Genomic DNA, 107,509 nt, shown 5'->3' with positions numbered 1-107,509 from the left:
GTGCTCGATAAATTTCTTTGCCAGTTGGCGAGCAGAATGAAGTCCAGGCAGAGGAACGAAATGTGCCATTTCAGAGAAGCGGTCAACCACTACCCAAATTACAGAACAACCGGAGGAAATGGGTAGATCCGTGATAAAGTCCATGGCTATTTGTTGCCAGGGAACCTCAGGAACAGGAAGAGGAAGCAGAAGACTGGCTGGACGTTGTTTGGGAGTCTTATTTTGCGCACAGGATGGACAAGCAGCTACAAATTCTTGGATGTCTTGTCGCATGGATGGCCACCAGTACCGCTGCATAATGAACCTGAAGGTTTTTCGCTGACCAGCTTGACCCGCCACTTTAGATAAATGGCCCCATAGTAAGATTTGCTTTCAGAGAGACTCTGCAACAAAGGTCTTTCCAGGAGGGATTTCGGATAGCTTATAATTGACAGGACAGGCTTGAGATTTTAGCGGGAACAATGATGAATTGAGGCTCCTCCTCCTCCTGGTCAGTGGACTCAAAGGATCTAGAAAGAGCATCTGCTTTGATGTTCTTATCTGCAGCACGAAAGAAAAGAGCAAAATCAAAACGAGCAAAATATAGGGACCATCGAGCTTGTCGAGGATTAAGTCTCAGTACAGACTGTAGGTAGGTGAGGTTCTTGTGGTCAGTATAGATCAATACAGGATGACTGGCTCCATCCAGAAGGTATCTCCATTCCTCCAATGCCATCTTGATGGCCAACAACTCTCTGTCCCTAATTAAGTAGTTGCGCTCAGGAACGGAGAAGGCCCTGGAGAAGAAGCCACATGTTGTCATCTTACCTGAGGGAGATCTTTGTGAAAGCACCGCCCCAGCTCCAATAGACGATGCATCCACCTCCAAGAAATATTGCTTTCTGGCATCAGGGCTATGGAGTACTGGATCCGCTGAGAAGGCCTGTTTCAAGGCTTGAAAGGCTGATTCAGCCTCAGCAGTCCAATTTTTAAGATTCACCCCTTTACACGTCAAGGCTGAGATGGGGGCTGTCAAAGGAGAGAAGTGTGGCACAAACTGGCGGTAGTAGTTGGCGAACCCCAGAAAATGTTGAATATCCTTTAAACCAGAAGGACGAGGCCACTTCAAAATCGCAGACAGCTTTTTCAGGATGCATCTGTAGGCCAGTATCAGATATTATGTACCCCAAAAATGGAAGCGAGGTTTGTTCGAAAATACATTTTTCAAACTTGGCATACAGGTGATTTTTTCTTAGCCTCTGAAGGACCAGACAAACCTGCTTCTGGTGAGTAGCCAAATCTGGAGAAAAGACAAGGATATCATCTAGATAAACCACAACACAAGAGTATAACAAGTCTCTGAAAATATCATTAACGAATTCTTGGAACACTGCAGGAGCATTGCTTAGTCCAAAGGGCATCACCAGATATTTATAGTGACCGTCACGGGTGTTCGTCCCCTTGACGAATTTGAATCAAGTTGTAGGCTCCACGCAGATCTAATTTAGAGAAGATCTTAGCTCCTCTGAGGCGGTCAAACAACTGTGGAATAAGGGGAAGCAGGTATTTGTTCTTGATTGTGATTTTATTTAGGCCCCTGTAATCGATGCATGGCCGAAGAGAACCATCTTTTTTCTTTACAAAGAAGAAGCCAGCGCCAGCTGGAGAAGATGATTTCTGGATAAATCCTCTGTTAGGATTTTTTTTCAAATATAATCAGACATGGCCTGTGTATCTGCAGGTGACAGAGGATAAATGCAACCACGGGGAGGTGAAGAAACAGGAACCAGATCATAGTGGTACCAAAGGTAACCAAGCAGGCTGAACAGGAGAAAGACACTTCCAAAGGCAGTACTGTCCCCAACGAAGCACCTCTCCAGACTTCCAATCAAGAACAGGTTCATGGGTACAAAGCCATGGTAGCCCCAAAAGGAGAGGATGAGAGAGACTTCGAAGAATAAAGAACGAAATTTCTTCTGTATGAAGAGCTCCTACCTGTAGTTTCACAGGTTCAGTAGAAAATTGTACAGACTTAGATAGAGCCCTTCCATCGACAGATGACACCATCAATGATCTCTGCAGGCGTCAGACTGGAATGCGATATCGATCCACTATGGCTTGCTGCAGGAAGTTTCCTGCCGATTGAATCCAGAAGAGCCGTCTCCGTGAACCGATTATCTCCAAACGACAAAGCTGCCGGCAGAGTCAGGGGTGGAGAGGAATTATCTTCACCTAGGGCCGCCTCTCCAATGGACCCTAGGCTCGGGAGTTTCCCGGCTTCAGGGGACAAGCATGGAGCACATGATCAGAACAACAAATAGAAACAAAGTCCTTTGGCACAGCGGTGATCACGTTCCTGTTCAGTCAGCCTAACTCGGTCGACCTGCATGGGCTCAGAAACTGCAGACAACATGGAAGGCAGAGGGTTGGGAGCTTGCTGAAAAGAAGTCGCCAGGCGAAAAGGTCTCCCCTCACGTGCTGGGACGTTCCTGGAAACGTAAATCAATTTGAGTAGCCAGGGAGATGAGGTCATCTAAGGTGGAAGGAACATCCCGCCCACAGAGGCCCTCCCAAAAGTTAGCTACAAGAGCCTCATTATTCAAGTTCAGAGGCTAGCGTACGGAACTGGACTGCATACTGGCTCGTCGAACACCCTGCGGAAGGCTTCTAGGAAATCATGTAGATTCATTATGACTGGTTTGTTTCTTTCCCAGAGAGGATTGATTCAGGCCAGTGCCTCCCCAGTAAGGTGTGACAAAAGAAAAGCCACTTTGGCTCGGTTGGAGGAAAACTGCTGGGGCAAGAGTTTAAAAGGAAGGGTGCATTGATTTATTAACCACCGGCACTGCTTAGGATCACTATTGAAGCATGGAGGAGCTGAGAGACGTGGTTCAGATCCTAGGACATAGGAAGATGGCGGAGCAGGAGCCGAATTAACCGGGGCAGAGGAGCCCGATGACTGGGTTAGCAGATGTCAGGTCATTTAGATGCATATTCAAATGACGTAAATAGGACAGTATTTGAACCTGCCTCTCACGCTGTTGGGCCAACTCCTGGTGTAATTTGGGGAGACTGGAAGTGGTTCAGATCAGCAGGGTCCAATTGCCTGAGCAAACTGTAATGCAAGCGGGTGTGGACCCACTGCACCACTGACTGGCTATACTCTGGAGAGGCGTAACTAAGCAACTACCTGGTCTTCACTAGAGCCTCTGATGGGGAGGATAGGCTTGAGCCGTTTGGGTAGTTTCCAGGTGCCACTCCAGAGCAGTGGCAGCTGACCAGGGGGTCAGAGTACCCGGTGCAAGCACCAAGGGGATGTGCGTGGCCAGAAGGTTCCGGGTCAGGACAGGCAGCGATCAAGAAAGGTCAGTAAGCGAAGTCCAAAATCAGAGGCAGACGGCAAACAGACAAAGTCCATAAACGAGATCCGTGGTCAGAGGCAGGCGGCAAACAGACAAAGTCCATAAACGAGATCCGAGGTCAGAGGCAGGCGGCAAACAGGCAAAGTCCATAAACGAGATTCGAGGTCAGAGTCAGGCGGCAAACAGGCAAAGTCCAGGAGTTCAATAAGCAGAGTCCGGTACACAGTGAAGCATATAAGAGAAACACCTTTGCACATGAAGCTAGAGACCATGAGTTGCTCAGGCGTCTTCCTGTGGTAGGAAGCGCCTTTAAATACCTCCTGCAATTCAGCCATATGCTGGTGAGACAGAGGGCGTGTACGTGCTGCTTCATAGGTGAAGAGAGACACACCTATGCAAGACCTAACACCAGTACAAGTCTCCAGCAGGAAAGAATACCATAGTTAAGCTATCTGCTGCCCGCGATTGTCAGTACGGCGCATGGCGGCAGGGAAAGAGGGAGCCCGGCGCCCTTGCCCGCGGTTATGGGCAGAAGCGCCGGTATGGACCGCTGAACTAACAAAGGGTATGGTCTGGGGTCCATACTTCTTTACGGTGTGTACTTATTTATGGGGGGATGGGGAGAGTCTACATTAGGGCACGATTTTAAAAGTTTTGTTGATTTTAAGAAATAATGCAATCTGATTTTTAAAAGATCATGACAATAAAAAAATGAGTGTTATCCTAGACTTATGTAGGCCCCGCCACCCCTTAATCTTAGGGCCCCCTCCTCTGCATCGCGCTGCTTGTATTTTAAAAGCGTCTGCAGACATTGCTTGTGTTTTTTCCATGATTCTCCTCCCCAAACCCCAGGAATCTGCAGAGGCCGACAGACAACATTGTCAATGGCTATTACAGAGGAGAAGAGAGGGGCATGGAGGGAGGAGGAGGATGGAGATGAAGGGAGGGAGAGGAAGAGGAGGGGAGGCTGCTGCTGCTGCTGCTCTCGCCTTCCACAAGCACAGTCAGGGAGAGTGAAGATGCAGACGCTGCTGGGGATGAACCTCGTCGCTGTGAGATGCGGCCCCCTACTGCTGACAGGTCTGTGTGCATTACACATATGTGCTAACGTGCAGCTCCATCCACACCGCGCGCACACAGTCGCCCTGGCACTCCGAGCCCGTGCCATGGACAACATGAGACTGCTGTGTGCAGATGCCACATCTGTCCAGCTGCTGTGAGACCGGCCGCTGCTGGCTGCGTGAGCACGGATCGTACACACGTCTCCTATGGATTTATCTATTGTGTGTGCAATCTATGGATGCAGCAGAGCCGAATTTGTTGTTGAGCATAGTAATAAACCCTGTGGAGCCCAAAGTTGTGGACAATGACAAACTCATCTCTTCTACATATGTGTTCCATATAAGGCCTTATGCACACAACCGTATGTATTTTGCAGTCTGCTAATTGCGTGTCCGCAAAATGTGTTATGCATCCGCGTTCTGTGCAGACGCATTGACATCAGTGGGTATGTGGTCCGCATTTTGCGGCCAAGTATAGGACATGTTCTGTCTTGTTGCGGAACTGACATACGGAGACGGAAAGCACACGCATCATCCATGTGCTTTCTGATTCTGTATATCTGTTATGCAAAAAGATAGAATGTGTCTGCAAAATGCGGACCACGGGCCCATTGAAGTCAATGGGTCTGCAAAAAAAAAAATGCAGACGGCACAAGGAATGCATACATATTTTTAAAAATGGATACAGTCGTGTGCATGAAGGTCTTAATCTAATATTTGATAGGACAGATGCTCTATGGCTGATTGCATACGGGTGTATTGTCGTATTACAGTTGCAATTCCCGTTCTGACCTCGGAAGGACATTGTCTCCCCACCAGCGGTGTATTTGCAAAAATAGAACTATCCAAACATCACTTCTTAGGTCTGATACAAGAGATCGAATTATATGGGCCCATAGTGAACCTACATGTCTGTACATGGCACATGAATATTCTCCCCTTGCTTTACCGAGACACTATATGGCGGTACACGTAGTAGCTAGCCTACCAGGGCCCATAGATGTCCAATAATTGGTTACCAAAGCAAATAAAGTACAGCCTGAGCAATCTGATGCTTAGGGCTCGTGCACATGGAGTGGAAGCCATACAGCGCCCTACAGTATGGAGCCTCACAGCCTCCGTGTACTGCCGTAAAGCCTCAGTCAGGTACCTTATACAGTTGCAAGAAAAAGTATGTGAACCCTTTGGAATGATATTGATTTCTGCACAAATTGGTCATAAAATGTGATCTGATCTTCATTTAAGTCACAACAATAGACAATCACAGTCTGCTTAAACTAATAACACACAAATAATTAAATGTTACCATTTAGCTGGAAAGGGTTATAAAAGTATCTCCAAAAGCCTTGCTGTTCATCAGTCCACGGTAAGAAAAATTGTCTATAAATGGAGAAAGTTCAGCATTGCTGCTACTCTCCCTAGGAGTGGCCGTCCTGTAAAGATGACTGCAAGAGCACAGCGCAGACTGCTCAATGAGGTGAAGAAGAATCCTAGAGTGTCAGCTAAAGACTTACAAAAGTCTCTGGCATCTACGATACGTAAAACACTAAACAAGAATGGATTTCATGGGAGGATACCACAGAGGAAGCCACTGCTCTCCAAAAAAACATTGCTGCACGTTTACAGTTTGCACAAGAGCACCTGGATGTTCCACGGCAGTACTGTCAAAATATTCTGTGGACAGATGAAACCAAAGTTGAGTTGTTTGGAAGAAACACACAACACTATGTGTGGAGAAAAAGAGGCACAGCACACCAACATCAAAACCTCATCCCAACTGTGAAGTATGGTGGTGGGGGCATCATGGTTTGGGGCTGCTTTGCTGCGTCAGGGCCTGGACGGATTGCTATCATAGAAGGAAAAATGAATTCCCAAATCGAGACATTTTACAGGAAAACTTAAGGCCATCTGTTCACCAGCTGAAGCTCAACAGGACAACAACCCAAAGCATAGAAGTAAATCAACAACAGAATGGTTTAAACAGAAGAAAATACGCCTTCTGGAGTGGCCCAGTCAGAGTCCTGACCTCAACCCGATTGAGATGCTGTGGCATGACCTCAAGAAAGCGATTCACACCAGAAATCCCAAGAATATTGCTGAACTGAAACAGTTCTGTAAAGAGGAATGGTCAAGAATTACTCCTGACCGTTGTGCACGTCTGATCTGCAACTACAGGAAACGTTTGGTTGAAGTTATTGCTGCCAAAGGAGGTTCAACCAGTTATTAAATCTAAGGGTTCACATACTTTTTCCACCTGCACTGTGAATGTTTACATGGTGTGTTCAATAAAAACATGGTAACATTTAATTATTTGTGTGTTATTAGTTTAAGCAGACTGTGATAGTCTATTGTTGTGACTTAGATGAAGATCAGATCACATTTTATGACCAATTTGTGCAGAAATCCATATAATTCCAAAGGGTTCACATACTTTTTCTTGCAACTGTATATGCAGAATGACTTGGATCATTCAATGTGCTGTCTAATAATATCATCTAGGCTACTTTCACACATGCATTGTTAATTCTGGTATTGAGATCCGGCAGAGAATCTCAATACTGGAATTAAACGTTTAGATTTTGCACATCTGGATGCATCCGTTCCGGAAAAAAAAACAGATCCCTCACTAAATACATTGAAAGTCAACGGTTGATGGATCCGTTTTTTTAGGCTCTTAAAAGAACGGATCCGTCACCATTGACTTACATTGTTTTCTGTGCAGGATCCGTCTTTTTCCGGTTTTATGACCGGACACAAAACCGCAGCTTGCAGTGGTTTTGTGTTCGTTCACGAAACGGAATGCTGCCAGAACGGAATGCATGAGGACTTAAACGGAAACATTTTTTTTCCGGTATTGAGCTCCTCTGCTGGAAAACAACAACGCAACTGTGAAAGTCGTCTTAGTGATACGTGGTAGGTGGGGTGTGTTCCTGATTTTGCATTAGAGCCAAAGAGCGTTACTAACGCCTCTGCTTGTGGGTGAAGAGTGGTGACTGCCATTCAGAAAGAGCGAAACTAAGTAAGAGAGGAGCGGCCTGGATGAAAATGGTCATAACATATAAAAACACGTGTAATTACAACACACAAAAAAGACAAACAAAACCGGTCATGCGCTGTAAGGTCCAGCGGCTTTGTGTGTTACTATTGTATTGTATTAGTTGCTCTCGTCCTGAACACTTTATGTTGGGCCAAATAAGGAAACCGAGCTTTAATGAATATTAATACTGTCCATACAAGGAAGGAGCTTGTTGTCATCAGTTTATTGTCATCGTGTTACCAATTTACTACAGTTTATACTTATCTTTCAACACTTTATATACTGTACTTAATACTCATTCATAAATACATTATATTAATATATTACGTGTAATGTGTATGTACAGTGACTCCACCAGCAGAATAGTGAGTTCAGCTCTGGAGTATAATACAGGATGTAACTCAGGATCAGTACAGGATAAGTAATGTATGTACACAGTGACTGCACCAGCAGAATAGTGAGTGCAGCTCTGGAGTATAATACAGGATGTAACTCAGGATCAGTACAGGAAAAGTAATGTAATGTATGTACACAGTGACTCCACCAGCAGAATAGTGAGTGCAGCTCTGGAGTATAATACAGGATGTAACTCAGGATCAGTACAGGATAAGTAATGTATGTACACAGTGACTCCACCAGCAGAATAGTGAGTGCAGCTCTGCAGTATAATACAGGATGTAACTCAGGATCAGTACAGGATAAGTAATGTAATTTATGTACACAGTGACTCCACCAGCAGAATAGTGAGTGCAGCTCTGGAGTATAATACAGGATGGAACTCGGGTTCAGTACAGGATAAGTAATGTAATGTATGTACACAGTGACACCACCAGCAGAATAGTGAGTGCAGCTCTGGAGTATAATACAGGATGTAACTCAGGATCAGTACAGGATAAGTAATGTATGTACACAGTGACTGTACCAGCAGAATAGTGAGTGCAGCTCTGGAGTATAATACAGGATGTAACTCAGGATCAGTACAGGATAAGTAATGTAATGTATGTACACAGTGACTGCACCAACAAAATAGTGAGTGCAGCTCTGGAGAATAATGCAGGATGTAACTCAAGATCAGTACAGGATAAGTAATGTATGTACACAGTGACTGCACCAGCAGAATAGTGAGTGCAGCTCTGGAGTATAATACAGGATGGAACTCGGGTTCAGTACAGGATAAGTAATGTAATGTATGTACACAGTGACACCACCAGCAGAATAGTGAGTGCAGCTCTGGAGTATAATACAGGATGTAACTCAGAATCAGTACAGGATAAGTAATGTATGTACACAGTGACTGTACCAGCAGAATAGTGAGTGCAGCTCTGGAGTATAATACAGGATGGAACTCAGGATAAGTACAGGATAAGTAATGTAATGTATGTACACAGTGACTGCACCAACAAAATAGTGAGTGCAGCTCTGGAGAATAATGCAGGATGTAACTCAAGATCAGTACAGGATAAGTAATGTATGTACACAGTGACTGCACCAGCAGAATAGTGAGTGCAGCTCTGGAGTATAATACAGGATGGAACTCGGGTTCAGTACAGGATAAGTAATGTATGTACACAGTGACTCCACCAGCAGAAAAGCGAGTGCAGCTCTGGAGACAACCTAAATTACTTGATGTGAAGTGATTTTGTTCATGCAATGTGTATCCCACTAAAATAGAATTCTAGTCTCATTTTTTGACCATCTTGCCCAGTCTCTTTAAAGTTGTGATCATTTTCAGTGATACTCAGTATCCAAATAGAGGGCCAAATCATGGATCCATAGAATGGCGCACATACTTGTAGCCTGGCATGAGCTCTTACTGCATAACAAGGAGAGAAATGTCCAGCACCAAATCCGAATTCTTGATAAAATGCGTCAAAATGTATTTACATCTTCATTTAATCCATAATAGAAAAATAATCCATGGTCATTCATGAATAAGGATTCAGCAATCTGAAATGCGTAGACCTGACCGCGGGGTTCTTGTTTTTCTATTAGGGATTTAATGAAGATATAAATAAATCTCTACGTATTTTATCAAGAATCCGGATTTGGTGCTGGACATTTCTTCTTCCTGTGACGTTCTGTTTGATTCCTTTCCCAGGAGTCCAAGACAGGTGGTGGACTGATCATCGTATTGTTTTTTAACTAATTCTTTGTGGATCTCCGTATACCCCTGATTTTCTATGGAACATCTAGAGTTTCGGGTTTTTTAATCATCGATTTGCTAACATAAAACAAAAAATAAGGGCTACCAGCAGACACTTAGCAGAAGGCTACTTTAGATGATCTTTATTTACATTGTGTATTGCAGTATAAAGGTCTGTGTAATGCTGACTGCACCCAAGACAGGAATTTTGGCAGCTTTGTCTTCTGACTTGCTAATGGCCCTGTAAACACCTCTACACACATAGTCACCAGCTAATTTAATATCAGTATTTTTATTTTGACAAGTAAAGGTGTTTTCTGGGAGTTATATATTGATGACTTCAGGACATATCAACATCAGATCGGTGGGTGGGGTGGTGGGGTTGACTCCCACCACCCCTGCCGGTCACCTGGTGGAAGGGGCCACAGCACTCCGACAAGCACTGCAGCCTCTTCATAGTATACAAAGCACAGTGCCCTACATTGTATAGTGGCTGTGCTTGGTATTGCAGTTCCATCCCATTCACCTGAATGGGACTGAGCTGCCGACAGGCCATATAACTGATGGACATGACACAGACTGTTTCCAAAAGCTGATCGGCAGGGGGTCCAGGAGTTGGACCACCACCGAGCGCATATTGATGATCTGTCCTAAGGCTGGGTCATCACCATTTAAGTCTGAGAAAATCTAATGTTTGACAAACTCCAGGAAAAGGCCTTGTAGACTCACAGTAGAGAAGTCAAATCTACCAAGCTGCATCTCTCCATTCCTGCACCCTTGAGTGCAACCATAGACGATGTGCTGACCCTAGCGCTGGCATAAGGACACTGTTTGCTGTGACACTCGGGAGTGAAGAGGGGTGCAGGAAAGAGGTGCAACAAGTATCTGGGGTCTGTAAAAGGGCTGGACTGGAATGGGTTCTATAAAAATGGGGGTTCTGGTGTAGGGCCTGTATAAAGGGGGGGGTCTGATATGTGGTCTGTATGTATAGGGGGGTTTGGTGGCTGTGTAATGAGAGGTCTATATTTTGAGGGCTTGATCTAGGGTCTGCTTTTCTTTAGTCAGTCTAAAATGGGTCTGGTCTGGGGTCTATGTTTGGGGTCTGATCTTGGCTGTATACTTTGAGGGCTTGATCTGGGGTATACATTTCCTTAGTAAGTCCTGCTTGCATATGGAGGGGTCTGGTCAGGGGTCTATGTTTATTTTTCGGGGTCTGATTTTGGCTGTATATTTGAGGGTTTGATCTGGGGTATGCATTTCCTTAGTCAATCCTGTTTATATATGGGGAGTCTGGTATAGTAGGGTCTATGTTTATTTTGGGGGTCTGTATTTTGATTTACCTGGGGTCTGCATTTTTTTTTGAATGTTTGGTGTGGGGTTTATATTTATTTATGGGGTGTGCATTTGTTTAACGATTACTTTTTCATTTTGGGGTTTAATGAAGTAGTTAAATTCCATAAATTATGGGCTTGTCCGATATAAGGTAAACAGGCAGGACCAAAAGTGTTGCCAAAAATTTTGTACAACTATTTTCTAAATCTCCCAGATGTCCCTTCTGAAGAGTTGTCTAATATGAGATAGAAGTAGTGTAATGGTTGGGGGCCCTGATACAGCATGGGGGCCCCATGGGGGGCTAATAGTTATAGCCAGGACATAAATGTGGCCACACAAGAAACCAGCGGTCGCTTCGGTTCTTTCACTTGTATGACTCTCATGTTCTTCTGTTTTGTTCTGTAAAGCTTTATTTCTGTGCTGTGCTGATGGCAGTAATGACTCCGTTTACGGGATGGTTAAACGGTTGAACCCTCGTGCCATCAGCAGACTAAATCCTGCTGAGAAGACCAATGGTGAGTCCAGGCCACACCTTGTAACACACTTGGAATTAATGATCCTTCCCTTTAAATGTGTTTTCAAACCTATATTAATCTATAGTAGAAAAAAACCATAAATGATGAGATTTTCTGTGACTTACACATCTTGCCCCTGAATTGACCAAATGTTGTCTACTTATCTCCTGCGTTGGTTTATCTTACCACAGTAACCAAATGTCCATTCCTTTTTGACGCTTATCTCCAGGTAAAGCAGGGATCCGATTGATGCAGGAACAGTCTTATGGATAAGTAGGAGCCATGGTCCTGATTTTCAGAGATTTTTAAGGAGATATCCAGTGTATACACCACACAGCCACATGCCGAAATACCATGCCAAATAATACTTTCATAGAATGACCATTTAGTACTGCCTTTCAGTGACCAAATAATACTGCTATACAATGCCTGATTCATACTACACTACAATGTCTGCAAAATACCCCTACTCCATATCCAGCCCATGTAAAAGTGCCACCTAATGCTACCATATAGTATGTGGTGCTATTAAAACTATGGACACTGTGACAAAACCCATTATAAGTCAATGAGGTCCATCAGGATCATTGCGAAGAGTGCCTACTGTAAATGCCAATGGAAATGTGTTTCCTCTCCACTCCCAGGTTGCTGTTAAGGGTCCTGTCTTTAGGGACCTCTGGGAAAATAAGGGTCCTGGGCAATCGCCCAGGTTTCCACTAACTGATATAGGGCTAAAATCCCAAATTACCTGACTCATTAGGTGACCTTACACCTCCTATAGCTTTCAGCTGATAGTCATTTCTCACGACCTGCCCATGCACGCTAAGAACGGCCAAACACACTTGTTCTCAATGGAGAGAGAGTAATACGCTGATTCAGGACATTTCTGGAAGAGAACAATGCATTGGAGATGCTGAAATCCAACATGATTGACCCTGACATCTGCCATTGGGGTAGAGTTGGAACCAGTGTCAGACTGGGATTCTTTGGGCCACCGGAGGACATTATTCTTGGGACCCAACCCCTGTATCATCAATAAAGTCTAATAGGTTTTGATTCAAAGAAAGAGATCCTGGTGGCAAGTGATGGACTCCAAAGAGAGCTTCAAATGCTTTTTTTCTCTTGGACCTTTAGGGCTCACTATGATATCAGAGTCTGGGTCCACTGGAGGATCCCCTGGTACTTTGGGGGCCAGTCTGACCCTGGTTGGGACATTCCCATACTACACATTAGATTGTTGGCCAGGTAATTGGTGGGTTTGGCTTATATTCCTCTAATGTGTATGGCCACCTTATATGTCCCCGACATTTGTGTTGTCCTCATACTTGAAAAGCCTTTGAAAAGAGTCAATTAAATCCATATCTATGAATAGCTTTAGTCCTGCAAATCAGATTATGTGTCTGTACTGTACAATTTAGACTCTAGTAAACATCTCTCATGACATCGGATCTTGTGTTTCTGAAGAACCGAATAACTGAATTTATATGGAACTCACTGTACATAGAAAGAACAAAGGGGCTTTTGTGCTCCCGCCTATGAAATAAAGGGCATTTCTTAGGACATGTGGAGAATATGATGCTTAATAATAGAAGATCTCAGCTCTGAGCCCTGATACAACACAATATAAGAAAATTAAGTAAAGAAAATCCAGCATCAAAATGACTATAGATAGGGTAGTCCATGAGCTACACTGCCACCATAAACCGTGTTCTAGAGACCACCCAGTTTTCTTTCTCTTCTAAACCAGTAGACTCCAATCTGAGGCTCTCTAGCTGGGACAAAACTCCAACCTCCAGCACGCCCTGACAGCCCAACCTGCTGCGAGTTATAGTTTTGCCACAGCTGGAAAGCTACAGGTTGTTATCTAAGTCACAATTATAGACAAACACAATGTAACTAAACTTATAACTCACAAACAGTCGTACCGTTAATGAGCACGTTGAGTAAACATCCACAGTACATGGAGAAAAAGTAAGTGAACCTCTGTGTTTATGACTTTGCTAGGAGCCAATTGGGAGAATATGGACTCTTACTGTTCTCCCTAGGAGTGGGCATCAGATGCACAACTCTACGTTTAATGCAAAACAACAACTGTGAAGTAGCGAGGAGGGAGCAACAAGTATGGTTTGGGACTGGTGGAGGGGGCATCATGGTTTGGGGCTACTTTGCTTGTCTCAGAGCCTGGATACTCTGAGATCATTCCGGGAACAATAAGTTGCAAGATGTACGAAACCACTTTATAGGAGAATGTAAGGGCAACATCAGTGACTTAAGGCTGAAGAGACGTTTGGTGATGCAAGAAGACAAACATCTAAACGCCACAAATAAGTCAATTAAAGAATTGTTGAAAAGGAAGATGTGTTTTAGAATGACCAAGTCAGAGCCCTGACTATAACCCTAGTGAGATACTGTGGTGTGACCTGAAGACCCGTAATGCACCCCAGAAATATTGATGAACTGAAACACATTGGCAGGAAGGAATGGTCCAAAATTCTTTCTCAACATTATGCTAATCTTATTTGCAGCTACAGGAAATGTTTGGTGGAGGTGATTGCTGCTAAATGGGGATCTATAGGTTACTAAATCTACAGGTTCACTTACTTTTTTCCCTATACTGTTGATGTTTTCTCAATGTGCTCAATAAAAGACATCATACAGTGGTACAACTGTTTGTGGGCTATTAATTAATAACATTAACTTTGTCTGTAATTGACTTGGATAACAATCAGACCAGACTTTTTCTTGTAACTCTCATTATCTATCTATGTATCTATCTATCTATCTATCTATCTATCTATTATCCATCTATTTATCTATCTATCTATCTATCTATCTATCTATCTATCTATCACACCCCAGAGTGGTAGCACTCCTGCACCCTGCTACTATCTCAAAAGGGGCTAACCTGTATGTCATCTTATGCATTATGTTCCAGGCCCACTCCATAATGTGCATCTATAATAATGTTTGCAACTGTTAATAACATGTAGTATGCCTGGTTCACCAGCAGGTGGAAGCAAACCTGGCAGAGCTGTAATTATGTAGAATGGAGCTAACCAATCCATTCGAACCCCCCTCTGGAGAGAAGTGGGCTAGTCCTACTTCCTGCAGGAAGTGTGGGGACCAGTTCCAGTTAGTTTAGTTTACCCCCAGCTAGGGGAAGGGTGTGCAGGGGCACTTCTCTGCTGGACATGCCCACGCCAGCCAGAGCACCTTAAGCTCTGCTGGCAATGGAGGCCAAAGCTTGAAGCCTCAGGAGCCAGGAGGAAAGTTCCCTGGCGTAACTTAGAGTCAGACTACAAAGTGAAGTGCAGCATACAGAAAAAGCTGAGTTATACAGCCAGCCTGTCAGTACAGGAGAGTATATAGCAGTATGGAGTTTGCCTGCCAGTTTCATGCTAAAGCCTGCTGGAACCAAGATAAAGCCTGTAAACCGTTTTGGAGAACATTTACTCAAGTAAAGCTGCCATTGAACTTCATCTCAAGTTCTGGATTCAAGTTCGTCCTTAATCCCTCAATTATCCCCTTTATTAATTGCTTTGGAGCCAAAGCCTGGAGTCCAGCGGTATCCAGGTAGGAGCACCGTGACACACAATAAGAGACATTTTAGGCCGCAACATACCACTTGGCATTTCCTATACCTGGGACACGCAATATAGAGGGCTCTATGGGGAGGCGCCCGTTGCATATCTATCTATCTATCTATCTATACGTTTCTGGGTAAAATTATCACAAATTTAGGGTACAGGGCCCCATGGCGATCCTTCCTGCTTCTGTGCTCACAGCTATATTAGGGCTAAGGTGCTAATAGTAGTAATAACATAAACCAATGTTTCAATGGTTATAGAGATAGTGATAATGGGCAACTCTAAAATCAATACAGAAGGAAAATGGAAGGTAATTCTCTACCTGGGCGTAAAGCGTAGCTCAGGCCAAGTAGGGTCAAAACAGGGATAGCGACCCAGCACCCTGACATTGGGGACCCCTCAGAAACCACAGAATCAGAAAGTGGTAAGGCCATTCCATTATTTGCACTGTTAATTATTGCACAATATGTACTATTTAACCACTTAAGGACCACAGGTTTATACCCCCCTAAAGACCAGGCCCTTTTTTACAAATCGGCACTACACTACTTTCACCGTTTATTGCTCGGTCATGCAACTTACCACCCAAATGAATTTTACCTCCTTTTCTTCTCACTAATAGAGCTTTCATTTGGTGGTATTTCATTGCTGCTGACATTTTTACTTTTTTTGTTATTAATCGAAATTTAACGATTTTTTTGCAAAAAAATGACATTTTTCACTTTCAGTTGTAAAATTTTGCAAAAAAAACGAGATCCATATAGAAATTTTGCTCTAAATTTATAGTTCTACATGTCTTTGATAAAAAAAAAATGTTTGGGTAAAAAAAAAATGGTTTGGGTAAAAGTTATAGCGTTTACAAACTATGGTACAAAAATGTGAATTTCCGCTTTTTGAAGCAGCTCTGACTTTCTGAGCACCTGTCATGTTTCCTGAGGTTCTACAATGCCCAGACAGTACAAACACCCCACAAATGACCCCATTTCGGAAAGTACACACCCTAAGGTATTCGCTGATGGGCATAGTGAGTTCATAGAACTTTTTATTTTTTGTCACAAGTTAGCGGAAAATGATGATTTTTTTTTATTTTATTTTTTTTCCTACAAAGTCTCATATTCCACTAACTTGTGACAAAAAATAAAAACTTCTATGAACTCACTATGCCCATCACGAAATACCTTGGGGTCTCTTCTTTCCAAAATGGGGTCACTTGTGGGGTAGTTCTACTGCCCTGGCATTCTAGGGGCCCAAATGTGTGGTAAGGAGTTTGAAATCAAATTCTGTAAAAAATGACCTGTGAAATCCGAAAGGTGCTCTTTGGAATATGGGCCCCTTTGCCCACCTAGGCTGCAAAAAAGTGTCACACATCTGGTATCTCTGTATTCAGGAGAAGTTGAGGAATGTGTTTTGGGGTGTCTTTTTACATATACCCATGCTGGGTGAGATAAATATCTTGGTCAAATGCCAACTTTGTATAAAAAAATGGGAAAAGTTGTCTTTTGCCAAGATATTTCTCTCACCCAGCATGGGTATATGTAAAATGACACCCCAAAACACATTCCCCACCTTCTCCTGAGTACGGGGATACCAGATGTGTGACACTTTTTTGCAGCCTAGGTGGGCAAAGGGGCCCATATTCCAAAGAGCACCTTTCGGATTTCACTCGTCATTTTTTACAGAATTTGATTTCAAACTCCTTACCACACATTTGGGCCCCTAGAATGCCAGGGCAGTATAACTACCCCACAAGTGACCCCATTTTGGAAAGAAGAGACCCCAAGGTATTCGCTGATGGGCATAGTGAGTTCATGGAAGTTTTTATTTTTTGTCACAAGTTAGTGGAATATGAGACTTTGTATGAAAAAAAAAAAAAAAAAAAATCTGCATTTTCCACTAACTTGTGACAAAAAATAAAAGATTCTAGGAACTTGCCATGCCCCTCACGGAATACCTTGGGGTGTCTTCTTTCCAAAATGGGGTCACTTGTGGGGTAGTTATACTGCCCTGGCATTTTCCAGGGGCCCTAATGTGTGGTAAGTAGGTAAATGACCTGTGAAATCCTAAAGGTGCTCTTTGGAATATGGGCCCCTTTGCCCACCTAGGCTGCAAAAAAGTGTCACACATGTGGTATCGCCGTATTCAGGAGAAGTTGGGGAATGTGTTTTGGGGTGTCATTTTACATATACCCTTGCTGGGTGAGAGAAATATCTTGGCAAAAGACAACTTTTCCCATTTTTTTATACAAAGTTGGCATTTGACCAAGATATTTCTCTCACCCAGCATGGGTATATGTAAGACGACACCCCAAAACACATTCCCCAACTTCTCCTGAGTACGGCGATACCAGATGTGTGACACTTTATTGCAGCCTAGATGCGCAAAGGTGCCCAAATTCCTTTTAGGAGGGCATTTTTAGACATTTGGATACCAGACTTCTTCTCACGCTTTGGGGCCCCTAGAATGCCAGGGCAGTATAAATACCCCACATGTGACCCCATTTTGGAAAGAAGACACCCCAAGGTATTCAATGAGGGGCATGGCGAGTTCATAGAAATTTTTTTTTTTTGGCACAAGTTAGCGGAAATTGATATTTTTAATTTTTTTCTCACAAAGTCTCCCGTTCCGCTAACTTGGGACAAAAATTTCAATCTTTCATGGACTCAATATGCCCCTCACGGAATACCTGGGGGTGTCTTCTTTCCGAAATGGGGTCACATGTGGGGTATTTATACTGCCCTGGCATTCTAGGGGCCCTAAAGCGTGAGAAGAAGTCTGGAATATAAATGTCTAAAAATTTTTACGCATTTGGTTTCCGTGAGGGGTATGGTGAGTTCATGTGAGATTTTATTTTTTGACACAAGTTAGTGGAATATGAGACTTTGTAAGAAAAAAAAATAATAATTCCGCTAACTTGGGCCAAAAAAATGTCTGAATGGAGCCTTACAGAGGGGTGATCAATGACAGGGGGGGTGATCAATGACAGGGGGGGTGATCAATGACAGGGGGGTGATCAGGGAGTCTATATGGGGTGATAACCACAGTCATTGATCACGCCCCTGTAAGGCTTCATTCAGACGTCCGTATGCGTTTCGCGGATCCGATCCATCTATCAGTGCATCCGTAAAAATCATGCGGACATCTGAATGGAGCTTTACAGGGGGGTAATCAATGACAGGGGGGTGATCAGGGAGTCTATATGGGGTGATCACCACAGTCATTGATCATGCCCCTGTAAGGCTTCATTCAGACGTCCGGATGCGTTTTGCGGATCCGATCCATCTATCAGTGGATCCGTAAAAATCATGCGGACGTCTGAATGGAGCTTTACAGGGGGGTAATCAATGACAGGAGGGTAATCAATGACAGGGGGGTGATCAGGGAGTCTATATGGGGTGATAACCACAGTCATTGATCACGCCCGTGTAAGGCTTCATTCAGACGTCCGTATGCGTTTTGCGGATCCGATCCATCTATCAGTGCATCCGTAAAAATCATGCGGACATCTGAATGGAGCTTGACAGGGGGGTGATCAGGGAGTCTATATGGGGTGATCACCACAGTCATTGATCATGCCCCTGTAAGGCTTCATTCAGACGTCCGGATGCGTTTTGCGGATCCGATCCATCTATCAGTGGATCCGTAAAAATCATGCGGACGTCTGAATGGAGCTTTACAGGGGGGTAATCAATGACAGGAGGGTAATCAATGACAGGGGGGTGATCAGGGAGTCTATATGGGGTGATCACCACAGTCATTGATCACGCCCCTGTAAGGCTTCATTCAGACGTCCGGATGCGTTTTGCGGATCCGATCCATCTATCAGTGCATCCGTAAAAATCATGCGGACATCTGAATGGAGCTTTACAGGGGGGTAATCAATGACAGGGGGGTGATCACCACAGTCATTGATCATGCCCCTGTAAGGCTTCATTCAGACGTCCGGATGCGTTTTGCGGATCCGATCCATCTATCAGTGCATCCGTAAAAATCATGCGGACATCTGAATGGAGCTTTACAGGGGGGTAATCAATGACAGGGGGGTGATCACCACAGTCATTGATCATGCCCCTGTAAGGCTTCATTCAGACGTCCGTATGCGTTTTGCGGATCCGATCCATCTATCAGTGCATCCGTAAAAATCATGCGGACATCTGAATGGAGCTTTACAGGGGGGTGATCAATGACAGGGGGTTGATCAATGACAGGGGGGTAATCAATGACAGGGGGGTGATCAGGGAGTCTATATGGGGTGATCACCACAATCATTGATCATGCCCCTGTAAGGCTTCATTCAGACGTCCGGATGCGTTTTGCGGATCCGATCCATCTATCAGTGGATCCGTAAAAATCATGCGGACGTCTGAATGGAGCTTTACAGGGGGGTGATCAATGACAGGGGGGTGATCAATGACAGGGGGGTGATCAGGGAGTCTATATGGGGTGATCAGGGATGATCAGGGGCTAATAAGGGGTTAATAAGTGACGGGGGGGGGGGTGTAGTGTACTGTAGTGGTGCTTGGTGCTACTTTACTGAGCTACCTGTGTCCTCTGGTGGTCGATCCAAACAAAGGGGACCACCAGAGGACCAGGTAGCAGGTATATTAGACGCTGTTATCAAAACAGCGTCTAATATACCTGTTAGGGGTTAAAAAAAACACATCTCCAGCCTGCCAGCGAACGATCGCCGCTGGCAGGCTGGAGATCAACTCTCTTACCTTCCGTTCCTGTGAGCGCGCGCGCCTGTGTGCGCGCGTTCACAGGAAATCTCGGCTCACGCGAGATGACGCCTATTGGCGTTAGCGTAGCCTGGGGGAGCCGCCGCAATGACGCCTTTCGGCGTTACAGTTGCGGGAAGTGGTTAATGGACTTATATTTTAAATGTATGTATTAAAAGTTGAGTATTACATACAGGGTTACCTTCCATTTTCCATCTAAAGTGCTAATAGGTACCAATAATAATCCAGCTGTTATTCTTCTAGTATAAACTAGAACATCCATTTATTTTACCTGAGGCAGATTGCAGCTAAAAATGTGTTGTACTGTACTTCTCAATGTCTTGATAACCCCCTGATCGGGCTGTCGCAGTATCTCACTTTCTGGGTGATATTTACCTTCTTAACATATTAACTGCACCTCCACTGATGTGTCTTTATCGTATCACTCTCTAATAACATGCAGAGGATTACATATCTGACCTCATTGCATCTTCTGCTTTCCAGTGTTCACCATCCTGTCCAAAGTGCACTCAGACCGGAATGTGTATCCTTCCTCCGGGGTCCTGTTTGTTCACGTTCTGGAAAGAGAATACTACAAGGGAGAATTCCCCCCTTATCCAAAACCAGGTATGGAAACACCTAAAGTATATAAAATCTCAAGCCCAATGTCCCTAACTGTGTGAGGCGCCAGAACGTTTCATCATCAGGCTCATTGCCGGCGCCCAAAGACTTTTTGAGGTGGCCAAGACCCATAAAGGGAAGTGGCCTAAATCTAAAAAAGGGTGTCTCAATGCAAGAAAGAATGTTTCTGTTGCGCAATGCAGTCTTCCATCTCCTGGAAACGTCCTGAAAGTTGACGACAAGTTTGGTTTAAGGGACCAATAAGATTTGAGTAAACATGGTCTAAGCTTGTCAACTCAGAGAGGCCAGAGATTGGATATTGCTCTTGCTCAAGGGCGTGAACCAATATAGCAGTTGCTCCTTCAACCTGATACAGTAGCCCCTCTTATGACCTTCATTTCTTAGGGTATTTTCACACTAGCGTTTTTCTTTTCCGGTATTGAGTTCCGTCCTAGGGGCTCTATACCGGGAAAAAAACTGATCAGTTTTATCCTAATGCATTCTGAATGGAGAGCATTCCGTTCAGGATGTATCAGGATGCATCAGTTCAGTCCCTCTTACGTTTTTTGGACGGAGAAAATACCGCGGCATGCTGTATTTTTCTCTCCAGCCAAAAATCCTGAACACTTTCCGGAATGCCGGATCCGGCATTAATTTCCATTGAAATACATTAAAATTGCCGCATTGACTGATCCGTTCTTCCGGTCCGCGCATGCGCAGACCTTTAAATCTGTGAAAAAAATAAATACCGGATCCGTTTTTCCGGATGACACCGGAGAGACGGATCCGGTATTTCAATGCATTTGTCAGATGGATCCGCATCCGTATCTGTCTGACAAATGCCATCCGTTTGCATCCGGATTTCCGGATCCGGCAGGCAGTTCAGGCGACGGAACTGCCTGCCGGAATCCTCTGCCGCAAGTGTGAAAGTACCCTTAGCCAAAGTGGAGAACAAAGAGCATCTCTCACTCTGGAGGACCTGGCATGCCCATACATTACATGGACAGCCCACTGATTTCATAGGACACTGTGTAATACCTTACTTCCCCTGTGGTTGCGCTGCAGAGCAATTGAACAGGTGCCACCAGATTCACATGAAAAGTGCATGTGATTGCTGCCACAAAGCGAATGCAAATCTGCCTTCACCTTTTTAGAACATGTGCCTTTTTCTATTTTATTTTTGATAGGGGAAGAGAAAGGGAACATTAACCAATTACTAAAAGAATATATTATCAATACTAATTTTATAGATCTAGGGAGCTTCCCAGAGCAGAATTATATCACTTATCATTTAAAAATACAAAACTCCCCTAAAAAAATGAACTTAAACCTTAAACTCTTCCCACTCCATGCCATAAATGTACAGCATGTCGAGCTGAACATTAATGAGCCATGCCATATATTTACGGCACAGAGATGGTAGTGACTCAGGAACATACAGCTGACACCCCGCTGCCACGGCTGAGATCGATGCTAGCACCAATACAGGGTCCCAATAGTTGCCATGGCAGCCAGAGGCCTTACAAAGGCCTCCAGGCCTGCCATCTACAGAAGCCGGCCAGGCCCTGCCAGAGGCAGGGTCTGATGACTCTGATCAGGCCACATGTCAGTGTAAAACTGACATGTACAATACACTGCGAAAGATAACTTTTGCAGTGTATTGTACCAATAATATGATTGTTGTATGTTTAAAGGGAACTTGTCATCAACTTTACACTGCATATACTAACGGCAGCATAAAGAAGAGACAGGTGAGTTGATTTCAGAGGCCGGTCATTTAAAAGTTAAAAGTAAGTGGTTGTCGAGAACCAACATCACAATCATTGCAGACTGGGCCTGGAAAAGAGTCACGGCCACCTGAGAAGAGTCCTGGTTATTCATGAATTCCTGCTCTCCTGCCCACCTGCTGATGACTAACAGTCTTCTACCTAGTTTTCTCCATTTCTCTCTAGGAGAGATCTGCCAATCATCAGCAGATGGCGGAGAGCAGGAGATTAGGAATAACCAGGACTCTTCTCAAGTAGATTTGACTCTTCTCTAGGCCTGGGCTGCAATGATTATGATGTTGGTTCTCAGCAACCACTTACTTTTAGCTCATGAGTGACACACGACTGAGATCAGCATTTCTGTCACTATTTTATGCTGCCCTCAGTGAGGTCACCATAAAGTTGATGGCAGGTTCCCTTTAAGTCCCCAAGTGCGACTTTAAAAAAAGTGAAAAAGTAAAAAAATAAATAAATAACATTTTCAAGTAAAAAAAATCCCCCTTTTTTCTGTATCCACTCAGATATAATTGGTTAAAAAATGTAAACAAAAAAAACCACATAGTTGGTATCGCAACATCTGTAACTACCTGATCTATAAATGCATTCTGTGACTTATCCAGTGTTTTTTATAAAAACCAAAACAATAATGCTGTTTGTCACCTCCCAAAAAATTGTATAAAATGAGATAAAAAAATTATATGTACCCCAAAATAGTACCAATAAAAACTACAGCCTGTCCTGCAAAAACTATGTTGATGAAAAACTATATAAAAACGATATAAATCTGGTATCAACATAATCATATCAGTCTGCACAATAAAGTTGACATATCATCTATACCACATGGGGAATATACCCCATAAAAAATAAAAATAAAAATCTGACAAAATTGCTATTTTTTTTTGCCCACCTCACCTCCCAAAGACATGAAATAAAAAGTGATTAAAAAACTAAATGTAAAACGACAGCTTGTCCCACAAAAAAATAACCGCTCACACAGCTCAGTCAACAAAAACTAAAAAAGATGTCTCAAAAAGTATTTCAGCAAATTCCAAGTTACAAAGTCCAGATGCTGCTCTTCCCCTTTTGAGCGCTGCCATTTCCCCAGAAGGCAGTTTAGGACCACATACAGGGGCAGACTGGGAACTTAAAGTAAACTCTGTCAAAGCTTTGACCAGCTCCTCTGGGGCGGGGTCTCTGGTAATGACAAAACCCCTGATCAGCTAAGCACAATAGTTTACTCAGAAATTGATGTTAGGTCCATCTAGTGTTTTGAAGACTGGAGAGGGTTTGATTGTTAAGGATTCTAGAACTTTTATACCATTCCTTTGTATTTTATGAGCTTTCATACTGGAAGGGACGTACCAGTTGTATATTGATCAAGCCTATGTATTTGTATCATGGACAGTTTTATGACTTCATTATTTATTTTTGTTTACATTTCTCACTATTTTCATGATGACTGCTTGCTTATTTTTTGTTTGCTTGTTATGACAATGTAGATATTTACTATGATTTTCCAATAGAAATATTGTATCCTTGCATCATCCCATGGGTATTTTACTTAAACAGTTCAAGGATTATATTATAAATATCCAATAGACGTGGATTCCACCTTCATGACCTGCAACTGATTAGTGGGGATGTGACTATTGCTAGAATGAAGTCGTTTTCAGATTCTTTCCCCGTATGATGCTGCTTCTAACCCAATACTGTGTGGGTGCTGAAACTCAATGCCATCCCCAGTGACCGATTTATTCTATTAATCATTGGGGGTCCTAGTTGTTGGACCCCACCCCCAGCAGTGAGAAAGATATAATATCTCCTAGCAATATATCATACAGGGGTTGTCCAGCAATGCATCCAGGATACTTTTAAGTAATAAAAGAAGTAATACTCCCATCATGGATCCTGGTCTCTGTTGGCACACACTACGGCTAATGATTTGCTTAATGGTCACATTCCTGTTTCGAAACAGGGACCAGAAAGTAAAGACTTGGGGACCTGGAAAGCATGATTTGGAGTGGCTTAGAGGGTAGTATTTATTTATTTATTTATTTATTTATTTTCAAAACAATATAACTAGCTGGACAATCCCTTTAACATTTTTTCTGTGAAAATCACCATAAAAATGTCAAATTTAATTCGGACTCCCTTAAAAAAAAAATTTTTTTAATTACTTACGTTTTGTCTCCCATCTAGGCGAACTAAGCAATGATCCAATCACATTTAACACAAATCTAATGGGTTTTCCTGATCGGCCGGGTTGGCTGCGGTATATTCAGAGGACGCCTTACAGTGATGGGGTTCTGTATGGATCGCCGACATTTGACAGTGTGGGAAAGCCAACCATAATCGAGGTACGGTGTTAATTTTTACTCTTACTCAGGAGCTAGAAAAAAACTAGAAAATGCTGGGCCCCTTCTGTGGCTAGTCAAATTTGACCACACTTGCCATACAACCCCCCACCCACTCAGTCATGTAAAAAATGCTTTCTAGCACTGGACAGGAGGAGGAGTCAAGGGTTTACTTTACAGTATGCCGCCTAGGCTCTGTACGCCACCTTAGTGCCCACACAGTAGCTATTCCCCCTTAGTGCCCCCTTCACTGTAGAATACTCCCTTAGTGCCCTCTTCACCGTATCAATGCCCTCTTTGTTCCCCTTACACAGTAAACATGCCCCTTAGTACACCCACACAGTAGTTAAGCCCCCTTAGTGGCCCCACACAGTAGTTATACCTCCTTAGTGTTTCCGTACAGTAGAATGCCCCCTTGGCGCTTCTACACATTAGAATGCTCTCTTAGTGGCCAAGTAGAATAGTAGAATGTCACCTTAGTGCCCCGACACAGTAGATATGCCCCTTAGAGCCCACTAATAATGCTGCCCCCTTAGTGCTCCCCCTTACAGTAGTGAAGCCCCTGTAGTCTTAATATAATAACAAAGTAATACTCACCTAGCCCCATTCCCCTGATGAATGGAAAACATCATGTTGTCCCTAGCAACAGATGCGATGCTGTGACTGAGCTGACCAAGAGAACGCATAGGCTCATGACCCTACTCAGCCAATTAGGCGCAATGACGTCACAGCATGGTGCTGCTGTTAGGGAGAGCACAGGCTGGAAATGAGGCCCGGGCCGTAATGGAGGACAGAAACAGCAGCAGGACTCAAGGACAGGCCTCGTTTGCCAGCACACACACAATAATCATTATGGCTACAATGTTACAGCGGTAGTTCCACCACAGCTATTGTTATAAAATACTGAAGTCACCCTATTCATGATTAGACCATTTTTCCAATCATTGCACAGTTTGGCTGCCATTGGGAAACACTGGGCAGATTTATACTTATCTCTGCAGTTTGCCTTTGATGAGTCGAAGAGAATAACAAGGGAATCAATTCGGCCATTGTGTTGTATGAGCTGAGGAAAGGGAGCATCGAATTGCTAATCGCATTAGTATCAACTTTTTAAAGTATAGAAAGGTTCTTGTTTTTTTTCATTTTGTTTATACTGAAGAAATAATAAGGAGAGGGGTGAATTATATTAAAGGGATTGTCTGGTTTAGAAAAGGGGTATTCTCACCTCAGTTATTTATGGCATATCCACAAGCTATACCATAAATATCTGATTAGAGATGAGCAAATTTTTCCAAAATTCGATTTGGCCGGATCGCCGAGTTTTTCGAAAAAATTTGGTTCAACCCGAATTTATTTGCGGCGAATTGCGTTAAAAAACTGCTATTTCCTGGCTACGGAGAGCCTGTATTTATAGTGGTGTAGAACACTGTGCCTTGCAGTAACACGCATAGGGAGTCGCTCTTAGAATCACTGCACACTTTACTTATTTGGGCAGTCACAGGGCCAAATATGACCAAATAACTCAAGTATGAACTCAGCTTTACAGGTCGATGTTAGCGCCAAGAAGAAGCGCACTCCTTTTTCACCGCCGTCAGCTGATTCCACATAGATGTCTACAGAACCTGTTCTATTAAACGCTTATACAAGTAGAGCCCCCGACAGAGTGGAGAGGGTGTCAGCAGTAAGTTTGTGTTGACGTCACTGATTATTTTGCCCTTCCTCTGATCCGTCAGAACAATAACCCCCAAAAAACGGATCCTGTCTGTTGAATATCCGCCTTCACTCGGTCAGCATTTGGTTAGTAATCCATCAGTATTACTAATGCCCAAAAAAACAGGAGTGGATCCAAAACAAAGATGACAAGTGAATGGAATATTTGCATGTCTTCTGTCTTTTGTACCCACTCCTGCTTTTGGCTACAAAATCACAAGCCAATTTAGATAGGACCATACAGGCCTTACAGCTGCTACACAGATAGGATCTGTTGTGCGTCTCATTTTTCCTTCCTTCTGACCGATCAGAAGGGTCAAATAAATGATGATGTCAGCCAGGCCCAAAGGCAAATCAGTGGCCCAGTCATGAAGTGGGCAGGGTGGGAACAGCATGAGAAGTGCACAGAGTGTCCCTATGACATAGTGGTGAGGTGAAAGTGTCATAAGGAGACCACAGAGTGGCCCAATGACAGAGTGTGGAGGTGGCGGCAGCAGCAGCATCAGGAGGAGGCCACAGAGTGGCACAATGACAGTGTGGAGGTGGCGGCAGCAGCATCAGAAGACCACAGAGTGGCAAAGTGACATAGTGTTGTCGGGAAGTAATAATTCAATTAAGAATTATTAATTATGGTCATAAAAATAATTAACCATAAAAAATTTTTTTTATAAAATTTGTCATAAATTCTTGAAATCATGAACTGGTGAATTGTAGACAAACTAATTGATACAATTCACATCTGAGTCCGGCTATTTCCTCAGATAAGGCTACTTTCACACTTGCGGCAGAGAGATCCGGCAAGCAGTTCCGTCGCCGGAACTGCCTGCCGGATCAGGCAAAATGTATGCTAACTGATGGCATTAGTAAGACTGATCAGGATCCTGATCAGTCTTAAAAATGCCTGATCAGTCGAAAAAATGCATTGAAATGCCGGATCCGTCTTTCCGGTGTCATCCGGCAAAAACGGATCCGGCATTTATTTTTTCACCTTTTTTTCAGTCTGCGCATGCGCATACCGGAAGGACGGATCCGGCATTCCGGTATTCTGAATGCCGGATCCGGCACTAATACATTCCTATGGGAAAAAATGCCGGATCCGGCATTCAGGCAAGTCTTCAGTTTTTTTAGCCGGAGATAAAACCGTAGCATGCTGCGGTTTTCTCTTTTGCCTGATCAGTCAAAACGACTGAACTGAAGACATCCTGATGCAAACTGAACGGATTACTCTCCATTCAGAATGCATGGGGATAAAACTGATCAGTTCTTTTCCGGTATAGAGCCCCTGTGACGGAACTCTATGCCGGAAAAGAAAAACGCAAGTGTGAAAGTACCCTAAATATGTTCTTTTGACGTGAGGTGACGTTAATGATAAAAATGTAGTTCTCCATTATACAATAATACACAGGTTTATTGGTTACAAGGTTATTAACATATATAAGTAAATAAACACAATGATACATGCAAATGAATATATATAGCATTAATATAAAGCATTACAAGCTTATACAATACATGTGAGTGGAAATAACTCGTCACATTATAACCAAGCTATTATTAGGTTAAGATATCAAAATATGAACATAATTTATATACATCACTTGTTCAGATAAAACCTCATGATATCAGGATGGGCATGTCTAATCCTAGACATCAATATAGAATGCTAAATACATTCTGCCCCCTTCTAACCAACTACACATCACATGACTTCAGGCATGGGCAGATCCATCCAAGGATATAACTTATAAGAGATAACTGTATCCTTCCGCCCCATCCTGGACTATTTTCACACATATGACTTTGGTAAAAATATTAAGACAAATAACAGGGATCTAGGATCTTTGCTAGACCATATCTTAAATGGGAAGGACTTGAAACAAGTCTTTCCTGTGGGAATCCATCACAGAATATTCTATCAATATATATATATATATATATATATATATATATCTAAGCAATTATTTAATGCTTTGCTAGATTATGAGTCTTGATTCTTCTGCAGGTAGAATGAAGCCTCACAATATCCTAAGACTACATCTCAATATGGAGATGATCAATTAATTTATTTATTTATTCGCCAATCTAGATGGTATAATTTCACCCACAATATGAAAATTAGTCTTAATAAAATGAAATATCATTTTCTGTGTCTCTTACCAAGTCCTAGTAGGAATCTCACTTCTGCTCCTAGGAAAGCTGGGTGGTCCAGCATAGCGCATCTCATCATGGCTTTCATCTTGATAGACCCCTCTAGAGAGCTCAACTTCTCTTTCTCTCGCCTCCTCCTTTTCTCTCCTCTTGTGTGTGGTTTATAATTACAAACTTATCAGTTAGACACACCTTCCTAGTTTGGAACTTTCCAATCATTGTTGGATGGGCGTGACTATTGATAAGAAATATGACATCATAACCTTACCCAGAATGCACTTTTGCTACTGTTGTAATGTCACCTACTCATACCTAGGTGGCACTGCTGTGTAAGCTATTTGCATCATAGTATAAAGGGTTAACTTATGCAAGTCTGAATAAAACTTATTCTATACATTTGACCTTAGAAGCTTTAATTCAAAGCTATAGGGATTAATTCTGACACTTGTAGCAATTAGAGACAGACCTCTAGGCGTCTCTCTGAATGTTTCTCACACTGTTGATCTATGGATCATAATGATATGAATGGCCTTGTTTTATCACAGAGATATCAGTACCTCCTCTGTCATACCAAAGATGTGATTAATTGTTACAAAACACACATCTTTACAGACACTCTTTTAGAGACGAATATTCTCCTAATGAGAAATATATATAATATACTGGATACATGTTGTCTTCATAACATATAACAATATAATACAAAGTCTATATATATATATATATATATATATATATATATATATGTCCTACTGATTGTCTTATGCTAAGGACTAAGTAAGACTCATTAAATGAATACATGAATATTATATATTTTGCTTCATTAATAAATACCTAATTGTATAGGTATTTATCATCAGCTGCATAGAGCTTATCTTTATCTCGCGTCATAAATTTATAAGTAGACAAGGAGGCTTCTCAGACCGGTATATTAATGAGAAGAATAACACTGAAGAGTAGAAACCTTTTTACACAGAAACCTTTTTGCGACCTTACATTGGCCTACTAAAGACATACAAAATTGTAAATATAGTCGAGTATGGCTCTTAAAGGTAATGAACATCCATCTTGACTAGAATAATTGGATATCAATGCATTTACCTATGAAAAGACACAACAGTGTGGAGGTGACAGCAGCATCAGGAGACCACAGAGTGGCAAGGTGACATAGTGTGGAGGAGGCAGTAACATCAGGAGACCACAGAGTGACCCGGTGACAGATTGGGGAGGTGGAAGCAGCATCAGAAGACCAAAGAGTGGCAAGGTGACATAGTGTGGAGGTGGCATCAGCATCAAGAGATCACAGAGTGGCAAGCTGACATAGTGTGGAGGTGACAGCTGAATTAGGAGACCACAGAGTAGCAAGGTGACATAGTGTGGAGGGGACAGCAGCATCAGGAGACCACAGAGTGGCAAGGTGGCATAGTGTGGAGGTGGCAGCAGCATCAGGAGACCACAGAGTGACCTGGTGACAGAGTGAAAAGGTGGCAGCAGCATCAGGAGAACACAGAGTGGCAAGGTGACATAGTGAGGAGGTGGCAGCAGCATCAGGAGAACACAGAGTGGCAAGGTGACATAGTGAGGAGGTGGCAGCAGCATCAGGAGACCACAAAGTGACCCGGTGACAGACTGGGGAGGTGGGTACCAGCTGAAGATGGCGTGTGAAAGAACAAGCACTTAGCATCAGATGTGTAGCATCAGGCGGGTGTATAGTAGCAGAAAAAAACGGTCTCTTTTGTCAAAGTGTTGGTGTGGCACCATGGATCTAGTCTGATGCATCAGGCATTGGTGGGTGGAAATCCAGGCTGATCCATGCCTGATTCATCTTGACAAAGGTTAGTCTCTCCACATTTTAGGTGGACAGGCGAGTTCTTCTTGGGGTAACTATGGCCCCGCCGCACTAAACACCCGCTCTGATGCCACACTACTGGCCGGGCAGGACAGTTTTTCCAGGGCAAACTCTGCTAGTTGCGGACACAAATCCAGTTTGGCTGCCCAGTAGTCCAGCGGATCTTTAATGTGGGCAGTGTACTGTCCAAGTATGCCATCACCCACCTGCTGGTTCAGGTCCTGCTCCAGGTCTAGCTGCTGCTGCTGGTGAGTAGTTTCTTCACTAGGCAGGTGAAGAAAGCTGCTCATCAGCGACTATAGACTCAAGAGGAACGTGAGCGCAAAGGGCCCCCCCAGTCAGACCTGCGAGAGGATGGACGATGGCGCAGAAAGGCAGCTGCCAACTCACTACATAGGATGTCTCTATACTAGTTCAGTTTGTCCTCCCTCTCAGCGTGTGTACAAAAGGCCCCCATTTTGGACCGGTAGCGAGGGTCCAACAAGGTGGAGAGCCAGAAGTCATCACTCTGCCGAATGGTGACAATTCGTCTGTCACTACGCAAGGAAGTGAGCATGCATCGGGCCATTTGTGCAAGTGACTCGGAGGGAATCCCTGCCTCCATCTCCACTGCATACTGCCACGGTGTGTCTGGGTCCTCTGTCTCGTCTTCCTCATCACCCTTTAGCTCCTCTTGCAGCTCCTGCTCCTCCTCTACTATCACCTGTGCATAAAAACCACCCATTTCGCTACACATTGCTTGTGCTCCAATGTCCTCCTCCTTCTCCAGTTCAGCCCCCACAGGAATCATGTGGCCATGAGATCTAGGCGCCACGTCTCCAGTCCTCTGACCAGCCAGATTTATCAGCATCTGTTCCAGGACATGAAGCAGTGGAATGGCGTTGTTCATCCTGTAGTCCTGGCGACTGACAAATAACTTGGCCTCCTCAAAGGGCCTGAGCAAACGGCAGGTGTCACGCATGAGCTGCCCCTGACTGACATCTAAGTACTTCTGCCTGCTTGAATCATCAAGAAATTGTTTATGGCCTTTCTCTGTTCGTATAGTCGGTCCAACATATGGAGGGTGGAATTCCAATGGGTGAAAACGTCGCATATCAGCCTATGTTGGGGGATGCCGTTCTGCCGCTGCAGCTCAAGGAGGGTGTGCTTTGCGGTGTATGAGTGGCTGAAGTGCATGCAAAGTTTCCTGGCCATTTTTAGGATGTCTTGCAGATGGGTGGAAGACTTCAGGAACCGCTTGACAACCAGATTGAACACATGTGCCATGCAGGGCGCATGGCTCAGCCCTCCTTGACGCAGTGCTGACAGCATGTTCTTCCTGTTGTCGGTCACCATGGTTCCGATTTTGAGTTGTCGCAGAGAAAGCCAGGATTCGATTTCTTGATGAAGGACATGGACCAGTTCTTCCCCTGTGTGACTCTGTTCGCCCAGGCAAACGAGGTGCAGAACAGCGTGACACTGCCATGCCCTGCACATGTGGTATGCTGGAGGGGCACTGTGAATTGTCCCTGCAGTGGAGGCTGAGGACACGGTGGACGATGAGGAGGCAGAGGCGGACATTGTCGCAGGACCAACAGCGTGACAACTTAGAGGCGGAAGCGGCATCACGTGGCCAAGTTGCTGGTGTGTCTGTGCAGGAACCACATTCACCCAGTGGGCTGTAAAGGACATGTATTGTCCCTGATCGCAGTTACAGCTCCACACGTCGGCGTGTGCTGTGCACTTTGGCAGACACCGACAGGCTCAAGGACTGGCCCACCTTCTGTTCTACATGTGTGTGCATGGCTGGTACTGCCTTTTTGGCAAAGAAATGACGGCTTGGGACTCTCCACCTCGGCTCGGCACAAGCCATCAGTTCTCTGAAAGGTGCAGAGTCCACCACTTGGAAAGGAAGGAACTGTAGCACCAGTAACTTGGACAGGAGCACATTCAGCTTCTGTGCTGTTGGATGAGTGCACGCATACTGTTGTCTTTTGGCAATCGCTTTGGTGATCAATTGCTGCCGGAATGACTGATGAGGAGTAGGAGGAGCAGGAGCATCAGGACCAGCAGATGATGGGAAGGACAGACAGCTCTTTTCGGCTGAGGTGGTGGAGCCTTGACTGCCTGAAACCGGGTGCGTGCCACTGCATGATGCAGCGGTTGCTGCGGCAGGCTGGACCACCACATCGGAGCCACGGTTCTCCCAAGCCACTTCATGATGACGCTGCATATGTTGACACAGGGCCGCGGTGCCAAGATTGGCACCCTGGCCACGCTTCACCTTCTGCCCACAGATTCTACATATGGCCATGTTCACCTCCTCCAGAGGTTTAACAAAAAACTGCCACACCGCCAAGAAGGTGATTTTACCCCAAACACTCGAAGCGGGTGGTCTACCCGGGGTGCGCTTGGCTACCTACCTCACACTGCTGCCACCCTTCTGACTCCCGGCCATGCTAGCGACTTGCTCGCTCTGCCGCTGCCTCACGCGTAAGCTGCCACCCTCTTCTCTCAATGATGATAAAGCCCCTAATTCACCCGGCTCCCAAGTGTGATCAGCTACATCCTCATCATCGAGTACTGTCTGCACATCACTGATGTCCTCCTCAACTGTCTCTGGGTCAGGAGCCTCACCGCTTGCAACACCAGCTCCCACACCACTCTCCTCATCACTACTTGCCCGCCTACCGGAGGAAGCAGCGGATGTCTCCTCCACATCTTGGCTGGCCAGTAGCTGTTGACTGTCTTCTAATAGCTCTTCCTCGCTGTATAGTGGGGCTGAGCCCACAGCATATAATACTTCTCTGGCTGAGGGAACAGAAAAGGACAGAGGTAGGTGGAGGACAGATGAGGGCGCAGGTCCTGCTCCCGGGCCATGCCAACTAAGGGTTGTGACTGACGAACCCACCGACTCTTGGCTGAGGGTGTCTGATGTCACTTGGGATGAAGTGGATGACCGAGTCAACCATTCAAGAACCGCTGGGTTGCTGGTCAAGACACAACCGCTAGATGACACCGGGATCTCAGGCCTCTTGCTGTGACTCCTGCTGCCACGCCCCTTACTCTGCTGCGACCTGTGGCTTTGCCAGAAACATTTAGGCCTCTGCCACTCCCCTGTGCAGGGCCTGGCACTTCTCTGTCTGACATACTGTCAAATAAAAAAAATAAAAAGGAAATTAATACACCCCCAAAAAGTTTGTAATTTTCTCACTTCACCACATGACAGCAAATACTTTTTAGCACCACTAATATACCCAAAAAAGGCCTTTAGAACATATAACTGCACCGCTGAACAGCAAATATTTTTTTCTTTTTTCCACTTACACTGCGTGCAGAATTATTAGGCAAATGAGTATTTTGACCACATCATCCTCTTTATGCATGTTGTCTTACTCCAAGCTGTATAGGCTCGAAAGCCTACTACCAATTAAGCATATTAGGTGATGTGCATCTCTGTAATGAGAAGGGGTGTGGTCTAATGACATCAACACCCTATATTAGGTGTGCATAATTATTTGGCAAAATGGGTCAAAAGAAGGACTTGACAGGCTCAGAAAAGTCAAAAATAGTGAGATATCTTGCAGAGGGATGCAGCACTCTTAAAATTGCAAAGCTTCTGAAGCGTGATCATCGAACAATCAAGCGTTTCATTCAAAATAGTCAACAGGGTCGCAAGAAGCGTGTGGAAAAACCAAGGCGCAAAATAACTGCCCATGAACTGAGAAAAGTCAAGCGTGCAGCTGCCAAGATGCCACTTGCCACCAGTTTGGCCATATTTCAGAGCTGCAACATCACTGGAGTGCCCAAAAGCACAAGGTGTGCAATACTCAGAGACATGGCCAAGGTAAGAAAGGCTGAAAGACGACCACCACTGAACAAGACACACAAGCTGAAACGTCAAGACTGGGCCAAGAAATATCTCAAGACTGATTTTTCTAAGGTTTTATGGACTGATGAAATGAGAGTGAGTCTTGATGGGCCAGATGGATGGGCCCGTGGCTGGATTGGTAAAGGGCAGAGAGCTCCAGTCCGACTCAGACGCCAGCAAGGTGGAGGTGGAGTACTGGTTTGGGCTGGTATCATCAAAGATGAGCTTGTGGGGCCTTTTCGGGTTGAGGATGGAGTCAAGCTCAACTCCCAGTCCTACTGCCAGTTTCTGGAAGACACCTTCTTCAAGCAGTGGTACAGGAAGAAGTCTGCATCCTTCAAAAAAAACATGATTTTCATGCAGGACAATGCTCCATCACACCCGTCCACTTACTCCACATCGTGGCTGGCAAGAAAGGGTATAAAATAAGAAAATCTAATGACATGGCCTCCTTGTTCACCTGATCTGAACCCCATTGAGAACCTGTGGTCCATCATCAAATGCGAGATTTACAAGGAGGGAAAACAGTACACCTCTCTGAACAGTGTCTGGGAGGCTGTGGTTGCTGCTGTACGCAATGTTGATGGTGAACAGATCAAAACACTGACAGAATCCATGGATGGCAGGCTTTTGAGTATCCTTGCAAAGAAAGGTGGCTATATTGGTCACTGATTTGTTTTTGTTTTGTTTTTGAATGTCAGAAATGTATATTTGTGAATGTTGAGATGTTATATTGGTTTCACTGGTAAAAATAAATAATTGAAATGGGTATATATTTGTTTTTTGTTAAGTTGCCTAATAATTATGCACAGTAATAGTCACCTGCACACACAGATATCCCCCTAAAATAGCTAAAACTAAAAACAAATTAAAAACTACTTCCAAAAATATTCAGCTTTGATATTAATGAGTTTTTTGGGTTCATTGAGAACATGGTTGTTGTTCAATAATAAAATTAATCCTCAAAAATACAACTTGCCTAATAATTCTGCACTCCCTGTATACATTCCACAAAAGGGCTTTAGAACATATAACTGCACCGCTGAATTGCAAATAGGCCCTTATTTTTTCCACTTATACACTCCACAAAAGGGCTTTAGAACACATAGCTGCACCACTGAACGGCAAATAGGCCCATATTTTTTTCCACTTACACATGACATAAAAGGCTTTAGAACATATAACTGCACCGCTGAATGGCAAATAGCTTTTTATTTTTTCCACTTATACATTACACAAAAGGCTTTAGAACATATAACTGCACCGCTGAACGGCAAATATATTTTTCTTTTTTCCTCTTATACACTCCACAAAATGATTTAGAACATATAACTGCACCACTCAACGGCAAATATATATTTTTCTTTTTTGCACTTATACACTCCACAAAAGGGCTTTAGAACATATAACTGCACCGCTGAACGGCAAATAGGCCCTTATTTTTTTCCACTTATACACGACACAAAATGCTTTAGAACATATAACTGCACCGCTGAACGGAAAATATATTTTTCTTTTTTCCACTTATACACTCCACAAAAGGGCTTTAGAACATATAACTGCACCGCTGAACGGCAAATAGGTCCTTATTTTTTCCACTTATACACTCCACAAAAGGCTTTAGAACATATAACTGCACCGCTGAACGGCAAATAGGGCGTTATTTTTTTCCACTTATACACAACACAAAAAGCTTTAGAACATATAACTGCAACGCTGAACGGAAAATATATTTTTCTTTTTTCCACTTATACACTCCACAAAAGGCTTTAGAACATATAACTGCACCACTGAACGGAAAATATATTTATCTTTTTTCCACTTATACACTCCACAAAAGGGCTTTAGAACATATAACTGCACAGCTGAATGACAAATAGGTCCTTATTTTTTCCACTTATACACTCCACAAAAGAGCTTTAGAACATATAACTGCACCGCTGAACGGCAAATAGGCCCTTATTTTTTTCCACTTACATGACACAAAAGGCTTTAGAACATATAACTGCACCACTGAACGGCAAATTTATTTTTCTTTTTTCCACTTATGCACTCCACAAAAGGCTTTAGAACATATAACTGCACCACTGAATGGCAAATATATTTTTCTTTTTTCCACTTATACACTACACAAAAGGGCTTTAGAACATATAACTGCACCGCTGAACGGCAAATAGGCCCTTATATGTTTCCACTTATACACGACACAAAAGGCTTTAGATTATATAACTGCACCACTGAACGGCAAATTTATTTTTCTTTTTTCCACTTATACACTCCACAAAAGGGCTTTAGAACATATAACTGCACCACTGAACGGAAAATATATTTATCTTTTTTCCACTTATACACTCCACAAAAGGGCTTTAGAACATATAACTGCACCGCTGAATGACAAATGGGCCCTTATTTTTTCCACTTATACACTCCACAAAAGAGCTTTAGAACATATAACTGCACCGCTGAATGGCAAATAGGCCCTTCGTTTTTTCCACTTACATGACACAAAAGGCTTTAGAACATATAACTGCACCGCTGAACGGCAAATATATTTTTCTTTTTTTCGACTTATACACTCCACAAAAGGGCTTTAGAACATATAACTGCACCGTTAAACGGCAAATAGGCCCTTATTTTTTTTCACTTATACACGACACAAAAGGCTTTAGAACATATAACTACAACGCTGAACGGAAAATATATTTTTCTTTTTTCCACGTATAACCTCCACAAAAGGGCTTTAGAACATATAACTGCACCACTGAACGGCAAATGTATTTTTCTTTTTTCCACTTATGCACTCCACAAAAGGCTGTAGAACATATAACTGCACCACTGAATGGCAAATATATTTTTCTTTTGCCACTAATACACGACAAAAAGGGCCTTAGAACATACAACTGCACTGTTGTAGGCAAATATATTTTTGTATTGCTACTAATACACGACAAAAAGGGCCTTAGAACATATAACTGCACCGCTGAACTGCAATTTTTTTTTGTGCCACTATTATACGACAAAAAGGGCTGTCATTTTTGCACTTCACCACACACGACCACTAATACAAGGAAAAAAATGCTTTAGAACATATATACTGTAACTGCACTGCACAAGGGCAAATAAGACATAGAAATATTTCCTTGTAATAAACCCTGTTAATGGCTGTATCAAACAACACTTGCACCCTAATAACAAGAACAGTTTGCTGAAATTACAGAGCTGTATAATGGCAATTTGGATCCCCAGTCAGTGCAGCAAGGTGTAATAGGATTGTTCCTATTACCCAGGCTGTAACCTCCCCTACTGCACCGTTTCTACATAAATGCTGTGGAATAATTCCTCCCTATCCTTTCCCTACACCTTATCTTTCCATAAACTTGTAAATCTTTTTTTTAGCACAGTGAAGTCTTTCCTAGCACTGTCCCTAGCACCTGCTGACATCTCTCCCTGCCCTATGTACACTGGAAAATGGCAGAATCCAAGATGGCTGAGGCTATTTATAGGGCTGTGACATCACAGGGCTAGCTGCTGATTGGCAGCATGCTTGGCATTATGGGTGATCCCCCGTTCCCAGAGTTCCTTGCTCCATGTCCTCACACGTGCAGCAGCCATTTTAGGAAAAAATGAGTGGGGAAATTCAGATTCGATGCAAATCGAATTTTTCCTGATATCCGGATCGAATTCCACTTTGTCAACTTCGATTCGCTCATCTCTATACATGATAGATATGGTTCCTACATCTGGGACTGGCACCTATCTATAGAATGAGGGAATAAGGCAGGAGGTGTCCTCTGGGACCTGTACCTATCTATAGAATGAGAGAATGAGGCAGGAGGTGTCCTCTGGGACCTGTACCTATCTATAGAATGAGGGAATGAGGCAGAAGGTGTCCTCTGGGACCTGCACCTATCTATAGAATGAGAGAATGAGGCAGGAGGTGTCCTCTGGGACCTGTACCTATCTATAGAATGAGGGAATGAGGCAGAAGGTGTCCTCTGGGACCTGCACCTATCTATAGAATGAGAGAATGAGGCAGGAGGTGTCCTCTGGGACCTGTACCTATCTATAGAATGAGGGAACGAGGCAGGAGGTGTCCTCTGGGACCTGCACCTATGTATAGAATGAGGGGGTGAGGCAGTAGATGTCCTCTGGGACCTGCACCTATCTATAGAATGAGGGAATAAGGCAGGGGGTGTTCTCTGGAACCTGCACCTATCTGTAGAATGAGGGAAGGAGGCAGGAGGTGTCCTCTGGGACCTGCACCTATTTATAGAATGAGGGAATAAGGCAGGAGGTGTCCTCTGGGATTTGCAACTATCTACAGAATGAGGGAATGAGGCAGGAGGTGTCCTCTGGGACTGTCCCTATCTATAGAATGAGGGAATGAGGCAGGAGGTGTCCTCTGGGACCTGCACCTATCTATAGAATAAGGGAATGAGGCAGGAGGTGTCCTCTGGGATCTGCACCTATCTATAGAATAAGGGGTCCTCTGACCTCTCCTGCCTCATCCCATCTGGTCTCCACATCCAGGATGTGAGAGGTGGCTAAGCTCACTGTGCTACAGTGTTTCCGCAATTCCTGTTGACTTTTATAGGAGTTACATAGCACAATGATCACGGCTCTTTCCATAAACCCGGCCACCTCGCATGGTGTGGATGTAGCGGCCAGTGGGAGAAGGTGAACCGGAGAAACCTGTTCTAGAAATAAATGAGGGTCCTGCATATGTGATACATTTATGGTATATCTTGTGGATTTACTAATAATGTCTAAATTGAGAATACACCTTTAAGCAGATTGTGAGTTAGGGCTCATTCACACTGCCGTTGTTTGGCCGTTCCATGCATCTGGGGCCACAATTTGCATTCCCCGATGCATGGGCACCATCCGTGCGGCTGCCGCGACGGATCCAGACCCATTCTACCTGAATAGGTCTGTGATCCGTCCACACCGCAAAAAAATAAAACATGTTCTATTTTTTTGTGGTGCGGAGGCATGGACAGAAACCCCACTAGGCACTCCTTAGTGCTTTCGTGAGTTTCCTTGCCTCCGTTTCGCACCGACCGCCCGGATTGCGGACCCATTCAAGTGAATGGGTCCACATCGGTGATGTGGGGTGCACATAGCAGGTGCTCGCATTTTGTGGACCTGCTGTTTGCGGGCCGCAATATGGGCACGGCTGACCAACTGCCATGTGCATGAGCCCTTATTATGTGGAGGGTAGGGGGTCTCACGTGCAGGATCCTCATTTATTACCCAAATTGGAGAGCAGATACAAAGAGTATTTCACTTTGGAGGACCAAGCACATTTGGAATCGTGTAATACTTCATTTCTCCTGTGGAGGCACTGCAGCAGATTTGAACACTTATTTCCTCCACAGATTACAAACAGTTCATTAAGGTGCTCAGAAGTAAGACACCCTGTGGCCAGCTTATATTTAGGTAACCTTTCAAACCAAAAGGGATAATCCAACATGGACAACCCCTTTGATTTAAATTTCATTTACCAACTTTAATAAAACACAAAGAGATAGTTAATAGCAAATACTAGTGAAATACCATATGATGAGTAAAGTAAAGGATGTAGAAAGATATTGAATAGTTAAGGTGGATCTTAACCTGATCTTGTTGTTAAAATGGAGAATTCCTTTGCATTTTACCATTCCCTAGTGCCGTTTCTGCAGTGAGGGTGATATGTGCAGCTCTCAGCCGCCCTCATGCTCTTATGTCTATGAATGCTAGGCTGGAACTAGGAATTATGTCCCATAATAACGTATGATTTTACCTTCCGCTCTGCCGGTTCTGGTTTTGACATTCTCTAGGCGCGCCGTCCTCATCTATAACTTGCCTCACGTTGCTTCATTGAATGAGTCTTGTAGATGTGAATGTTGAGCGAAGGATGTTAAGTGCTCAGACGGAATTGAATTAATGAGGGTAAATGTATATCGCGAGCCCAGCAGAGCACGTACAGATCAGACTCTTAATATCTCTTTATGTACTGCGTTCTCATTTTCCCTACATATTCAGAACAGAGGAACTTTGTGCCACATGCCTCATTATGTCCATGTGTGATATAGAAAGCCAATGGCTATAACATAAATCCAGGTTACTGTACAGTATATGGAATGGAGGGCAGCAATACAACCCAATAATGAGCACACAGCTCGCCCACTGAACCAGCCGGACCTTCTTTCTTTCAGTAAGCACTCAGCCTATGAGTAACACCAAGAACAGCTGAAGCCATTGCTGCTACTACTCCATCTAACAGACTTGAGTATGGTTAGAGGGTAGTAGCTGTGTAAGCGAGCACAATTCTCTCTGACTTACACATGACCTCTTGCAATGGTGCTCATTGGCGTTGCGTTGTGATTATCTGAACAGCAGGTTGGGCCTTTTCGGTAAGTGGTTACCATACATTTGGCACCTTAGCTACATAGACCATAAGTAGCAGAGCCCACATACTAGTGAATACAATACTAGCAGCCACACGTTTGTGCTCATACGTTAGTCAAAGCCACATAGTAGTCTTCATAAATTAGTAGAATTCATTTGATATTGGTCATACATTGGTAGATGTTAGGTCTGTGGTTTGTGTCTGACACCCTCCTGCTGTCCCCCGTGGGCACGGACGCCACGGCACTTATCATGTAACTTGGCGTCCTGGTTGCCAACATCCTCTTCATGCTGCGGCCTCCATGCTCCTGCCTGACGCTCCCTTAGAGAGGCCAGAGGTAAGCACACTTCCAATTCCTTCCACAGGCAATGGCTGAGGTTCCCTGGGTATTTAAGGAAAACTCTCCAGCAGGGGTGCCTGAGCTTTAGTTTCCCTGGTGACTAGCAAAGGTGTTCTAATAGTCTAGTGCTATTATGAATTAGCTGCGTTTATCCTGCGTTATCTCCTGCCTGTGTTCCTGCCATGTTTTTAGTGTGTGCCATCCTGTCTGTGCGCCCCTGCACTTTCAAGTCCAAGTTCAGTTCATGTTTAAGTTAACTCAGTGTGTCTACCCTGTCTGTGCTCCAGTCAAGTCCCCAGCCGGTCTGTCTCATATTTGCCTCATCACTACTCCGCCCTCAAGTCTTTTCTGTGTCTGCATTAACAGTGTGTCTTCTAAAAACCAGCATTCTAGTCTTGGTAACTTTTCAGGCCATACATATGGTTTTCTTTCATTTTGGAGTGTTTTCTGTACCCTGAGCTTCTACACCGGGACTATCCCAGGAGGTATTGGTCCGGTTGCTTTCCTGCAGTGAAGTCCAGATCCCTGTATAAGGGTTAAAGGGTGAATACCAGGGTAGCACTGGAATAATGCTCTTAGGTTTTAGCAAAATGCCAAACCATTTAGTTGGCACAGTGGGTTCACATTGCCTGATCCATAACAGTAGAAGCCACGTTGTAGTGATCGTACGATAGTAGAAGTCACATAGTAGTGATCGTACAATAGTAGAAGTCATATAGTAGTGATCGTACAATAGTAGAAGTCATATAGTAGTGATCGTACAATAGTAGAAGTCACATAGTAGTGGTCAAATAAAAGTAGAAGTCATATAGTAGTGGTCAAATAAAAGTAGAAGTCATATAGTAGTGGTCAAATAAAAGTAGAAGCCACCCAGCAGTGGTCATTCAGTAGTAGAAGCCTAATATTAGAGGATTAGTGGCCATAACTTAGCAGAAGCCACATAGTAGTGGTCATACAATAGTAGAAGTCGCATAGTTGTGGTCTTACAGTAGTAGAAGCCACAGTGTTGCTGTCGTACAATAGTAGAAGCCACATATTTGCGGTTGTTGCAGTCAGTAGGTGTGGAACCACTGAGTCAACCAACAGAATTGATTTTGGACTAATCCTAGGGGTGTTATCCTGTCAGTCGCCTGGTTTTCTCCATTCAACCCCAATACAGCGATTTGGACTTCACCACAGGGGAGCCACCAGGCCGCTACCTCTTGGAGTAGACTCTGTGTTGTTGACACCTGACCCACGAGGTGTGGAGCATGAAGGGATTGGGCTAAGTCGTAGTCTGGGACAGGCTGAGGTCAGGGCAGGAAGAATATGAGCAATCCAGTTCGAGATCCGGGCAAGCAGAAAAGGGTCAATACAGAGGTTTGGCACTGGTCAGGGGGGTCAGAATCCAGTAATCGGGCAGAAGTCAGTACATAGGCAGACAAACAAAAATAGCACACCTTTGCCCGACATAACAGTGATAATACAATAGTAGAAGCCAAATAGTAGTGGTCAAAGAACAGTAGGGGTGAGATAGTTGTAGTCATACAATAGTAAAGGCCACATACAATACTAATGGCCTTACAATAGTACCAGGCATGTCCATACACTATTGTCATTCATAGCTGAGATGCTGCTAGACTCTAGTCTCCTCTGATGGGGATCTTCCTGAGAACAAAAATACCAGGGCATGTTGAAACAGCCCAATAGGTGTAACTACAGCCATAACACTTGCTATAAGACACAGAGATTAAGGGGGACCCTATCAGCTGCAAAACATTGTATCTTTTGGGGGGGAATAACAATATTGTGGCTTTTTGTTATATTGTGGGTTTCTAATATGTGGAGCTATTATACTGTACATACCGTTAAAGGGGTTTTCCGAGATTTTTTAACTGATGACCTATCCTCTGGATAGGTCATCAGTATCTGATCAGCGGGGGTCCGACACCCAGGACCTCTGTCGATCAGCTGTTTGAGATGTCATCGGCACTTGCACTAACGCCTTGTCTCAGCTCACCAAGCACAGCGCCGTATTGTATATTAGCTGTGCTTGGTATCGCAGCTCAGCTCCATTTACTTCAATGGGGCTGAACCGCGCCTAGGCCATGTGGCCGATGAACGTGACATCACATGGGCTAGGCAAAACTGCAAGAAGGCCACGGCACTACTGTGAGTGCCGGTGCCTTCTCAAACAGTTGATTGGCGGGGGTCCCAGATGTCAGACCACCACCAATCAGATACTGATGACCTATCCTGGGGATAGGACATCAGTTTAAAAAAAAATCTGAAAAACCCTTTAATTATTGCTACCCATGCTGCTGTTTTCATTTTCTTACACTAGGTAGTGAGGGCCACATCTTATTTTGCTCTGGGGCCCTATGAATCATAGTTATGCCCCTGGGAGGTGGTGATGTATGGCCTATGAGTGTGCATATGATACCGCTATACAGTACATATATTAGTGGCCGTACATTTGATAGTACCAGATGTAGATATTAATATGTTTTGTGTGTTTGGTTACGTTTTTTTGTGCTGTCACATGTTTTATGCGGAGGAACAAAATCTGCTAATTAGAATCTTGACCTACTTCAGTTGCCGGGCGATGCTCGTTATTTTGCTTGTCTCTCTCTTTCTCTTGGATCCGCAGAATATTGTTGTAGATTATCATTAGCGATGTTTTCACTTTCATCGTGCCATTGGCAAAAAACGCACAATCAGAGTCACAGTCGGGGCTGTACACGCAAACAATTGTAGGAAAATGAATGTAAAACAGTGAAAACTGCTGCCAAATGTCTAATAATTCCCTCCTTCGCTACCATTACCAGGATTAATCATTATTAACATAGAACCGGCACATTAACCCTTTTAAGGGGTTGTCTGGGGGGGGGGGGGGGTAAGCTGATCTGGCAGGGTGCTGAATCTTCTTAAAGAGACCAGTCCTGTACGGAGACTTACTGGAATTATTCCATAGGTGGCGGCAGTTTAATATTCTTGATCTATCCTCAGGATAGGCCGTCCATATCTGATCGGTGGAGGTCTGACTCCCAGCATCCCCATGGGTCAGCTCTTTAAAGAGTCCAGTGAGCTTGCGGCTTCCTCTCAGCCAACCAAGCACAGCGCCGTACATTGCACAGTGGCTGTTAGTGGTATTGCAGCCAGGGGTGCACCACCAATGAGGCGAGTTGAGGCGATTGCCTCAGGCAGCACCAGGTAGGGGCAAGAGGCAGGCAGCGGAAGGGCGATTATTTGTTTTCTGCTGTATAGTATTGGGAAGCACAGTATGTGGCGCTGTATTACCCTGTATGTTTTCCAGGTATGTCTTTAACAGTAGGGCTGGAGGGAAGTGGTTAGGTTAAGAAATTGGCATTGGGGGGTTTGGGCGCCGTTTCAGTTTTCGCCTCAGCAGCAGAAAGGCTAGGTGCACCCCCGATTGCAGCCCAGACCCATTCACTCTAATTTTTTCTTCTGCAGATAACCGCCTACAATAAACGAACATTTGAGACAGCGAGACATAATCTGGTCATCAATATCATGTCAGGGGAGGGTAAGTAGGCACTGTGCCCATACTGATTGACTATTGACCTCCAGACGTGGCAGACCTGCACTGGTGATTATACTCACCTTCTCCCCGCTGCTGGATTCGGTCTGCGTGGCTCTCGCATCAAGACTCGCATGTTCCAGAGGGAGACTGTAGAATATTTTATATGACAGTGGTCCTGAGGATAGGCCTCCTGCACACAGACCACTCCAGCTGTGGGAAAACTACAACTCCCAAGATGTACACTTATTTGGCTGTTCTCAGAACTCCAAAGAAATAAAGGGAGCATGCTGGGAGTTGTAGTTTTGCCACAGCTGGAGTGCCGGAGGTTAGCCATCACTGGTATAGAGTGTCACACAGAGCACAGCACCCATGGGTCTACGCTGCATGGATAACTTTTTGGATGCATTTTCCTTCGCCAATTTAAATGATCCAGTTTAAAACGGATTTTCTGCTTCATTTTGTTTGAAAATCTGAAATAAAGTTTGACAAATATGCAAAAAAGAGAAGCATTCAAGGTTTTTCTTTTAGCATGATAGATAGACACAGTGACTCCACCAGCAGAATAGTGAGTGCAGCTCTGGAGTATAACACAGGATGTAACTCAGGATCAGTACAGGATAAGTAATGTAATGTATGTACACAGTGACTCCACCAGCAGAATAGTGAGTGCAGCTCTGGAGTATAACACAGGATGTAACTCAGGATCAGTACAGGATAAGTAATATATGTACACAGTGACTCCACCAGCAGAATAGTGAGTGCAGCTCTGGAGTATAATACAGAATGTAACTCAGGATCAGTACAGGATAAGTAATGTAATGTATGTACACAGTGACTCCACCAGCAGAATAGTGAGTGCATCTCTGGAGTATAATACAGAATGTAACTCAGGATCAGTACAGGATAAGTAATTGTCACGGCCATGGCTATGACCGTGACTCCTGAACCGCATGCGGTTGTCAGCGGTTTTCATTGGTGTTCAATCACAGGTGAGGGCTGTGGTATTGGCCTCACCTGTGGTTGCCGCTGGCAACAGTATGTATGTGGCAGCGTAGCAGGCTGAGCTGTGCCATGCAGCTCGCTACGCTGCGCATGCGGTTTTGTGTGTGATGTGTGGATGTGTGCACTGTGTTTTATGTTATTGTGTGCACGTTCCCTTTAAGTGGTGTTTTCCCTTCCCTGGTGTTGGAAGGGTTAATCCCCTTCCTAGTGTGTGTGATCACTGGGTGTGTCCGACTGTGGGGTGTGGCTTCTTGGCCTATAAAGCCTCACTGCTTTTGCAGGCCTTCAGGTTGCTTCAGCCATGCTTAGCTGAGAGCAGCCTCATGTATTTATTACCTGCCAGTAAGAGCCACCCCTGTGGTCATAAACCTTAAATGTCATAACCATAATGTCGCTTTAAGTTATTTCTAGTTATGTGTGATGTCCGTGTGATGTTTTATATGTGATTTTGTGCAGCTATGGATCTGGGTCCCTGTGTGGGGATGCGTTTGTGATCTGCACCCTGCTAACACAGGGATCCAGTCAGCAAGGCTGTGGCAGGTAGGTGGAACTCTTTGTTCACCTGCCATATCCATAGAGCTGTTTATGTCTCCCCTTTTCCTGCAGCTTGGCCGTTGAGACTCCTGCTCCTCCGTGTCTAGGAGGAGTGGGCTTGTCTTACTCAGCTCCTAGCTTAGGGCCATCTTGAGGGCTAGCAGGGACTTCTAGGTTCCGGAGCATGAGCCCTCCTACCATCAAGGTTGGCTCATGTAGCTAGGAGTCAGGGTCAGGTTAGGGATGCCTTTAGGAGGTGACCTGCTCCCTAATCCTGTCTTCATGGCCAAGCAGCCGTAACATCACCGGGCTCCACACGGCTGAGGATTTCCCCCATCCTCAGCCGTGACAGTATGATCACAATGGCTCCTCACGTGGTGTTCCCTCGAAAGAGGGTAAAGCATGCACTGCTGTCTGCGGATGGGGTGCATGCGCGTTCTCCGGAGGGAGAGCGTTATGGGGCTTTCACCATTTACGGCGCGGTGAGTGGCATTCCCAGCTCACCGTTGTCCGTGTTGGTGTCCCCTTTTTGTTTGTCTTTCCCCTCCCCCCCTCCCATTGTTTCTTATGCCTCACCAACTTTCCCCTTTTGTTGTTGGGAGGGGCTTTGAGGGGTGGGAGTATGCATCCCTCGAAAGAGGGTGAAGCATGTACCGCCCTCTGCGGAAGGGTTACATGTGCGCTCTTCGGAGGGAGAGCGTTCTGGGGGTTTCGCCTCTGACGGCGCGGTGAGTGGCGTTTCCCCGCCTTCCCTTCACCGTTGCCTCGTTTGGCGTCCCCCTGATTTTATAGCACTTAGGGTGTTTGTTTGGTGTGCGAGTTGCACACCTTCGAAAGAGGGTGCAGCATGCAGTGCCATATCCTTGTGGCCTGCATGCGCGTTCTCCGGAGGGAGAGCGTTCCTGGGGGTTCTCCGTTAACGGCACGGTTGGTGGCGTATTCCCCGCCACCTTTCCTTCCGTGTCCGTGTTGGGGATCCCTCGTCCCTCTCCATGTTCCCATCTCTGGTCGTCTGCTGGCAGCACTCCGTAAGTGGTCCGGCTGCGTGCTGGTGAGGAGTGTCTGCTGGCAGCGACTGGAGTGGGGACGTGAGTGGAGAGTCCCCTCGTCCATCTCTCAGTGGTTCTTTTCTCTTTGTTGCTGGTGCGGGCTGCAGTCTTCGTCGGACTGGCTAGTGTGAGCCGGGAGAGGATGCAGCTGACAGCGACCCCTTTTTAGAACCGGCACTGAGAGTGGACGTCCCCTTCTCCTATCCCCTTGTCTGAGTCCCTCACGTGTCTTTTTTGGTGGGGGGGCTTTGAGGGGTGGGAGTGTCACGGCCATGGCTATGACCGTGACTCCTGAACCGCATGCGGTTGTCAGCGGTTTTCATTGGTGTTCAATCACAGGTGAGGGCTGTGGTATTGGCCTCACCTGTGGTTGCCGCTGGCAACAGTATGTATGTGGCAGCGTAGCAGGCTGAGCTGTGCCATGCAGCTCGCTGCGCATGCGGTTTTGTGTGTGATGTGTGGATGTGTGCACTGTGTTTTATGTTATTGTGTGCACGTTCCCTTTAAGTGGTGTTTTCCCTTCCCTGGTGTTGGAAGGGTTAATCCCCTTCCTAGTGTGTGTGATCACTGGGTGTGTCCGACTGTGGGGTGTGGCTTCTTGGCCTATAAAGCCTCACTGCTTTTGCAGGCCTTCAGGTTGCTTCAGCCATGCTTAGCTGAGAGCAGCCTCATGTATTTATTACCTGCCAGTAAGAGCCACCCCTGTGGTCATAAACCTTAAATGTCATAACCATAATGTCGCTTTAAGTTATTTCTAGTTATGTGTGATGTCCGTGTGATGTTTTATATGTGATTTTGTGCAGCTATGGATCTGGGTCCCTGTGTGGGGATGCGTTTGTGATCTGCACCCTGCTAACACAGGGATCCAGTCAGCAAGGCTGTGGCAGGTAGGTGGAACTCTTTGTTCACCTGCCATATCCATAGAGCTGTTTATGTCTCCCCTTTTCCTGCAGCTTGGCCGTTGAGACTCCTGCTCCTCCGTGTCTAGGAGGAGTGGGCTTGTCTTACTCAGCTCCTAGCTTAGGGCCATCTTGAGGGCTAGCAGGGACTTCTAGGTTCCGGTGCATGAGCCCTCCTACCATCAAGGTTGGCTCATGTAGCTAGGAGTCAGGGTCAGGTTAGGGATGCGTTTAGGAGGTGACCTGCTCCCTAATCCTGTCTTCATGGCCAAGCAGCCGTAACATCACCGGGCTCCACACGGCTGAGGATTTCCCCCATCCTCAGCCGTGACAGTAATGTAATGTATGTACACAGTGACTCCACCAGCAGAATAGTGAGTGCAGCTCTGGAGTATAATACAGGATGTAACTCAGGATCAGTACAGGATAAGTAATGTAATGTATGTACACAGTGACTCCACCAGCAGAATAGTGAGTGCAGCTCTGGAGTATAATACAGGATGTAACTCAGGATCAGTACAGGATAAGTAATGTATGTACACAGTGACTGCACCAGCAGAATAGTGAGTGCAGCTCTGGAGTATAATACAGGATGTAACTCAGGATCAGTACAGGATAAGTAATGTAATGTATGTACACAGTGACTCCACCAGCAGAATAGTGAGTGCAGCTCTAGAGTATAATACAGAATGTAACTCAGGATCAGTACAGGATAAGTAATGTAATGTATGTACACAGTGACTCTTCCAGCAGAATAGTGAGTGCAGCTCTGGAGTATAATACAGGATGTAACTCAGAATCAGTACAGGATAAGTAATGTAATGTATGTACACAGTGACTCTTCCAGCAGAATAGTGAGTGCAGCTCTGGAGTATAATACAGGATGTAACTCAGGATCAGTACAGGATAAGTAATGTAATGTATGTACACAGTGACTCCACCAGCAGAATAGTGAGTGCAGCTCTGGAGTATAATACAGGATGTAACTCAGGATCAGTACAGGATAAGTAATGTAATGTATGTACACAGTGACTCCACCAGCAGAATAGTGAGTGCAGCTCTGGAGTATAACACAGGATGTAACTCAGGATCAGTACAGGATAAGTAATGTAATGTATGTACACAGTGACTCCACCAGCAGAATAGTGAGTGCAGCTCTGGAGTATAACACAGGATGTAACTCAGGATCAGTACAGGATAAGTAATGTAATGTATGTACACAGTGACTCCACCAGCAGAATAGTGAGTGCAGCTCTGAAGTATAATACAGGATGTAACTCAGGATCAGTACAGGATAAGTAATGTAATGTATGTACACAGTGACTCCACCAGCAGAATAGTGAGTGCAGCTCTGGAGTATAATACAGGATGTTACTCAGGATCAGTACAGGATAAGTAATCTAATGTATGTACACAGTGACTGCACCAGCAGAATAGTGAGTGCAGCTCTGGAGTATAATACAGGATGTAACTCAGGATCAGTACAGGATAAGTAATGTAATGTATGTACACAGTGACTCCACCAGCAGAATAGTGAGTGCAGCTCTAGAGTATGATACAGAATGTAACTCAGGATCAGTACAGGATAAGTAATATAATGTATGTACACAGTGACTCTTCCAGCAGAATAGTGAGTGCAGCTCTGGAGTATAATACAGGATGTAACTCAGGATCAGTACAGGATAAGTAATGTAATGTATGTACACAGTGACTCTTCCAGCAGAATAGTAAGTGCAGCTCTGGAGTATAATACAGGATGTAACTCAGGATCAGTACAGGATAAGTAATGTAATGTATGTACACAGTGACTCCACCAGCAGAATAGTGAGTGCAGCTCTAGAGTATAATACAGGATGTAACTCAGGATCAGTACAGGATAAGTAATGTAATGTATGTACACAGTGACTGCACCAGCAGAATAGTGAGTGCAGCTCTGCAGTATAATACAGGATGTAACTCAGGATCAGTACAGGATAAGTAATGTAATGTATGTACACAGTGACTCCACCAGCAGAATAGTGAGTGCAGCTCTGGAGTATAATACAGGATGTAACTCAGGATCAGTACAGGATAAGTAATGTAATGTATGTACACAGTGACTCCACCAGCAGAATAGTGAGTCCAGCTCTGGAGTATAATACAGGATGTAACTCAGGATCAGTACAGGATAAGTAATGTAATGTATGTACACAGTGACTCCACCAGCAGAATAGTGAGTGCAGCTCTGGAGTATAATACAAGATACAGTATAACTCAGGATTCCTACAAGATAAGTACATGTAATCACATTATACGGTATATGTAACCTATAAAATGGTATAAAGGAGTACACGTTCTATAATGTATGCTTTAGGATGTCTCCTATTTCTGTCATAATTTTGTTGTCCTAATTTCCATGCTCTTTCTCTGTTCAGATTTCCCTCTTCCTTTCCAAGCTGAGTTCTTTATTAAAAACATGAATGTAGAAGAAATGTTAGCCAGTGAAATTCTGGGAGATTTTCTTGGCGCTGTGAAAAACGTCTGGCAACCCGACCGTCTCAATGCTATTAACATCACTTCAGCTCTGGACAGGGGGGGCAGGGTGCCGCTCCCCATCAATGATATGAAGGAAGGGTAACGCTCATTTTTTTTGTTTGTTGCCTCCATACATTATCTGTTCTGGCTTTAGAACAAAGCTACTTTTGCTTAGTTCTTGCAGTTCCCATGCAAGATTTTTTTAAAACATTTCCAGAGCTGCATTTAAAATTCCGCTGGTTGGCAGCCTGATGATCAGACATACTCCTAACAACTTAGGTATGCTCTTATATTAAAGAGGGCAGTTTATTTTTACTACATTTGATTACAGCAAAGATAACACAGCCCAGAATGGAAGGTTTGTACACTCATTAAGCCATCAGGGAATGCTGGGGAATTTCTACCTTATATCCAGCAGAACTATAAATATAGCTCTGGAGTATGTTTTTAATGTAGATTTATATCTAACAATCAACTCTAAAATAATGAACATAGACAACTGTATATAAATGTTCAAAAACACATGTATTTTTCAGCGTCTATGTTATGGTTGGAGCAGACGTCCCGTTTTCATCTTGTCTGCGCGAAGTTGAAAATCCGCAAAACCAGCTGAGATGCAGCCAAGAGATGGAACCTGTCATAAGTTGTGATAAAAAGTTTCGGGCACAATTTCATATAGACTGGTGTAAGATTTCATTGGTAAGGTTACACTCCTGCAGAATACTGTTTGCCCCCATGTCAATGACGTCTTAGGCAGAAGCCCAACCCTCTCTCCGCCCCTGGTTAGAAGCCTCCTTAATTTGATGGATTTAAAATTGATTGGTTAATCTTATGTTTATTATGAATAAGTATCAGTAGAGTAGAATAAGAGATCCCTTCAACAATCAAGTCCCGAAAAACAAGATAAACATGAGAAAACTAAATGAAGCAGTTCTCTCTCTCCCAGAGCAGGAAGTCGCAGCACAATCTGTAGCACAATCTACAACAGCTGGCAACTGCTTATAGGGTTGATGCCCCTAAGCATAACCTTTTGTCTATGATGACTAGGAAAGTGAATTATTTTAAGAAAAATTAAGAACAGGCCTCTTTTTTCCTACTTATCATAGGGGGGCAGAGGACAACAGGATTGGAAACTGAACTGCCCAATAACTGGTGCAGATTGTGTTGCTTATCACTGTTACAAACAGGGGTAAACACAAGGTTAACAACTGTATTAGTAACCATATGACCAATATCGGTATGTACACAGAATATACTGTATGTATATAAATATCTGAAAAGTGTAGTATGAATTTGTATTCAGACCCCTGTACTCTGATACCCCTAAATAAAATCCAGTGTGACCATATGCCTTCAGAAGTCACCTAATTAGTAAATAGCGTCCACCTGGGTGTACTGTTTTCTCAGTATAACTAACAGCTATTCTGTGAAGGTCTCAGAGGTTTGTTAGAGAACATTAGTGATCAAACAGCATCATGAAAACCAAGGAACACAACAGACAGGTCAGGGATAAAGTTGTGGAGAAGTGTAAAGCAGGATTAGGTTAAAAAAAAAAACCCAAGTTCTGAACATCTCATGGAGCACTGTTCATCCATGGAAGGAGTATGGCACAACTGTAAACCTACCAAGACATGGCCGTCCACCTAAACTGACAGCCCAGGAAAGGAGAGCACTAATTAGAGAAACAGCCAAGAGATCCACAGCTCAGTTGGGAGAATCTGCCCACAGGAGAACTATTAGTCATGTACTCCACAAATCTGGCATTTATGGAAGACTGGCAAACAGCCATTTTTGAAAGCAAGCCACAAGACATCCCATTTGCAGATTGCCACAAGCCATGTAGGGGGCACAGCAAACACGTGGAAGCAGGTGCTCTGGTGAGATGAGACCAAAGTTGAACTTTTTTGCCTAAATGTAAAATGCTATGTTTGGCTGAAAACTGTTACTGCAATCACCCTGAACATAGCATCCCCACCGTGAAACATGGTGGTGGCAGCATCATGCTGGGAGGAGGCTTTTCTTCAGAGGGACAGGGTAGCCGGTCAGAGTTGATGGAATGATGGATGGAGCTAAATACAGGGCAATCCTGGAGGTAAATCTGGTAGAGGCTGCAAAAGACTTGAGACTGGGGCTCAATACAAATCCACGCCACACTTACCAGTTTTTTATTTGTAAAAAATTGTGTAAACCATGTATCATTTTCTTTTCACCTCACACATACTTGCTACTTTGTGTTGATCTATCACATAAAATCCCAATAAAACACATGTACGTTTGTGGGTGTAACATTAAATTTTTTTTTAAAAAATTTCAATTTCAGGTGGATAAAGCAAAGCAAGTATTGATCACCCAGGAAGTTGTTCGGGGGGAAGGGATCCTTCCTGACGCAGGGGAGTATAAACCTCCATCGGAAACGCTGAAGAGCAGAGACTTCTACTCGGACTTCCTAATCACGCTGGCAGTGCCCTCGGCCGTAGCCTTGGTGCTGTTTGCCATACTGGCTTACATCATGTGCTTTCGGAGAGAAGGAATGTGAGTACCCCTACTTTTCTCTACACCTGTCAAATACACACACAAAGCAAACTGGCTATCTTGGGTATGATAGACCTATGCTAGTTTTTGGATTTCCTTTCTTCTGGATCGGTGATAATTGCACATATGTTCTCTAATATAACAGAAGAAATGATTACATGATTGGATTTCTGAAGAAATGTGTATTTTAATGTTGATTACATTTGGGCTGCACAACAGTTTATTAGAAGGGTAATGTAATGTGGAAATTACTTTAAAGGCTTTGACAAAATTGTGATAGTGATTCCCTATCCTGTCCATCAATATCAGATTGACAGGGGTCAAATACCCGGCACCTCCACCGATCAGCTCCGGTGCTGGAACTACAGCGCCACCCACTGTGTTTTGGAAGTAGCTGGTAACTGCAGCGTTCCTCCCATTGAAATGAGTACTGCAGTAACCAGCTCTGTCCACTACACAATCGGTGGAGCTGTTCAGTTCTGGCGCTGGAGGTACAACAAATCAGTTGCAGGGTGCGGCTTGTCGGACTATGCCTATCTGATATTGATGGCCTATCCTCTGAATTAGAGATGAGCGAAGCGAGCTGATGATGTTACATCAGAAGCCGCTTCTCTAAAAAATTTGTTCTAATACTGTACGGAGATTCGTCTCCATGCAGCATTAGAATGTATGGGCTCCGATGAGCCGAAGTAAGTTATTCACGAATTTGCGCGAGGCTTCGTTGAATAACTTCGGTAATTAATTATTACAGTGAAAAACCACTTCAAAACTTGGAACTCAGCTTTGGTTCGGAGTGGTGGTACCTTGGAACTGAAGCCGAGTTTGGTTTCAAGGTTTTTTTTCGGTTCTCGGAGAAGCCCTTTAATATGTAGAATTAATTTTGATGGTTTTTGGTTGGGCACCAAGTACAGACCAACTGATTTTTACTGACTTCCCTGGCCGGCTTGTCGAACACGTCCAACCGGCCACGCAACTACTCTTAAGAGGGCATTGTCTATGTGGTTGTCAAAGAATCTAAAGTTACATCGATCATATGGTGCTACGACTGGTGGCGGTGCTCAGGTCTCATCCTGCATATCCCTGTGCAGTAATAATAATGGTATATGACTTAGGGCGCATTCACACGACCGTAGGGCTTTGCGGTCCGCAAAACACGGATACCGGCCCATGTGCGTTCCCCAATTTGCGGACCGCACATGGCAGCCACTATCATAGAAAATGCCTATTCTTGTCCGTGTGAATGAGCCCTTTCTGTATTGATGCAAATGTAGCCACATGCAGTACCATGCAATGAGATGGTCAGTCAGTCCTATTATTCAGAATTGGGCAAAGGCACGGGTGCGAATGGCACCCACATGGGGGACAAATGATGCTGCCACAAAAGTAGTATCCGATTCTTCACTCCTATCGGCAAGCAGATTTATCAATGAACTCATTGGGACTGTGTCGGAAAACTGATTCTGGATTTAACGTCTGCACCTGAGACGATTATAGAAATATGACCAGACCCCCTTCTATCATACTCTCTTCTATCACCGTGTAGTAGCCTCATAAAGAGTTCCAAAAAACATTCTCACAACAGTTCCATAATTGACCTACATAATACCGCCACACAGTACTGACATAATACCGCTTCACAGTGCCTGCATAATGCCACCATTCATTTTCCACATAATGCTATCAGTTAGTCGCATAATAAAGCCATAAAGTGCCAACACAAAATGCACAAAAAGCACTCTACAGTGTCCAAACAGTACTGTCGTATTGTACCCATATAACGGTATCCAATAAGTCCATACAGTGGCGGTAAAGAGAGATCAGCACAAGTTCTACTGCTCTTCGATGCATTTCTCGTAGTAATCAGTAAAGATTTTGCACTGTGTTTTACAATCTCTTCGCAATTTAGCACCAGTTCAGACCTCTACAGACAGGTCCCGGAGAAGAGAAGACGTCTCAGCTGGATGATTTAGAGCATTACACAAGTTTAACGTTAAAGGGTATGTTCACCACTGCAACCACATTCGCTTTAAGGCATCTAAAATGAAAAAGCAAGCAAGCGTGCAAATAGTCTCAAAAATCTCCTATCGTTTTGTGTACACAGCTCCTTTTGAGCTCTATGCCCTTCCATGGCTACAGACAACAAACAAACCTGTGTGCAGTCTGGTCATGCCGTCATGTGTTACCGCTTTCTTCCTCTATTCTTCTTGATAATCTACACACAGTAAAATAAGGGAGTGAAACTTGACTGCAGGATCAGGCTACAAAAGGATTTTTCAAAGGGAGCCTGTCAGCAGGAAGGTTGTTGCTACACCAGGCACAATGCCTCGTAGGGCTAGCACAGCTGAATGTAATGATACCTTTCACTTAGCGATCCATTGCTTCCTTCTGGAGAAAAGGTACTTTTAATCTAAGTGCAAATAAGCAGTTAAGTGCACCGAGGGCGGAGCCAAACCACTCAGTGCACTCTCGCTTCTCCTGCTTCCTCTGTTAGCTCCTCCCTCTCCTTCTTGCTTGCTGCACAGTCATATTGACTGGCTCTGGCAATCAAGAAGGAGAGGAAGCAGGAGGAGCGAGAGTGCACAGAGTGGCTTGGACCCGCCCCCTGGGCACTTAAAGGGGTTGTCCGGGTTCAGAGATGAACCCAGACATACCCATATTTTCACCCAGGCAGCCCCCCCTGACAAGAGCATCGTAGCATTTTATGCTCCGATGCTCTCATTTACATTGCGCAGGATTGCGCAGGGCAAAGGCATTTCCAGGAGATACGGTGACGTACCAAGCTCTCCTTAGGGCTGCTAAGCGGAGGCTTCTGCCCAGCAGTGAGCCCGGTGACGTCACCGGCACTGATGGGTGGGCTTTAGCTCTGCCCTAGCCTGTAAAATGGCTAGGGCAGCGCTAAAGCCAGCCCACCAGAGCCGGTGACATCACCGAAACACACAGCTGGGCGGAAGCCTCCACCCGGCAGCGTGTCATTGTAAATAAAAATACCCTTGCCCTGCGCGATCCTGCGCAGGGCAAGGGAGAGCATTGGAGCATAAAATGCTCCAATGCTAACATCAGGGAGGCTGCCTGGGTGAAAATATAGGTATGTCCGGGTTCAGCTCGGACAGAATGAAACAATGGATCTCTAAGTGAAAAGTATCATTACATTCAGTTGACCAAGCCCTACAAGGCATTGTGCCTGGTTTAGCAGTGACCTTCCTGCTGACAGGCTCCTTCTAAGTCTGTAACCATGGAGGCATATAGGTCTGTAATTAGGAGCTGTATACACAAAGCATTAGGACATTTTCAGCCTAAACTATTTGAAACCTTGCTTTACTTTTTTATTTTAAATGCATAGCAGCATTAAAAAAAAAAAAATGCTGATTGCAAAAGTGGACCCACCCTTTAAATAACGGCCACAGAGGAATGTCAGATATGTGTTATATCCACCCTCAGGTGTCACAGAGCTTGCAAATGTAATATTTGTGTGATCAATGGGGGGGGGGGGGGGCTATTCTGCTGGAGGTTTGGCACCATGTTTCTCGGGAAGGTAAAAACGGTAAAATGCAGAGACGCCTACAGAAGTTCTTAAAGGGACGGGGCAGTTTGTATTAGCTTTAATGAAGTGACAATAAGCAGCAAGTAACAGCGATCCAACCATCCTTTGAGCATCTTGCTTCCATTATGTCATGTGGTTTATTTCGCGCGGTCATGTTCTTTAACCTTCATACGCATTATTTTTTTTGTCTACAGCATCTGTATTATGTCTTTGCATCATCATTATCCCTCCATTTAATAGTATTTGCAGTTTGTTTCATCATGAACATTTGCTTCACTGAGATCCAGAGTGACCACTTATATTGTGAAAACGGGGCGAACTAAGATCACCTCCACATATACAGATGTCAGCAGCATCCATATGTAAATGTAAAAAAAAGTGGTGTCAATGTGAGGGGGGTCTTGTGGAGACAAAAAACGAGGACATGGTGGAAGGGTACGTCCACTTTTGTAACCTTCCTTTACACAGAAGGTAGAGCAAATCTGCAAATAGCTTTCCTATTGTTTTCGGTATATAGCTGCTAGGCAACCCTATGTATCGCCATGGTTACAGACTACAACAAACGCTGTGTAGTCTGATGCAGTCATGTCACTTCTATTTGATCCCCTAGTAAAAAAGCATTAGTGGGCATACCCTTAAAGGTAAAGTTATAGGACATCATTTAAAGGAAAGTGTCCTTTTTCAGTCCTTATAAATGGAAGTATTTAATTCATCAAAATCAGACAAGAGTCTTAAAGGGGCTTTTCAAAAACACATTGATGACCGGGACTCCTATCAATTAGTAAAACACACTGACCAAGGGTCTTTCTGGAGCACGTAGCCTCTTCCACATCCAGCCAGGTGCAATGGCGCATCGGTACATGTACCTGTGCCCAGTCCTGCAACCAGGCCACATTCAGGTAAATGGGTCTACACTGCAGTACCGTGCAGCACTATGTGTACAGAGGAGCGGCCTATGAGCATTGGAGAGGTTGGAGTGTCTTCAACCATGTCTTTCGGCCCCGTTGTGCTTAGCTTATTGGTGGGTTGGAGCCCCACTGATTATACTAGATGTGGCCTGAAAAGCCCTTTAATCATGATACTTGGCAAGAAAGATGACTTTATTTCCAGGAAGTTACAAGGCATGACCTATACGTCATTTTATTGGTAATCGCCCATTACGCCTTAAAGGGTAGAGACACCTTAGGGGGCATTGTTTTTTACATTATTGCCCAAATTTTGACCTAAAAATTATTTCTTTCAATTGGTCCTTATTAAAAAATATTTAGCCCCTTTCTCTGTACAGCCTTGAGATTCTCTAGTACCATGCTCTGTGTCTTTACTGTTAGCTCAGCTGACCGCTCCTTATCTCTGATCTCCTGACAGCTCATAGACACTTATTATAGCTCAATTCTTATCTTAAGAATATGGCTTAAACAAGTGTTTCTGAGCTGTTAGTAGTTCAGAGATAAGGGTTATACATAGATAGATGACTGCTCAAAGTGAAAAGTAAGGTGCCCACAGCTAAGGCTGAGTTCACATCAGCATTCAGCCTTTCCGTTCTTCTCCTCCATTATAGGATCAGGAAAACGGAAAGGACAGATTCGGCACATAACTGTGCTGAACGGAGCCTACAGGCCCCATAGACTATAATGGGGTCCGTTAGGTTTCCGCTCAGAGGAAGATTTTTGAAGTGGAAACAAAACCTGAGAAATTGTTTAATAAAGACCAATTGAAAAAAGGATTTTTAGCCCAAAATGAGTAAAATGCCATCATAAAAGAAATACACTGCCGCAAGGATGTTTATCACCTTTAAGTATAACTTTTCATACCCATTTCCCATTATACTTGATTGGTTCTGTAGAATGAATATGTTGATATCATTCATACGTCATTTAAAATAAAAAAACAGAATGGTCGCAGTTCAAGGCCTCATGCGCATGGCTGTTTTATAGAACTCTACTACAGTGCCCATGCCATGCTATGGCTCCGTAATGAAGCACTTTATATCTGTGCTTCTAGGAGAGAACACAGTGTCTTAAAGGCTATGCACACCTTTAAGGACACTTATGAAAATGATTGCATTGTACTCATTCTGAGCTAAAAATCTTTTTTTAAATTGGCCTTTATTAACAATTTTCTACAGATTTTGTGATAAAGGGTTAAGTTTTTGATTATCTTACTTTCCCTTTCACTTTGAGGCATCATCTGAAGGCTAAGTATTTGCCTTATCTCTGATCTCCTAAGAGCTCATAAACACTTATTTAAGCCGTACTCCTATCAGTTTGATGGAAGTTTAGCTATACTGAGTCAGGAGATGAGCTACACATGAGCTGTCAAATGACAGGATTTAGAGTAAACAGAAAGTGACAGTGTGCAAATAGACTGAAATTTAAACCCTGTATCTAGAAAATGGGTGACATTTTTTAATAAAGACCAATTGAAAAAATTATTTTTAGCCGAAAAAGAGTAAAATACAATCCTAAAAAAAAGGTGCCCCAAAGGTGTCCATAGTCTTTAAATGGTTTGTACCTCGATCTAAACGTATACCCTTGGTGGGGGTTCCAACCAATGGGACCCCCACAATCACAAGTACCCTTAATAAAAGGAGCGTGCTGACATTTCGATCATCTCTATGGGACTGTCAGAAATAGCCTGGCGCTGCCGCTCCATTCATTTGGAGGAATGGGATGCCATTGTCATGATCGGTGGGGGTCCCAGTGGTTGGATGCCCACCAATCAGATGATTATCCCCTACAGTTTGCATAGAAGACAGGTTTATATCTTGGTACAACCCGTTAATGAGACACCATATGGTGGCACATGGAGTCCGTAAGGCTCGTACAGGGCGCATGAGCCCTCACTTAAAGTGGCACTCCAGTCCAAACCGAACATTTGATATCAACATATAGAGTGGCCATGCCCAGCTTTCTTTCATTTGCAGTAGAAGGGAAGGGAACATCTAATGTTCTATGCAATGAGTTGGCCCCATCCTTTAGGTGTTGCAGGGAGACCTTTACTACGGGTCCTACAATGAAGTAAAAAAAGGTTGTGGGAAATGAACGCGTAGGCCATGGAAGAGAGATGGGGGGGAAGGGCAAACATGCGTGAAGTCCTCCTGGTGGTTGGAGTAGTAATGGTGTCCACCAGGGGGCACACTTGTAAGGTTTGCTATAGGCTCCTTTTCCTCTATGGATGGGTCACTCTGGATCACATGTGGAGAACCATATCTTCCATAACGATAAATACTGATGTACGTTGCTGTTCACACTGCAGTGCTCACAGCAGTATTTATGGCTCACCTAGTCCCATAGACTTAAGAAGTGCTCCGAATATCAATGCTATAATTTAATTCATTCATTTTGTTTCGTTTCTAGGGAAAAGAGAAACATGCAAACCCCAGAGTAAGTGTCTTCTCTATGTCTCCTCGTTGTCATATAATACGTCACCGTAGCTTGTCACGCCCCCACCCACGTGTCCCACGCTTCTCATCCACATCCAGTCATCCCGTTATTTTAGTGAACGCTGCTTGTAGCTTATGTAGGGGGATTAGGTGTGTGATGAAGTCCGTCTTGAGCCTGTCAAGAGGTGCAAATCCAAAAAATAGTGTTTTCCTCTAGTTGTGTTCTAGGAAAAGGGTTGTGCTAAAATTTATAAGCATAAAAAACTATTTGGTGTCTGGTATACTGCACTCTGGTGTCTGGTATACTGCACTCTAATGTCTGGTATACTGCACTCTAATGTCTGGTATACTGCACTCTAATGTCTGGTATACTGCACTCTGGTGTCTGGTATACTGCACTCTGGTGTCTGGTATACTGCACTCTGGTGTCTGTTATACTGCACTCTAATGTCTGGTATACTGCACTCTAATGTCTGGTATACTGCACTCTAATGTCTGGTATACTGCACTCTGGTGTCTGGTATACTGCACTCTAATGTCTGGTATACTGCACTCTAATGTCTGGTATACTGCACTCTAATGTCTGGTATACTGCACTCTGGTGTCTGGTATACTGCACTCTGGTGTCTGGTATACTGCACTCTGGTGTCTGTTATACTGCACTCTGGTGTCTTGTATTCTGCACTCTGGTGTCTTATATACTGCACTCTAATGTCTGGTATACCGCACTCTGGTGTCTGTTACACTGCACTCTGGTGTCTGGTATACTGCACTCTGGTGACTGGTATACTGCACTCTGGTGTCTGGTATACTGCAGTCTGGTGTCTGTTGCCCTGCACTCTGGTGTCTGGAATACCGCACTCTGGTGTCTGGTATACTGCACTCTGGTGTCTGTAATACTGCACTCTGGTGTCTGGTATACTGCACTCTGGTGTCTTGTATACTGCACTCTGGTGTCTGGTATACTGCACTCTGGTGTCTGTTATACTGCACTCTGGTGTCTGTTATACTGCACTCTGGTGTCTGTAATACTGCACTCTGGTGTCTGATATACTGCACTCTGGTGTCTGATATACTGCACTCTGGTGTCTGAAATACTGCACTCTGGTGTCTGGTATACCGCACTCTGGTGTCTGGTATACTGCACTCTGGTGTCTGTTATACTGCACTCTGGTGTCTGTTATACTGCACTCTGGTGTCTGTAATACTGCACTCTGGTGTCTGATATACTGCACTCTGGTGTCTGATATACTGCACTCTGGTGTCTGATATACTGCACTCTGGTGTCTGATATACTGCACTCTGGTGTCTGATATACCGCACTCTAGTATCTGATATACTGCACTCTGGTGTCTGATAAACTGCACTCTGGTGTCTGGTATACTGCACTCTGGTGTCTGTTATACTGCACTCTGGTGTCTGTAATACTGCACTCTGGTGTCTGTAATACTGCACTCTGGTGTCTGATATACTGCACTCTGGTGTCTGTTATACTGCACTCTGGTGTCTGTAATACTGCACTCTGGTGTCTGTAATACTGCACTCTGGTGTCTGTAATACTGCACTCTGGTGTCTGTAATACTGCACTCTGGTGTCTGTAATACTGCACTCTGGTGTCTGTAATACTGCACTCTGGTGTCTGTAATACTGCACTCTGGTGTCTGATATACTGCACTCTGGTGTCTGTTGCCCTGCACTCTGGTGTCTGTTGCCCTGCACTCTGGTGTCTGATAAACTGCACTCTGGTGTCTGTAATACTGCACTCTGGTGTCTGTAATACTGCACTCTGGTGTCTGTAATACTGCACTCTGGTGTCTGATATACTGCACTCTGATGTCTGATATACTGCACTCTGGTGTCTGATTTACTGCACTCTGGTGTCTGATATACTGCACTCTGGTGTCTGTTATACCGCACTCTGGTATCTGATATACTGCACTCTGATGTCTGTTGCCCTGCACTCTGGTGTCTGATAAACTGCACTCTGGTGTCTGGTATACTGCACTCTGGTGTCTGTTATACTGCACTCTGGTGTCTGTTATACTGCACTCTGGTGTCTGTTATACTGCACTCTGGTGTCTGTAATACTGCACTCTGGTGTCTGTTATACTGCACTCTGGTGTCTGTAATACTGCACTCTGGTGTCTGTAATACTGCACTCTGGTGTCTGTAATACTGCACTCTGGTGTCTGTTGCCCTGCACTCTGGTGTCTGATAAACTGCACTCTGGTGTCTGTAATACTGCACTCTGGTGTCTGCTATACTGCACTCTGGTATCTGATAAACTGCACTCTGGTGTCTGATAAACTTCACTCTGGTGTCTGTTATACTGCACTCTGGTGTCTGTTATACTGCACTCTGGTGTCTGTAATACTGCACTCTGGTGTCTGTAATACTGCACTCTGGTGTCTGTAATACTGCACTCTGGTGTCTGTAATACTGCACTCTGGTGTCTGTAATACTGCACTCTGGTGTCTGTAATACTGCACTCTGGTGTCTGTAATACTGCACTCTGGTGTCTGTAATACTGCACTCTGGTGTCTGTAATACTGCACTCTGGTGTCTGTAATACTGCACTCTGGTGTCTGATATCCTGCACTCTGGTGTCTGATATCCTGCACTCTGGTGTCTGATATCCTGCACTCTGGTGTCTGATATCCTGCACTCTGGTGTCTGATATACTGCACTCTGGTGTCTGATATACTGCACTCTGGTGTCTGATATACTGCACTCTGGTGTCTGATATACTGCACTCTGGTGTCTGTTACACCGCACTCTGGTGTCTGGTATACTGCACTCTGGTGTCTGGTATACCGCACTCTGGTGTCTGGTATACTGCACTCTGGTGTCTGGTATACTGCACTCTGGTGTCTGGTATACTGCACTCTGGTGTCTGGTATACCGCACTCTGGTGTCTGCTGTATCTTTCTTAGTTGTCTATATGTTCACTGGTGATCCAGAGGTAGTCAGTCATTCCTGGTTATATGGTCAGTCCCTGTTACTTAGTAGACCTACGTTGGGCGTCTGGCAGCAGCTCTGTTCCTGCAGTCTGCCATGATACTAAACAAGATACCGTCTTGCATATTGTACAGTCACAGCACAAAACTACACAGAATAATATTCTTCATGGGCAAAACCATACCAGGATTCAGTGCCCAAACAATAGTGCAGTACAGTAATGATGCTACATAGTGCATCTAATAGTATCACACAAATAGCAGTGCCATCATGTGCCTATAGGAGGACAGCATGGTGACATACATGCATTATGCCAGAGAAGACACACACATCAGAACCATACAATGTGCAAACAACAGGGTCACCAAGCACCAAAATATGACCCTAAATATTACTTCCATATGGTGCTCTCACAAATAAAGCCAAATAATGCCCACATAATGAAGCTAAATGGTGTCTGCATACAACCATACAGTCCCATAGTGTTCAAGTTATAAGCCATGTCCTGAATAACAGTATGTTATATGCACAAAACATTACCACGTCCCGTCCACATAATACTGCCATAACATACCTAGTTAACATGCAAACATAATTCTACCATTCAGGGCCGACACTGTCATGTTATTTATTAAAAAAAACAAATAATCATGCCATGTGCAAGGTGCCCACCCGCAGGGGAGCCGTGGAGGCTGGCAGCTGGAGAGGATGGGAGTGGTGGCGGTGGCTATGAAGGTGGTTGTACTCCTCATGGTGGCTAATTCCTCGCCCTCTAGTGCTCCCTGGGTCACATGTGCAGTGAATGGAGGGCTCACTTTTTCTTCTACTTTTCCAAATAGCTGTGTATTGAGGCTTGGACTGGCCCACCGGGGAGCCGGTGAATCCCTGGGTGGGCCCCTGAGCTAATCAGTAAGGGGTCTTTCTGTCCTCTTCTCTGCGCAAGCAAGCGCTGTCACTGAATTTCTGTGCCCCGCACCCTCTTGCTGGAGATCCTATAACCAGTAGGGCCTCCTGAGAGGCGGGTAAGACAGTGGCAGAACTTTAAACTATATCTGCGTCCTAAGGACACGGTTTCAGATGTGGAAAGACAGGAAACCTATTTCCAGCGGTGGTCACTTTACAGAATAGGGCAGCACTAGCAGTCATAAGGCAGAGGCATCAGGAGCAGGGCCAGGGAGTTGCTGCGGATTCTGCTCTAGAGTGTAAAGTGTGGAGAGCAGGCTCGGGCCTAGTGGTGTGCAACTGCACAGGGATATCACCCTTCTCTGGTACAGGGGGCACCAGATCAGTTCTCCCCACACCAGGAGAGCAGGGCGGCATCAAACACTCCATGGTCTGCTGGCATCACCACCGCTGCTACTAACAGCAGTGCCAGCAGATATTTCAGGTCTGGAGCTCCAGTGTCATGGAGTAACCTCCAGCAGAGTTCAGCCCCAGCGTGTGATGGTGGCGGCAGCAAGAGGAGTTGCTGTCAAGAAAAGGCAGAGGCGTCCCTACCGTGGTAAGCAGACATAACTTAATGTTATACAGGTTAAACTAACACCGTCCTGAGCCTGGACTCCATGATGCTTCTTCTGCCAGTGTCATGAAGGTCTGTTAGTTATGGGGCAGGGCGATCAGCGAGCCTGGACTCTGGCAGATGAGGTGCCGGCTCAGTGATTTGAGTTAGGGCTCATGCACACGGCCGTGGCCGTATCACTTGAATGGGTCCGCAAACCCGGAGATGCGGTGCGGAAGCACGGATAGGAACCCCCGCGGAAGCACTACGAAGTGCTTCTGTGGTGTTTCTGGCCGTGCCTCCGCACCGCACTACTTTTTTGCGGTGCGGACCGTCGGATGCGGATCGCGGACCCCATTTAAGTGAATGGGTCCGCGATCCGCATGCGGCTGCCCCACGGTCGGTGCCCGTGCATTGCTGAGCCCTTATGCTGAGCAGAAAGTGTAAATCCTAACAATCACTTCCTGTGCTCTCTGAGCCCAAGGTCCCTTCACCCCCCTCACCTCTTATATAGAAGCAGTGTAGGACTGGGGTACCTAGGGCCCACCAGTAAAATTTATTTTGGGGGCCCACCATATGGATACATCCAAATATAATAAATAATTTAACACGTTTTTTTATATGAACATAGGCTGGTTAAGGTGCTGTACATTGAATATTTGTATGTAGTACAGTAGGTCTACTGTGTTATGTGGCATTTGTGCAGTGGGTGGGAGACTAGGGGCCCACCTAGCTCAGGGGCCCACCGGGGATTCCCCTGTACCCCTGTGGGCCAGTCCGAGCCTGTATAGAAGATAACCATCATGACCTGGAACAGACACAGCAGCCCCTCAGCTGCTGTCAGACACCTCTCAAGAACCAGGACTTTGGAGATGGGTTTCTTTATTTTTTTTCCTTTATTTATTTATTTATTTATTTTACTTTATTTAGCCCTCCTTTTTTAGAAGAATATTTTTATGGGGTCCCACAGGAATTCGGCTGCTTTCTGGCAGAGATGACGGCTTTCATTCAGACAAAAAGTTGCGCATGCCGGCGGTTCACAGCATTACCCAACTATGCCACATACGGTCATCTCCAACAACCTGCCGGCTTTCTCAACGCAAACGTGAAGCTAGTGTAACAATACATTGTTAAAAAAAACGAAACAAAATGATCTTCTTCCCTTTGACACATACAGTGCTGAACTGAGCGCCACTGCTAAAAATATACGTATATGTATGACAGTGTGTGTATGAAAGGGTGCCTACATGTATGACAGTGTGTATGTAAGAGTGTATGCACACGTTCAGGATTCATGTGCGGAGAATCTGCACTGAAATCCGCAGGTGTTCGCAGGCAAATCTGTACGGTCAATCTGCATCAATTGGTGCGGATTTGGTGCGGATTTTCCGCATGCGGAGTTTACTAAGTGAATGAAGAAAATCCGGTCAGGAAAAATAAAATGAATTGACATGCTGCTGATTTTTTTTAAATCCGCACCGCAGGTCAAAATCCGGGCAGAAAAAAATCTGCATCGTGTGCATTGAGAATTTCAAATTCTCATAGAATACAATGTACATGACCTACGGTGCAGATTTTCCGCATGCAAATCCGCGCAGAAAATTTGCACGCAATCCTGATCGTGTGCATTTAGCCTAAGAATACCTGCATGTATGACAGTGTGTGAGGAATGTAGAATTATTGTTTAATGTTAGCCATGATCTCATTTCAGCCATCTGCTGTCAGATAGCAGAGGTAGTGAACTCCACGCCAGGGTTCTGGCTTCAAGGAGGCCACATGTGTACAAATTCACACCTCAACCAGCCAGCATGGAGGCAAGCTAATCCTACAGGAAAACCTCTCTGTAGGGGGTCTCAGCCCTTGCCCAGATCTATCATACCCCTCAGACATCATGGAACCTTGTGGCCAAGACAAACATGGCCCTGGTTGTAGGTTGGTAATAGGAGGCCAGGGAGGGGAGGCATACAGATATCCCCACAGAAACCTAATAATAGTACCATGTTTGGGCTCTACCTGTAGCTGGAACCCAGGCGGATCCGTTCGTCCCAGAACTATCTCCCTGTGACCTTCTGGTCTGGAGCTATGAGCCCTAATGGGTTTTGTGGGTCCTTGGCTGCCAGCACCAGAAGAGGAGCAGTGGACCCCTCCCCGAGGCAGGGAGGAGAAGGGCCGGCTACAGGTCAAAAGGCCCATGCAAGCCAGCGGGCGTGTCTTTTTCTGAAGGGGGTCGCGGTGCATCACGTATTTGGAAGGGACCGGGAAACGGCTGACATCACTGCCTCCCAGGTGACGACAGCCAAGGATTACAGTAAGGGTCCATTCACACGTCCGTAAGTGTTTTGCAAAACACGGACACCTGCAATGTGCGATCCGCAGGTGTCCGAAGAAACGGATGCGGATCCCGAAAATGCAGATGCGGATCCAGGAAATGTGGATTTGCATCCGTTCCAGCCCCATTGAAAGTGAATGGGTCCGCAAATTGCGGAACGAATGCGGACCCAAATTACGGACGTGTGAATGGACCCTAACCATTATTCATCAACCCAAAGGACTCATCCATCTGGTAAACTGACTTTTTTTTGCTCTGCTTAATCCTGTTTGTACCATACTACCTGTATTTGCAACCTCCGACCACTGTATATATCCTTTGTGTGTATAGTGTTATATCTAGTGAGCCCTTAAGGCGATTAAATATATAATTTAATCTTGTGCTGTCTTGTATCTCGATCACGAATCCCCACGTCCGTGTTTCGGCCTAGTTATACGCTACCGCGGTTTGGTTTCTCACCCTATATAATCCCGTTAGCGGACCGGGCTTATATCAAACGAGAAGCTGGTGGCAGTCTTCCCGGGCTGAGGAGGCGCTGTTTCACTGCGGCAGTGACCATGCTCCCTCAGCTTGTTGCCTCTCTGTGCCCGCGTGGACAAGAGGAGTCTGTGAAAACTGTACCAAGCTGACCTTACCTGCTCCTCACGGACGGCGTAACGTCACGCCTTGGTAACCAGTGACTATACCGTATCTCGCTGGCCTTACTTATTTGACGTCAGTCGGGGTACGGTATTCATCACACAGTGTGTGTATGAAATCGTGTTGGCATGTGTACAAGTATGTGTGTAACATTGTTCTGTTACTGTATCTAAGTACAGAGCTTGGTATTGTTATGGTATCTAAGTACTGAGCTTGAAGGGGGTGCCTAAGTTCAAATTTTTTAGGCCAAACTACAGGGATGCTGTTAAATTAAAAATAAATAAAAAAACAACAAAAAAACACTTAAACTCACTATCCTGATAACTATTTCATCCAGCACCAATAACCTGTTCTCTCTGTCGGGGTGCAGCTGGGACATAATATTTTGGCTGCCGCGGTAAAATGCCTGTGTACCGCACCTGACTGCTGTAACTAATCACTGGCCTCGGTGGTGTGCAGCACCAAGGCCAGTGATTAGCTGCAGCGGTCATGTGCGCTATTACACTACAGCTTCCTACATAAAGGAATATTTTAAACAATGTTGATGCAAATCAGAAAACCCCCTTAAGTGTCAATATTTGCATGAAACTATAGGGTGGGACCCTAGAGTCACTTCTACTTGGCACCCCAGTCCAACACTGTGTATAGGTAGCAACAATGATGGTGGGAGTAGTTCTCCCTGTCTCTAAGTGAACTTTGCAATCTTCCTGTTACGGGCAGTCGGCGTGGATCCACTGTGCCAACTAACTGGCTTGGCTTTGGGCTAAACCTAATGGTGTTGTCCTCGCGGTCCCCTTTAACCCCTATACAGGGTATTAAACGTCGCTGCCGGGAACCAACCAGGCCGTTTCCTTCTGGGACAGTCCCAATGTGGATCAGAGACACCAGTGCAAGTCACTGTGGGGTCAGGCAGTATATGTAGTCAGGAGACAGGCCAAGGTCAGGGCAGGCCTGCAGAGGATGCCAGCAGCCAGGGAGAGGGGAACAGGACCAGACACTAGGCCAAGTAGCGTACCTGTGCCTACAAGGAGAGGGGAAGCGCAACACTTTCAAAATAACCACAGGCATGCAAATCAGTTCCCTTTATAATGTATTCTGCTGCACTTTAAAATCAGGCCTCTTTCTGCAATTCCTGGGATGAGGGGTGCAGGTATTAGATTTGGTTGGCCAGAACGTCTCAAAGTGTGGTGGGTTCAATATACCCTTTTCACAAGCAGTAAAGTCTTATTGCCATAAACGTGCAGGACCTTGATGGTTCTAGACCTTCTTTAAATGTCTGTTCTCTTTCTCTCAGGGGTAGTTCTCTCAGTTCAGCTTTCAGGCAGCTTTCAAACTCAGAAACAGTGTTTTCTTGGATTAGGCTTCTCTTCAGGCCTTAGCCCTCATGAGCTCACACTTGCATGTATTCCTCTAGCTCTGTGTCACGGCCTTTGGTGTGTGCCGTGACACTTCCGCCGCGCATGCTGGTTGCCGGTGGCAACTTGTTGATATGCATGTGTGTGCGCTTTCTCTTTAAGGATGTTTCCTTTCCCTGCTTTGGTGTGCACGGGTTAAGGTGAGCTTGGTAGGTGTGGTGGGTGTGACCTCAGGCCTCCTTATATGTTGGTGTGGTGGAGCCTGAAGGTCAGTTTGATTTTGCTTCAGTCTGTGTAGGAGCTTTGCTCCCTGGCTGAATGATTATGTCTGTGTGAGCTATCCCTATTTGTTATTTTGTTTACCTTGCTCTGTCTGTTGTCCCCTCCGGTGTGTTTCTGTTATTCCTCCCCCCACCTGGTGTATGTAGTTATGGTGTGGGTTTTGCTTGGAGGTTTGATTGTGGTATGTGGCTCCGGAAGGGGCATGCTTTCCCGGAGGGGTTTAATCGAAGACTAGACTGTGGGTTTTCCAGCTTGGAGCCCCCTTTCATCACGGCTGTGGCAGGTAAGTGTGGATAGCATTGTTGTGTTGCTGTTACTTACCTGCCGTACTGTTTAGCCCATGGTCTTGCATCCTGTTTGCCACTGGGCCTCTGGAGACACCATTCATTCGTGGTGTAGGATGAATGGGTGGTCTCTGCCCTGTCATAAGGCATAGGGCTTTGCAGGGATAGCAGGGTCAAAGGTTGGTGAGCATGAGCCCCCTTACCTTCTGAGGCGGCTCATGCATTAGGAGTCTAGGGAGAGTTCAAGGTTGCACTAGGAGGTGACCTGCTCCCTGTTCCCTGCTATCCTGCGTTGCAGCCACTGTCATTGCATGGTGGGGGGTTTTCCCCACTCCCCGCCGTGACACTCTGCTCAACTAAGACTCACTAACATGGAGACAAGACCAGCCCATCACCCCAGGAAACTGGACCAAAGCTGCCAGTGATAACTATGTGTTGCCCATACATAACCATTTGGGATACATCAACATACTTTAACAACAAATCTCAACATTTAACCCTGTAGCATTAATTTAAACCTTTGCAGTGATCCTCTGGGTCACTGCACAATCAGTACACAGAAATAGGGCTATACAGTGATCATATACTAGTAGAATGTAATAAAATGATAATACAATGCGGTAATAAGTGTCATCCAGTATCCATGCAATAGTACTAAAATACCTCTAATGTAAAATGTCCAAATACTATTTCCATATGGTGCCCACATAATAGCGACATACCGTACATAAACCTAATTCTTGTGCCATATATTGCACAAACAGTATATTATGCCACCTACATATTACTGCCATAAATTACCTTAGTAACTGTTCATTGTGTACACCAAGGATTGTACCAATCAGTACCCAAATATGCTGTTCAGTCACTAAATAATTCTGCAATATAGTGCATAAAAATCTGGCCAAAAAATCGGTATTGTGCAGTTTATAATTAGCTAAATAACAGTGACAAACAAGGCCACTATATTAATGCTGAAGCGTTAGTGCCATACACAGCACAATAAGAGCACCTATTAGCACCCACCAAATTGTATCATATTGTCTAGGTAGCAATGCCGATAAGAGCTCACATTATAGTGCCATATAGTACCCAAATAATTGTTCCGTGCATTTAACAATACCTTGGTTATTGGTCACATTTGATTCATGGACAATGGGTACAATGTTTGACATTGTAAAATCATGGCTTATAGAATGCCAAACAAGACCAAGATAATGCTATCGCAGTGATAGTGCCCTACGTTGACCACATAGCGTCATACAGTAACCACATAATTGTACCAAACGTAGCACAAATAAGAGCTTATAGGAGGCACATATTGTTTCATACCGGATATGGTCTAGGTAACGGTGCCATTAAGAGCTAACATTATTGCGCCATACAGTGTCCAAATAATTGTTCCATACATTGAGCACTACCTTGGTTATATTTGATTTACTGACAACAGGTGTAATGTTTATGGTACTGTTTATGGTAAAATCATGGCTAATGGATTGAGTGCAGTAATTTATTCTAGGTTCTAAGTTTACTGCACATTATAGTAATTTAATCAATATACAGTATAGCGCTTGTTACCATCGTCATGTGGAACACATACACGTTATGAGCAACTGCTGTAAATTGTAGAGGACATAGGGATCTTCTCATTTATTTAATACTGAGATGTTCATAGTTACAATATTAAAATACTTATTTATATTACAATTTTTATTGTATGTTTTTGTTTTGTTTTTTTTGGTTATACAGCATCCAACTTGTTCACCATAGCGCTATCCAGAAATCCACAAAAGAGCTCCGGGACATGTCTAAAAACAGAGAAATTGCCTGGCCCCTGTCCACACTTCCGGTTTTCCATCCAGTGACAGGGGAAATGGTGCCCCCTCTTCATACAGACACGTACGATAACACCAACATGCCCTTGATGCAGACACAACAGTGAGTATCTCGAGCAAAATATCATTTCACATTTTTCACAACGTAAAGGCTTTACATTATCTACATGTGATGGATGTAATTTACAAATTCTAGATCAGAGAACAGAAACCTTCGGCACTCTAGCTGTGGTGAAACTACAATTCCCAGCCTGCTCCATTCATTTCTATATGCGTTCTTAGAAGAGCAGAGCAAGTATGCATGCTGGGGGTTGTAGTTTCACAACAGCTGGAGTGCCGGAGGTTGCCTACCCCTGTTCTAGATGTTACTCTGCAGTTTTACACCAGTCATGTATGGGTCTATGTGTGTGGAGAACTTCAGATACTGTTGTCCTTTTAGTCAGTTCCTCATGGGCGGTGCTTGGATGAGGATATATTGAGATACACCTTTTCAAGTCTATGTGCTATTGTAGCCAATACAACTAAGTGGTCCGGTGGTAGAGTGCTAAACCTTTGCTGACCAATTGTGTTGGTAAGTGAAGGGCATTTAAACCCTGATCTATGACCTGCTATAAAGCCTCCAAGAAACTCCCACTTCTGGGAAGGGTTCACATACACCTAGGCCATTTTTTGTGCTGGGACAAGCAGAATTTATTTTGCTTGGCTCTGAAAATTCAAGACAATCCTAGCAAATCTGGGAGGACCACAGAGTACCTACAGTTATGTACTATTGTTCTTCCACTAGGCCCCATATTCCTCCCTATACTTGAGAAATCCCCTACAATACCGCATGGACCCATAGCAGGTTATGGAGGCACCACATTACAAATTTCTCATCTTTCTACTCTTCTGTCTTTCCTAGGACTTTGTCGCATCAGACTCAAATACCTCAACAGCAAATTGCAGGTCAGTAGAGACAAGTGACATAGATCTATCTGGTAATATGAACCAATTAAAGAGCTTATCACACCATAATTGACTAATTTAAGCAATCAGATCACTGGTGATCGCCGGGAGAAGATGTGAAAACCTTACATTTCCCTGCAGTCGCCAACTACAGGGAAAATGCGGTATTACAGGCTAAGCGGACATCCCTATAGAGCATGTGGAAAGGGTCTGTCTTTATAAGATAACCCCTACTATAGGACTACATCCTCACTATTATACCACAAAATATAGCAACCAAGATAGTTCCAGAAAGGATTATTTACAATTACTATATAAAATTTCAGATGCTCTCTCCTCTAAAGGGGTCACCACTGATATTTAGATTGTATTAGAGGATTGTCATATAACTATAATATTGCGAGCAGTGCGGTGTGAGAAGCCAGCACTCACAGATCATATGGTCACGGCCTGTGACCCCATACATACATGCCATGTAGTAAATGTGCTGGGGATGTGTAGACATCTACAGATTTGGGGGATTGACGCCATTCTTCCTCTTAATTTCTGCTTTCGGGATGCAGGAGAATTCCGTATGACAACTTTTCAGAGATTTGAGGTAAGTAAAATGCATCTTGTATTTGACGTTTTCACTGGATGAGATATAAGGTAACATCTGAGTAACTTCCTTGCTATGGACACCTCAACATACTGTATCTGCTCGTCGTTGGTGCATTTCTTTGGACCACCTTACCTTACCTTGAGGTCTGAGAAATGACTGCTCACAGATAGGTGGACTTTTATTTATGGCGTTATTGTTGAGTGATGGCCATTTTCCACTTTCCCATCAAGCCACTTATAGTAAAACAACAGGGGAATAATTTAGTATGGGATCTTGGGAGTCTTGGGACCATGAAAGATCTCTTGGTGGCTTTTTGTCATACTCTAATGCTCTAGAGGCACAGTTGTGTGTTTTTGAAGACCGACTTGAATCCATCCCATGCCTGCCACTTTGGATGAATTTGAGTAGTTTATGGTGTTTTTTGTTTTCAGGTTATCACTCATGAGACTCTGGATATGACTTCTACGACTAGTTGACTGAATAGTTAAAAATTATCACTAAGTCTCTGTAATGTCAGTAGGTAGGGACGGACACGGACACTGAGCCCTAACTAGAACTCTGCTCGCTTTTCCTGCCTACTTGCAGTGCAAGCTCTTAGTAGCAAGTCCGCAACTGGTCGACGCTCCGTACTCTGCTGAAATGGGTCAGAACCAGGAGGACAACAACGTACCAAATCAAGAGACAGAGAGTAGTCGAATAGCCAAGCCAAATTCAGAACCAGATGGGAATCTCAGTACCAATAAGTTAGACAGAGAGTGGTCAAAAGGACAAGCCGGGTTCAAAACGCTAGTTATCCAAAATACGCAACCAGGAGCACAGTTAGGGAGTCAGAGACTATCACTGGCACTGGTATAAGGCCAGGAAGAGGCTTAAATTGAGAACCGATTCCAGGGATCAGAACCTGATAGGTCCATGACCCGGCGCTCCATTAGTCAGAACACAGCACACAGGAATAGATCAGCTGAGCAATCGGCCCACTGCTCGTTTACTCCAGTACACGCCCCGCTGTGGGGAGAAAGAGCATTGCATCCTGTTGCTGTCGCATCACCAGTGGGTGTGGCTTAGCAGCGCGTCTATCCCGGCGCAGTCGCGCCAAAGCTGGAGATCTCACTACTGGAGCCCGGACAGGTGAATTTGTGACAGTCTCTGCTTGTGTATGTCTCTCCAACGGAAGCCACAATGCTCTGCCAAATCCATCACATGATGAATGCCAGTGACGGCCAACAGACCACATTGTCTTATACTGGGGTCCATCAGGTTCCACAAGGTATCTTGTAGATAGGAAAATAATGCTGCATGTTTCACTATTTTTGCCATCGACCTATGTGAACAGAACCTAAAGGAATCTTTTTTCCCCCAAAAAAAACTTCCAATAAAATGCACAATCACTCTCATAGTTAAAGGGGGTGAATACTTTATATGACCACGAGTCTGACGTAACATAGTATACCCAAGAGAATAAAAAAGAAAGGACCACAACAGGTTTTCCCAAAACACTTTTTGAAATAACTTTTTCTAGTTGAGTTAAAATGTTCAATTTTTATTTATTTTTTTGTTACTAGTGTGCACGTGACTAGTGGGCAGTGTGAAATAATGTATATCTATGACTATTCGCAGGTCAATGGTATACCTGAGGAACGGAAACTCACCGAGGCCATGAATTTGTAAGACACAGGCGGACAAAGGAGCTTTCATTTTACCTCCAGCTGCGGCTTATCATGGACGTAACCAGCATGACGCCTCAGACTCCTCCATCTACAGGATTACGTGTCATTCACAAAGGTTTTGTTTTTTTTACTTCTACTTTTTGTATCAATTTTTAACTGTTATTCTGCCAGATCTTGGAGGTACCATTAGTACCAGAGCAAGCGGGAATACCACAGCAATTGGCAATGCCAGAGCAAGCGGGAATACCACAGCAATACCACTGGATCAGTCTGAATGAAAATTATAAGTCAGTCCATTTTGGGAAAACTTATGTATAAAAAGTGATAATAAAAATCTGCAAACACAATAATGTACATAGATGCAATGGATAAAACCAAGCCTCCCCAGTCTACACTGCAAAATGTGTATGAATACAATTATAATAAAGTATTTTACAGTAGTATTGTGCTCCATGTATGTATTCAGTGGTTGAGCGAAGTGTAACTTGTATCTCTGGGGCCCCAATGCAAAATCATTAAGGGGGCTCCCATGAATCAGGCTTCATTTATGGTACGTGTCTCCACATATGGTAAAGAGAGACTTCTGGGCCCTAGTGCAATTGCAATCTCTGCACCCCTGAAACTGACTACATGAGATATTTTGGTGCAGGGAGGTCCCTTAGAGGACAAAATTCACAGAATGAGGGGACTGGTGGTATAAGATGCATGAATTTATAATTCAGCATAAAAAGGCGCAAATTAAGCCCAATTTATCAAAATGATACACGTAGCATAACTAGACATATCAGACACACCATGTTAAAGGGGTTGTCCAGTTTAGAGAACCCATTGTCATACATCCTATTAAGAAATCCTGAGCTAATAGAGGAGTCCACTGTGGAGGATCCTCATCTCTTAAACAGGGTGGAGAGAGGATACAAAAAGCATCTCTCTCAGGAGGACCTGCCCTGTGTTACCCAGACCCTATAATCCGCTTTCTTTGACGATGGGGATTGTCCAACTTTGATGCCCAGTCATTGCTGGCATTCATTAAAGTTACACCAATGCAGCAAAAATTACAAACATGTCCCCCTTGCTTTAATTTGATTAAAGGGGTTGTCAACCTCAAATCCAATTTTAGTTAGGGCCGGACAAAGGCACTGATCTATTCACTCTCGCTCTATTCCAACTGTTGAGGCTTTCATCTGGTAAGCCTCTGTGTCACTGGGGAAACATCACTGCTGAGGCCAGCCGTTGGCTGCAGTGGCGCATACCACACACCTCTCTGGACAGGGACCGGAGGACTGGTGAAAGACCAATTATATTTGGACAACTCGAGTCAACTCGAAACGCTAACCCCCCCCCACCAACAGTGTGGATGTGTATATAATATATATATATATATATATATATATACAGTTGCAAGAAAAAGTATGTGAACCCTTTGGAATGATATGGATTTCTGCACAAATTGGTCATAAAATGTGATCTGATCTTCATCTAAGTCGCAACAATAGACAATCACAGTCTGCTTAAACTAATAACACACACAGAATTAAATGTTACCATGTTTTTATTGAACACACCATGTAAACATTCACAGTGCAGGTGGAAAAAGTATGTGAACCCCTAGACTAATGACATCTCCAAGAGCTATTTGGAGTGAGGTGTCAGCCAACTGGAGTCCAATCAATGACATGAGATTGGAGGTGTTGGTTACAGTTGCCCTGCCCTATAAAAAAAACACACCAGTTCTGGGTTTGCTTTTCACAAGAAGCATTGCCTTATGTGAATGATGCCTCGCACAAAAGACCTCTCAGAAGACCTACGATTAAGAATTGTTGACTTGCATAGAGCTGGAAAGGGTTATAAAAGTATCTACAAAAGCCTTGCTGTTCATCAGTCCACGGTAAGACAAATTGTCTATAAATGGAGAGAGTTCAGCACTGCTGCTACTCTTCCTAGGAGTGGCCGTCCAGTAAAGATGACTGCAAGAGCACAGCGCAGACTGCTCAATGAGGTGAAGAAGAATCCTAGAGTGTCAGCTAAAGACTTACAAAAGTCTCTGGCATATGCTAACATCCCTGTTAGCGAATCTACGATACGTAAAACACTAAACAAGAATGGATTTCATGGGAGGATACCACAGAGGAAGCCACTGCTGTCCAAAAAAAAACATTGCTGCACGTTTACAGTTTGCACAAGAGCACCTGGATGTTCCACAGCAGTACTGGCAAAATATACTGTGAACAGATGAAACCAAAGTTGAGTTGTTTGGAAGAAACACACAACACTATGTGTGGAGAAAAAGAGGCACAGCACACAAACATCAAAACCTCATCCCAACTGTGAAGTATGGTCGTGGGGGCATCATGGTTTGGGTCTGATTTGCTGCGTCAGGGCCTGGAAGGATTGCTATCATCGAAGGAAAAATGAATTCCCAAGTTTATCAAGACATTTTGCAGGAGAACTTAAGGCCATCTGTCCACCAGCTGAAGCTCAACAGAAGATGGGTGTTGCAACAGGACAACGACCCAAAGCATAGAAGTAAATCAACAACAGAATAGCTTAAACAGAAGAAAATACGCCTTCTGGAGTGGCCCAGTCAGAGTCCTGACCTCAACCCGATTGAGATGCTGTGGCATGACCTCAAGAAAGCGATTCACACCAGACATCCCAAGAATATTGCTGAACTGAAACAGTTCTGTAAAGAGGAATGGTCAAGAATTACTTCTGACCGTTGTGCACGTCTGATCTGCAACTACAGGAAACGTTTGGTTGAAGTTATTGCTGCCAAAGGAGGTTCAACCAGTTATTAAATCCAAGGGTTCACATACTTTTTCCACCTGCACTGTGAATGTTTACATGGTGTGTTCAATAAAAACATGGTAACATTTAATTCATTGTGTGTTATTAGTTTAAGCAGACTGTGATTGTCTATTGTTGTGACTTAGATGAAGATCAGATCACATTTTATGACCAATTTGTGCAGAAATCCATATTATTTCAAAGGGTTCACATACTTTTTCTTGCAACTGTATATATATATATATATATATATATATATATATATATATATAGTGTGTGTGTGTGTGTGTATATATATATATATATATATATATATATATAAACACTCTGGGGCAGAATATTTATCTATAGGGAATACTATGTATCTGCTGCTGAGGATCTGCTGGAAAAGTGAAGAACCAAAGATGTCATGGTGAGAAGCAAAAACAAGTCATGGCCAGAAGTCATTATGGAGGTCTGAGCTGAATGGAGCGTAATTAGTTGTATCTGAGGCTCCTATTCTGTCCTTCTCATTAGTTTACATTATTTCCGTCCTATATATGTGATGTCCTGTGTTATATATATCACACAGTGAAGAAGAGAGATGGAGAATAAGATTGTGTAAGTGGAGGGATAGAAGATGATTATATACAGACATTGGGGGGCAGTATAATGAAAGGAGAAATTGTGTGACCCCTATATAATAATTCACATTTTCTCCATAAGATTCAGAAACAAGATTCTTGGCTGGCAGGCATTCAGATATTTATCAAAAATTGGGCATATGTATCATCCTGGTGACACGTCTTCAGGGCTGTCAACTATCTTGTCTTTTTCTTGGAGTCACCTAGGTTTTGTGTCCTCTCTCATGATTATTCAGTCCCTGGATTAACTAACCCAGTCCTCCTACACTACATTGTATCTGTGTCCTGAGCATCCGCCTTAGTACTGGCTGGACAAAGGAACCATTGCTTCACTGCCCCGCCATTCAGTGCTTTCTATGATGCAGGCGGCAAACATGGCACCAACTGCAATTTTCTGCAGAAGCAGGCCCGGCCAGAAGAGAGGTGCCAGACCTACACAATTGAATGGCATTGTGGGATCAAAGACAGCTGTGCATGGTTATACAGAGGCACAGAGTATGATGCACTTATAAGGGGCACACAGCAGAAGGCATTATATAAATGGGGCACACAGCAGGAGGCACTATATAAAGGGGACACATAACCTGGCACTATATACAGGGGGAGGGGGGCAAAGCATGTGGCACCCTATACAGGAGGCATAGAGCATGAGGCAATATATACAGTGGGCACAGAGTATGCAGCACTATCTATAGGTGACTTTCCCATTAGGGGCACTATGTGTGTTAATTTATTTTCAAGGGGCATAGAATGTGATATGGTTGTATTCAGGGCACAGCATGTGGCACTAAAGTTGTCTTTGTCTTAGTACATTGGGTGCCGATGGGTTGGTTAAGTAAGAAGTTGAAGAGATCTGGGATGCAAAATGCAGAGATGAGTAGTGGCTGGGAGAAGTCAACATGGTGGTCTGAACTGGATGGAGAATACCTCCAGTGGAGACATTACCTGTAAGTCACTAACTGTAAATATTTTTTCAGTCGCTGACTGCGTCTGATCAGTGCCGTAGGCATAATATGGTCTACAGCAGGATGATAGGTGGTAACATTCTCTTTTGCGAAACAACTCCCAGCATAACTTCACAACTCTTCAGGGCATATTGAGAGCTGTAGTTTCATACTGTATAAACGAATATGGCATGGGCTAACCTGAGTATTCAAATGGTATCTGTAGTGAGAAGTTTTTAAGCTGGTGCTTTATATATGCACCATGCTTGGACCTAGTGCTTAATTTATGTAATGTGCTTGGTTCTGTTGCTTTATTTACAAGGCCTTGAAAAAGTATTCCTACCCCTTGAACTTTTTCACAATTTTTCACGTTACACCCATAAACAAATGTATTTGATTGGGATTTTAGGTGATAGACAAACACAAAGTAGAAAGCATGTGTGAAGCAAAAATAAAATTCATACATGGTTTTCAAGTATTAATAAATAAAATTCTGAAAGGTGTGGTGTGCATTAGTATTCAGACCCCTGCACTCTGATACCCCTAAATAAAATCCAGTGTGACCAATTGCCTTTAGAAGTCACCTAATTAGTAACAGAGTCTACCTCAGTGTTATTTATTCTCAGTATAACTACAGCTGTTCTGTGTACATTAGTGATCAAACAGCATCATAAAAACCAAGGAGCACATCAGACAGGTCAGGGATAAAGTTGTGGAGGAGTGTAAAGCAGGGTTAGGTTATAAAAAATAATCCAAACTCTGAACATCTCAAGCAGCACTATTCAATCCATCATCTGAAAATGGAAGGAGTATGGCACAACTGCAAACCTATCAAGACATGGCCGTCCACCTAAACTGACAGCCTAAGCAAGGGGAGCACTAATTAGAGAAGCAGCCAAGAGACCCACAGTCACTCTGGAAGAACTGCAGAGATCCACAGCTCAGGTGGATCCACAGGACAACTATTAGTTGTATACTTCACAAATCTGGCCTTTATGGAAGAGTGTAAACCGGGCCGGTTCCAGGTGAAATGGGGCCCTGGGGCCAAAAACAATAAGCCCCCCCCCCCCCCCCACATGACACTTGCTGACTTTAACATCCCGTATTGTAAAAAAAATGCAAGTGGCAAAGCAACATGTACAAGTAAACATTTCTTTAATATTTATTATTACAATAAATAAATGCAACAAAAAAGGAATCAAATATCAAAATTTCCAAGTACCAAAGTATTTTTCCAAATAAACAGTGCAGTTAGATTTTTTGGGTAGGCTTAAAACCCAGCTGTAGGGAAAAATTAGGTATTTTCTCCCAAATGGGGACATAACACACTACAAACAAAAACACAATGTAAACCATACTGTGCAATAGTCAAATAAAAATTATTCCTGAAACTGGGCTCTAACAAATGTTCAGATAAATTCAAAATTGACCTATGGCATGTGAACAAACATTTCTAAAGTGGTCTGAGAATAAGTAAAGTGCTCTTAAATTATATGTGCAATTATATCAATTATGACATGGGAATAAAAAAAAAGTCAGCCCAGGTAAGTAAATGCAACATCAACATAAGCTATAACAAAATTGTTTCCATCAAAATAATTAGAATGACCATATGGAAATATAGAATTATTATAAACAAATAATTTAACATGAATAAATGTTTTAACTTAACGTTAGATAAAAAGAATACTGCAACATGAAGCAAAAATAAATACTTTAAAGTGCAATGGTTTGAGAACCAACAAAATTATTGCTTTGAAATTAAGTTTTATGACTTCTTAAAAGTGAACCTTTCTGTCTTTTGCTGAGGCAAACTCTTCTATCAAATTTGAGAAATTTAGATTTCTGCAAATGTCTTGCTCAATTGCAATCTCCGCCAGGCCATTTAGCCGATCTTGTGACATGGAGGATCGTAAATAGTTCTCGATTAGCTTTAAACGTGAGAAGCATCTCTCTCCGGGTGCCACTGTAACTGGCACACTCAGGAGGATACGAAAGGCCACACTGAGATTTGGGTACAGATCCAAAACTTTGGCTCTGTATATGTGATTTAACATATTCAGGGTGGAATCAGATACGTCATCAGGCATGCTTCTTATGGCGGTAATTATTTCTAGCTTCAAGTCATTAGGATCAATGTCCCCCATTTTTTCTTCCAGTCTTTGTTGATCTTTAGCAGCCTTCATCTCCTTTGTACTAAAGAGAAAACTGAAAAGATTGTAGAAAGTGTTTACTTGAGTAAATCTTTATTTTATGCTTGTCAGGGCAACATCAATCAGGGGTAGAAAGAAAACTTGTTTTATATGTTCTTCTGGGGTGCAGTTCACCTCATCTATTCCCTCATAGTAAAACATTCTTCTTTTTCTCTTGATGGGCAACACAAATTCCACACCTATTTCTTCTCCCAAGTCTTTAGCAATGGAATGGGATGATTCAAAAACCAGTATCTCTGTATTCTTGCAAGAATGCCAATGCTGCTTCAATTTCTTTTGTTAAGACATTACTTTTGATAATTGTCAATTTCTTTTGTTAAGTATTACTAAATTCAAAGTATGACTGCTGCAGGGCATAAACAATGCTCATTTATTAATGGCCAAAATCCTCGTTTGGACACCCTGTTTCTTCCCCTAATGTTACTGCCATTATCATAGCTCTGACCTCTGCAGTTGTCAATACTGATGTTCAGTTCATCCAGGTGTTTTAAAAATACATCACCCAAGGCCTCCCCAGTTGTTTCTTCCACAGCAAGGAAACCAGCAAAGTGTTCAAAAACTGATGTTCCAACTGACATTTCACATTGCTAATGGTTATTGAAAGTTGTTCCACATGGCTTGTATCAGGTGTGCAGTCCATGATCACACCATGGCTTGTATCAGGTGTGCAGTCCATGATCACACCATGGCTTGTATCAGGTGTGCAGTCCATGATCACACCATGGCTTGTGTCAGGTGTGCAGTCCATGATCACACCATGGCTTGTATCAGGTGTGCAGTCCATGATCACACCATGGCTTGTGTCAGGTGTGCAGTCCATGATCACACCATGGCTTGTGTCAGGTGTGCAGTCCATGATCACACCATGGCTTGTATCAGGTGTGCAGTCCATGATCACACCATGGCTTGTATCAGGTGTGCAGTCCATGATCACACCATGGCTTGTATCAGGTGTGCAGTCCATGATCACACCATGGCTTGTGTCAGGTGTGCAGTCCATGATCACACCATGGCTTGTATCAGGTGTGCAGTCCATGATCACACCATGGCTTGTATCAGGTGTGCAGTCCATGATCACACCATGGCTTGTATCAGGTGTGCAGTCCATGATCACACCATGGCTTGTATCAGGTGTGCAGTCCATGATCACACCATGGCTTGTATCAGGTGTGCAGTCCATGATCACACCATGGCTTGTATCAGGTGTGCAGTCCATGATCACACCATAGTACTTTGCTGTACGAATTCTTTCTGCCACAGCCTGTAGTATGGTATTACCCATCTGCCTTATAAGCTCGTTTTGAATGTCCTTACTGAGGTAGTGCGGTTTAATTTTCTTCTTCTGAATTTTTCTCACATGTTCATTTATAACGGAGTCATATTTAGCAAGAAGCTCCACCAAGCCAAGAAAATTACCATTGTGGGGATGATATAGTCTATCTGTACTTCCACGTAAGGCCAGATTGCGTTGTGCCAAATTACAAATAATGTCTATTATCCTTGTTAGATTAGAGCACCAGTAGGTTTTTTCCAGGTCAATCTGCTGCATGTTGGCTCTGGACCGTCCTTTTTGCACACATCCCTGTGCGTAGGCTATGCCAGTCCTGCATGCGCTGCTCATGAGCAGCAGAGTGCTCATGTTCTTTCAGATATGAATGGATATTTTTCCGCTTGTTAAACCCATCTTTGGATATTGTGATATCCCGTTTTCCAAATACGACGCAGCAGAAACAAAATACTTTATCTACTTTCTCAGAGTAAACCAGCCATGTACATAGAATTTTGTCTCCATTGCCTACTTGAATGAAATAATTTTCTTTTGTAAAACATCTTGGAGTTGCTGATTTGTTCTGTGGAAAGATAATGTCCATAATTTGCTTGGGGCCTCTCTTCACTAACTCCATTCTCTGGGCATCAGAAATTGCAGTAGGCCACAATGCTGGGTCGTCACTTAAAACATCAGTAATGTCTACATTTTCCGGTGGTAAAATAATACTCATGGAAACAGCAGAATTAGTGCTTTCTGCAGCGGGTTCAGTGGTGACTGGTTCACTTCCACAGAAGAGACTGTGTCCTTGGATCCGTGACCTTCAGCTTCCTCTCCCATTTCTGTGGCTGGTGATAAAGGAGTTCCATCACTGGATGTTGAAGCTTCAACTTGCTATGATTCTCGATGTGGTTGAAAGAATGATGTTAGTTTTGGATAGGTCTCCAACTTCCTTGTTTTTTCTTCTGCTTTTTTCCTTTTCTGAGAACCACTGAGATAGGATCGCTTCATCTTGGCCCAGTAATCTTACAATATACTTTAAAAGAATATATAGCTATGTACAAGTCTATTTATATACACCTTGACCTTGGAGTGCTGCCAGCTTTTTGGATTATTTATATATATACAAACATCGCGTCCACATGGGTGAATAATCTTTTTTCTATTTTCATCTAATGAGAGTGCTGTTGTTTTGCTATATATATACAGTACAGACCAAAAGTTTGGACACACCTTCTCATTTAAAGAGTTTTCTTTATTTTCATGACTATGAAGGGATCAAAACTATGAATTAACACATGTGGAATTATATACATAACAAACAAGTGTGAAACAACTAAAAATATGTCATATTCTAGGTACTTCAAAGTAGCCACCTTTTGCTTTGATTACTGCTTTGCACACTCTTGGCATTCTCTTGATGAGCTTCAAGAGGTAGTCCCCTGAAATGGTCTTCCAACAGTCTTGAAGGAGTTCCCAGAGATGCTTAGCACTTGTTGGCCCTTTTGCCTTCACTCTGCGGTCCAGCTCACCCCAAACCATCTCGATTGGGTTCAGGTCCGGTGACTGTGGAGGCCAGGTCATCTGGCGCAGCACCCCATCACTCTCCTTCATGGTCAAATAGCCCTTACTTTCAAAGTTTTCCCAATTTTTCGGCTGACTGACTGACCTTCATTTCTTAAAGTAATGATGGCCACTCGTTTTTCTTTACTTAGCTGCTTTTTTCTTGCCATAATACAAATTCTAACAGTCTATTCAGTAGGACTATCAGCTGTGTATCCACCTGACTTCTCCTCAACGCAACTGATGGTCCCAAGTCCCAACAAGAATAGGACATGTTCTATTTTTTTCAGGATCGGAATTGCGGACCCGGAAGTGCGGGTCCGCAATTCCGGATAGGGGCCGCACGTCGTGCGGCCCCATAGAAATGTATGGGTCCGCAATTCCTTTCCGCAAAATGCGGAATGGAATTGCGGATGTGTGAATGGAGCCTAAGTATGTGTACATATAAATCTATATATATATATATATATATATGAATATACATACACATATGTATATATACATATTTATATACATATATTTACACACGTGTATGTGTGTGTGTGTATACATTGCAATGCATGGGCGCCGACAGTGTGTCCACTGTCTGCAGACATGAACCCATTCATTTAAATGGGGTCTGAAATCTGCATCCGACAGTACTTTTTCGCAGTGCGGAGGCATAGACAGAAAACCCATGGATGCACTCCATAGGTTTCCGATCTGCGCTTCCATTCCAGACCACACCGTATCTTTCGGATTTCAGACCCATCACTTGATACGGTGCGCACACGGCTGGTGCCTGTATATTACAGACCCCCTGTTTGCTGGCCTCAATACAGGCACAGGCAGGCTATGGTCATGTGCATGAGGCCTAAAGGTATACCTCCTTCCAGTATCCGGCAGGACAGTCCCGTATTTCAGTGGCGGTCCTGATACGGGGGAGGTATGTAGAAAATGGATCAGTTTTACCCTAATGCATTCTGAACGGAAAAGTATCCGCTCAGAATGCATCAGTTTGCCTCCGTTCAGTCACCATTCCGCTGTCACGGCTGTATGTGAGCAACAATAGCATACACAGTAAATAGAGCTACTGACCGGACCCAAACTAGGGACGATAAAGGGTGACCCCTGTCAGACCCTCAAAGCTCTCCCTATGCTGCTAAGCACATGCCCGGATCCAAATGGTGGAACGAGGCATGCCCGCGTACCTAAGACTGATGACCACTGTAACCCCTACAATAGTGGAAGGGGCACGGCTACCGGTGCCCTGCTCAGTATATGGACGGCCCCGGGGTCGCCTCGGATCCAGTCAGAAAACAAACAGAAACACTACAATGTCTGCACACTTAGCTGAAGGAGCTGCAGCAGCCGTGAAGACAGATCCAAAGACAGCTGGCAATATCCGGAGTACTTGCTGCAGCAGAACACAGGTCCAGTGAAATGATAGCCCACAAGTGAAGATACTCAAGCAAGAGATACAACTCAAATGAGAAATATAATCCGCTCCCTACAAAGGAGGAGGGGTGATTTAAAGACAGAGAAATCAAACAGAGGAGGAACAGCTGGGAGGAAGGAAACAGAAAGTAAAGACCTCATCACAGGGGCGGAGAAACAGAGCAGTGAGAACTCCTCCAAGCTCTAGTAGTGACATCATCACAGGGGTGGAGAAACAGAGCTGTGAGAACGTCTCAAAGCTCTGGTAGTGACAGTACCCCCCCCCTCTACGGGTGGACTCCGGACACCCAGGACCCACCTTCTCAGGATGAGCCCTATGAAATGCCCTGATGAGGCGAGTGGCTTTAATGTCCGACACCGGAACCCACATCCTCTCCTCAGGACCATAACCCTTCCAATGAACGAGGTACTGAAGAGAACCACGGACAATGCGAGAGTCCACAATTCTGGAAACCTCAAACTCCAGATTGCCATCAACCAAAATTGGAGGAGGAGGCGGCAAAGAGGAGGGTACCGTGGGCTGGACATATGGTTTTAAGAGAGATCTGTGAAATACATTATGTATCTTCCAAACCCGTGGAAGATCAAGACGGAAGGCAACAGGATTGATGACTGACAAGATTTTATAAGGCCCAATAAACTTGGGACCCAATTTCCAGGAGGGAACCTTCAGTTTAATATTTCTTGTAGACAACCACACCAGATCACCCACATTCAGGTCCAGACCAGGCACACGTCTCTTATCAGCCACACGCTTATACTTCTCACTCATCTTTCGAAGATTACTCTGAATCTTTTGCCAAATGGTAGACAAAGACGAGGAAAATCTCTCCTCCTCAGGTAAACCAGAAGGAGCCCCTCCCGAGAATGTCCCAAACTGCGGATGGAACCCATATGCACCAAAGAATGGCGACTTATCAGAAGATTCCTGACGACGGTTGTTCAGAGCAAACTTAGCAAGAGGGAGAAATGAACACCAATCCTCCTGGTTCTCTGCCACAAAACAGCGCAAATATGTCTTGAGATTCTGATTGAGGCGCTCAGTCTGACCATTCGACTGCGGGTGAAAAGCAGAAGAGAAGGACAGCCGAACCCCCAGGCGAGAGCAGAAAGCCTTCCAGAATCTGGACACAAACTGCGTGCCTCTATCGGAAACAACATCAGAGGGAATGCCATGCAATTTAACAATATGGTCGACAAAAGCTTGCGCCAACGTTTTAGCATTGGGTAAACCAGGGAAAGGTACGAAATGAGCCATCTTGCTAAAACGGTCCACCACCACCAGGATCACTGACTTCCCTGAGGAACGAGGAAGATCCGTGATAGTCCATGGACAGGTGTGTCCAAGGACGGGAAGGTATGGGTAACGGGAGAAGGGAACCTGAAGGCCGTGAACGAGGGACCTTAGCGCGAGTGCACGTCTCACAAGCAGCCACAAAACCCTCCACCGACTTACGAAGAGCCGGCCACCAAAATCTCCGAGCAATGAGATCTACTGTGGCTCTACTCCCGGGGTGACCAGCAAGAACATTATCATGATGCTCCTTGAAGAGTTTGTGACGTAGCTCAGGAGGCACAAACAACTTCCCAGAAGGACAACGGGCAGGTGCCTCAGTCTGGGCAGCCTGGACTTCGGCCTCCAAATCAGAATATAGAGCAGAAACAAATACCCCCTCCGCCAAAATGGGACCCGGGTCCTCGGAGTTTCCTCCTCCCGGAAAACAGCGAGAGAGAGCATCAGCCTTCACATTTTTGATCCCAGGGCGGAATGTAACGACAAAATTGAATCTGGAGAAGAACAGAGACCATCTGGCCTGTCTCGGATTCATACGCCTGGCCGACTCCAAGTATGCCAGATTCTTATGGTCGGTAAAAATGGTGATAGGGTGCCTGGCCCCCTCCAACCAATGGCGCCATTCCTCGAAAGCCAACTTGATGGCCAACAACTCCCTATCTCCCACATCATAGTTTTTCTCTGCCGGGGAGAGTTTTTTAGAGAAAAAGGCACAGGGTCGCCATTTGGCAGGAGAAGAGCCCTGGGACAAAACCGCACCCACACCCACCTCGGAAGCATCCACCTCAACAATAAAAGGTAAGGAAACATCGGGATGCACCAAGACGGGAGCAGACGCAAAACTCTCTTTAATCTTAGAAAAAGCTGCAAGCGCCTCCTCCGACCAAGAGGAAAAATCCGCCCCCTTTTTTGTCATGTCAGTGAGGGGTTTGACAACAGAGGAATAATTCAAAATTAACTTTCTGTAATAGTTCGCAAAACCCAGAAAGCGCATCAATGCCTTCTGATTCTCAGGAAGCTCCCACTCAAGTACAGCACGGACCTTCTCCGGATCCATGCGAAAACCAGAAGCAGAGAGGAGAAAACCCAGAAATTGAATCTCCGATACCATAAAAAAACATTTCTCCAGCTTGGCGTACAATTTATTTTCCCGCAGAATCCGCAGAACCTGAAAAAGATGATCCTGATGGGTCTGAACATCAGGGGAAAAAATCTAAATATCATCAAGATACACCAATACAAATTTCCCCATTAAATGGTAGAAAATGCTGTTAACAAAATGCTGAAAGACGGCCGGAGCATTCATCAGGCCGAAAGGCATAACGAGATTCTCGAAATGCCAGTTAGGGGTATTAAAGGCAGTTTTCCATTCATCCCCCTCTCTGACCCTGACCAGGTTGTACGCGCCTCTCAAATCCAATTTGGAAAAAACCTTGGCCCCAACAATTTGGTTGAAGAGGTCCGGGATCAGAGGAAGGGGATAGGGATCGCGAATCGTGATACGGTTCAGCTCCCTAAAATCTAGGCAAGGTCTCAGAGAGCCATCTTTTTTTTTAACAAAAAAAACCCAGCGGCAACAGGTGATTTTGAGGGACGAATATGCCCCTTATCGAGACTCTCGGAGATATAGGTTCGCATTGCGATTCTTTCCGGTTGTGAGAGATTGTAGAGGCGTGTTTTGGCAGCTTGGCGCCGGGAATGAGGTTAATGGGACAGTCAAACTCCTGGTGAGGAGGTAGCTCCTGAACACCGCTCTCGGAAAACACGTCCGAGAAATCAGAGAGAAATGATGGCACAGTTTTAGTAGACACCTCTGCAAAAGTCGCTGTGAGACAATTCTCTCTACAAAAGTCACTCCACTCATTTATTTGCCTTCCTTGCCAATCAATAGTGGGGTTATGTCTAGTGAGCCAGGGTAACCCCAAAACTAGAGGAGAAGGCAATCCATTAGGGACAAAACAAGATATATCCTCCACATGAGTGTCACCTACAGCTAACCGGATATTGTGAACAATGCCCTTCAGAGATCTCTGTGAGAGTGGAGCAGAGTCAATAGCAAAAACAGGTATATCCTTTTCTAATGTGCAAACCTGAAAACCATGCATGGCTACAAATTGAGTGTCAATAAGATTGACGGCCGCTCCACTATCGACAAAAATCTCACAAGAAATGACTTTGCTCTCTAGCGCCACCCTGGCAGACAGGAGAAAACGGGAACTGCAGGTCAGAGGAAAAGCATCAATTCCTACATCAACTTTGCCCAAAGTAGCAGATGAAGCAGAGTTTGATGATTTACCTTTTGAGGTTTTTCTCTTATTATCGCTCTTAGTACAGTTCAAGAATCTCCTAGACGGACAAACATTTGCCAAATGACCTATGCCCCCACAACAAAAACACACCATACTCTGAGGACTAAATCCTCTTTTATCAGGGGCAAGTCGACCTAGCTGCATGGGCTCCTCCTCAGAGGGGACCGAGACAGGATGAGGCCCCTGCACACTGAATGAGTCCGCACCACTGCCCCTAGACTGACAATGGCTGGACAGAGAGGTCTCGTTTCTTTCTCTTAGACGCCTGTCAAGGCGTACCGCCAATGACATGGCAGACTCTAAGGACGTTGGTCTCTCATGGAAAGCAAACGCATCTTTCAATCTCTCTGAGAGGCCATGACAGAACTGACTCCGGAGTGCAACATCATTCCAACCTGAATCAGCTGCCCATCTCCGAAATTCAGAACAATAAAGCTCCGCAGACAGTTTGTTCTGGCATAAAAAACGTAAGTTAGATTCGGCCAGAGCAACACGATCCAGGTCATCATATATCTGCCCCAGGGCCACAAAAAATCTTTCCACGGATCGAAGGGAGGGATCCCCTGATGGCAGCTAAAAAGCCCAAGTCTGAGCATTACCCCTGAGCAGGGAGATGACAATCCTCACCCTCTGCTCCTCTTTACCAGAGGAATGGGGACACAAGCAAAAATGGAGTTTGCATGCCTCTCTGAAGCGAACAAAATTCTCACTGCCCCCGGAGAACGTTTCCGGAAGTGAGACCTTTGGCTCGCAACAGACTCCATGTGCCGGAACATAGCCCAATGCATGAAGCTGAGTCATAGATTGACAGAGATCCGCTACCTCCAAAGAAAGACCCTGCATGCGGTCAACCAGGCCAGAAAGCGGATCCATGTCAAAAAGGACGGTTTTGGCGGATTATAATGTCACGGCTGTATGTGAGCAACAAGAGCATACACAGTAAATAGAGCTACTGACCGGACCCAAACTAGGGAGGATAAAGGGTGACCCCTGTCAGACCCTCAAAGCTCTCCCTATGCTGCTAAGCACATGCCCGGATCCAAATGGTGGAACGAGGCATGCCCGCGTACCTAAGACTGATGACCTCTGTAACCCCTACAATAGTGGAAGGGGCACGGCCACCGGTGCCCTGCTCAGTATATGGACGGCCCCGGGGTCGCCTCGGATCCAGTCAGAAAACAAACAGAAACACTACAATGTCTGCACACTTAGCTGAAGGAGCTGCAGCAGCCGTGAAGACAGATCCAAAGAAAGCTGGCAATATCCGGAGTACTTGCTGCAGCAGAACACAGGTCCAGTGAAATGATAGCCCACAAGTGAAGATACTCAAGCAAGAGATACAACTCAAATGAGAAATATAATCCGCTCCCTTCAAAGGAGGAGGGGTGATTTAAAGGCAGAGAAATCAAACAGAGGAGGAACAGCTGGGAGGAAGGAAACAGAAAGTAAAGACCTCATCACAGGGCCAGAGAAACAGAGCAGTGAGAACTCCTCCAAGCTCTAGTAGTGACATCATCACAGGGGTGGAGAAACAGAGCTGTGAGAACGTCTCAAAGCTCTGGTAGTGACATCCGCTTTGGAGGCGGACACTAAAACGCTGTCCGCCTGATGAAACCGAGCCAAATCCGTCCTGGCACACAATGTAAGTCAATGGGGACAGATCCGTTTTCTCTGGCACGTTTTCCCCCATTCACTTTCAATGGTGTTCAAGATGGATCCGTTATGGTTATAGAAGACCTAATACAAATGGATCCGTTTATGACGGATGCATGCGGTTATATTATGGTAACAAAACCGTTTTTGCAGATCCATTACGGATCCGCAAAAAACACAAGTGTGAAAGTAGCCTTGGGCACGTAGTGTCCCTCTTCCTTCTATTCTAAAGTTGGGAGGTATGCTAAAGCACTGATGAGGACACCTAAGGTGCTGTTGTCACTATGGCATCACAAGTAGCAGAGATGTCACGTGACCGCTCCCCTGGAGACGCTTTGCTGTGATGCATGCTGGGATTTTTACTTTCACTTTGCAGCTGCTCTGCCCACACAGCCTCTCATTAATGGGAGCATGCTATGCCGAATGCAGTAGAAAAATGATATATACACAGTATATCTGTCATGATACAAATTCCTCTTGGCTTTAGTTATTGTCTGGGGCACTTTATTGTTTTTTCTACTTATGGTGGCCAACCCCTTTAAGTATTAAAGTGAATCTAATAATACAGAATTTCAGTTTACCCTATATCACTCCAAAAGTACAGGAGGGAGACACCAGTGGCTGCCTGCGGCTCCTCCATCCTATCTCACTAGGAGTGTCACGTCGGTGATATCGATAAAACATTACTGTCATCAATAAAAACAATAATAGGTTTAATCGTGGCTGGCCCACACATCAGGTTCATCAATTGGTCTGGAGATTTAATTTGTGGACGTTCATACAGAAGAAACTGTATCTCGTGGGGCACAGTGTAGAGGTATACTGTATATTTTGGGGCACAGTGTAGAGGTATACTGTATATTGTGTGGCACAGTGTAGAGGTATACTGTGGGGCACAGTGTAGAGGTATACTGTATATTGTGGGGCACAGTGTAGAGGTATACTGTATATTGTGTGGCACAGTGTAGCGGTATACTGTATCTCGTGGGGCACAGTGTAGAGGTATACTGTATATTGTGTGGCACAGTGTAGAGGTATACTGTATATTGTGGGGCACAGTGTAGAGGTATACTGTATATTGTGGGGCACAGTGTAGGCTATATGTGTGTAACAAACATATTTCACATGAAAACTTACAATTACTTGGCTTGGCCCTTGGAGATCTCGGACACCACTTCAACACTTGGGGGGCTCGGTGGAGCTGATGTGTTTTATGGGGGGAGTAATAAAGACCACCATAATGCCCCCCCAGTAGTAATAATTCTCCTTATATTAGACAGTACAAAAAATACCCCCTTGTAATGCCCCCAGTTGAGCTAAAGTTCCCATAGTGCCACCATAATGTACCAGTATAAAATACCCCTATATAGTGCTCCTCTTCCCCCTTCCTCCTAGTGCCCCATAATATACCAGTATAAAATGCCCCTATATAGTGCCCCCGTAGATGCCCTCAGTGTCCCCCATAATTTGCAAGCATAAAATACCCCTTCTTAGTGCCCACAAAGATGACCCCATAGTATTCCTCTCCCCCCTTCCCCATAGTACCCACCATAATGTGTCCCAGTATAAAATGCCACTGTACAGAGCCCTCCATATAACATACCACTTCTTTGTAGCCTCAGTAGATGCCCCTATAGTGCCCACCAATAATGTGCTGGCAAGAAGTGCCCCCATAGATGCCCCCCAATAATGTGCCAGTAACAAGTGCCCCCATAGTGCAACCTAATAATGTGGCAGTAAAAAGAGTCCCCAATGATGCCCCCCGGCCTCGATGTCACCCCCTCAATGTCATTTCCCCCCCTCCAGCTTCATCCATCTGAGTGACATGGATGGAGCTGGAGGGGCGGGGGGGGGAAATGACATTGAGGGGGTAAAATGTGACATGGAGGGGGAAAAATGTGACATGGAGGGCGAGAAATGTGACATGATGTCTCATTTCTCCCCCTCCATGTCACGTCATCACCCCCTCCTTTTTACATCACCCCCTTCGCATCACATTACCCCCCCCCCTGAATGGCACATTTCTCCCCCCTCCATGGGCCAGTGGCAGCAGCACATCTCCCCCCCCCCCCCAATAGCACATTTCTCCAGCACATGCATTTTAACCCCTAATTCGCCAACCCCCCGCCCAAATGAACATTTCTCCAGGGCTAGTACATCTCTCCTCCCACTGCCACTGGGACAGGCGAGATCCAGTTATTATTTGTACCTGTTGCTGTTGGCTGTGTGGGCCTTCCCTGGCAGACGGTGGCTGGCTGGTGCTCGCTCGCTCCTTCTTCTTCTTCTCTGCGAGCTTCAGCAGCCACTGCTCTCTTAAAGAGGCAGGCAGCAGAGAGGGGCTCAGAGCGGCCGCGGGCCCCACAGCAGTGTGGCTCGCCGCCTCAGTCTTTCCATTAGTCCGGACTCCATCCGCTTAGTGCTGTTAGCCGGCCGCAGCCCGACACAGAATTATAGTTAGTTGCGGGCCGGCGCCCCCTAAGGACTCAGGGGCAATTGCCCCCCTTGCCTATATGGAAGCGCCGGCCCTGAGTGTAAAGAAGAAAGCCATTTTTTTTTAAAGCAAGCCATAAAAAGTCCCGTTTGCAGCTTGCCACAAGCCATGTAGGGGACACAGCAAACATGTGGAAGAAGGTGCTGTGGTCAGATGAGACCAAATGAGAACATTTTGGCCTAAATGCAAAACGCTATAGGGGAGATATATCAAAACTCGTGTAAAAGAAAACTGGCTTGGTTGCCTATAGCAACCAATCACATTCCTTCTTTAATTTTTCAGAGCTCTTTTGGACAATGAAAGGTGGAATCTGATCGGTTGCTATGGGCAACTGAGCCAGTTCTACTTTACACCAGTTTGATAAATCTCCCCCTATGTGTGGTGGAACACCATCCCCACCGTGAAACATGGTGGTGGCAGCATCATGCTGTGGGGAGGCTTTTCTTCAGCAGGTATAGGGATGCCGGTCAGAGTTGATGGGAAGATGGATGGAGCTAAATACAGGGCAATCCTGGAGGAAAACCTGGTAGAGGCTGCAGAAGGCTTGTGAATGGGGCGGAGGTTCACCTTCCAGCAGGACAAACATCCAGCCAGAGCTATAATGGAAGGGTTTAGATCAAAGCATCTTCATGTGTTAGAATGGCCCAGTCACAGTCCAGACCTAAATCCCATTGAGAATCTGTGGCAAGACTTGAGAATTGCTGTTCACAGACGCTCTCCATCCAATCTGACTGAGCGCGAGCTATTTTACAAAGAAGAATGGGCAAAAATGTCCTCCCCCAAAAGTCTTGCAGATGTAATATTGCAGCGAACGGTGGTCCTACAAAGTGAAATAATGTGGGAAAAGTTCAAGGGGTATAAATATTTCTTCAAGGCACAGTATGTAGAGGTGTATTTATGTAATGGGCTTGGTTCTGGTACCGTGTTTATGTAATGAGCTTGGTTCTAGTGATGTATTTATGTAATGATCCTGGTTCTGGATTTATGTTTTTGAGCTTATTTATGTAATGAGCTTGGTTGGTGCCAGTGTTGTATTTATGTAGTGAGCTTGGCTCTGGGTGGTGTACTTAGGTAATGAGCTTGGCATGGTACCACTACTACGGTATCTTAAACAAAGTATTGAAGTACTTTTCCAGCTTGACATCCATTCATATTGTGGAGGATGTATTCTGTACTTGTATTCTGTATTTAACTGCCAAGATTTTGATTACATACAGTGGAGTTTTCTGTGGATTTTGTGTCTTTGAGAGACATTATTTCTGTACCATTCACAGTGGATGGAGTTGTGTTACCCCCGCTGCCTGGTAGGAGTCAGACACCCACTGACCTGGTGTTGGACACCTCTCCTAAGGATAGGTCATGGATCACACCTTTAAGCATTGATGCTCGTGTTTTTCTGCACCATTCAACACTTATCTTTTGCTGGACTTGGTTTTATGTTAAAAGAAAGTACAAGCCGTTCCCATTTCAGGTCCTTTACTATTGTGAACACTGTCCTATTATACATACTGATCGTGGAGCATCTGGCGATTGTCCCGAAAGCCAAAGACTGAATCAAGGGACGCTTCACGGACCGGGTAGAGACAGACTTCAACTCAGCTTTGAACCCTTGAATTAATTTGCAAGGTGGAGCAGGCGTGAGGCAGAGTCCGACATCCACCACTTGAGATAAAGGGGCTGTCTGACCAAGTGACAAAAAGACACTTCCCAGGTCTCACTGGTTTCTACCTCCTTTTGCTTCACCAATTCAAAGCTACTAAGTTGAGTTGATGTCATACTGATCCACGATCGCTCCCGATCCTACACTTACTGGTGCCCTGCTGGTTGCTACTTCTGCTTTGACACTGGAAATGGCCTCACAGCCAGTCGCTGGCCACAGCGGTGATCTGCCTTGAAATTTTTGAAACGTGGCATAAAATGGTGTAAAATAGTAAGTCATACTTCCTCACCACTCTTGTTCTTATGCGTACTTATCCCCCACCACTCTCTACTTCCTGCTCCCTCTTGACACATTCCCTCCTACACCAGTTTTCTGGCATCAAAAAGTAGCAAGATTCATTTTTGGGGCCTTCTGAATGTCACTGCAACTTATTCAGTCGCAGATGGCATTTTTACACTGCCCTCACCAGGTTTCCAAAAAGAGGGTGCGCTGTGGGTAGGATGTAGACGGGACATCGGGCTGAAACGATTACTCAAATTAATCGATTAACTCGACACAAAAAAAATCCTCGATGCAAATTTTTTGCATTGATTAGTTTGTGCCGTGTGACCACAGAGTGTGAGTGAAGAGCTTGCCATTACTCACGCTCCGTGGTCACCCGTCTGCCCGCACATCGCTGCACTGGATCCTGACATCTGATAGAACATCTGTGGAGCATCGGCACCATCCCTACAGGAAAGGTAAGTATTTTAGTTCACTGGCGCTGCGGCTGGGCACTGATAGATAGGAGGGGGAATGGGGGTGCTGGTGGCACTGCTGGAGGAACTAATTGCATTGGAGGGGGAACTGGGTGGGAGCAACTGATGACACTGGGGGGAGCTGATGGCTCTGGGAGGAACTAATGGCACTGAAGGGGAAACTGAAGGAACAAGGGAGGGGGGGAGAGATTAATGGCAGGGGGGGCTTATTAGTTTTTATAGAAAACATTCTTTTAATTCGTTTTTTTGTTATTAGAGTAGTTGATTAATCGTTGGAATAATCGGTAGAATACTTGTTACTAAAATCCTGGCCAAAGTGTCCAGTCAACAAATCGAGAAGGGATCGGGCGGCACTGCTCACACTCCAGAACAAACCCCCATCGATCAGCAAACCATGGACATCCAACGCACCTCCTGTCAGAAACGGCAGCGCCGTGGTGCATGCCTTCAAGCAGACAGTCACAAATACCAAATCAAAAGAGGATAATAAGGCGGCACTCACCCAGCAGTAATTGATAAAACCCTTTTATTTCATCCGGGATTCGAGTCAATAATAACTAGCAGAGTATGTGGGGGCAGACAGCGAATCTTCAATACACGGCGGCCAATGTCGCTGTCCGCCCCCACATACTCTGCTAGTTATTATTGACTCGAATCCCGGATGAAATAAAAGGGTTTTATCGAATACTGCTGGGTGAGTGCCGCCTTATTATCCTCTTTTGATTTGGTAAAAGTGTCCAGTCAGCCAATGAGTGGCCAAAGCAAGTCACCTCTATGGCCAGTGATTGGCTGAGACACCAAATTCTGTGTCAGCAAAGACCAGGAGGTAAAGATGCTGGGATACAGGAAGCACAGGATTGGTGAGATATGACATTATTTGAAATAACCCCTTTAATCGTTCCTCTTGGGTGGTCCTTAGATGATGCATTCATTCACCATCTGGATTTTGTTTATTCTATATTTCCCTATATCATTCCCTTCCACATCCCCTTGGTTAGTTCTGTAATGTCTCCTTCATCTCACACCTTCTCTGCTATTACTTTAGTACCATCTTTAGTGTGTGAACAGCTAGCCCTAATTCAGTGACTACGAGGAGGTTGGATTTTATCACAAGACACGGAGGCTTCGTATTGCTTTAACTTCCTTTACTGTTACCATAGCAGCAAAGAATGAGTATGTCAATCAAACTAAAAAACCATAGTAACCAACTCCTCCCCACTATCCCAGCATATAATGACTCCACACTCTGGGATCATCCTCTTTCTTTGCTGCTACCATAGCAGATAAGTACCTCATGTGATAATGCTTAATTTTGTCTTGATGTTTTAGATTGCTTGATCTTTAAGGTATTAGGATTTTTATTCGCAGGCCCTCACTGTTTCCTATTTATTGCTGTCTGGGCTTGCTGGTTCCCTCCGGTTCCGCTCACCTCAGCTTATCTTTGCTGACCCAGCTTCTATTTCCTCCCTTCCTCTACCTCCCTACGTTTAGCCATCTCTATTTCGGTCGCGGCGCTTACAGTCCTCTGTGCCGCTTTGTTTCCTCCTTGCGCCATTACCACCTCGGCCGGCCGTAGTCTCGCGATACCTGGGACTTCGGCCGCCATCTTAGGCCTCAGTGCGTCCACCTCTCCCGAAATCTCGCGATCCACGAGACTTCGGGCGCTTCTGATGCCGCTCCGTAGGCCGCTCGTTCCCTGACGTCACGTCACCGAGATCTCGCGGGATCTCGGCGTCTTGTATCGGATCCTTGCGCGCCCACACCGCACTCCTTCTGGGTCCCTCTGTGCTGGTTTTTGTCGGTGAGTGCTCACCCACGGCCCCTATTATCACCCCTCTTCTCTGGCAACCACTCATTCTGTGTTTCTCTCTCCTTTCAGGTCTTTTGTGCTAGTTTTTTCCTGGTGGTCTGGGGTGAATTACTCCTGCCATCACTCATGTCTCGCCACAGTGCCTCTTCTACCCCTAGACAGGGTGCCCCCGTTACCCCTCCTATGCCCTTTACGCTAAATAGCCGCAGGAATGACACCTCTCAGGAGGATCAAAACGCTGCGCTGCAGCAATCTATATCTACTGCGATCATGGCTGCCATGGGCTCTATGTCCTCAGCACTCTCGCAGTCTATATCCCAGGCCCTGTGTTCACAGTCAGTCTCTGACCTGAACAGGCCATCAGCCTCCAGAAACTCTATGACCGATGGTAATCCATCAAATGAACACGCGGTTGTCCCGCGGAAAAGAGCCTGCACGCGACAGGCAGAACGTTCTCGCGCATGGAAAACGGCCAGGACTCTTCCTGAGCCAATGTCTGATTCAGATAAAGAATCAATTGAGGAGGCATTGAACGAGTCACACTATGACTCAGTAGACGAACTCGAAGATGTGGCGGTTGACCCTCTAGAGTTTATGCCCGATCCCACACCACCCACACAGGCGGCTACTAGACAAGAGGGTCAGTCCCCACTAGACGATACTCTGGTTGACTCTCTGGGCAACCCTCTATTTAACCCTGACGAGCTTCACCACCCTCGCTCCGCAGAATGGCTCCCTGCCACTCACGTAGCCCAATATTTGGAAGCAAAAATCCGTACTCCTTTAAGGAAGGAATCTCGCAACAAGTTGCGAGCGGAATGCCCTCGCCCTATTATTCCTAATAAGGTGTGTGAGACACCTTCGGTGGACCCGAAGATGGTTCAATTCCTGACCAAAACAAAGGTTCAACCCAAAGAAAGGGCTAGATTCAGCCCTACGGGCCGTTCAGGATAAACTCCTGGACATCACGGGTCCCCTAGCCAGGATCTTCGATATGGCGGAATCCGCCAAGACAGAGGGTAGAGCTGTCGACCCCATCGAATTGGGGGGATGGATTCAGAGGGCCATCTGCATTGCTGGCAATGTTAATACCTCCCTGGCCATAGAAAGGCGGAAAGCCATTTTGATGAAGGTGGAGCCAAAACTCTCCAACCTGGCCTTATCTGAGGCGGGCAAGAATGCCCAGGGCCTTCTCTTTGGAGACTCCTTTATAAAGGAGTTAGGTAGATATGTCGGAGCATTCACGGCCCTAGACAAAGCTCAGACATCTATGAAGAGGGTATTTAACACCCGTTTTTCCAATAGGGCCGGCAGTTCTAGGGGCCGTCTGTCCGGCCGGTCCGATTTTCATTCCCGAGGCACGGGAAGAGGCTCCTTCAGCTATAGATCCTCACTCCAGGATCCCAGGCACCAACCTTCCTTTTTCCCCTCCCGGGGCGCTACAGGACGTTTCAGAGGTTTCCGTGGAGCTCCCTCCTACCGACGACCAACTGGTAAGTCCTCATCCAGTTCTAACATTGTTTTCTTCAACAGACTGTGTAGGGGGCAGACTCCGTCTCTTTTTCAATGCTTGGTCCGAGATCACCTCAGACCGATGGGTACTGGACACCATAAAGGGTTTCAACATAGAATTGGTAACCTCCCCAAATCATCTTCCCACCCCCCATCCCATTCACTTGTCCGAATCGCTTCGACACCACTTACACAGGGAACTAGTAGACTTAGTCCACAAGCAAGCGATAGAACGTGCCACCCCTCACACCACTGGTGTGATCAGCAATATGTTCCTGGTACAGAAAAAGGGTGGTCAGATGCGCCCGGTTATCAATTTGAAATCCCTCAACTCGCTAGTACAATACCGCCATTTCAAAATGGAAGGCATCCATCTTTTAAGGGACATGCTCCTCCCGGGCGATTGGATGGTCAAACTCGACCTCAAGGACGCGTATCTCACGGTCCCGGTGGCCCCCTCCTCCAGGGACCTACTGCGTTTCCTTTGGGGAGACCAAATCTGGCGTTTCACCTGCCTGCCGTTCGGCCTATCGTCCGCCCCTTGGTGCTTCACCAAGGTAATGAAACCAGTGGTAGCCTGGCTACGCAGCAGAGGGGTACGCATGATAATTTATCTGGACGATATCCTTATCATGGCACGAAATCCGTCCCTCCTCCACAAACATATCTCCATGGCCACCAATCTCCTCTCAGGGTTGGGTTTCATCATAAATCAGGAGAAGTCTTGCCTCACTCCATCAACGTCTATGGAGTTTCTGGGTTTCCAAATAGATTCCACTTCCATGACCCTTCATCTCCCTCTGTCCAAGGTCCGGTCTATTCGCAAAGAATTGCGACATGCGCTACTACTACCTCAATTGTCACTGCGACCCCTGGCACGTCTAATAGGACTTTTAGCGGCATCTATCCAAGCCATTTTTCCGGCACCCCTGCACTACCGGGCCCTTCAGAGGCTCAAGATTGCCCACCTCCGGACTGGGGCCACGTACTCGGACATGATCACTCTGGACTCAGAGACCAGGGACGAGCTACGGTGGTGGATCCAGAACTTATCGGTCTGGAATGGCAAGGCCTTGTTCGGTCCGGTTCCGGACTTGATCATAGAGTCGGACGCCAGCTTGCGCGGTTGGGGAGCCCACTGCAATGGGGTGTCCACCGGGGGTCCCTGGTCCCCCGAGGAGTCTCGTCTCCATATCAACGGCCTGGAGCTGCTGGCAGGGTCTCTGGCTATTCGCAGCTTCGCCAATGGCACGCTCACTACCTGTATCAGATTGCGGATGGACAACGTGTCCGTGGTCCGATACGTCAACGGGATGGGCGGAACTCGTTCCTCAGTCCTCACCTACCTGGCTCAGGACTTCTGGGAATTCTGCCTCACCAAGGGTATTGTAGTGATAGCCGAACATCTTCCTGGTCTCCACAATACGTTGGCAGACTGGAATTCACGTTACTTCACGGATTCCAGCGATTGGAAGTTAGACGAGCAGGTGTTCCTAGCTATATCATCTCGCTGGGGTCTTCCTTCGGTGGATCTATTTGCCAATCGTTTGAACGCCCAGATATCCAGGTTCTTCAGCTGGAGACCAGATCCTCTGGCAACAGCAGTGGACGCATTCCTGCAACAGTGGAAGGGAGCGTTGATGTATGCCTTTCCCCCGTTTGCGTTGATCCCTCGGGTTCTCCTTCAAGTTCAACACCAGGCGGCGGAGTTGATCCTAATCCTACCTTTGTGGCGATCTCAACCTTGGTTCCCTCTGGTTCTGGACCTATTGGTGCAACCTCCTCTCCTCCTTCCGGATCTCCCCTTCCTGCTGCGAGATCCATCGGGGGACTCCCACCCCCTTATTCGAGCAGGTTTACTTCGCCTTCTCGCTTGCAGGATCTCGGGTGTTCTGGCTCGCTGTCTGGAGTTTCGAACACAACTGTTTTCTTATTGGAGAACGCTTGGGCTCCCGGTACCAGACGGGCTTATCGAGCCGCCTGGGACGCTTGGGCTCGTTGGTGCGGAGAACGCGATCTGGATCCCCTTCGAGCCCCTGTAGTTTCAGTCTTGTCATTCTTGTCTTCCTTGTATGATTCCGGTAAGGCTTATCGTACGATAAACCTCTACAGATCTGCGATATCCTCTAGACACGAGGGTTTTGAGGGTTGTCCTGCGGGTCAACATCCTCTGGTGTGTCGCTTGTTAAAAGGCTCTCGCCTGACTCGACCTCCCAGACCTCGGTTCTCTACAACTTGGGATTTAGTGGGTTTAGTTTTGAACTTCTTATCCTCATGGTCTTCTAATGACCAGTTGTCCCTTCGCCAGCTTTCAGCGAAGTTAGTTACATTGTTATGTCTCATCTCCTGTAAGAGGGTGTCTGATGTCCGAGCCCTGGACTACGATGCGCGGTCTTTTACCCCAGATGGGGTTCTATTTAACATTTCCAGACGTACCAAGACGGGCATTCGGTCAGTCTCTTATCCTGCTTTCCGGCAGTCCCCACAACTTTGTCCGGTTGCATGCTTACAGGAGTATGAATCTCGTACTGCTTCTCTACGTACTCCTACTTTTCCTAACCTGTTTATCTCTTTTAGGAGACCCTATGCTCCCGTTTCCAGTGTGACCCTGTCGCGCTGGGTTAAAGAGATCATGAGTCAGGCGGGTATTGACACCAATATCTTCACGGCTCATTCTGTCCGGAGTGCCTCTGCTACCTCCATGTCGACCTCAGGGGCCCGTCTGGAGGACGTTATGCGCTTGGCGGACTGGTCTAGGGTCTCCACTTTTCGTGAATTTTATTTTCGTCCCGCTACACATGCTTTTGATGCTGTCATTTCTCAGCTTTAAACTAGCAATACGAAGCCTCCGTGTCTTGTGATAAAATTTCATGATTTTCCAATTTTATGACGTAAAGTCATGATTTTATTAAAGACACGGAGGCGAGTATTGCCCTCCCTTCCCACCCCTTTTTGGGTGCCTTGAATGTGGATTTATATTTTCCATTGCTTGTTTTGACATTTTTTCTGTATTGTTTATTTCTGATTTGACATTTATATTTGTTTTTTCATTCCATTGCCGTGTGAGTCTATCTCAATTTTTCACCCTACAGGCTGAGACGTCATTTTCTCTACAGTTCCGGTTCAGAGTACGGGGTTGATTCCGTTACACCGTCGAAGACCGTTGCTCCTTCTGTTGAAGAGTTTGGTTTAAAGGTTTCAAGTTGACGGTTGCGGTCCGGGATATTCGTTTCCGGAAGAGTTCTGCAGTTGGAGTAGCTGCTCAAAGAAAGAGGATGATCCCAGAGCGTGGAGTCATTATATGCTGGGATAGTGGGGAGGAGTTGGTTACTATGTTTTTTTTAGTTTGATTGACATACTCATTCTTTGCTGCTATGGTAACAGTAAAGGAAGTTAAGCAATACTCGCCTCCGTGTCTTTAATAAAATCATGACTTTACGTCATAAAATAGGAAAATCATGAAATTCTGCGCCTCGTTCTGCCTGCGTGCAGTTCCTCTAGGTTTACGAGGCTGTACTCCACACTCTGAGCCTGTGGACAGCCTTTCTTGCTCCTCCTGTCTTTCTCATAAAATACACTAGAAGGAAGTTAAAGTGGATTTATTTCTTCAGCATTTCCCAGATACGCGATATACACACTTCATGAGGTTAATTAAATCCAGAATACCGCCATCAGGGTATAAATAACAGAAGACATTAGGGCATCCCACACTTCATTCACAACAGGCCGAGACCCCGAATAATATTGAGAAAGGAAAACCCAAGATCCCAACAAGTTACATAATCTTCAGACAGCAGCCGTGGACTTCCCCCAACCAAATGACTTCCATGGTAAAGGAATCTGCGCTAGAAAGAGCATCTCGAAAGGAACACTAAGCTAGAAATGAAAGCTAAAAGTAAACGAGACATATAGTCGTCTTGTAGAAAACCTGCAGAGAACACAGGGGGTTAATTTCCTATGCTGTCCCATCTTGTACCAGTTGCCAGCTGAGGTGAAGGAGTTTAGCAAAGGGGGCGGAGCTTAAAGGATAACAGTCATATTTTTTTTAATTTGCTAGTTTATTAGATCTAGACATGTATACCTGCGTTAGTCTGTCAATGATTGTCAAAAGATCTGTAATTACCTTATAATAACAGCTTTCATTAATGTCCTCTCTCCCTTTCCACTGCTCCCTTAAAAGACAGTTGCTACGGCTTGTCTGTCTCCAGCTAAGAAGACAGGAAGACGGAGGGGCGGTCCTTCACTCTGCAGGCCTGCATTAGGCTTCAGAGTGAGGAGGCGTGTCTCTCAGTAATCTAATCTGATTGGCTGGCAGGGAGCTGCTAGCTACAGCAAGTGTGTATGGGAAGTGAGGGAAAGCAGTTTTGGCCTCAGAGAACTGGCAGAGGAGCCATCTTGAGATGTAAATGTTTAAACAGCCGTAACTAAGGGAAAAACTCAAAGAAAACAGTGGTATGTGAAGAAACTAAAGATTGCTTTATGCATAATGCTGCTGCAGCAATAACATATGCTAAAATTGATTTTTTGTTGAAAACATGACAGTTACACTTTAACAATCTCCTTGTCCTGCTGCAGACAGAGCAGAGGGCTAGGCTCCTGCTGCAGCCAGCTGTCTTACAGTCAGATCTGAGAAAGTCAGGCTGATGACGGCTGATCTTCTGGCACACAGAGATTTCTTAATATATTTCTCAGTTCTAACTGTAATATCAGACATGTTTTGTTTCTTTAATGGTGAGCCACAATATGTCTTCCAGATGAAGGGCCTTCAGCTCTACACAGTGCACATTATAGAAACCAAATATTATCTATAGGAGGAAGAGTCTCCAGTGATTACTGAGGGCACCTACAGCACAGCCTACGATACAGGGCGAGCGTTCACAAAACTGGGTCAAATGCCCTAATAACGCTCATCTTCGTCTGAAGGTCACGTCAGTGGGATTAGCTTTAATAAGATATTGTACAGATGATGGAAACAGAACGTCCAATTCCCATTAAAGCTTAGTGCCAGATCTGGACATCCTGTCAATGGAACGAATCGCCAGGCAAGCTTCATCCATTGTACTGCACGTACCCCAAACACGGTGGTGATTCCACTGCCTTAAGACTTCAGGGCCAGGTGTGAATAAGTCTACACGTCTGGCCCTGTCAGTCAAAAAGGTGGGGGCGCGGCGTGCAGAGAGTGAGCGCAGCAATAAGGTGCATCGGCAATGCCCTTGTTGCACCCAGGGACTAATTAACATGATTAATAAGCGGTTTTCTTTTGCAACAAGTCCACAGAGTGACATGGAAGCAAGAACATTAGATTCAGCTGGCAAAGGATACCGACCGGTGACTGGTCAGAAGAAGACACTAGTGCAGGTGTGGGAACAGCTAGCCCTAAAATGGAGAGGATTCGAACACCTTCAAAGGAGACAGAGATGACCAGAAACCTCTGACACAATGTTCCAGATAATACAAGATTCATAAGCGCAGGGGATATTACAACGGGGTAAAAATCAGCGCCACTCCATGGGTGGTATCTGGTATTGCAGCTTAGTCCCACTGTTTTAATAGAACTGAGCTCCGAAACCAGACACAACCCATGTGAGACAAAAGTGATCCTTTTTTAATCTCAGAGAAGCCCCTGTAGGTCACTCGTCACCACCAGATAATTTCCAATGATATTTCATGCTCATTCACTACTTTAATTACTGTGCATGTAATCAGAAAAGTGGGGGATTGGGGCACGTGGGATGAAAGGATGAAAAGGACACAGGACAGTGATATTTATTTAATCCATAAATTCTGACAGTCCAACACAAAACTGCATGACAATAACAGAACAGGAAGACTGAGCAGAAATAATTAGGAGACTTCATTGATTAAAGGGGTTCTCCGAGACTGGGAACCCCTGTTTAAATTTTAAATGGCCAAGCAGGGTGAATGTTAAAACACAAAAAAAAAAAATCCCACTTCAACAGCGCTCCAAGTCCAGCACAGAGTGGTCTCCTCCGCTACCGATCCTTGCTGGATCGGTGGAACAGAAGCTTGATGTGCGATCCACGTGCACGTCACTGCTGCTGGCCTCGGTAGTGGTCAATGATTGGTTGCCAGCGGTGACGTGAATGTAGACATCGTGGCAAGCTTCCAGTCCAGAAGGTAGCAGAAGAGACAGCATCTTGGTGCTGGACACAGAGCGCTGTTGAAAGTTTTTTTTTTTTTTTTTTTTTTTAACATATGCACCCTGCCCAAGCCATTTAAAAAGGGGATGTCAGTCCTGAAGAAGCCCTTTAAGTGATAGCAGCAGTTTTCATACATGGTATTTAATCTTGGTCCGCCTTCATCAAGGCAATTTTTATAGTCCAATAATAGAGAACCCAACAAGTCCCATTAATGCTGGATAAAAAAATAAAAAATAAAAATAAAAAATATTAATTTTTACCATACTAAAAGGGTTGTCAGGGGAATAAAATAAGCAATGTTCCTCGATCCTCTGCTGCTCCCGTTCTGACACTTCCCAGGTCCCCTGTTGGTGTCTGTTTTCCTGGGCTGTCTCGACACACAAGAAATGACTGCTCATCCAATCACTGACCGAGGTGGGGTCACTGTTGTGGCCACTGATTTCGCTGAGCGGTTAATTCCTGTGTCTCAAAAGGGAGCAATAAAAAGAGACCGAGAGGGACCCGGGAAGCGTTGCAATAGGAGTATCAGTGAGGTGAGTATTGAGTCTTTTAATTTTTTTAATCCAGTTGGAACATTTTGTAAAAAAAAAAAAAAATAATAATCTTTACCACCAGTTGTGAATGACCAGTCCCAAAAACATATGGAAGGGCTGGGGTCTACTTTACATCATTCCTGTGTCTATGTATTTTCTAATAACCACGACTAAAGCGCGATAATACCACAATGTGTAGACAAAGGCCAATCCCACACCTGTGTAATACGGGGGCATTTATGTGTCCACATGGGATGGACACAAATCGTGGCCCAACTGTGGGACGAATGACCCAAACCACCAGCATCCTATGTCCATACAGGTCCTGGTGCTGTTAGTTCAGGTGATCAGACCAGCGGCCGGGTTAGAATTTTATGGCCGTGAGAGGACACAAAAATGCCCCTTGTATGACGCTCGTGTGAAACTAGCCTAAAAAAGGAAAATAAGAATAAAACATACATTATTAAATAAATAAAAATGACCATAAAATATATACATCATAAGAGCGCTCTGCTGCTGGTTCACAGTAATATACACCCAGGCACATCACTCACACTCACTCAACACAGGGACGAGTCATGCCAATGCCCAGAGAACGACAGGACTGCAGATTATAACCACACGCTCATCATATTCATCAAAATAACAAAAAAACAAAAAACAAAACTAAAATGTCATCCCACCAGCCCCACCCCACACACATACACGTCTATGACACAAATCTATGGTAACGTCCCCGTAATCTGGAACTCCAGACCAGGCATTTGGGGAAGTATAGTCCTAATGGTGGATTATCAGGATGTCGCTTGCTGATCAGACACTGGCCCCTGTCCTTGTGGCTGGGAGGCCCCTTTTCTTCCTGCTCTGAGGGTCTCCGCAGCAGACGTATACCATGAGGAGCACCAATCCTAAACTGTGGAGTCTGAAGACACAGGACCCGGCCAAGACTTTCATTTACACACTTACCCGAGTCCTTTCTGCTACATATTTCCAATGCTCCGCATTCTTAAAAACGTCAATAATCCGGCACCTTGTGATCCTCAGCGCTGAATTACTGGACAGATCACATGGAGTAAGTACCAGCATTGTATTCTCCACTGACACTGAGACCATTACACCCATTATCCTTTATATATTCTTTATCCTAAATGCATCACAGTGAATAGCTGAACACTTGTGTGATCACTGGGATAAGCGGCACAAAGCACCAGAAATCTCAGAGATGTCACCGATTCCATGTGCAAACTGAATATTAGTTAAATGGTCCTTTTTGAGCCAAATTTAAAAGTATACACAAATATTAACTACAAAAGGATGCTGGTTAACAGGTACATTACATATATTAATCCGGAATTACATCCTGTATTATACTCCAGAGCTGCACTCACTATTCTGCTGGTGGAGTCACTGTGTACATACATTACTTATCCTGTACTGATCCTGAGTTACATCCTGCATTATACTCCAGAGCTGCACTCACTATTCTGCTGGTGCAGTCACTGTGTAAATACATTACTTATCCTGTACTGATCCTGAGTTACATCCTGTATTATACTTCAGAACGGCATTTACAATTCTCCACGTTTTCTGGGAGACGCAATTTTATGTATGTACACAGTGACTGCACCAGCAGAATAGGGAGTGCAGCTCTGGAATATAATACAGGATGTAAATCAGGATCAGTACAGGATAAGTAATGTATGTACACAGTGACTCCACCAGCAGAATAGTGAGTGCAGCTCTGGAGTATAATACAGGATGTAACTCAGGATCAGTACAGGATAAGTAATGTAATGTATGTACACAGTGACTCCACCAGCAGAATAGTGAGTGCAGCTCTGGAGTATAATACAGGATGTAAATCAGGATCAGTACTGGATAAGTAATGTATGTACACAGTGACTCAACTTTGTTTGTGGGTTTCTCAGCATTAGCATATGTATGGTCTGTCCTTCAGATAGGCCACCAATATTAGATTGGTGGGGATTGGACTCTCAACACCCCCACTGATCAGCTGTTGAAAGGGGTTGCGGTGCTCGGGCAAACGCTGTGTCCTCTTCCTTGTCTACCTCACGTCCTCTATATAGTGGTGTTGTTGCAGGATAAACAATTCTTCCCATTCACTTGAACAGGATAAAGCTGCAATACCCTGCAGTGTGCCTGTTCATGTTCCTGAGGTATACACTACGAGCACCACTGCCCCTACAAACAACTAATCAGTGGAGGTGCGGAGAGTTCGACCCGATACTGATGGCCTACCCTGAGAACAGGCCATCAATATCCTGATCCCACAAAACCCTTTAATTCCATATGAACTTCTCTTCTGCTGAGGGTGAAGTCCAGGGTCTGGGCCGTGACACAA

General features: G+C 44.8%; 1 protein-coding gene across 2 annotated transcripts; it reads left to right on the top strand.

Annotated features, from left to right (window-relative positions):
* Nucleotides 1–4,294: 4,294 nt before the first annotated feature.
* On the top strand, nt 4,295–74,555 carry SGCE (sarcoglycan epsilon). 2 transcript variants are annotated; one of them, XM_040431210.1, is made up of 11 exons: nt 4,295–4,421; nt 20,236–20,358; nt 24,321–24,478; nt 44,217–44,289; nt 50,185–50,383; nt 50,821–50,983; nt 52,605–52,816; nt 59,714–59,740; nt 70,834–71,022; nt 71,821–71,864; nt 74,083–74,551. In XM_040431210.1, the coding sequence occupies exons 1-11, from the start codon at nt 4,361–4,363 to the stop codon at nt 74,097–74,099; spliced, it is 1,266 nt and encodes a 421-aa protein (XP_040287144.1). In that variant the 5' UTR covers nt 4,295–4,360; the 3' UTR covers nt 74,100–74,551. The 2 variants fall into 2 exon arrangements, with proteins under 2 accessions (XP_040287144.1, XP_040287145.1); XM_040431211.1 differs by lacking the exon at nt 59,714–59,740 and having other exon boundaries at nt 74,083–74,555.
* The last annotated feature ends 32,954 nt before the right edge of the window (nt 74,556–107,509 follow it).

This window comes from Bufo bufo, chromosome 5 (genome assembly GCF_905171765.1).
Source record: "Bufo bufo chromosome 5, aBufBuf1.1, whole genome shotgun sequence".
NCBI lineage: Eukaryota > Metazoa > Chordata > Amphibia > Anura > Bufonidae > Bufo > Bufo bufo.
The sequence above is the reverse complement of the archived record's forward strand: the minus strand, read 5'-3'. Positions and strand labels throughout refer to the sequence as shown.

What these genes read in the sequence shown, in the direction of transcription:
- SGCE (XM_040431210.1), top strand. Translation starts at nt 4,361, where the DNA reads ATGCAGACGCTGCTGGGGATGAACCTCGTCGCTGTGAGATGCGGCCCC. An exon ending in ATCAATGATATGAAGGAAGG is followed by an intron (nt 50,384 to 50,820) that starts GTAACGCTCATT and finishes TGTATTTTTCAG; the next exon opens with CGTCTATGTTATGGTTGGAG. An exon ending in CCCTTGATGCAGACACAACA is followed by an intron (nt 71,023 to 71,820) that starts GTGAGTATCTCG and finishes TGTCTTTCCTAG; the next exon opens with GACTTTGTCGCATCAGACTC.